Raw genomic sequence first — 119870 nt, 5'->3', positions numbered from 1 at the left:
TTGCCTTCACAAAATCTCATTATAGACGGCACATACCCGTGTATAACTAAAGACGAGCCAAATACAATACTATATTCCTAATGGGACATGCAACAAGTGAGGTGGTGGAGGCCAAAAATGTCACCACTTTTAAATTATTTGACCGGTTGACTCGTCTTTAGGTATAGACGAATATAGCCGTCTATAGCAAGACTAGCTGTTTTGCCTATATAGAAAGCAGGCGGCTTGACTTTAGGTGGACAAGAAGTTACATCCTAAATGACTCTTGCCTGTCAGCCGTGTTTGTTGGAGGTTGACTTGAGGTCAATGCATGTTTACATTCCAAATACTTCGTACATGTTTGAGTCACTCGCTATTAATATACTGCCTATGTCCCGATTAATTGTTTTTCTTTAAATTTTTCTTTATGGTATCGGGAATTTAGTTTACACTTCTAGCTAAAATATAACAATGATAGTCCAATACCATAATCGTATATTCTATTGTGATATCTAAACTATGCATAATAATATCCAAACTATATTTATAACTACTTTTTCACTAATATGGACCTTGATTAAATGGTTAGATCCATGTTTATAGTATATTAGTATAGACCCCCGCATATGCACGGTATATATAGTTTTTTACTTTTTTTTAGAGTATTATTCGTAGATTTTAAGTTGTCAATTTATTTTTTATGTTTCTTTCCATTATAATTTGACTTGAAAAATTAAAATTAAAATCGTAAGAAGTCATGAATTGATTATTTTTATTTATTTTTCTTTTACCGAGAAAGTAGTGATGTTATTTTGTAATTTCTTTATTAATAACATTTAGCCGCAACTTCTTAAAATGTCAATGATGTTTTTTGGTAATTTTTAAAAATCTCTTTATCATAAAAAAAAATGGAGATAAGTTTTTGGGGAATGAAATATTGGAATCTTATAAATATTTACATTTAAAAAATTATGCCTATTTATAACTCATTATAATTATACTATATGCCAAAAATACTAAGCCCAATTTTAGGAAATATTTTTAGCCGGGAAAAATGGGAGTTTCACCTATTTATTTAATAAATAGGGGATGCAAAACCGTTTTAGGAGTATGAGGTTATACTGCCGTGAGCTTGTCTTTAGGATAAGTTGTGCCTGCCAGTCATTCTTGTTATCACTTGACTTGAGGATTTAAGGACTATCTTAGGTCAATGAACGTTACATCCCAAAATGTGCAGATAATTTATATTATGTGCATTAGTGACGTATGCACAATGTTTGGAATAACATCGTGGTAATGGTAGTGAATTGTTGAAGATAGGTTTAAGAGTGTCGAAGTGGGCTAACAGAAATTTGATCAAAGTCCAAGGTCGTGTCAGGTCGATGCACTCTATTTCCAAGACTTTCTATTTCATTTACTTCTTTAAGCTAGTCAACAAAAAATGCAATCTCTGCAGATTTTTCTAGGCACATCAAGATGTTTTCATTGGTGTTGAAAACTTTTTTGGTTAATTAATTGTGTTTAATATGAAATATGAATTACTAAAATGTGTACTTATGCGATTCTGCCTAACAATGTGGAATTTTGAGTAACACTATGAAGAGTTTTATGTTATAAAATGAATAACTTGATTGATTAAGTGGCTTCGGCGGAGTGTAATGATTCTCCTTAAGAAATGAGGTTAGTGCCCCACTCAAAGAAAGAGTTTACTGTTGCTGCTGGTTAAGTGGTTTCCTCGTCCAATCAGTGTATTTTTTTTTTTTTTTTTTTTTTTTTTTGGCAGCGGTAAAGAAAGGTACACCTACATAAAGTTTAGGCAAACTACGCCCTTATTACACTTGTAAGTACACAACACTACTATACGAAAATTTAAGACTCGTCCAATCAGTGTAATAACTCTCCTTTTGAAAGAAAAATGAGGTCAGTGCCCCACTCAAACAAAGACTTCCATGTCAGAAACATTTTAAGTTGGTAATATTGGACTTTTTTCGTCCCGGTCATTTATTTACCTTTCTATATTGGAAATGTCTTTGAAGAGTTAATTTGTTCATCCAAAAAAACCTATTGTCAACTTGTCATCTTATAACAATATCCAGAAATGGTCCCCTCCCCTCGCCCTCCCCTTGGTCTTTGTACCAAAACAAAAGTTAAATAAATGACCTTGTATATCTTCGGCTTCTTCAATGACATTATCTTCTTCGAGTGATGGGTCTACAATTTGTAGGACTTGGGAGGTAATGCTCCCCTTGCATGCAAATGAAGGCGGTAGGCTGTAGCTAGGGATGGCGATGGGTGTGATATGGATGGAGTGGAGGCATATTCGTTGGTGTAGATAAACTTTTGGACTTTTGATGTCTTAGTGTATATATGTGTTTTCCTATGATTACTTGATTGAATAAGAATAGTTTGACAATGTGGAAATTTTTAGTAGCACTGAAGGAGTTATGCATTACTGGTGCCGTTACTGCCGTAGCTATCAATAATGTGGTGAACAAGATGTGATTGTAGAACAACAGTTCTGTGGTGGACTGCTGGATTCATAGTTGTGCTTGGTCCCTGACTTTCTAACCCCGCTTACAAGATTGAATTTTTTGCAGATTTCGGGCGAGATTCGAATAGTAAACTATGTTGGTGGTTTTAGTGAAATTGACGATTCATTTAGTGTAGTCGGGGTTTGGTTCATTGGAGTGTATGTTCTTAAAGCCCATTCTGATTTTTAAAACTTTTATGCTCAATAAGCATTTTAGACAAGCCCAATATAAACCTTCATTCAAACATTTCATTAGTAATTGGATGATAAAAAAACACCGATAAAATCAAGCTATAAGCTCTGTTAACTAAATTTCTAGCTTGACCCATTATATTCAAGCCGAAGCTCACTCCTATTTGTTCTTAAAGCCGATTCTATTTTTAAAACTTTTATGCTCAATAATCATTTTAGACAAGCCCAATATAAACCTTCATTCAAATAGTTCATTAGTACTTGGATAATAAAAAACCGATAAAATCAACTCTTAACGTGAGCTATGTGCTTTCGGGGCTGAATTTGATCTTTAACCTTTTGAGCTCTATAAACTTTTAGGCTCGCTCAACATAAAACTTTATTTGTCAAACCGATCTCGGACATATTCAAGTTCTACCAAAATTGACATTAGGATCTATGGACTTCATTTATTTTCTCGAAATATTAATTTAAAATTTAAATGTATTTTCTTGAAAATATTGTTTTTCACAAAAAGTTAGAGCCGTTAAATTGTTGCAAAATTCGATATGGGATGTCGAGAGGAAATCCGATATGGAGTTTCCGTGTAGGAAAGGCGATTATGTTCTCATCTAAGAGGGAAGAAGAAGTTTGAAGAATTTATTAGGTGTTTCATGTAATTGACATTAATGATGTGATTCGAATAACTTAACCCAACACCCGAACTAAGAAATAGAGATTGTCGTTTGTCCCGTAACCCGAAATGACCCACCCAAATGTGAATCTGCTAAATCTGAAAATAATCTGAGCCGAACTAACCGGAGCGGTTAACCCGTTTTCTGAGTATAGACAAGCCCAACATAGAGGTTCATTTTTGGAATCAATCTCGAACATATCGCTGGTAAAACTCACACATGCTGATTGCTGACGCAATCAAAGGAAAAAGGAAGAACGCCATGGAAGGAAGATCAAACTCGGAATTGGAATCCCAACATCTATGTTTGAAATTGAAGGTGCGCTTTTTTTTTTTTTTTTTTTTGAATTTTATTCATTTTAAGACTAAAAATTCTGCAATTTTTATTTTTTTATTTATGGGTTATTTAATGGGAATACTATGAACTATGGGTGCCCTTCTCAAAATACTATGACCTATTAATTAACTACGATTACTATCAACTATTAACTCCCTCTTCTCCTATTACACTAGGTGACCTATTACCTGTTTAGCAAGTCTTCTTAGTTTCTATACAAACCCACCCATGTACCACCCTGCCTTAATTATCACCAAATTACCAGCACCATCCGCAACATCACACCGCACCATCAGCCACCAGCCCAGCACCACCAACCGCCAAACGCCGACCCACCACCAGCCCAGCACCACCAACCGCCAAACACCGACCCACCATCCCAATTTTACATCCAGTTCATTTGTGTTGAGTTTATGGATTCAAGTATCTAAGAGGGGGAGGGGGTGAATTAGGTACTATTTAAAAAATTTATAACTCCAACTTTATTGAATTAAAGTGAGTTACGAGGACAAAAGAGATTAGGAGATACTTTGAATAATATTGAAAGACTAAACAAGTATCACAATGAATGTTTGCTGAAGTATGAAAGTAACAATCGTTCTGACTGTATCTATTTGTCTCAGTTTGTGGAATATGACTGCAGACCAAATGCGACAGTATGATGAACTGTTACTTCTAAGGTTAAGCGAAACAAAACAAACAAACAAAGTAAATTGCAGCGGAAATAAAGTAAAAACAATGAACACGAGATTTTTGAATTGGTTCGGCAAATACTCAAGTGCCTACGTCCAATCTACCTTTTTATTACTTTCCTTTAGTGATCTACTCCGACAACTAAAAGACCCTTGTAATAAAAGACGCCAACCTACTCCGGTTGCAAAGCTAGTACAAGAACTACTCCGTTCTTATGACAAGCTAACTCGCAATCTACTCTGATTGCCAAGAGTTAAAGGACTACTCCGTCCTAGAACTCAACAACTCACAACCTACTCCGGTTGCCAACTCACAACCTACTCCGGTTGCCAAGAGTTAAAGACTACTCCGTCCTAAACTCTACTAACACACTTAGAATGTTATAGGATCAAGTTTCCACTAACATATTCTTAACAAAGAATAGAGATGGACAACTTTTACAAGATCAACAATTCATAAGCAAGAGAGTTTAGTATTATAAAGCAACAGTAGCCACGACTGTAGAAACTGAAGACACTTGAAGACTTTTAAAGGATTTTGCAAACAAACACGATTTTTAAGCTTTAAAAATAATTTGCAAAGTTGGAAGAATTAATTCAGAAAAGTCTTGAGGATTTAATGAAGAGGGACACGGTTTATATAGAGGAGGTGAGTGAAGGGGGTTGCTAGGGTTTTGAAGGGTCAAAGACCTCACATGTGAAGACCATTTGCAACCACCCAAAACTTGCACCAAAAAGGGGTCTTTTGCAAAGGTAAGAATAGAGAAAGAAGGTTTGAAAGATAACCTTAAATGCTCATGCAAAATCAGAAAACAAAGGATGTGAGACAAGTCACATGATGACAAGTAAACACAAATATGGCAAAAAGCATTTCTTGTTTTCTTAAAGACCAAAGGATTGAATTTGCACAAAGAGGAAACATTTTGAATAATTCAAACCACTCTTCAAAGAATATCATCTCCTTATTAAAAATCTGATTTTTTTATCTTTGAAAATAAAAGTCACGTGAAAGCTTTTGAAAGATAAAAGGGAGCTTCAAGTTTTTACGAGTTGTGGCATAATCCAAACAGCTGTTTGCGTGTGAAAGCAACAGTCGTCTGGACTGTTTCTATTACTCTAATATACTCTACTTTCTTGCTTGTACATTAGATGACACTCGATTAAATACAATGGGATTAATAACAACTTCAACACTTCTTAATCCAAGCTTGATTACATCATTAATCCTGAAAAGGTAAACTAAGATAACACAAATCAAATGGGCATGTTATCATCAACATAAGGAACCCAACAAATTCCCCCTTTGATGATGACAAGCCCCAAACGAATGTATAAGCAATATAAACACCTTGATTCAAGATTTTTAAGCAAGCAAGATCAGATGATAGAGAAGGGACAATATTACCTTACCAAGGGCAAAAGCTAGAATCAAACTATCATGACAATTTTACATTGCCCCAAACAAGAATCAAGCTAAGAAGGTTAAACAAGCTATTAGTTTAATCAATAAGCAAAGAGATTTAAAGCATGAGTTTACCTTTTCCCCCTCTTGACATCATCAAACGGATAGGGATGTCAAAAGCACTAGAGTGCAGATATTTCACAAGAAAACACAAAAAGACACATGTAGTCGTGACAAGGTAACAAGGTCAACATAAACAAGGATTAAACATAAGTTAACCAAAGTTCAACATAGCTAAACAAAGTTTAAAATACACCACCAAATGTCAAGATAACAAGCAAAGAAAATAGTCTTAGAAGGGCACAACAAGGTGGGACAAAGGATGTAAGGCAAAAGACAAGTGTGATTATGGGCAAATTTAGGGTGCGGGAGTTTGGTCATCATTTTGGAGGATAATGAAGAGGATTGAAAAAGGTGGAGGTTTGACAATGAAGGACCGAGTCACAGTCATCTCAACTGTTGCATTGGATTTTGTTATATTGAAACCACCAAGGTATGCATCGATATACCTTCTCAACATATGATGAAAGAGCATCAACTTCTCATATTTTCCTTAGTACACGACATGTGATGGGGGAACATCAACTTCTTATATGTTGCTCTCATTTCATGAAAATTCTTGACAAATTTGATCTTGACCTTTGAGCATAGCAACAGTGGCATACACTGTGACTTCCTTTCAATTTCTTCCAAATTTTTGCTTTCCTTCTTTTCTCAAGACCGTTGCATTTTTCAATTTCATCTATCTCGTTTCCAATAATCACTTTGACATTTCACATATTGCCTTCCCGTTTGTTTTTTTTTTTTTTTTTGTTTTTTTTGTTTTTTTTGTTTTTTTTTTTTATTTTCCAACCAACTTCAATTTTTAATTTCATCTATCTCCGTTTTCTAACCAACTTCCCGATCATCTCTTGATACATATGTAGAACATAGACCTTTGCGACGATGAAGTAGCTTTCTCCTTTCTTTAGTTAGCTTTCCTTTCCGGAATCGGAACGGAATCGGTAGACTTAGTCGGATTCTCATTCAAATCAATTGGAGTTTCTTCAATTTCATCGACATTCACAGTCACGGTCTCGGTGGAGGAGCTTGGGACAGTGGTGAGAGGTCATTTTCACGGGTTTGATGGGTATAGGGGTATTGAATGACGTCTTGACCATGGTGGGTTAAAGGGTAGGTTAAATGGAGGGATTTGGGAGATGAAGGGATAAGTGGGTTGTGAGATTTCGGCGGGTTGAGGGAGTTTGGACGGTGGGTTGTAGGTAGGAAGTGGCCCAATAAATGTGGTAAGTGAGGTAGTTGGCCCAATCTTGAACATATTTAATTACTCGAAATAAAAACGCAAGGTAGCATATAATAAACGTAAATTTAGATATGAGGTTGAGTGATTACCGACTCACAAATACGGTGTCAATTTTTGGTCCAAAAATGATGTCAATGCACTTAGAATACTTAATAACATATATCCAATTTTAATTTAATCAATTAAGGAAATTTGCAAAACTCACACCAAAAATCACAAGCAATTAATTAACCCAATTTCTAGTCTAAAATTCTCAAAATGTTCTCTTGCAAGTGGCTTAGTGAAAATATCGGCAATTTGATTTTCGGTTTTGCAAAAGATAAGTTTAATATGTCCTTTTTTCACATGATCGCGAATAAAATGGTGACGAATATCAATATGTTTGGTTTTAGAGTGTTGAATAGGATTTTTGGAAATATTTATTGCACTCGTATTATCACACATTAAAGGAATGGAGTCAAAAATAATACCAAAATCCGAGAGTTGTTGTTTTACCCAAAGGAGTTGAGAACAACAATGTGCCGCACTAACGTACTCACTTTCGGCCGTAGAAAGAGCTACCGTGTTTTGTTTCTTTGAGTCCCAAGAAGTCAAGCAAGGACCCAAGAACGTTGCAATTCCGGAGGTACTCTTTCTATCCACCGTGCACCCCGCATAGTCCGCGTCCGAAAAGCCTATAAGATCAAAAGGACAATGTAAAGGGTACCATAGGTAAAGATTTTGTGTTCCAATCAAATACCGAAGAATTCGTTTAACGGCTTTGAAATGTGATTCTTTCGGATTTGCTTGGAACCTAGCACATAAACAAACACTAAAGAGAATGTCGGGACGACTTGCGGTCAAGTAAAGAAGGGAGCCTATCATACCTCTATACACCTTATCACTAACATTCTTACCGAGTTCATCTTTGTCCAATTTGGACCCGGCTACCATAGGTGTATCATGAGGCTTACCATTAGTCATCCCAAATTTCTTAAGCATTTCCTTAATATACTTTTGTTGATGGATCATGATTCCATCCTTTGATTGCTTAATTTGGAGCCCAAGGAAAAATCCTAGCTCACCCATCATGCTCATTTCAAACTCCGATTTCATTAGTTCCGAAAAATATAAGTAAAGGAGTTCATTTGTTGCACCAAATATAATGTCATCAACATATACTTGTACAACCAACAGTTAAATGATTGTTGCTTCAAGAACAATGTTTTGTCAACGGAGCCTCTTTTAAAACCATTTTCAATAAGAAATTTAGACAATCTATCATACCAACATCTTGGTGCTTGTTTTAAACCATAAAGAGCTTTGTCTAATTTGAAAACATGGTTAGGCAAGTCATTGTTCTCAAAACCTGGTGGTTGCTCTACAAAGACATCTTCTTCCAAATATCCATTTAAGAAAGCGGTTTTGACATCCATTTGGAAGAGTTTAATGCCTTTGTGAGCCGCAAAAGCTATAAGCAATCGTATGGCCTCAAGTCTAGCTACCGGTGCATAGGTTTCATCGTAATCAATACCCTCTTGTTGGTTATAACCTTGCACCACTAGTCTAGCCTTGTTCCTTACGATTTCTCCCGAGTCATCAAGCTTGTTGCGAAAGACCCACCTAGTACCAATGACGGTACGATTAGGCGGTCTAGGGACTAAGTGCCATACCTCATTCCTTTTGAATTGATTGAGCTCTTCTTGCATGGCAAGCAACCAATCCGCATCAGTCAAGGCGACTGTTATATTTGAAGGTTCAATTTGAGAAAGGAATGCATTGTGGGCACAATACTCATTGAGATGAGCGAGATTGTTGAGGGATGATCTTGTTCGAATTCCCGAGTTGAGATCACTTGTGAGATTAGTGAGTGGATGAGAGCTTTGATGTTTCCACTTCTTTGGAACAATAGTTTCTTGTTCCCCTCAAAGCAAGATCACGTCCGTGATGGTATTGTTACTATTGGCCTGGAAGGTTCTTCATCCTCACTTTGTTTTGGTTTTCTTGATTCGGGAGGTAGAAGCAACGATCGTTGGGTCTGTTGCTTCCAGAGAAGAAACAGTAGCAGAGTTACTACGTGTTCCCCCTGAGTTGCTGATCTCCTTTGAAGGTGACAGTCTCTGTGTCTGTTGCAAATCAGTGCTGGGAGCTTCTTCATCCTCGAATACAAAGTCCTTTCGAACAAGACCAATCTCAAACTCATCGTCCTCATCATCATCGTCATCATCCATGTTTTGTACCTGTCCAAGCACACTAGATTCATCAAAAATGACATGGATGCTTTCTTCAATTAACAAGGTTCGTTTATTGTAAATTTTGTAGGCCTTGCTATGATCGGAGTACCCAATAAATACTCCTTCATCACTACGTGGATCGAACTTACCCAAATTGTTTTTACCATTGTTGTGAACAAAAAATTTGCTTCCAAAACATCTAAAATATGAAATGTTGGGTTTTCTTCCACGTAACGATTCATAGGGAGTTTTATTCAATATACTCCTTATCATGACACGATTATGAATGTAGCAAGCGGTATTTACCGCTTCGGCCCAAAAATTCTTAGGCAACTTACTAGTTAACAACATTGTTCTAGCCATTCATTCAAGGGTTCTATTCATCCTTTCCACCACACCATTTTGTTGTGGGGTTCTAGGAGCCGAGAAGTTATGGTCTACACCATTGTCATCACAATAAGCACCAAATGATGAGTTTTCGAATTCGGTTCCGTGATCGGTTCTCATTGAAACAAGTTTTAAACCAAGTTTATTTTGAATCTTTCTTAACCAAATTAGAAACTCATCAAATGTCTCATCCTTAGAGCTTAGGAAGAGTGCCCAAACGAACCTAGAGTAATCATCAACAATGACACACACATAACGACTACCACCTCTACTTTTAGTTCTCATTGGTCCACACAAGTCGATATGTAGAAGTTGCAAAGGTTGAGATGTACTCATAATTCTTTTGGATTTAAAGGAACTTCTAACATGTTTTCCTCTAGCACATTCATCACATACTTTATCAAAATCAAACTTTATATTAGGAATGCCTTCAACTAAGTCAAGTCTTTTAAGGGTATTAAGAGTTTTTGTACTAACATGACCAAATCTTTTATGCCATAACCAAGGATCATTGTTCATTACACTCATGCAAGACATGGTGTGACCGGATAAAGAGTTCAAATTAGTTAAGTAAACATCTTTGACACGTCTTCCTTCGAGTATTAGTTCATTAGTAGTGGCATCAAAAATTCGACACATATTGGCACGAAATTCAACAACATTACCCTTATCACAAAGTTGAGAAATGCTAAGGAGATTATGTTTCAAACCTTTGACAAGCCGCACATTGTCGACATAAAGTAAGGATGACTTACCAACTTTTCCAATACCAATTACTTCACCTTTCTTGTTGTCACCAAACCTTACCGTGCCACCATCATACGCTTTAAGTGAGAGGAATTGGCTTCTATCACCCGTCATGTGATGAGAGCATCCACTATCCAAGTATTAATTGCGGCCGCCTCTCACCAAGCCCTACACAAGATTAGTTTTTGAGTTTAGGAACCCAAATGAATTTGGGTCCCTTTTTGTGATCAACATAACTTGTGGTGTCTTTCTTAATGTTCATTTCTTTTAATGTTTTGGTATTCTTGTCAATGTCATCAAATCGTTTTGTACATGCATTAAAAACGTGACCATTGTCACCACAATAATTGCAAATGATGTATTCGGGAAGACCTACATACTTCCTTCCTCTAAAATCGTTTTTAGGCTTCTGGATGCAACGGTCGGTCGATCATTGTTCCATTTGAACCCCAAACCAGCAGATTTATCACAATTCTCGGTTTGATTCGTGAGGAAGTTTAACACGGTTTGACTTCCTTCCCATTTTTCAGTGATGTTCTTAGCATTAACAAGTTCATTGGTCAAGTCTTTGACACGTGAGAGAAGATGCAAATTCTTTTCTTTTTCTCTTTTGAGTTCATCATTGTTGACACTTTCAATGGACAATCTTTTCTCAACAATGAAGTCATGGGTGTGATTGTTGAGTTTAGACACGAGATATATGATTCTTTCTTTGGACTCTTCATATTTAGATGTCATCTTGTCAAGTCTTTTGTTTAGATCAACGACTTCATCGGATCTATCGTGAGGAGAAGAGCTAGAAGTGCTACATTCGGGCATACCTTTTTGAAAGAAGGTAAGCCTATCATGGAGATCTTCTATCTCATTTTTGAGACAAACAACCTCACTCTTAAGACACTCGTTTTCATTTTCCAACCATTCACTCTTTCTTTTAGACTTGTCTAAATCATGGTCAGAAGCAACAGTCTTAGACACTGTTTCTCTTAAGTCTACAACTTCAACTACAAGGTCATAGATCTCATTTTCAAGATCATCTTTGACCTTCAAAAGATCATCACGTTCCTTGGTTAGTGAGGAAACTTGCATCACCAAGGTAGTGTTGACACTTTCAAGGTCGGAGACGTCCGTGGGTGTCGACCTAAGACGCTCTAGTTCTTTAGTCAAATGTTTATTTAACTTGTTGACTCTTTTAACTTCATTATATGCCTCAGAGGTGACAGTGACGCAGTCTGTTGCTTTTAGTTCATTTTTCAGATTAAAGTTCTCTTGAGCAATTTCCTCAATCTCATTTTGCATTACCTCAAGCTTATCATTTTGAAACCGACACTTATCAAAAAGTTGATCAAGAAGCTTACATACTTTCTCTTTGGAGTAAGTTCTAGCCTTGGCCTTTAGATGATTTACCTCGTTGTCGGAATCGGAGTCGGAATCGTCGGGATTAGCCATGAGGCATCTTAAGTGTTCAAATTTTGAGGTTTTTGAGACTTTTTCTTTATCATGATTTGCAAGACACATTTTAGCCTCAAGTTCCTCCTCGATGAGTTCCTCATCTTCCTCGGAGTCGGACATTCCCCAAATAGCACTCATGACTCTATGTTTATAGTCTTTTTTAACCTTTTCTCTTCTTTCCTTAGATTTGATTTCTTCCCACTTGGGACATTCTTTAATTTGATGAGTTTTATCACCACATTTAAAGCATCCCACGGTGGAAGTAGGTCGTCTCTTAGGAAAGCGTCTTTTCGAGTAATTATTAGTGAACCCTTTGTTTCCTTGTCCATTGACCAACCCGGCTAAGTTCCTTGTGAACATAGCAAACTCGTCTTCCTCCTCATCTTCTTCATCACTTGGAGAAGATGTGAGGGCGAGACTCTTTCCCTTTGATGACTCACTAGAATGCTTATCGAGGTTAAACTCGTGAGCCATTAGTGATCCCATTAGTTCATGAAGAGATAAGGTTGACAGGTCTTTAGCTTCCTCTATGGCGGTGACTTTAGGTTGCCATTTAGGAGTTAGACTACGAAGGATTTTTCGAATGATGTCCTCGGACTCGAAATTCCTTCCTAGACTATTAAGCTCATTAATAATACAAGAAAAACGAGAAGAAAAACTATTTAAAGACTCGTCCTTTGACATTCTAAACATCTCATATTGTTGCATGAGAAGGTCAATACGGTGTTTTCTTACTTGGGACGTCCCTTCATAGGCAAGTACAAGGGAATCCCAAATAGATTTTGCCGTAGGACATCCGGAGATTCGACTAACTTCCCCCTCACCAACACAACGTTGAAGAATCGACATTGCTTTGGAATTCTTTTCGGCAAGCTTGAAGTCGTTTTCATTGTAGTTTCTTTCCTCTTTTGTCTTGGTGAAACCGTTAAGAATATCGGTTTCCTCAATGGCAAGAGGTCCATTTTGGATGATGTTCCAACATTGATAATCGATACTTTTGATGTAATGTTCCATTTTGAGTTTCCACCATCCAAAATTCGAACCGGTAAAGACCGGGATCTTGGAGTGTTTCTCGGAATCCATTACCCACGAATCAAACTCTAAAGGGATTAGCCTCTATCAAGAGCACGAGGATCTGATACCAATTGTTGAGTTTATGGATTCAAGTATCTAAGAGGGGGAGGGGGTGAATTAGGTACTATTTAAAAAATTTATAACTCCAACTTTATTGAATTAAAGTGAGTTACGAGGACAAAAGAGATTAGGAGATACTTTGAATAATATTGAAAGACTAAACAAGTATCACAATGAATGTTTGCTGAAGTATGAAAGTAACAATCGTTCTGACTGTATCTATTTGTCTCAGTTTGTGGAATATGACTGCAGACCAAATGCGACAGTATGATGAACTGTTACTTCTAAGGTTAAGCGAAACAAAACAAACAAACAAAGTAAATTGCAGCGGAAATAAAGTAAAAACAATGAACACGAGATTTTTGAATTGGTTCGGCAAATACTCAAGTGCCTACGTCCAATCTACCTTTTTATTACTTTCCTTTAGTGATCTACTCCGACAACTAAAAGACCCTTGTAATAAAAGACGCCAACCTACTCCGGTTGCAAAGCTAGTACAAGAACTACTCCGTTCTTATGACAAGCTAACTCGCAATCTACTCTGATTGCCAAGAGTTAAAGGACTACTCCGTCCTAGAACTCAACAACTCACAACCTACTCCGGTTGCCAACTCACAACCTACTCCGGTTGCCAAGAGTTAAAGACTACTCCGTCCTAAACTCTACTAACACACTTAGAATGTTATAGGATCAAGTTTCCACTAACATATTCTTAACAAAGAATAGAGATGGACAACTTTTACAAGATCAACAATTCATAAGCAAGAGAGTTTAGTATTATAAAGCAACAGTAGCCACGACTGTAGAAACTGAAGACACTTGAAGACTTTTAAAGGATTTTGCAAACAAACACGATTTTTAAGCTTTAAAAATAATTTGCAAAGTTGGAAGAATTAATTCAGAAAAGTCTTGAGGATTTAATGAAGAGGGACACGGTTTATATAGAGGAGGTGAGTGAAGGGGGTTGCTAGGGTTTTGAAGGGTCAAAGACCTCACATGTGAAGACCATTTGCAACCACCCAAAACTTGCACCAAAAAGGGGTCTTTTGCAAAGGTAAGAATAGAGAAAGAAGGTTTGAAAGATAACCTTAAATGCTCATGCAAAATCAGAAAACAAAGGATGTGAGACAAGTCACATGATGACAAGTAAACACAAATATGGCAAAAATCATTTCTTGTTTTCTTAAAGACCAAAGGATTGAATTTGCACAAAGAGGAAACATTTTGAATAATTCAAACCACTCTTCAAAGAATATCATCTCCTTATTAAAAATCTGATTTTTTTTTTCTTTGAAAATAAAAGTCACGTGAAAGCTTTTGAAAGATAAAAGGGAGCTTCAAGTTTTTACGAGTTGTGGCATAATCCAAACAGCTGTTTGCGTGTGAAAGCAACAGTCGTCTGGACTGTTTCTATTACTCTAATATACTCTACTTTCTTGCTTGTACATTAGATGACACTCGATTAAATACAATGGGATTAATAACAACTTCAACACTTCTTAATCCAAGCTTGATTACATCATTAATCCTGAAAAGGTAAACTAAGATAACACAAATCAAATGGGCATGTTATCATCAACATAAGGAACCCAACAATTTGTTTTCTCCCTTCTGCATTTCATTTGTAACTGATTTTTTGTGTGGGTGAATGGAGTGTTTTATTTGTGCAATTGTTATGTGAAAATCTAGTGTTATTTTTTGTGTACATATTTCTAATATTGCTGGGTTGTTCCTCAATTGGGCTTTTGTAGATTTGGGTTGTTCTTCAATTGGGTGGTAGTTAAATTAATTGAAATTCGCAAAGGGTATGGAGGCATCGGGTGGTAAGAATGGAGCTTTCAAGTTGTTGAAGAAACGGGATGAATTGAATGATAAGAGGAGATTTAATGAAGGAAATATCAAACCAGATGATGACCAAAAGCCAACGACAATGAAAAATGAATTTCGAGATTTTTTTTTTATATAATTACCACCATTACGACTCATTTAGGGTGTTTTAAGAATCTTGGCGACGAAGCTGATGACATCAAGCCTAAATATAACATAGGGTTTGGTGGTGGAGTACACTAACAAGAATAATCACTGTTGTTATCTTGGCGGCGAAGCCGACGATGTCAAGCCCAGAGTATGCGGTGCGGGAATATATTTTTTTCTTGACGGAGCTGTTGCCGGTTGGTGTTCGGGGTGTTGACGTGAGAAGGTTGCGGCTGGCCACAATGGTGATGGTTGAGAATGATGTAAATGGGAGAAGGATTGAGCGGTAGTGGTTGGGAGGTTGTAGTGGTGCTGTTAAAGGAAAAAAGTGGATCCTTATAATTTTTAACCTGCTCCAACCGGTCAAAAAATGACTAATTCTGTTCTATGAAAGGGAGTGCAATAGTTGATAGTAATCGTAGTTAATTAATAGGTCAGAGTATTTTGAGAAGGGCACCCATAGTTCATAGTATTCTTATTAAATAACCCTTTATTTATTTATTAATTTTAGATTTGGTGAATGTTACTCTGCGAAAAATCTTCTTTGTAAGTTGTAACAGTCATTGCAATTCATAATTACACGATACTCCGTAAAGTGCATAAATGTGAGGCTAGCTTCTTACAGGATTACAGCACTCGCAGTACTCCCCTCGGTCTCGTTTATTTGTTTACCCTTTTTTTTTTTTGTCGAAGCTAAACAAATGAACACAATACAGAATTACAGCATGATAAGTACAGTACAATAACTATTTATTTGGATGACGCTTGTTTCCTGATTAAAATCAACCTTTTAGGCGGCCACGCCCCTGTAAGTCCATCAGTGCTACAAAAAGAAATAATGTTATGTTTAGCACAACTTCTAATCAAATTAAAACTTTCAGCATTATTCATGATATATATGTCTAATGATATACACTACCTGATTACGCAAAACTTCAGGGCATCAAAGTGGAAATTTTCCATTTGTAAGACATGGCCAGGTAATGCCTTAGCTTTAAATATCACCATCTCTAGATGGTTCACTTCCGAGGCTACACTCTGACATGTGAAGTGTGAACCCAGTGCAAAGGCTTAATGGCATAAATGGGTAAGATAGAACATTCATTTACTATATACGGAGTATATATGTTAGCTACATAAGATCAGTAACCATGCATGAATGAAAGTGGTCTATTTTAGGTAAAATAAAGTTACAGATACTAGTTGAGCATTAAGTCCAGCGGGTTGCAGAGTTTGTGCATCTTAGTCTTTTGATGATTATATAATTACATGATGTTGGTCAGACTAATTATAAATAGGACTGAACAGTCACGATATGAAGCAAACCAGCTAGGCAGCTAGCTTTGACAAAACACAAACATAATTACATGATGATAAGGTAAATAATTCTCAAACTAGCACTAGGAACTGACGGGAACTAGGAACTGAAAATCATTTGTAGTCATGTTTACAGCTAACTGACGGGAACTAGGAACTGAAAATCATTTTACATGGTCCAGTTGAAGTCTTAATAATTCTCTCTTGCAACTTCATTTGGCGGACGCTTGTTTTCTGATTGTAATCAGCCGTAGGCGGTCAGGCCTTTGTAACCATCAGCGCTACAAGTAATAATAATGTTATGTTAGCGGAATTTCTAAGCAAATTGTATCTTTCAGAATCATTTGTTAACTGTAAACTCATGATATGTCTGATGATATACCTCTTGCAGAAAGATTACGCCTGTTTCTAGCGTTGAGAAGATTGTTTCTTGCTGTTTGAAGCCTGCTTCTGGCGTCAACTATTTTCATTCGCTGTTGTGGCAAATGATTCGAGCACGACATTCCGACACTGATCACGGTAGTAATGCATTCCACTCTTCGTTGAAGCTCATCTTGGATTGCCCTTGGGTCTTCTGCTTCTTCGGTGAGGTTCTCTTCTTCAAGCAATGGATCCACAATTTGCAAGACTTGGTCAGGTAATGCTGCTTCTGCATGCATATGAAGGCTGTAGCCTTCCTTGAACATGCTGTCTGTCGAACTCTTTCCTGTCATTAGCTCAAGTAGGAGTATGCCATAGCTGTAAACATCACCCTCTGTAGATGGTTCACTTCCGACCCCGTACTCTGACATGTGAACCAAATGCAAAGGCTTAGACACGTAAATGGGTAGTAAATAGATTATAAGTCCAGCAGACTGCTGAGTTTGTGCATCTTAGTCTTTTGATGATGATATAAATAGGAATCACACTCTTCTTACCTGGAGTAGCATAGCCTAGAGTACCCTTGATTCCAATTGTACTACTTTGATTTGGATGCCGGGGTTGAGTAAGGAACCTTGCTAATCCAAAATCTCCAACATGAGCGACCATGTCATTGTCAAGCAATATGTTGCTTGGTTTCAAGTCACAATGCACTATTGGAGTTTCACACTCATGGTGGAGATAGCTGAGTGCATGGGCCACATCAATCGCTACGTCCACCCTTTGAGCAAGGCTCATGTTTGTGTCGACTCCATGTAACCATCGGTCTAGGCTTCCATTAGGCATGAACTCGTATACTAGAGCTCTAAAATCATTTCTCTGAAAGTCAATACTAGAACAAGCTGTTATGATGCTTATGAGATTCCGGTGACGCACATTCCTTAACATGTTGCACTCTGCCATGAAACTTTTGGATGCACAATGGTGTTGCAAGTTGAGAACTTTCACTGCAACTGTCTTTCCATCCAAAATCCCCTTAAACACGGATCCAAAAGACCCCATCCCAAGTAGATTCTCTGAAGAAAAACCAGATGTTGCTTTGAGTAACGTGTCATACGATACTTTCATAATTGCATTCCCCAGCATTGAACCTGATAAAAGAGGTATCTTTTTCTTTTTGATACAAGCGAGGTAGAGCCCTAAGGCCCCTACTGCCATGACCATCACTCCAACAAGTGCACTGATAATTTGAATTATCAACTTTATTTTTTCCGTGCTTCTATTCTCAGTGCACATGGGTAATTGCAGCTGTTTAATTCCACCACAAAGCCTACTATTGCCAGCAACAAATACTGCACTTGCATTTGCAAATACTGAATCCGTTGGAACCCTTCCCTCAAAATTGTTGTAAGATAAATTAAGGTAATATAATCTGTGAAATCCAGAGAAGAAGGCTGGAACGGAGCCAAATAAATTGTTTCGAGAAAAATCAATTTCTTGCAGGCTAGTCAAAAAAGCGAGGGATGAAGGAATATTTCCAAGGAAGGAATTTCCTTCCAATAACAGGTATTGAAGGTCTGGACAATCCCCTAATCCATTTGGAATGACACCTGAAAACTTATTGTTCGACAGCTTTAGGAATTCGAGATTACTTTGTTTACTCATTTCGAAAGGTCGGGAGCCTTCCAAATGATTATGAGACAAATCTAGTTCAATAAATGTAGCTGATCCGTTAAATAGCTCATTGCCCAAGGTTCCATTGAGTTCATTGTAGGATAAATTCAGGTGCAACAAGCTTCGGCAATTTCCAAGTTGTGCAGGTATACTCCCTTCCAATATATTATCATCTAAATAAAACCCACTTAAGTATGATAAATTGCCCAAGGAATTGGGAATTCTCCCTTCAAATTTGTTGGAGCTCAAATCAAGCACTTCCAATCTGTGAAGCTTCCCGAAATCCTGAGGAATAGATCCTGTTAATTTGCAGTTATCCAGGCGCAAGGACCGAAGATTTTTGAAATTTGTTATACCTTCAGGAATTTTGCCACTTATCATAGTGTCATAGATATAGAGATATTTTAAAGAGGTGGAGAGATTGGCAATAGATTTGGGCAATAGTCCCGAAAAGTGATTATCTCCCAACTCTAGGCTCTTTAATTGGCTGTTGTTAACAAGTGTAGTTATAAAGTTGATGTCACCCGCTAGGTAGTTACGCCCAAAAGCTAAAACATTTAGGCTATGAAAACTCCCAAAATCGCAAGGAACTATTCCTGTAAAACTATTATATCTAAGACCAATAACTTGAAGTGTTGTGAGGTTTTGTATCATGATTGGAATTGATCCTGAAAAGTTGTTTCCCCATAGGTTGAACCATTCTAGACGTGGAACAGGGAAGCCGATATCTTCAGGAAGTTTTCCATGTAGTTGGTTATCAGCAAAATCAACAATTTTAAGGGAGGAGATGTTGAAAAGAGACTTGGGAAATGTGCCTGAGAGTTGATTGACTCCTACTGCAAGGATGGTTAAATTTTGCATTCTACCAATGCTGTTTGGGATAGTCCCTGTGAACGAGTTGTAAGCAGCAGATAGTTTTACTAAAGAAGTCAGGTTTGTTATGATCTCAAAAAGAGAGCCACTAACATTGTTAATTTGAACACTCAGGTTTTCCAGCTGTGACAATGCCCCTAACTCTGCTGGGAGTTTTCCCTCTAGCTTATTGAACCCTAATGCCATAATTTTAAGGTTCACACACTTAGATATGTTACGTGGAATTTCACCAACAAGTGTGTTATTATTTAGCCATAGTTCTTGCAACCTAAATATATTACCTAATTGGTTTGGGATTTCGCCATATAGACTATTATTCTTAAGGCTAATAATTTTAAGGAAACTCATGTTTCCTATGAAGGGAGATATGGTTCCAGCCAAACCTCTAGAACTTAAATCTAGTACAGTTACTCTATTATGTTTACGCCCACAAATAACCCCCTCCCAATAACAGTGGTGGATAGAGACATTCCATGAGCTTAGAACCTGGTTAGATGGAACCACGAGTTGGCTCTTGATGGCCAACAAGGCTGTGTGGTCAGTCTCGTTGCCTGGGTAGTCAATACTATGCAGTGCTGAAGTTACTGTAATATTCTGTATTATTAAAACAACAATGATAAGGAAGGCTAGGAGAGAAATAAAACTTGGACTTTCATATTTGGTTTGGAGGTGGATGAATTTCATTTTGTATGGCTGTCAGTAGTTGTTTTGTTAGGGATGTTCTTGAACTTGAATACTCTTTCATTTATATAGCCATTTAATTCATGGGTCATTCTCTGGTCTACGTCTCTTAGGGCCTGTTCTTTTCGACTTGATTTCAGCTCATTTCAGTTCTCTATTCAATTCAGTTATGTTCATTGAGTTCAAATCATTTCAACTAATCTCTTCACAAATTAACTCTTACCTCAGTTCTGAAGAGACCCAATTTGATTAAGTTAATTGTTGATGATGCCTTAAGACAAATTAATCTCATTGTTATTTAATTGTGTGCCTCTTAAGTTTTAACCATGTAGCATGAAGCTCCAATTCAAGGTTATCAAGAATGTCATCATAAAGATCAAAGATGAAGCCAGTAATTGCAACCACATTCTTTTGACACTAATAACTGGGTATTTGTTGAGGGTCTTTTGCATAAACATTCGGGTTTGCTTGACTGCAATCAGGGTGCATTCCAAGTTAAGGGTTGTTTGGTTGTTCCTTACAAAACATAGGAACTCGGATTCATGTGAATTGTAAAAATGGTGAGTTGTTTGTTGCCACAATTCACACGAATTAAGACTTCATATGAACTCTAATTCATTTTGTGCGGTTGTCAGTAGTTGTTTTTAGTGTGAGATTCTCTTGAACTTGTCACTCTTTCATTTATGTAGGCATTTAAATCAAAAAGGAAAATGGGAAAATTATAGGAATATGGAGGGAGTAGTAATTTAGAAAGGCAACATTTTGCCGACTCAAAACTCAAAAGTATATAACAACGTAGAGTACGTGTAGGATGATCATTCACAGAGCTTGAAAAAGGAAGACATGCCATGCTGTGTGGCGGTTTCAATATGGATGACCCTTAGTGGGATAGCGTGCTATGTTACTCAGACTTGGCTGCAAATATCAGACACAGCACGGTATCAGAGTATCAGATGCATTATTTTGTTCTAAATTTTCATATTTTTTTTGGGTCTAAGATGAACTGTCGAATCTGATGTCGTATCCGAGTGTCTGACATGCGACACACAATCAAAGTGAAGTGTTAGAGTAACATGGGTATTGTGTTTAACACTGCATTTTACAGTACTTATCCCGTAACCAAATCACAAAGAAACTGGCGCGGATGAATTTCTGATGGTATATATGTGTGTTTCTATGATTACTTAATTGAATAAGAATAGTTTGACAATGTGGAATAATTCAGCAGCACAAAAAGTTTCTTCATTGCATTGCTGGTACAGTGACTTCCTTTTACAGTCAATCTAATGATTCTCTGAAGATTTTTCTAGGCATGTCTAGATGTTTTCATTGGTGTCGAAAACTTTTTTGGTTAATTAATTGTGTTTACTATAAAATATAAATTACTTGGTTGAATAAAATGCATACTTCTGCCTAACAATGTGGAATCTTTGGTAACACTTTAATTAAGAATCTTGTGTTGATGTGATGATTGTAAATCTGCAAAAGAGAAAAGAGTTCAGTGCGTACGTTTGTTAAAGAAAGACTTCCATTTCTGATTTCTAGAAACATTCTATTATTATAGTCAGTACTAATTAATTGATAAAGAACATAATTCTAATTCTTTTTATGTTTTAATTGATAAAGAACATAATTCTAATTCTGGGACTTGAGGAGAGTATGGTGACGGAGAGGGCACAATGGAGGGAAAGGATACATGTTGATTTCTAGTATTTTATTTTATTTTGACATATTTAGTGTTTTTATTTATTTTTAAAAAAATTAAATTATTTGTTCTTCTCTCCTTTATTACATTTTTCTACCGACCACTTTCTTATATATTTTATTTGGTTTACTTTTAAGGCATTCCGGATCCTTAATTCTATTTCGGTTTTCAAAATCGTTTTACTCTTCCCTCTCGATTTAAATTTTAAGTTTTTATAAAAGAAAGCTGTAATTCGATTTTAAAACCTGTAAGCTTTACTTTGACTTTCCATTACTTTTTCGCTCCCCCTTTTTATTTTTCCATTTTCCCTTTCTATTCGCTTTTTGAGGTGTGCGTTCACCTATGGATGGTTCTAAAGGATGATTCATGTCAGCCGACCCCGAATCATTTTGGGATTAAGGCTCTGATGTTGTTGTTGTTGTTGTTGTTGTTGTTGTTTTTCCAATGTGGCTAAATTCTTCGTATTATGTTGCATACGCTTATTATATACGAGTATGGTACTTTTAGACACTTTATAATGTATTAATGTATCATTATGTTTGTGCAGTATTTGAAAGTATAAACCTCAACCTTGCAAGAGGAGTAAGTCAGTGTATAGCATTGAGATTTGAGAAGGTTGCATCTTGCTGTTCTAAAGCATGTATATGGCATGAGGTATGTTTAAACGATGCCACAACTGTAAACATCGGCATCTGTAGATGCTTCACTTCCTATTACCGTACTCTTAACATGTGAATTCATTGATAACGATTAGACAAAGTATTAGTAACCGGATTCCAATCGTGCTACTTTGATTAAAATGCTTAGGCTGAGTAATGGGGTTCGATAATGGTAGGCTACCAGCTCAAATGAGAGCTCAATAAAATAAACTAACATGTCAATAACTTTTAAATAAAAAGTCCGGATATATGTACAATCGGTTATAGAGTAGTGGAAGTGTCCCTGATAGTCCGATACCATGAGAAAGCGAAGAGTACATTGAAAAAATGTAAGTCTCTCGAATAATATTATCTAATTCAAGGTTTCTAATCGAACCTTTTTTTTTAATTTAATTCGAGATTTTTGTTATGTACTCCGTGGTTGTTTACTTGGTTTGCCCTCAACTTAACCTTCTTTTCACCCTAGTAGCTTAGTACTGCTCCGATTAGATTCTTTAGAATTATTTTTGCAGAGCGATTCTGAAGAATTGAAGGTAGTAATAATTGAGGTTACTCTCTCAAAGTACTTGTAAAATATGATTGTATCTCATTAGATTATGTTCTTATCTAGGCAAACAAATTGTAAAACCCAAATCTGCAAAATCTTGTTCCAGACAGTAAGGGGGGATCGAATGTACGTAGAAATCTCTCACATTAGTGATGAATACAATCGAAGATTAGTTCCAAGAGAAAAAAACTTAATAGAAGTCGGACATAGTTTACAGCAAATTAAGAGTAACTCAAAACCTTTTTTACATTCAACTTTGCAATATTTGTAGTCTTGTTAATTATATCTGTTGAGACTCCCATTGTTTCAACCTTAGGCCCCTGCAATCGTTAATGTCATAAGCATAAATTAATGTACTGTAAGCTTAATAACTACTAATCAATTTGAAACTGCTGAAATATTTTTTAACTGAGAAACATATGATATTTCTACTGATAATTGATATACGTCTTGCAGGAAGATTATGCCTTTTTCTATCATTTAAAAGTCCTTTCTTGTGGTGCTGGTTATTTTCATTCGATTATGTGGCAAATGGTTGGAACCCAGCACTCCAACACTACTCACAGATGTAATCCATTTTAGTCTTCGTTGAAGCTCGTCTTGGATTGCCCTTCTGTCATTGCCTTCTCAACTGAGGTTATCCTCTTCGAGTGATGGATTGGTCTACAATTTGTAAGCCGTGATAAGGTACGCGTACTTTTGCATATAAATGAAGGTTATGGGTCTTCCTTGAACATATTGTCTTTTGGACACTTTCCTGTCATGAGCTTGAGTACCAACATGCCATAACTGTAAACATCAACATCTGTAGATGCATCACTTTCTAGACCGACTAAGATCATACTCTAGCATAAGAACATAATACTAAGTTTTTTTATCAAATACGATTTTTCATATTTTATTGCGTACCCTTGACACTTAAAATCTTCAATTTCCAGGTTAAAACATACTGTAAGTGTTATTTGTAAGATAGTCGAGTACGACAAATCACATACAGACGAGTTCCTCGCGATTTTGCCTCACGATGATGAGATCCTTTGAGCTACAGGATAATTAAATCAAGACTTGCTATTTCTTTTACTTCTTTAAGCTAGTCAACAAAAAATGCAATATCTGAAGATTTTTCTAGGCACATCTAAATGTTTTCATTGGTGTCAAAATCTTTTCGACTCGTTAATTAATTGTGTTTAAAATGAAATATGAATTACTTGATGGGATAAAATGCATACTTATGCGGTTCTGCCTAACATTGTGGAGTTTTGAGTAACACTATAAGGGGGTGTTTGATTGGAAGGTTTGGAATGGAATGGAATGAATTCTAGTCATTCTAGTGTTTGGTTGGGGTATTTTGGAATGGAGTTAGAATCCTGATGGATTCTCATTCCACCCCAACCCCTTGGAATCCCATACCCACCTCCTCCCCATGGATTCAAACTCCATTCTTTCATGTTTATTTTTCTAATGAACCAAACATGTTTTGGAAGGTATGGAATTGGAACCCCATACTCTTATGGTTTCTCATTCCAATCCATTCCATTCCTAAATAGTGAACCAAACGACCCCTAAGAGTTTTCTGTTATAAAATGATTACTTGATTGATTAAGTGGCTTCCTCGCAGTGTAATCATTCTCCTTAGAGAAATGAGGTCAGTGCCCCACTCAAAAACAGACTTCCATTTAACACAAATTCTCTCTTATGACGGAGGATATCCGTCACAAACTTGTGACGGGTATCATATTGTCTCACAAAAAACCCATAGGGGGTGAGAGAAGGAGCACATGGAGTGGGTGCCCACCTTGTCCCCTCTACCCATTTCCACTCACTAAATAACCGTCGCAAGATCCGACCCGTCACAAGGGAGACCTACTGTCCATTTAAAGGTGATTTTTTTGGTATTCGAAGACAACACTTTGATGTTATTTTTTACCTTTTATATACTTTTTTGGCTGAAATGAGGTCGCAGTAGTACTTTTTTTTTGTTAAAAATATATTTTTCCGAAAGATTAGTTTGTTGCCTATATAAATATTTTAACATCTCATTACTACTCCTGCCATTCCAATCATTTGTTTATCTTTTTTATTCCTAGTGAAGGGTATTTTAATAGGTCATTGTTCTTTCACATACGACAGTTCTGATTACCCCACTACCCCTGTCACTTTGTCAATGCCTCTTTTTTCATTCCCTAATAACCGATTAAAAAAAAAACTTACTGCCACCCTACCCCCAAAATCAAGCCCCTTCATCGATTAGCGTGTTAAGATCCATAGTTGAAGTCGTCGGAGATTAAGTTTTAGGGGAAAATGGAAAGTGAAATGAGTTTAGTACAAGGGTATAAGATGAAAACTTAATGAAAAAAGTGGGTTAGATTTATCATGCATATAAAAGACATACTCTAGTGCGTAGTTCTGATTAGCATAATGGCCAAATTGGTTTGGCAGAAGTTCTATAGACAAAGTAGTTTGGCTTAATTCTCATCTCCCTATATACTAAGAGAATAAAAACTATGAAAAGTTTCCCTCCAAAGTGCACTTACTTAAACGAGGAAACAAATAAATTTTTATTTCATTAAACCATTATCCTTACATTAAACTATAATCTTTTAATTAAACTCTAAAATATAATATTTTTAGTTTAAATAAAATATGGTTTAGAAATTAGAAAATAAAATCATTAAAATAGACATTTCATGACATTACCCAATTATTTCGATTTGTTTTGCCCATCATTTTTTTTTTCTCAAATCAAAATTAAATGAGGTGAAATGAAATTAATGAGATGTCAATTTATTTTGGATAAAACCTCAATTAACGATTATTATGATTATATCCACTTTTATCTTATCTGATTTTAGTAATAACGTCATTAGTTAATATTGATGTTTTAAGCGATGCAGTAATATAATAATAATTTTAAAAATAATGTAGACAAAATATTTTGAGTAAACATAATCTTATTCGGGTTAAAACTATTGAAGTTTCTTTTTTTTCCAATTCTTAATATGAAATACTCCCTCCATACCAGACCAATGATAACACTTACCTAATACGGCCGTACCACACCAATGGTAACATTCCTTATTTGGTCTATAACATTACCAAGTTATCCTTATACCTTTTTGATATTTACACAAAATGCTATTACATACCCCACCTATCAAGTATCAACCCACAATTAAACCCACAATTACATACCCCACCTATTTTTTCCCTCTTTACCCTTACTTTTACCCTCTTTTCTTAAAAACACCATTTTTTACCACGTTACCATTTGTCTGATATGGAGGGAGTATTATCAATGGAGTTAAATAAATAACAATTTAATTGTTATAATCTCTAACACTCTCATCTAAAAACCGTACATTTGTACGGGAACTACACTAGTTATTATTCAACAAATAGCCCTGGAATATCCAACACCATCGATAGCGATCATGTCTTCTGGATTCTTACATGCTTAGGTTACGAATTGAATTCATCATCTTTTTTATGTATAATCAATTATGATTATTGAGGTGTATAATTAGCTCAATACCCATAAAAAGTATATACTCCCTTCGTTCCGGTCATTTGCCGGCCTTTGATTTTGGCACAAAGGCCAAGGAAAGAGAAGGGAGTCAATTATAAGATGACAAGTGAACTAAATTGAGTATGGAGGATCCAATTGCCTATCCAAGACATTCCTATAATAGAAAGGCAAACAAATTGACCGAGACACCCCAAAATGGAATAGACAAACAAATGACATTGACGGAGGGAGTATAATTTGGAATTCAAACTAAAATGGTTATTTATTGACCAAAATACCCTAGGTGGTACCGGGTACCACCCGGTGACGCCATCTCATTATTGTACCTTTTTTGGTTGAGAATATATATTTTTTTGAAAGATTAGCTAGTTTATTGCTTATGTAAATATTTTAACGTCATATTATTATTCCTTTGGTCGCAATTATTTATTTACCTTTCATACTCTTTGTGAGGGTCTTGTGATGGTATTATTCAATGTAAACACACCACTTTGGTTACCGGTTGTTCTATGAACACAACCTATCATATGTTGGGTCTACATTTTATTTGGCTAATAAGAATGAGTTCGCATTAAATTTTATGTGGCGTGTGTCTAAGAAACTCCAGGTTTGGCTCATTCAACCAGGTTGAGCAACCAAGTTAAATTTCCCTTTTTTTTTTTTTTAGTTTGGCGACGTATGTAAGGCGGCCTTACAAAAATATATTATAAAATGAGTTAGTTCTGTAACTACTTTCTCACAAAATATGGATCATGATTCCTTGGGGGTTAGTTCTGTTTTGACTATGCTAATATTTATGTAAGACCGCTTTGTTAGAGACTAACTAGGGAAAAAATCGCCAAAGTTTGTGATGCAAGGAGTATCCTGTATGTGAGGCCGTCAGCTTGACTTTAGGACAAGTTCCATCCTAAATGACTCTTGCCTAGCGGGTCCATTAGACGTACATTAGGGGGTTTGATTGATAGATGAACCATCTCAACCAAAACCTTAAGGTGATGGTTGAGGCCCAACTATTATAAATATTCCTATTACGCTCCCTCACTCAAATGCCCGTTGGGCTTGAAGAGTGGTTAGTTGTGTACCGGCTACCCCGTAGTGTGTGCTGGGTTTCCACTTCGAGTTTTTGAGGGGTTTTGAGGTTGCCAGGATTTGAACCCGTGACCTTCGGTCACACTGGCTCTGATACCATGATAGATGAACCATCTCAACCAAAACCTTAAGGTGATGGTTGAGGCCCAACTATTATAAATATTCCTATTAGATGTCATGGTAGCAACTAGCAACTAGCAAATAATAGCAATCAGTCAATCACTAACCAAAAACTTCACATGCAAGAGAACTAATGGTTAAACTTACCGTTAACGTAGTAGATGGTGCAGTTATTCTTGTCTAATTAAGAGCAGTAGACCAGAGAATGACCCATGCTTTAAATGCCTATATAAATGAAAGAGTAATCAAGATCAAGAGCATCTCACACAAAACAACTGCTGACAACTAAAACAAAATGAAATTCATCCACCTCCAAACCAAAAATGAAAGTTCAAGTTTTAGTTCTCTCATATGCAGCAAACTAGCCTTTTTTATGATGGTTGTTTTTCTAATACAGAATATCACGGTAACTTCAGCACTGCGTAGTATTGACTACCCAGGCAACGACACCGACCACACAGCCCTGTTGGCCATCAAGAGCCAGCTGGTGGTTCCATCTAATCGGGTTTTAAGCTCATGGAACGCCTCTATTCACCATTGTTTTTGGGACGGGGTTATTTGTGGGCGTAGACATAATAGAGTGATTATATTAGATTTGAGTGCTAGAGGTTTGGCAGGAACCATATCTCCTTTCATAGGAAACATGAGTTTCCTTAAAATTATTAGTTTTCAAAATAATAGTCTATACGGCGAAATCCCCAACCAATTAGGTAATCTATTTAGGATTCGTGACCTTTTGCTATATAACAACACTCTTGTAGGTGGAATTCCTCCTAACATATCTAAGTGTGTTAACCTCGAAGTTATATCCTTAAGCTACAACAGACTCGAGGGAAAACTCCCACAGGTATTAAGAGCATTGTCAAATTTAAAATACCTATTGTTGAAGTATAACAATATTAGGGGCCCTCTTTTTGATATCATACAAAACTTTACTTCTTTAGTAATAATAAATGTTGCTCATAACTCATTTACTGGAACTATCCCAAACAGTATTGGTAAGATGCAAAACCTAACTACACTCGATTTCGCAGCAAATGAACTCTCAGGAATACTTCCCACGTCCCTTTTCAATATCTCCTCCCTTCAAATTGTTGAATTTGGTAACAATCAACTACAAGGAGAACTTCCCAAGGATACTGGCTTCCCTATTCCTCGTCTACAATGGTTGAACCTCTGGGGAAACAACTTTTCAGGATCAATTCCAATCACGATACAAAACTTCACTACACTTCAAATTATTGATCTTAGTTATAATAGTTTTACAGGAACGGTTCCTTATGATTTTAGGAATTTTCGTAGCCTAACTCATTTAGGTTTTGCGTTTACCTATCTAGCGGGTGACATCAACTTTATAACTACACTTGTTAACTGCAGCCAGTTAATTATCCTAGAATTGGGACACAATCACTTTACAGGAATATTGCCCAAATCTGTTGCTAATCTCTCCACCTCTTTGCAAGATCTCAGTATCGCACAAACTTTGATAAGTGGAAAATTTCCTCAAAGTATTACCAATTTAAACAATCTTCTGCGCTTAGATCTGAGTAACAGCAAATTAGCGGGATCTCTTCCTGAGGATTTCGGAATGCTTCACAAATTGGAACGCCTTATTTTGTACTCAAACAGATTAACAGGTAGAATTCCGAGTTCCTTGGGTAATTTATCACTCTTGAGTGACCTCAATTTAGATGATAATGTATTGGAAGGGAGTATACCTCCACATCTCGGGAATTGCCAAAGCTTATTGTACCTAAATTTATCAAGCAATGAACTCAATGGAACCTTGGGCAATGAGCTATTTGAAGGATCTGCTTCATTTGTCAGTGTAGATTTTTCTCATAATCATTTGGAAGGCTCCTTACCTTTGGAAATGAGTAAACAAAATAACCTAGAAACCTTACGCCTGTCAAACAATAAGTTTTCAGGTGTCATTCCAGATAGTCTTGGCGACTGTCCCGATCTTCAAAACATGCTCATGGATGGAAATTCTTTCCATGGACATATACCTTCATCCTTCGCTTCTTTGGCTAGCCTCCAACTAATTGACTTTTCTAGAAACAATTTATCTGGCCCAATTCCATCCTTCTTCTCCAAATTTCACAGTTTATATTACCTTAACTTATCTTACAACGATTTTGAGGGAAGGGTTCCGACTGATTCAGTATTTGCAAATGCAAGTGCAATCTTTGCTGCTGGCAATAGCAGGCTTTGTGGCGGAATTAAACAGCTGCAATTACCTAAGTGCACTGAGAATAGAAGCATGGAAAGAATAAAGTTGATAATTCCAATTATCAGTGCACTTGTTGGGGTGGTGGCCCTGGCGGTAGGGGCCTTAGGGCTCTACCTGGCTTGTATCAAAAAGAAAAAGACACCTCTTTTATCAGGTTCAATGCTGGGGAATGCAACCAGTAAAGTGTCATATGACATGTTACTCAAAGTAACATCTGGTTTTTCTTTAGAGAACCTACTTGGGAGAGGCTCTTTTGGATCCGTGTTTAAAGGGATTTTGGATGGAAAGACGGTTGCAGTGAAAGTTCTCCGCTTGCAACACCACGGTGCATCTAAAAGCTTCATGGCAGAGTGCAACACGTTGAAGAATGTCCGTCATCGGAATCTGGTAGGCATCTTAACAGCTTGTTCTAGTATCGACTTTCAGAGAAATGATTTTAGAGCACTAGTGTACGAGTTCATGCCTAATGGAAGCCTAGACAAATGGTTACATGGAGGCGACAGAAACATGAGCCTTGCTCAAAGGGTGGATGTAGCAATTGATGTGGCCCATGCAATCGCTATCTCCACCATGAGTGTGAAACTCCAATAGTGCACTGTGACTTGAAACCAAGCAACATATTGCTGGACAATGACATGGTCGCTCATGTTGGAGATTTTGGATTAGCAAGGTTTCTTACTCAACCTCGACATCCAAATCAAAGTAGTACAATTGGAATAAAGGGAACTATCGGCTATGCTGCTCCAGGTAATAACATCGTGATTCCTAATTATAATTTGTCTGACAAACACCGTGAAGTACTATTGCCAATATATCTACTACTTTCTACTTTCTAAATATGTATAGTCAGTGAGTAATTTTTAGGCTTTGTCTACTTTTATTAACTTTTCAACAATTTTGTGGCTAAGCATTGTCATTGGGTTCACTTGTCAGAGTATGGGATCGGAAGTGAGCCATCTATAGAGGGTGATGTTTATAGCTATGGGATATTGCTACTTGAGCTAATGACAGGAAAAAGTCCAACAGACAACATGTTCAATGAAGGCTACAGCCTTCATAAGCATGCGGAAGCAGCGTTACCTGACCAAGTCTTACAAATTGTAGATCCATCACTTGAAGAAGATAATCTCACTGAAGAAGCCGATGACACACGGGCAATTCAAGATGAGGTTCAACGGAGAGTGGAATGCATTATTGCTGTGATCAGTGTTGGAGTGTCGTGCTCCAATCATCAACCTCAAGAACGAATGAAAATAGTTGATGCCACTAAGAGGCTTCAATCGGCAAGAGACAAACTTGTGAATGCTAGAAACAGGCGTAATCTTCCTGCAAGAGGTATATCATTAGACATATATTATATATCATGAGCTCACTAGTAATGAATTATGTTGAAAGTTTCAATTTGATTAGAAGTTCCGCTAACATAACATTATTTTCTACTTGCAGCGCTGATGGTTACAGGGGAATGACCACCTACTGTTGTTCTAAAACAGGAAAACGCTACAACCGTCCGGCAATTGAAATCTCAAGAGAGAGTTATTAAGACTACAAAATCTACCATATTAGTTGCATTTATTTAAGATGCTTTTAAGTTCCTGTTAGTTTGCTGTAAACATGATTTATAGATTTTCATGAACTCCGTTCTGTACTACGTATCATTTAATTAGGAGTAGAATTATAATCAAAAGATATGAAAAATCAAGTAATCATCATAGAAAAACGCATATATACTCCTTAATATGAAAAATAAGAGATAAGTCAATATCATCAATAATAGGAATATTTATAATAGTTGGGCCTCAACCATCACCTTAAGGTGATGGTTGAGGCCCAACTATTATAAATATTCCTATTAACATCAAATTTCGGTTTTGAGATGGTCTTTGTTGTTTCGTTATATTTGAGGAAGGTTAGTAAGTAGGTCATGAATGTAAAATTGTAAATGGACCTTGATTAAATGGTTTATACTCCCTCCATTCAACTTCTATCACCCCACTTCAATATAATACCCCTCACATAAATTGGAGAAATGGGGTGATAATTGTTAAATGGAGGGAGTAGCATACTAGTATAGACCCCCGCATATGCACGGTATATATAGTTTTTTACTTTTTTTTAGAGTATTATTTATAGATTTTAAGTTGTCAATTTATTTTTTATGTTTCTTTTCATTATAATTTGACTTGAAAAATTAAAATTAAAATCGTAAGAAGTCATGAATTGAGTATTTTTATTTATTTTTCTTTTACCGAGAAAGTAGTGATGTTATTTTGTAATTTCTTTATTAATAACATTTAGCCGCAACTTCTTAAAATGTCAATGATGTTTTTTTGTAGTTTTTTTTTTTTAAAAAAAAAATCTCTTTTATCATAAAAAAAATTGGAGATAAGTTTTTGGGGAATGAAATATTGGAATCTTATAAATATTTACATTTAAAAAATTATGCCTATTTATAACTCATTATAGCTATAGTATATGCCAAAAATACTAAGCCCAATTTTAGGAAATATTTTTAGGCGGAAAAATGGGAGTTTCACCTATTTATTTAATAAATAGGGGATGTAAAACCGTCTTAGGAGTATGAGGTTAAACTGTTGTGAGCTTGTCTTTAGGATAAGTTGTGCCTGCCAGTCATTCTTGTTATCACTTGACTTGAGGATTTAAGGACTATCTTAGGTCAATGAACGTTACATCCCAATATTATGTGCATTAGTGACGTATGCACAATGTTTGGAATAACATCGTGGTAAACTGGTAATGGTGGTGAATTGTTGAAGATAGGTTTAAGAGTGTCGAAGTGGGCTAACAGAAATTTGATCAAAGTCCAAGGTCGTGTCAGGTCGATGCACTCTATTTCCAAGACTTTCTATTTCATTTACTTCTTTAAGTTATAGTCAACAAAAAATGCAATCTCTCAAGATTTTTCTAGGCACATTTAGATGTTTTCATTGGTGCCGAAAACTTTTTTGGTTAATTAATTGTGTTTAATATGAAATATGAATTACTTATGCGATTCTGCCTAACAATGTGGAATTTTGAGTAACACTATGAAGAGTTTTATGTTATAAAATGAACAACTTGATTGATTAAGTGGCTTCGTCGGAGTGTAATCATTCTCCTCAAGGAAATGAAGTTAGTGCCCCACCCCCACTCAAAGAAAGACTTCCATGTAAGGTGTTTTTTCTAGGTCTTTAAAGACTTGCACTTTTTTTGGTTGAAAATGAGGTCGCAGTATTACCTTCAATTCCTTTTTTGGTTGGAAATATATTTTTCCAAAAGATTGGTTTATTGCTTATATAAATATTTTTAAATGCTCATATTGTAATAGTGTGATTCTGCAGGATAGGCTATACTGATGAATAGGGGCGTCTAAGGCCATGGGCAACCATGGGCGATGGAACCGGGTCTCTGATTTTGGTCAACAAATTTACAAACTTTATTGATAAAATTCAATACAAAACTCAAAATATAGTAAACTTGTGCATTCATATTTGGGGTCTCATATTTTTGTGGTGCACCAGGCCTCCATTTATTTTAAGACGCCCCTGCGGCAATGAAGTAATGCTAAGGAAATGGGTGAGGGTATTATAAGCTTTAAAGGTGGTGGTAATGCAAGTTTACCGAATGAATTGATTGGTTGCACAGAGGGGAGAAATGAGCACCCCAATAAATGCTTCCTCCTCTGTCGGGGAGATGTAGAAGGTTAATGTGGATGTAGCTACCCTTAGCGGGATGAGTGGTGGTTTCGAGGTGGTTATACAGATGAGGAAGGATGCGTGAGTCATACAATATAGTTCAGCAGTTAAATCAAGAGTAGAGTCCTGAAATTACAAAAGTGAAAGTGACGGAACTTGGTAAAAGAATGGCATTGGAACACGGAGCAACAAATGTGATTTTTAGTCGGATTCACTTCGGCTCATTTACTTAGTGACTTCTGCAGTTCTACACAATTGCTGTGTTCAAATCATGCCCGTTTGCATGATTTAACATATATCAAAGGGTGAATGCATGATGCATCGCTTTTAGTTGTTGCGACTTGCTAGTGATTGTTTACATGTTTGGGTTGCTTTAATTATACTTGTCTATCGTATCGTTTGGATCTAATTAAGGATTGTAAATTTGTAACTAAGGAGATCGGAGTGAATTTCACCTTTCTTAGTTCAACACTTTAAACTTTTGTATTGAGTCTTTCGGACTATTTACCTATCATTTTAATTTCAACAATGTTGATTAGTCTATTCATTAGTGAGTGAATGAATAACGGACAAAAGTTGAGTCCGAATCGTTTCTACTACTCCCTTCGTTTCAATCATGTGTTTACCTTAACTAAAATACTCCTCAAAAAGAATAAAAAAATAAACAAATAATCGGGGCTTTAGTGTCTTAAAAGAGTTAAGTATGGAGTAATAAGTAATTAAGTATTCAACTAGTTTAGATCTCACACAATAAATGCGTGGTATTTATAGAGTTCTTATTTTTGTATTACTAAACCATAATAAATTAACACCTCATTAATTTTTTATATTTATGTACAAAAAAATAATTCATATCTCACGTAATTATATTTTTATATGAGAAAAAATAATTGAGTCGTAAAATTATTCAAGAAAATTGAGTAATATTTGGTAAAATAATAGTGGTATCCCATTAATTGTTCATTTTTCTCGTTTTATTTTGTTTCAAGCAAAAAAAAAAAATTAAAACTGAAAATTAATCAAAGTAAATTGAGTAATGTGCTTAAATATATTTAACTAATGGTTTATAGTTTTATATTGTGTATACTTTAATTAAAATATTATAGTTTAGTATTTAGTGAAAATTATATATATTGATGAAGATTAATTTTAATGAAAAGAAATATATAATAAAATACATTATAATTATTAATTTCCTAATTTAGTGAATACAATTAAATTATCAATAGTTTCCTTGATTAAAAAGATGTTTTTTTGGAGAGAAAACTTGTGAGTTTACCTATTTATTTAGTAAATAGGGGATTCAAAGGAAGCAAATAAACAATAATAACCAAGTGATGTTAGTCCAGTGGTGAAACTTTAAAGCTTGCGGAAATGCAGGAGTTGAGAGGTCACGGGTTCGACTACCAGTTGTGGTGAGGATCACTTGGCGACTACAGCCCCAAAGGCGGTGGCTTACATGGTCCATGTGGTGGTGCGGAAATACATGAGCCCGGGGAATCCAACCCCTCGTCAAAAAAAAAAAAAAAGACGATAATGAGGAGTTGATGATCAAATCACAAATCCATTTAGTTAAGGGGTAGCGCTCGTTATGGATAGACCTATAGTAAATGCTCAATCGGGTTGAGTTATTTTGGATTTGTCACACATTTTGGGTTATGTTGGGTTATTTCGAATTTCGGATTTTATTTTGGGTTTGGTCATTTTAGAGTTTAGATTGGTCATTTTGCGGTATGTGTCATTTTTCATCGGGGTCAATTTTGCATTCATAGATTAAAACACATTAATTAGTACACACATTATTTTAGGTAGGGTCAACTTGGGTTTTGTGTCATATTCGAAAACGAATGTTATTATTTACCACAAATACTAATTTGAAAACAAATGTTAGTAAACACATTATTTTAAGAAAATGGTGGATGTAAGTAGACCTGGCAAAACGGGTCAACGGGTCGGGGTCGGGTCGGGTCAATTCGGGTTTCTCATTGATTTCGGGTTAACTCGGGTCGGGACGGGTCATTTCGGGTTTCGGGTCTGTTTCGGGTTTGTAATCGGGTCAGTTCCGGGTCAAGCGGGTCGGGTTGTTTCGGGTCGGGTCATTTTCGGGTCAATGAATAATAGAGAAATTGTCATTTCAAGTCTTTTCGGTTCTATTGGAGTTATATTTTGTCGGGTCATTTTCGGGTTTGTTGGTTTCAGATCGGGTCATTTTCGGGTCAGGCCAGTTCGGGTCAAGAATGCTCGGGTCATTTTCGGGTCGGGTCGGGTCAATTCGGGTTTCCGGGTCAAATTCGGGTGATGTAGTTCGGGTCACTTCGGGTCTCGGGTCAGCCTTTTCGGGTCGGGTTGCTTTTGCTAGGTCTAGATGTAAGGGAGTATTATTTAGCACAAATACTAATTTGAAAACGAATGTTATTTTACAAAGTCATTCATTTGTTATGGAGCAACGAAACCAGTCAATTCTTTATTTGATATACATAATAATAATACGACTTACAACAACTCTCCTATAGCACCGTCCTATAGCATAGGAGTATAGGACTGCCCCAAAAAGAGAATAGCCCATAAATAACATGTAATTTTATGTATATTTGAATTTTATTTTGATAATCCGATATTTTATGATGAATACCGACATATTTAAATGTACAAGTTATCAAAATAAATGACTAGGTTCTCAAAATAAAATATTTTTGTACAACTATATTCACTAATTTACTTGGGCTTTGTGTTATTGGGCTGGTCTTATGTATAAAATGGTCCTACACAACAATTTGTGTACGACTTAATATTAGTAATTGTGAATTCTTACCACTTACAATAGGTGAGTAGTATTATAACTCGAACCACAATTATCGTCGAAGTGGCTTCACTTGGATCAACATTGTGTCAATCAACGCTCAGGGCGACTTGGGTTTTGTACTTTTGTGTCATATTCGAATTAGTTCTTTTTAGGCAACTTACGGATCTCGGGTTAACCATATCAGGTCAGGTCATATATTTATCAACCCTACCAGCCGAACGGGTACAATTCTTGCTTGGCGCGAAGGGCAAAGGGAGATTTTGTGAACTAGCAAGTCAATCAAATAGAAAAACCGAAATTATAATCAAAACCCTAACTTTTTCAATTCAAATTTAAAATTGAATTAATTCTTCAAGTTCAAAATTGAATTAATTCTGGAATTAAGAAGACTGGAATCTCCGCAAGGATTAGGGATAAATTCCTTCATTTTCTCAACTTTCTTTTCGCTATACAACAATGATTTCCTGTGCTAGTTCCTGGAGTTCATGTTTGCTTAGTGTTATCAATTATATGATTCCACGAATTAAGCTTTAAATTTGAATTTAGTTTTATGCAGTTGATGTTCGTAAACCCCTAATTAGCAAAGTGTAGCATATACAGACTTGTTTATGGTTTATGGACAAAGGGGTTGGCGGCGAGGGTGAGGATCGCTTTCATTATAATTCAAGGATATACTTCGTAGTGATTAAGTAAATTGTGCAATTAATTATTTTTGTTGCTAAGGCCTCGAAAATAGAAGTGGAAGATGAATTCAAGTGTAAAAATGTATGTCAAGCTGTGTTTGAAGTTTGAACCCTATTCTTGTACCTGCAATGATTTTGTAGGATTCAGACTTTGTGGAACGAATTATAGTGGTTAATACTTAGTAAAGCTTTGAGTTCGACTTGCTCATTTACTGGACCCATGCAAATGATTATTCAGATTTCAGAGAGAAAAAGGTGAAGAAGCTATAAAGGGTTTAATCATTTCTCTTATTTACCTCTTGTAGGATAGCAAGATTACAGATACGCCTCTCTAGCATTGAGATGGTTGTTTCTGGAAGCTCGAAGCCTGCTTATGGCATCGGTTATCTTCATTGGGCTTTTTTGGCAAATGGTTGGAGCATGCCTCTCCAACACTAACCATTGAAACAATGGATTCCAGTTTCTGTTGAGTTACTTTGTGGACTTCCCTTCTTTCGTCAGGTTCGTCAGTGATTTCGGTTTCTTCAAGTTTTGGATTGTGAACATTCTTTCTGTGAATCTTTTTTATGTCATGAGCTTAGTATTCCGGAGCCATAAAGTTCCCCATATATAGATGCTTCGCTTCCTATCTGTCTAACATGTGAGAAGGCTTATATATAAGATTGAAAAAAAAAAAAAATTCTGTAGAATATTTCATATAATCGTACTCTCTTAATAAAATACTCATTTTTCCCATTTTGATTTCTTTTCAAATTAGCGATTATGATAGATAAAGAAGCTCACTGACAAACAATGATCTGAATACGAGTTAATAAAAATATAGGGAACCAAGTTAGCATTAAGCCAGAAGCTTACTGAGTTTCTGCATCAGTGTTTTGATAGTAATAATCATTTGTTGTTGGCAAAATGATCTATTAACAGAAGGATTCACAACATCATTACCTCGAGCAGCATAGCCAATTGTGCCCCTGACTCCTTTGATTTGAATGTTGAGGTCTGTTAGAAAGTTTGCTAATCCATAATACCCAACATGAGCGACTCTGTCACTGTCTAGCAATATGTTGCTTGGTTTAAAGTTGCAATGCAAATTGGAAATTCACGCTCTTGGTGGACGTAATTGAGTTCATGAGCCACATCAATTGCTACATCGAATCTTTCATCAACACTCATGTTTCTATCCACTCCACGCAACCATCTGTCTAGACCCACAATTGGTATGAACTCGTATACTCATTTCTCTGAAAATTAATACATGGTCAAGCTGTTATGATGCTTACAAGATTCCTATGACGGACATTCCTCAACATGTTGCACTCTGTCATGAAGCTCTTAGATGCATTATGCTGTTGCAAGTTGAAAACTTTTACTGCATTCGTCTTTGCAACCAAAACCCCCTTTTAAACACGGATTCAAGAGCGAAGATCCCATCCCAAGAAGGTCTCTGAAGAAAAACCAACCGTTGCTTTAATAACATGTCGTAAGACACTTTCATAGTTATATTCCTAATCATTGAACTTGATAAGACGTCTTTTTTTTTCCATTCAACTACGGTAGATTGTAGTCTTTATAATTCTATCTTGAGACTTCTATTGTGGACGCTTGTTTTCCTGATTAAAATCAACCTCGGGCCCCTGTAACGATTAGCAGTACAAGTAGAAATAATGTATTGTTAGCAGAACTTCTAATCAAGTTGAAACTTTCAGAATAATTCGTTACTAGTAAGCTCATGGTATGTCTAATAATATACCTCTTGCAGGAAGGTTACGCCTGTTTCTAGCATTGAGAAGGTTGTCTCTTGCCGATTGAAGCCTGCTAATGGCATCAACTATTTTCATTCGTTCTTGTGGGAGATGATTCGAGCACGACACACCGACGCTTATCACAGCAGTAACGCATTCCACTCTTCGTTGAAGCTCATCTTGGACTACCCTTGGGTCTTCGGCTTCTTCAGTGAGATTATCTTCTTCAAGTGATGGGTCTACTATTTGCAAGACTTGGCCAGGTAATGCTGTTTCTGCATGCTCATGAAGATTGTAGCCGTCATTGAACATGCTGGCTGTTGGACTCTTTCCTGTCATTAGCTCAAGTAGCAATATGCCATAGCTGTAAACATCACCACTTGTAGAGGGTTCGCTTCCAAGGCCGTACTCTGAAATGTGAACCCAATGACCAGACTTAGACACATAAATGGGGAGTAGATAGATAGGCAAGCTTTAGAACTTTCATTTACTATGAATATGTGTTGACTAGGTAAGCTCACTAACCGTATGAACTATGAAGTGGTCTAACTTCCATTTTAACATCAAGTCCAGAGGATTACAGAGTTTCTGAGTTTTGGTCTTTTGATGATAATATTGTAAATAAGAGTGACACTATTATTACCTGGAGCAGCATAGCCTATAGTACCCCTGATTCCAATAGTACTACTTTGATTCGGATGTCGAGGTTGAGTAAGAATCCTGGCTAATCCAAAATCCCCAACATGAGCGACCATGTCATTATCCAGCAATATGTTGCTTGGTTTCAAGTCGCAGTGCACTATTGGAGTTTCACACTCATGGTGGAGATAGCTAAGTGCCTGGGCCACATCAATCGCTACATCCACCCTTTGAGCAAGGCTCATGTTTCCATCCACTCCAGATAACCACTTGTCTAGACTTCCATGAGGCATGAACTCATATACTAGTGCTCTAAAATCGTTCCTTTGAAAGTCAATACTGGAGCAAGCTGTGATGATGCCTAACAGATTCCGATGACGGACATTCCTTAATGTGTTGCACTCTGCAATGAAGCTCTTAGATGCCCCATGGCGTTGCAAGTTGAGAACTTTCACTGCAACCGTTTTCCCATCCAAAATACCCTTAAACACAGATCCAAAAGAGCCCGTCCCAATTAGGTTCTACGAAGAAAAAACCAGCCGTTGCTTTGAGTAACATGTCGTATGACACTTTCATAGTTACATTCCCCATCATTGAACCTGTTAAAAGGGGTGTCTTTTTGTTTTTTGTACATGACAGATATATCCCCACTCCCCCTACCGCCGTGGCCACCAACCCAACAAGTGAACAGATAATTATCAAATTAATCTTTTTCCTGCTTTTATTCTCATTGCACTTGGGTAATTGCAGTTGTTTAATTCCTCCACAGAGCCTGCTATTGCCAGCAACAAAGACCGCACTTTCATTTGCGAATAAGGAACTCGTTGGAACCCTTCCCTCAAAATTGTTGTAAGATAAGTTAAGGTAATATAAATTGGGAAATTTAGAGAAGAAGGCTGGAATTGGTCCAGATAAATTGTTTTGAGAAAAGTCAACTTGTTGGAGGCCAGCCAAAGAACTCAGTGATGAAGGAATATTTCCATGAAAGGAATTTCCATCCATGAACAAGTTTTGAAGGTTGAAACAATACCTTAAACCATCTGGAATGACACCCGAAAACTTATTGTTAGACAGTTCTAAAATTTCCAATCGACCTTGTTTACTCATTGTCGAAGGTAGGGAGCCTTCCAAATGATTATGATGCAAATATAGTTCAATAAATGAAGCAGGTCCTTCAAATAACTCATTGCCCAAGGTTCCATTGAGTTCATTGTATGATAAATTAAGGTATAACAAGCTTTGGCAATTCCCAAGGCTTGGAGGTATACTTCCTTCCAATAAGTTCTCTTTTAAAGAAAGTTCACTCAAAAGTGTTAAATTGCTCAGGGAACTAGGAATTCTACCTTTTAATTCGTTGGAGTACAAATGGAGTACTACCAATTTGCTGAGCTTTCCGAAATCCTGAGGAAGGGATCCCGTTAATTTGCAGCCACCCAGAGATAATAACTCAAGATTGTTGAGATTGGTAATACCTTTAGGAATCTCTCCCGATCGGAGTATCTACTATAAGGAATGATTCCAAAGAAGTGGAGAGATTGGCAATGATTCGGGTAATTTTCCTGAAAAGTGATTTGGTCCCAATTGTAATGTATCTAATTGGCTGCAGTTAACAAGTGTAGCTATAAAGTTGATATCACCCTCTAGGTAGTTATGTGCAATATCTAACCAATTTAGGTTATGAAAATTCCTAAAATCATAAGGAACCCTTCCTGTAAAACTATCATAACCAAATGCAATAAATCCAAGTGCTGTGTGGTTTAGTAAGGTGATTGGAATTAATCCCGAGAAGTTGTTAGACGCAAGGTTCAACATTTTCAAACTAGGAATAGTGAAGCCAATATTTGTGGGAAGTTCTCCATGTAGTTGGTTGCCAATACATTCTAAAATTAAAAGGGAGGAGAGATTAAAAAGGGATGTGGGAAGTGTGCCTGAGAGTTCATTTTCTCCAACTTCAAGGAAGGTTAGATTTCGCATCATACCAATCTTTGTTTGGTATAGTTCCGTAAATGAGTTGTAATCAGCATTTATTGATACTAGAGAAGTAAGGTTTTGTATGGTGTTAAAAAGAGGGCCCGTAAGATTGTTATGTGTTACAAAAAGATCTCGTTAGCTTTGAAGTGCTCTTAATCCTTGTGGGAGTTTTCCCTCAAGCTTGTTGTGACCTAAGGATATAGTTCTCAGGTTAACACAATTAGATATGTTTGGTGGAATCTCACCTACAAGGTTGTTGTTATTTAGCCATATGTCATGAAGCCTGAAGAGATGAGTTAACTGTGTGGGGATTTCGCCAGATAGACTATTACTGTAAAGCCAAATAATTTGAAGGAAGCTCAAGTTTCCTATGAAAGGAGATATGGTTCCGGCCAAATTGTTGGAACTCAAATCTAATACCGTTACTCTATTATGTTTATGCCCACAAGTAACCCCCTCCCAAGAACAGTGGTGAATAGAGTTATTCCATGAGCTTAAAACTCTGTTGGAAGGATCCAATAGCTTACTCTTGATGGCCAACAACGCGGTGTGGTCGGTCTCGTTGCCTAGGTAATCGTACTACGCATTACGAAGTTAGTATAATATTCTCGCAACACAAAAATAAAGATGACAAGAATGGCTGGTTTGTTACATATGGAAAAAAATAAACCTGGACTTAAATTTTGGGTTTGGAGGTGGATTGGTTTCATTTTGTGTTAGTTGTCAGTTCTTTTGTGTGAGATGCTCTTGAACTTTATCACTCTTTCATATATATTGGCATTTAAACCATGATGTACTCTATATTTTTTTTTTTTTTTTTTAGCAAGTGTACGTCTCTTAGTTAGCCGAGGGTAATTGCACCATATACTACAGTAAGCTTAACCATTACGGAGTACTTTTCTTATGGGCTCGCTTGGAATGGAAGTAATTGCTACTGGAGTGAACTAAAAAATGGAGGAAAGTGATGGAGGTTGGAGATAGAAATGGGGGAAGATAGTGTAATAGTCTCTCCATTAAGGAGTAGTAATTACCCACCTCCACCCCTAAGTAATGCATTACCTCCATATGGAGGTAATAGTTGCTCCCTCGCCTCCTCTTTCCACCCTCTACAACCACCACAAACCACCAATCTCCTTCCATTTCTTCTTGTTTTAGCCTCTATTACTCCCATCACTTATCTTGCAGAAGTAATGTATTGTCAGCCTCACTTCTAAAGTTCTAATCAATTTGTTACTGTGAAAATATTAAATGACTGAGAAACATATGATGTGTAGTTATATATTTCTTGCAGGAAGATAACGCCTTTTTCTCGTATTGAGATGGTTGTTTCTTGCTGAGAAACAAAGGAGTTGTCGCTTTCTTTTTTATATATGCCAGGTATAGCCCTGCTACCATGGCCACCACACCAACAATTACACTGATAATTGGAATTATCAACTCAAGGATACGAGACATTTTAAGCGACATTTTATCCCATTTAATTAAGCGGAAAACGTCTTACTTTGCGTTGTTGAAGAATTAACCTACTAGAATAAAAACTATTCTGCTATCAGTTTATCTGGTTTCACATGTTTAGCTATTTGTCTTTGGCAGGTTGCTCAGCAAAACAACTATGATGTCTGTGGCAGCGGTGGTCAGCAAAACAACTATGTAAGGCTCGTTTCGTTCTAACTACCGACGATTCCGTAATATTGAACATATATGGTATCTTTGGTCCGGATCTCTGTAAGCAATTTTCCATTTTTATTTTGAAATCTGATTAATTAATCAAACATGGCATAAAAAGGATTTAGCTTTATTTATGCAACCACACCATTTTGGTTGCCGTTTGTTCTATGAAACCGACAGGCCGACATGTCAAGTGGCGTGTCTTCCTTCTCATAAATTCCGATCCTAAGGGACACCATTTCGTTAACGATTTAGGTTCTGAGCCACACAGGACAGAAAATCTTGGAAGTAAAGACGAGCAATTATTTTGCCTTAAGAAGCAGGCAGCTTGAGTTGAGGCCCCATGTATGTTCTCCCATCGTTAGCTGATCTCTTGATCAACATTTCTTTAGCTTTGATCATTCAACTTTTCATAAATACTCCCTACATGTTTGTTGCGTATAAGTTTGGTTACTTAAGTAATAAGGTGGTTTTATACGGCATAGCATAAAAACGGATACAATTTTATGACTACTTTTTTCACTAATATGGACCTTGATTTATTGGTTAGATCCATGTTTATATTATATTTACGCAAAATTGTCTTAGGAGTAATAAGTTATACTATTATAGGAAACCGTCTTACAATGTCCTATCTTTTGCGTAAACATTATTCCAAGTTAGAATAATCTTAGGTTGAGAGCTATGTTACTCTGATACTTCAGTTAGTTGTCGTATTCCGTATTGATACGTATTTTGTCGGATATGATACGACACTTTGATACTTCATTTTAGACCAAAATATTGAAAATTTCGCACAAAATAGCCGTATCAGATATTAGATATGTATTTTGTCGGATACAGTATACGAGTTTGAGTAACATAGGTTGAGAGATACTGACCACTTAATTTGGAGTTCACTTGCATGCAAGGCAGGGTACTATAATGTGAGTTGACGAGTTGTGTAACTCAGAAATAAGAGCTGCTTTTTGGAAAGAATAGTATGCACTATGCATAATAATAAGAAAAAAAATTGTGTCCTTCGGGAGGCATCAAATGAAATATTATAAATGCGTAAATGTAATTGTGTAAGAACGTAAATGTAATTGTGTAAGAAGTATGTTTTTTTCGGAGGACACAATAATTTTTCTAGTAATAATTGTCAAGGTGTGGTATCTTTTTTTTTTTTTTTTTTTTTTTTCCGGAGGACTCTTGGCTGTTAGCCGTACTTGTTGGAGCTTGACAAGAAGTTGGAGTACAAGAATTTGAATGTGAAATTTTCTGGTTGTCGTAATCTGATTTCCATATTTGTGTAATCAAAACTTGACGACTCCTACTCTGATTTCTGTATTTGTATTTTCTACGACTACTTAATTAAATAATAATGCTTTATCAATGTGAATGTGGAATTTTCGGTCGCATTCAGCATGTTCTGCATTGCTGGTGCAGTGGCTTACAGTACAATCAATAATGTAATTACTCTGCGAAAATGGAAGAGTTCATTGAATCGATATTTAAGTCCTTGTGTAGAGTCGATATTTAAGTCCGTGAGTCCGTCCTATTGTAATTTACAAAGACTTTGACTCTTTATTTTGTTCTGTAATAATTCTACACCTAACAGTTAAACAAGAGTTCTGTGCTGCATTCAGAGTTGTGCTTGCTCCCTTGTGTAGTCCCATGTCGCCTTTTGCCTTTTACCTATTTGCTATGCCTGCTTGCAAGGGTTGAACCTTTTGAAAATTTCGAACAACAAGCTATAGTTAAATTCAAGCTAATGATTCTATCAAGTCTTAGATACTACTGTATTGTGAAGATACGATTGATTCTTCTGCGTAATATGGTGTTGAAGTGTTAAATCGTGCTATCAGTTTTTCTGGTTTCACATGTTTAGCTATTTGTCTTTGGCAGTGGTTGTCAGCAAAACAACTATGTAAGATGTAATTGGTTGAGATGGTTCATCTATCATAAATATTCCTATTAAGATGCTATGCTGCTTCCTCTTCGGCATCTTCTGGAGGACACTTTTTTTTTTTTGCGAAATAATGAACTTGTTGATGATCATTATACTAATTGAATTATTGAACTTGTCATCATCAACATCTACTGGTAAATGACATTTATTTCAAATGACGCGAAATTGTTGATGATGATTGATGATCATTGTACAATTTGAATTAATGAATTTGTCAGGTACTGATCATCATCGACATTTACAGGTAATGACACATTTTATGTGATGTACTGATCATCATCAACAATTTGAATTAACACCTTGAATTTCTAGCCAATTATTGCCATTACCTATTGTTGTCCAAAGTTCACCGGTCCTTTCCTTTTCCGGTGACTCTTAAATAACTTGTTTATTCCTTCTCAGGAAACGGGTTACCCAAGTTGGTTTGGGTCGAGTCAATTTTGGATTTGCAGAGTTTCGGTTAGGTCGAGTTTGAGTCTTTGTCATCAACTATTATTAAGTTATTTATGGATAATATTCAGTGTGCAATAATAAACGTTTGGTTTAAGGAGTAAATACATTACTAACCGACCGAGACCTTTACCCTTTCTTCGAGGCTCACATATTTGGAGGAACATTGGGCTTGGGTGGCCAACCCTTAATGGCTCTCTCACTTGGGTCATTGGGGATGGAACATTGAGTCTACGGCACCACAGTTGGACGCTCTTAGGCCCTCTTCGTAGTCTTATCGAGGGTCCTTGTCATCGTAACACTATTGACGCCACTATCGATTCCATTATTAAGAATGGCACCTAGGATCTTGACTTTTTGGACTTCGTTTTTCCTACACCCGCCCACAACCCTTCCATCCTTCCCAAGGAATGATTTTGCCACTTCAAATCTTTCAACAATAAAATCTCTCTCTCTCTCTCTCCCCTTACCTACGTGTCTTTACTTCCTTACAGTCCTTCTTTTCCACCTCTTATCGTTGATCCCTGCTGGTTGTGGAAAGTTCCAGCGCCGCCAAAAATCAAATTCTTCCTTTGGCTTGTATTGTGGGATCGTCTCCCCTATAAAGCTACTCTAAGATCTATTTCCCACATTTCTGGCTGCGACCTTTGTCACCATCCTCTGGAAAACTCTCTGCACATATTGAGGGATTGTCCGGCTGCTAAGGATATTTGGAATTTGTATATTAAATGGTGAACCATGAACATAACATGGAAGTGGACTTATTAATGACTATACTTTTTTTTGGTAACAAGAGAACCCGCAGCCGCTATCTTCGGTGCGTACTGAGTAAACCCGCGGGTGTACGTGATAGCCTGCGAACCACGTATACCAGGTAAATTACCCGAGGATGACAGGCTCGAAGTCTATTAGGCATGGACTCAGGCCAAGAATGTTTCACAAGATTTTGCTCTTGGGGAGGCTTGAACCTGGTTCTCCTCGGAATTTCACCCAAGTGTTAACCACTATACTCCACTCTTGCGGGCTTAATGACTATACTTAACGGCAGTAGGCATTGACTTAACGGCAAATAGTAATGAGTGCCTTAACTGTAAAAAAAATATAGTATAGATCCTTAACGGAAAAAAATCCGTAAGTTCGGGTCCTTGTCTTGGGGTCAACTCTTTTTAGATCGCCATGCGGGGAAGTGACAAATAAGCCCCATACGTTTGCCACCACGTGCAAATTAGCCCCATAACTTTTAACATGTGCATATTAACCCATACCTTTAACTGTTGATGCAAATTACCCCCATTTAATTAATTTGGCTGATAGTATTTAATTATTCTGTTTTTTTTATTCATTTGGTTTTCCCATTTAATTAAAAATTGGTATTTGGACTAATCTACCCTTCCCACCCTTTACTAATTACCATTAATCATTAAGACCCAAATCAACTTTCTTCTCGGCTCTACTGTTGCTCCTACACAGGTACTACAAGTCTACAACCACAACATGCCTTCAACACCAACACTTATAATATAACCCTCCACGGCTCCACAACCCACTACGCCACAACCACCTGACATGCCTCCACCACCACCCAGATCCGACCACTAGGTCGAGGCTATATATTTCGGAGATGAGAACACTCACCCTCACATAACACTCATCCCGTTGAATCCGACACGCCACACGAAACACCACCTTCTTTTCTAAGGTTTCATTGATTTTGGTCGTTGATGGTGATTTTGAACTAACCTCAGGCTTGCGATTCGACTTAATTGTTGTAGATAGTAATTGCGGTGATCAGAGGGGATGTGCTAGTGTAGTTGTTAGTAGAGGGTAAAATTGACTTTTAAGAAATTAGCAATAATATATGTGATTGTATAACATTAATTAATTATGCTAATACAATTTTCATATTTAAACAATACAAAAAATTTATAATAGAATTGATTTGCACTATAAGGTAAACCTGCGGGATTAATATGCACATATTAAAAAATTACGAGGTTAATTTGCACATAGTGGCAAATGTATGAGACTTATTTGCCACCTCCCGGATCCCCCATGTAATCGGTCTATGATAGATCATATACAGGGTAAGAAGAAACTTGACAACTTGTGACTAGGGCAGAGCAAAAAATCCGATTATCCAAACTGATCCGATATCCGATCTGTATCCGATCCGAAACTTTGGATATCCGATCCGAAAGTTAAGTTTGGTTTGGATATCTGATCCGAAATCTTTGGTTTTGGTTTGGATATGGATATTAAAATTAAAACATTTGGATATCCGATCTGATCCGAAACTATAGTTTTCTAGTATAATTTCGAGAAAATAAAATTTTATTTGATACAACAACTTAATTAATGTTTAAAATATTAGAGAAATATCTAGGTGCTACTTAAATGTTATAGCGAGAACATTGGAATAAGAATACGAAAGAAAATCATCATGTAAAACTATGAATATAATCGTGTTTCAAACTTAATTTTAAAGTAAATTCAAGAGTATGGATATCCGATGGATATCCGCATCCGATCCGATTATTTTGGATACCCGAACATTGTATATCCGAGACATTTGGTTTGGATATTGGATATCTAACTTCAGGATTTCTAATATGGATATCCGATCCGAACTAGCACTTTGGATCAAATACCCGATCCGTACTCTGCCCTACTTGTGACTCCCAAACTGTCTCTTACTTTCATTTACATGCTCATATCATTTGACTATGATAAGATCACAAATTGATAGCAATGGAGAACGTAACCTTCCCGAAAACATTGGCAAAATGTAAGTCTCTAGAATACTATAAGAATTTTTCTTATCTAATTCAAGTATTTTTTTTTTTTACTTCAAATTCTTTTTGCCTGTAAAATACCATTGCATCTAATTAGATGTTGTTCTAATCATGGCAATGAATTAGCAAAACCCTAATCAACAAAACCCAGATTTTAGTATTGTCGAGTTTGCGGATCATAAATTGTTTTGGTAAAAATCAAACTTAGGCTCCTGTATGTAATCGTTAATGTCAGGAGCAGAATTAGTGTATTGTTACTTGTTAGCTTCACTTGTAATCACTTCGTAACTGTAAATATTTCGTGACTCGGAATTCGGAAATATCTGATATACTTCCTCTTGCAGGAAGATTACGCCTTTTTCTCGCATTCAGAAGGTTGTCTCTTGCTCATTGAAGCCTGCTTTTGGGTCGGTTATTTTCATTATCAGCTCACAGATGGTTGGAGCATGACACTCTGACACTGATCAGTGATCACCGAAAATTATGCATTTCACTTGTCGTGACGGTCAAATAAATTGAAGAATTTAGATACACATACTATCAATTGAAAGACGAAATAGTTTTGGAGCTTACCATCGATTAATTGTCGATAGGAGCCTTGAATTTGATGGATGGAGGCTAGGATTTTTTCAGAGAGAAGGGGGAGAGGGTTTTTTCGGTGGAGATTGAGTCGAATGGTACGACGAGCATATTTTGTCTAATTTCACATCTTTGACAGTAAGTGGATTATACATCCGATGTACTACCACCAGTTTATATTTTCTGAGCATTATAATAAAGTTTTTGAGCTTTGTTTTAAAAATTATGAGTCTTACTATAAAGTTTCAGAGTCCATTTACTAAAACATTAAGCTAAAAAAAATTACAATAAAACTCAAAAACATTACTTATAAAACTTACATAAATTTGAGTTTTATTAATGGAAAAAAAATTAAAATCTAAATTATAAACTTTATTAAGCTCAGAAAATATACATATATGCTCAAAAAAAATTGAGTTTGAGGTAATAAGCTCAGGAAAAATAGAAAAATGCTCAAAAACAAGTAAAATATGAGGTAATACATCCGATGTATGTTCCTTTTTCTCCATCTTTGATAATGCTAGAAATTTCCCAAAAAATTTGACAAGTACTGCGATTTAAGTTAATAACACATATCTTTTTTTTTTTTTTTGAAATAAACCCACACGGGTTTAAGTAGATATATTATCAGAATCAGCACGAACTACATCAGAAATGTCCAACGGAAAAGACGCCAGCCACCTACGAGAACCTAAAGTCCATGGCCTCAGATGAGCTAGCTCATGAGCGACCTTATTAAAACTTCTACGCGACCACTTAAACGAAACAAAGTCAAAAGAATTACATAAAGCATAAATGTCAATATAAATCAAAAAAATACTACTGCGTCCCTTCCGTTTCAGCTGTAGATCATGGATAACATTCGAGCAATCACCTTCCAGTATAACCTTTCGATTATTCCTCCTTCGAGCCTCCTTGAGTCCATACAAGATAGCAGCTGCTTCCGCTTCTTCTGGTTCCATCGCCACCGAACCTGTTCCACACTACACCACTCAACCTCCCCCCTATCATTTCGACATACAGCACCCAGCCCTATCCCCACACCCTCCACAACAGCTGCATCCACATTCACCTTCACCACCCCGTCATCCGGCCTTCTCCACCCGCCACCATCAGCCGCCACCCCCCGGACCCCCACCGCCACCTCCAATCTCCCCTTCCCCTCCATTTCATCTACCAAATCCCCAACCCGTTTTACCACTAATTCCGCCCTCCAATCCCCATCTTCAAAAATCGCTTTATTCCTCCTCTCCCAAATAGCCCAGCACCCAGTCATGAAAACCACTTGCTCCCGTATCTTCAGATCCTTCAAAGCAACCTCCACCCAGTCCCGAACCCTAGCAAATCCTAAACAAGACGGCACCTCCACCTCCAGCCCCTCCCAAACGCCACCAACCCATCCACACCCGCGAATCACATGTAAGCAAGATTTCAAACAATCCCCACATCGAACACACTCACCCCCAATCAAACCCATCCGCGCCGAAATATTGCCTCTAGTAGCAATGGCCTCATTACACAGCTGCCACATGAACACTTTAATCCTCGGTAAAACAGGTGCTTTCCAAATTTTATTCCACAACCAGCTATCAGAAAGAAAACTCGAAGGTCCCTCCACATCCCCATCTTGCTTGACCAAAAGTCTATAAGCCGAACGAATAGTATATACTCCATCTCTTTCCCCACTCCAAAACCACTCATCCCGAACCAGCTGATCACCAACACGCATCCTGAGTATCCTCTCACTCTCAAACGGGAGAAACAAAGATTCGACCAACTCATTATTCCACCTTCTTCCCCCTTCCTCCATAAGATCCGCCACACGTAGCCCCGGATCAGCCTCCCCCCTAGGCGAAATAACCATCCCCGAACTAGTTCCCCCAACCCACGGGTCCCGCCACACCACCGTGGAGAGCCCATCTCCCACCCTACGCCGTAACCCCATCGACAGCACGGACCGTGCTTCCCAAATACTCCTCCAAGAATAACTCGGATTGGCTCCCAAACCTGCCTCCAGAAAAGAAGTGGAAGGAAAATATTTACCTTTTAACAGCCGTGACATCAAACTATCCTCATCAGTAAGTAACCTCCATGCCTGCTTACCCAGCAATGCACTATTAAAATTGACAAAATCTCGAAACCCAAGCCCCCCACGGCATTTAGGTAAACAAAGCTTCCGCCATGCGACCCAAGGTATCTTCCTCCTCCCATTCTCCGTGCCCCACCAAAACCTCGAAACAAGGGACCTCAACTCGTCACAGAAATTAGACGGAATTCGAAAAACACTCATCGCATAAGTTGGTATAGCTTGGGCCACCGCCTTTATAAGCACCTCCTTACCCGCTTTACTGAGTAACGAACCCTTCCATCCCTGCAACTTCTTACTCAACTTGTCACGAATCAAATCTGTAAGTCCCTTCTTAGACCTCCCCAACACAGTCGGCAAACCCAGATATTTTTCCTGACACACTACCTGCCTCACTCCAAACACACCCCCAATCTGCTGCTTCCTCGCCAAACTGGTCCCACGGCTAAAAGAAACTGTGGTCTTCGGCAAACTCACTAATTGCCCCGAGGCCTGCTGATAGCGATCAAGGATACGCTTAACCTCCCTAGCCTCACTCTCCCTAGCCTTCACAAAAATTATACTATCATCAACAAAAAATAAATGCGAAACACTCGGGGCCTGAGGAGCGATCCTAATACCATGAATCGAACCTACCTCTGCTGCTCTTCTCAACATACCAGACAACACTTCCGCACATAAAAGAAATAGATATGGCGATAACGGGTCGCCTTGTCGTAACCCCCTACTCGGTAAAAAGGAATCAGATCGTCGACCATTAACAAGCACAGAATATCGCACTGACCGAACACACCTCATAACCGTACTAACCCACCGCTCATGAAATCCCATACGACATAAAACAGCCTCTAAAAAATCTCACTCAACCCGATCATAAGCCTTCGCCATATCAAGCTTCAACGCCAAATGACCCCCACTACTTCTTGTATTCTTCATATGATGAAACAACTCAAAAGCAACCAGAATATTATCACTAATCAGCCTACCGGGTGTAAAAGCTCCCTGATTCTCTGACACAACATCACTCAAAAACCTCTTCACTCTATTAGCTAGCACCTTCGAAACCAATTTATAAATCACATTGCACAAACTAATTGGCCTAAAATCAGCCAGCTTATCAGGCGCCTTCTTTTTCGGTATTAAAACAATATTAGTATCATTCAGGCCGATTGGAATAGGGGCCCCATTAAGAATGTTCAGCACTAACCTTATCACCGCAGGTCCAACAATATGCCAGTATGTCTGATAGAAAAGGCCGTTCATACCGTCTGGTCCCGGCGCCTTCAAAGGATGTATCTGATTCAACGCTATAGCCACCTCTTCACCTGTATAATCTTCTGCCAACCCCGCGTTCATCTCACTCGTGACTCGACCCTCCACAACCGCCAAAAGATCATCAAAACCCGCCGGTGACCCCGAACCGAAAAGCTCACCAAAGTAAGCTACAACACATCGTGAAACAGCCTCAGTACTCTCAAAAACATTCCCCAAATCATCACTAACCTTTGAAATAAAATTCTTCTTCCTCCTCTCGCTAGCAGCCCTATGGAAAAATTTGGAATTCCTATCCCCATCACGTAACCAAATAGCCCGAGAATGCTGTCTCCAAAACCTCTCCTCCTGACGCAAAAGAGCCGCTATCTCCATCACCACCCGCTTCCTCTCCTGAACACGCCCTAAGCTCCTATCACCTTCATTTAGCACCTTCAAACGCTCCCTCTTCTTAACAAGGCTCTTAAGGATCTTCCCTATACTAACCCCCTTCCACTCCACCAATTCCCGAGCGCACCAATCAATACACTCCGTAAAATCATCACCCCCTCTGCTCCATCCCCGTTTAACAGGCTCCTCACACCCCTCCTCACCTACCCATATATGCTCAAATCTAAACATCCTATCACCTCGGCCCTCTCGCCCCACCCATCGATCCCCCACAACCTTAATCGGACAGTGATCCGACCATTCCCTATTAAGATGAAGCACTCGAGCATAAGGAAAAAGGTCAAACCACTCCTCGTTAGCCATAGCCCTATCAATACGAGATTGTCTGTTATCCTCTCCGACCTGTCCATTATCGAACGTAAAAGCATAGCCTTCCATCGGAAGATCCCGAATACCCACCTCATCCACAGCATCACGAAAGTTATTCATCTGCCACTGCGCTCTTGAAGCCCCTTTCATCTCAGTAGAGTACAAAATCTCATTGAAATCACCCACACACAGCCAAGGGCCATTTCCTTCCCCAGCCAACATTCGCAACAGCTGCCATGATAAATGCCTATCTTGAACAGTCGGCCACCCATAAAAGCCTGTAACCCGCCACTTTAAGCCATTCAATTCAACATCGAAGTCCATAAAATGGACCGCAACCGCCCTCATAACACACGACACCTCCTCTTTCCACAAAAACGCAAGACCACCAGAGCGGCCCACACTATCTACAGCCACACCCGTATATCCATCCACCTTACTAATTAACCTACTCATCTCACGACTACTCAACTTCGTTTCACAGAGAAATATCATAGCCGGGGCCTCTCGTCGGATAAGGTTCTGAAGACCGCCTACTGCATCGGGGTTGCCCAGCCCCCTGCAGTTAAGGCTTAAACAATTCATTGGGCCTGGCGGGGTTGATTGCTATCAACCTCCGCCTCAGATATCAACACATCCCTGTGTATCGCAACTCTCTTATTACTCACAGCATCCTCGTTTCCCACCTCACACCTATTTCTTTTATTAAAATCATTAGTCAACTCCTCCACTCCAATCCCAGCAACACTCCCACACCCTTCTGCAACATCACGTTCCAGCCGCACCCACCTCCTAGCTCCACTTTTCTTCTTCTCACCACCACCCCCTTCTCCACCCAGTCCCACCATCGAATCACTCCCAGCCGCATCTCCCCACCCCATAGGCGTCAAATTGAACTCCTCAGACATCATCCCACCCCGCCTGTCTCCTTCTTTCCCCTCAACCGAAACACCAGCAACCCCATCATCCAATCCCTTATTCATCGTTTTTAGCCCCGCACTCACCATCAAATCACTCTCCCGACCCGCCACAGACCCCCCTATTCCCCCTTCCACCACCATATTACTCTGTAAGAGCTGCTGCACCCCCTCCCCCACCATTAAACGATCCTCACCATAACCTTGCTCCTCATCATTCTCCAAAACGCTACTCAATCCCACCGTCTCCTTCCCCTTTACTGATTTTGATTTACAAGTCAATGCAAACCGACGCAACTTCTCTACCAAAGCAATCTCATCCTTCAAAAACTCCTCCTCGAATTCCGGCCTCAAGTCTCTAGCCGTTTTCCGCCCATCAACCATCCCCATTCTACCTCCCTTCCGAGGAGAAACTCTCAATCCCTCCCCATACTGCAATTCGTCCTCATCATAAGGACCGCTTTCGCAGTCCTTGATCCCATGACCCAACACCCCACACCCATAACAAAACAGCGGCAACCGCTCATACTTCACAACAAACGTATCAACTCTTCCACTCGGCATTCGAATTTCAACAGCGGGCTTCAGAGCCTTCCTAATATCGTGCAAAATTCGAATTCGAACCATCCTTTCCAACTCAGGAGCATCAACCTCATCTTTTGCAACAAACCTACCCAACTGCGCTCCAAGTTTGCTCAAATTCGCCAAATTCGTGCGCCCCTTAATAGGAAGATCATAGATGCACGCCCACATAGGTAATTGGAATAATGGAGTATCCGAAATTCTCCCCTCATCACAAGGTTCATTAAAACACCAAACAAACTTGTCAAAGTGTCAAGGTTGTCCCTCCATAACCTTAACCTTATCACGCAAATCCTCGAACTTGAACATAAACAGCTTCTCCCGAGCATCCACCACGCTACCCACAACTTTACCTCTTGGATTCCACAACCTGAGCATCGTATCGATAGCAGCACGCCCATTAACCGCCTTCGATGCCCAAATCTTACCCACCAAAATAAGTTCCGTCTTCACCGTCTGATCCTCAACACCCCCAACCTCCCATTCGAAAGCCGTACTCCCCCTACTACCGCCTTCGTCCACCACTTCTTTCCCCTTCCTACTTCCCATAATTCTACCAAAAGGCCACAAACCCTACCAAGAATCGAACCCTAACAACCTACAGCACCAAACTACCAAAACAGCCAAACCCTAACCAGAAAAAAACAGCAGCAAAGTAAAGGAAAACCAACCTACGAGCACCACCGTAGAGGGATACCTTGAGCGGGAAGGAAGAAACAAAGATAAACTATGACGAAGACTCACACAGGGAAACCCTAAAGAGAAGCCCTAGAGAGACGTAATAACACATATCTTGATTACAAGTAATGAATCACTAGAAAATATCAAGATATTATATATAACTAGTGATAAGTGCATATTTTATATACTTTCATCCCCTATATTAGCTCCATTTTATTTGTTAATTAGCACTTATCATAGTGTCATAAGCTAATATTTGTTGTTCTAGTGTATTTGCTTGTCTTAACATGTTTTTGTAGGAATCTAAGCATTTAGAGGCTTTTTCCTATCATTTTATACACTAAGTTCACTAAGCTAATCAAGACCAAGTGTTGGACTAAGCATGGAGCATTGGATTGGGTTTTGCATGGAGAAAATGATGGACTAATTTGAAGAATTACAAATGCAATGCAAATGTTGACAACAACCAAAGTCAAGGCCCAATGATCAAATCCAAGTCAAGGTGGAAAGCATAAGATTCCAACATGCTTAGGATGCTTTTTGGGAGCTCTAAAGATCATAGATGAGGCATTTACCCGGGTGATTAAAGAGCATTAAAGTATAAACTTTGGATTCCTCACGCAATTAAGTGAGGAGTTAAGGGAAAATGCCCGGAAACATACGACCCCGATCGGGGCCATGCAACCCCGATCGGGGCCGCATGCATCTAGGCTTTTACGTTTTGCTCTCCTCTCCTATAAATAGGAGAGGTATTCCGAGGCTTTGGGCATCTCTTCTTCACGTCTCATTTTACTCTTTCATAGCCTTAAGCACTATAATTTCTCTCATTAGTTTTCTCATTAGTTTACAATTTAGTTAAGCTTGTAGTTGTTAAACATTTGGTTATTTATTTATTCAAGCATTTGGTTTCCGAGTTAGTTCTATCAAGCTCCTACATACTTTGGTAATCTTTCTCTTATTTACATTTTGTATTTTGTTTATGAGTTTAGTATTAGTCCTTTACATCTCATCATTAGTATACAATTTCCACTTTAGTTATAATTACTACAATATGCCTTATAATCTAAATATCATTTGCATTTCCTTTACAAATATGAGTAGCTAAATTTCCTAGTCTAAGGGCTAGGGGAGCCATGCATAAATCAAGTATATAACATGATAAAATAGATTAATAATAATATTGTTCATATTGCTTCTATCACATGCTTGTGCCACAATGTTTAATCTTTGTTTAGGGCCCTATTCAATTGATTAAGTTTGTTTATTCATTCTATAAGTCGAGAGGCACGGAATTGAATTAGACTAAGCATGTATAGTAGGACGACCTAGTCATGGACGAGAGTTTCTCTAGGACCCGGTCTATGGTTGATGCTAATGCCGTAAGGTGGGTATCTTTAAGCCTAAGTAATTGACAAGATTATTAGTATCAAGTTTATCATGATTATATGTTTACCTTTGCATGCGTGACCCGAACCCCTTAGACTCCCTTTTATTATATAATTTACATCATAATTCTTATTAATCATCAAACAACCAAACCAAACCAAATCGTAATCGACCTTGATAAAAATCTACCCATAGCAATTCACGAAGTAATTCCCGTTTCCTTGTGTTCGACCCCTATTGCTACATTAATTTGTGTTTAGGGAATTTTATCTTTGCATAGGTACGCGATAAGCCTATCAACTAGTTTTAAACCCGTGCAAAATTGCACGGGTATGTATTTGGGCCGGTATTAATGTTTTTGGATGTATTTTTTTTCGCATTTCTATTGTATTTATTTAGTTGGTCTAAATCAGCGATCTACATAATTAATATTTAAACTTGTTACAAATACGTGTTCACATGCAAGGGTTTAAGAAGAAATAACGTAATCTACTATTGTAAATAAAATTTGCATACATAAAAAACTTTACATCCCGATAAAAGAAATATAATTTAATAATAAACTTTAACATATGCAAATTATTCTAAAAATTGAAAATTTTCATATTCTGGATATGTGCCATTTTTGTGTGAGATAATCTCGTTGTTTGCACTCCTATTTATAAGCCAACATAACCTCTTATGTAACCCTAACTTCCCCACTACTGCCATTAGGCCACAACTCCACTCCTTGCAAACTGCTGCCATCACATAATTAACTGCATATATGCCATTATGTCAGAATAAACTGATTCTTTGATTTTTATGAAGTTTCTGATTTGAAGATTGGACGGTCCAAGTGTATTTAACCTGACTATATTAATGTTGCCTATAAAACGTACTTGTCGAAGTAGAAATTACTCGGTAGCCTATCATTGTCATCTTCCGAGTTCGGAGTGCGCGACTGATAGTAAATTTGCCATAATTTTTGCTCCAACTAAATAAATCCTCGGTGATGAACGACTTTCTTTACAGATCTGAGAGGATTTTTTTTATAAAAAAAATATGTTAAAGTTTTACAATTGTTTAATTATCGTGTTATATTTTAAAAAAAATATTTATTAAAACAATTGTTAATCATTTGTGTTATAATTTTTAAAAATTTTTAAATTTAAATATTTCAATAAATGTCAATATTTATTTGTTTTTTTTAGAGAAATAAAAAGATCAATTTTGCTTGAAACGCTTGTTGAAGAATAAATTTACTCGGTAGCCTATCATTGTCACCTGCCATTTTCGGTGTGCGCGGCTGGTAGTTAAGTTGCCGAGTTTTTTTTACTGTAAGTAAATACTCCGTCATGATTTTTTTAAAATATATCGTACTATCTATTTTAAAAAAATTATGCATGTAATTTATTCGCATTATATGTAATTCAATCCCGTAATTAAATATAAATCCTTCTCGTAATTATGTAATTTTATTGTTATTTTTAAAAAAAAAATTATGTAAATTCAATAATTTGTAATTAGTTTCATTTATTCCGATTTGTAATTCATACCGCTTATATGCCATTAATTTCATTTATTCAGAATGTATAAAATTATTTCATAGTATTTGTTCTAAGGCGAAATTTATCGCATGTTTGTATTGACGGAATTCTGAAGAAATAAATATTTTGCACACTAATGGGTCCCACCATAACATGAATTTCCAAAAATAAAAAAATAAAAAAAGATTGTATTAATGACGTGGCACGTCCTGGATTGAGTATTGTCATCTGAATTAATAAAGATAAGATTAGTTGTAGCTTAACAACCTTCGTAACAAACTTTGACTAGCAATATAGTTGAAGTTTTGCTGGAGTCCTTCCCTCTGCTCGTAATACTGCTCCCGCTCATAGTAAATAAAAAATAAATTGATTTGAATTAAAATTAAAACTAAAGACTTTTAATTAACGCTGATGTTATTTAACTTGATAGCCTTTAAACTTGAGAAAATTTTTAAATTTTTTAGAGGGCCGATTACTCTTTCATATGATCAAATTCTAAAATAAGACCGTTGTACGAATTTTTTTTAGGGAGTATCCTAAGGGTTCACGTGGCATTATTTCATTATGTGAGTTTTTATGTTATATTTCCTTGTTCAATTGAATTATTTACATATTTCATCTTGAGACGTTTCATTTGATTCTTTATATTTTTATTTTTGGTTACTTGCAAACTTTTCTAAATAACTACGATCAACCTACTTAACCCCACTTGCTTCAATTAATAGACTGCATCACCAGTCGTATGTTGTAGAATCCGAGTTTTGTTTTAAAGAATCTTAGTTATATTGTAAAGTATTTAACCTCATCTATTTAAACATGAAAAAATTAAACTTAAAAAAAATCATAAAAATCACAGTATTTACCCACTTGCTTTAGGCGTAATAAAGTCTTCTCATTGGCAAATATCTCTCTATCGCACTTGTTTTGACATTTCTTTAGTATTTTTGCGAAATATAAACGTAAACAAATCAATAGAAACAAAGAAGATATAGATCAACCCAAATTAATTGCAATATATATGACAAATATAAAAAGTTAAAACACAAATTTTTAAGAGAGACGGTCTTTCATTAATATTAGTGAGAGAGACGTCTCTCATAAAAAGTAATTATTATTTTTATTTTATTTTTATCTTATTCTTTTTAATTAGTTTTTAGTAGTTTTATTAATTATCCCTCATCAATGTAGTGAAAGACGGTATCACCCAAAGTTAAAAACGGGTAATAGATCACAAATTGATCGCGATGGCCAATGGAGAATGTAACCTCCCTGAAAACGTTGGCAAAATGTAAGTCTCTGGATTACTATGATAAATTTCTTATCTAATTCAAGTTTTTTGTTTTTTTTATTTCAAATTCTTTTTGAATCTAATTCCACGATTTAATTTAGTTGTTGTTTTACCCCCTTTAATAATTAAGGTTACGCTCTCAAAGTTTGCATCTAATTAGTTGTTCTAATCAAGGCAATGAATTAGCAAAACCCAGATTTTAGTTATTTGTCGAGTTTGCGGATCATAAATTGTTTTGGTAAAAATCAACCTTAGGCTCCTGTATGCAATCGTTAATGTCACAAGCAGAATTTGTGTATTTGTTACTTGTTAGCTTCACTTGTAATCAGTTCGTAACTGTAAATATTTTGTGACTCGGAATTCGGAAATATCTGATATACTTCCTCTTGCAGAAGGTTGTCTCTTGCTCATTGAAGCCTGCTTTTGGCGTCGGTTATTTTCATTATCCGCGTCACAAATGGTTGGAGCATGACACTTTGACACTGATCAGTGATCACCCAAAATTATGCATTTCACTTGTCGTGACGGTCAAATAAATTGAAGAATTTAGAAAGGTATAATTTATATTTCTGTTTCTTAGTTCCTGCAGTTCATATTGATACTTGTTATTATGCCATAAATTCGATTGGAAAAACTTAGCCATCAATTTGCATAATTGAGATTAGCCTCTCAGAGCACCTGTTTGTGTAGGTCGGTGTCGAATTAATTGTACAGTCTATGTCAATGTTATGCTCGTAACACAAGATACCAGGTAGCCTTGATAAAACATAATACATAATTACATGATAAGTAATGAAGCACATAAAGACTTCCGAGGTTGTAGTCTGACATATAAAGCAAACCACGGAATTGAACAGTCACAATATGAAGCAAACCAGCTAGAAAGCTAGCTTTGTGAAAACACAAACATAATTACATGATGATAAGTAGTAGAGTACTAGAGTACATAACATTTTATTAGTCATGTTTACAGCAAACTGACAGGAACTTAAAAGCATTTTTCATTCAACTGTGGTACATTTGAAGTCCTAATAATTCTCTCTTGCGACTTCATTTGGCGGACGCTTGTTTTCTAATGGTCAGGCCTCTGTAACCATCAGCGCTACAAGTAGAAATAATGTTAATACATAGAACTTCTAAGCAAATTGAAACTTAAAGAATCATTCTTTAACAATAAACTCATGATATGTCTAATGATATACCTCTTGCAGGAAGATTACGCCTGTTTCTAGCACCAACAAGGTTGTCTCTTGCTGATTGAAGCCTGCTTCTCGCGTCAAATATGTTCATTCGCTGTTGTGGCAAATGATTTGAGCACGACACTCCTACACTGATCACGGTACTAATGCATTCCACTCTTCGTTCAAGCTCACCTTGGATTTCCCTTGGGTCTTCGGCTTCTTCGGTGAGGTTATCTCCTTCAAGCGATGGATCCACAATTTGCAAGACTTGGTCAGGTAATGCTGCTTCTGCATGTAGATGAAGGCTGTAGCCTTCCTTGAACATACTGTCTGTCGGACTCTTTCCTGTCATAAGCTCAAGTAGCAATATGCCATAGCTGTAAACATCACCCTCTGTAGATGGCTCACTTCCGAGCCCATACTCTGACATGTGAACCCAATGCAAATGCTTAGACGCATAAATGGGTAGTAGATAAATATGCAAGCCTTAGAAAATTCATTTACTATGAATATGTGTTAGTTAGGTAAGGTCACTAACTGTGCATGCGTGAGAGTATTTTAGGTGAAATATTATTACAGGTACTACTTTAGCATTAAGTCGAGCAGATTACTGAGTTTGTGCATCTTAGTCTTTTGATGATAATATAGTTATATGATTTTTGTGAGACTAAATATAAATAGGAATAACACGATTATTACCTGGAGCAGCATAGCCTACAGTTCCCTTAATTCCAATTGTACTACTTTGATTTGGATGTCGAGGTTGACTAAGAAACCTTGCTAATCCAAAATCTCCAACATGAGCGACCATGTCATTGTCAAGCAATATGTTGCTCGGTTTCAAGTCACAATGCACTATTGGAGTTTCACACTCATGGTGGAGATAACTGATTGCATGGGCCACATCAACCGCTACATCAATCCTTTGAGCAAGGCTCATGTTTCTGTCGACTCCATGTAACCATTTGTTTAGGCTTCCATTTGGCATGTACTCGTATACTAGAGCTCTAAAATCATTTCTCTTAAAGTCAATACTAGAACAAGCTGTTATGATGCCTATCAGATTCCGGTGGCGGACATTCCTTAACGTGTTACACTCTGTTATGAAACTCTTAGATGCAAAATGGTGTTGCAAGTTAAGAACTTTAACCGCAACTATTTTTCCATCCAAAGTCCCCTTAAACACGGATCCAAAAGATCCCATCCCAAGTAGATTCTCTGAAGAAAAACCATCCGTTGCTTTGAGTAACATGTCGTACGACACTTTCATGGTTACAATCCCCATCATTGAACCTGATGAAAGAGGTGACTTTTTCTTTTTGAGACATGCCAGATACAGCCCTGATGCTATGGCCACCATCCCAAATAGTGCGCCAACAATTGGGATTATCAATTTAAGGGCATGAGACATTATTCTTTTCTTTTTTCCCGAGCTTTTCTTCTCAATGCACTTTGGTAAGTGAAGCTGTTTTATTCCTCCACAAAGTCTGTTATTGCCAGCAACAAAGACCGCACTTGCATTTGCAAATACTGAGTTTGTTGGGACACTTCCCTCAAAGTCGTTATAAGATAAGTTAAGGTAATATAATGTAGGGAACTTAGAGAAGAAGGCTGGAACGGGGCCGGATAAATTATTTTGAGAAATGTCAATTTCTAGTAGGCTAGTCAAAGAAGCGAAAGATGATGGAATATTTCCCTGGAAAGAATTTCCATCCATGTAGAGGTATTGAAGGTCAGAACAGTCACCAAGACTATCTGGAATGAAACCCGAAAACTTATTGTTATCTAGTCCTAAGAGTTGTAGGTTGCTTTGTTTACTCATTTCCAAAGGAAGGGTGCCTTCCAAATGATTTTGAGACAAATATAGTTCAATAAATGAAGCAGATCCTTCAAATAGCTCATTGCCCAATGTTCCATTGAGTTTATTGTTTGATAAATGCAGGAACAACAAGCTTTGGCAATTCCCGAGGTTTGAAGGTATACTCCCTTCCAATATGTTGTCTTGTAAATAAAGCTCACTCAAGTATGATAAATTGGCCATGGAATTGGGGATTTTACCTTTCAAATTGTTGGAGTGCAGATAAAGTTTTTCTAATTTGTATAGCTTCCCGAAATCTTGAGGGATAGATCCCGTTAATTTGCAGTTGTTCAACCATAACTGCTCAAGATTGTTGAGATTGGTAATACCTTCTGGAATTTTTCCAATTATTGGAGTATTTTCGATTCTGAGCAGCTGCAAAGCGGTGGAGAAATTGGCAACAGATTTGGGCAATATTCCCGAAAAGTGATTTTCCCCCAAATCTAGGATATGTAACTGGCTGCAGTTAACAAGTGTATCTATAAAACTAATATCACCATTTAGGTGGTTCCCTACAAGATATAAACGACTTAGGTTATGAAAATTCCCAAAATAAGAAAGAACATTTCCTATAAAATTATTGTAACCGAGGTCAATAACTTCAAGAGCTGTGAGATTTTGGATAGTAATTGGAATTAATCCTTTGAAGTTGTTTCCCTCGAGGTTGAACCATGTCAGACGAGGGATATTGACGCCAACATTTGCTGGAAGTTCTCCATGTAGTTGGTTGTCCATAAAATCAAGAAGTTTTAGGGAGGAGAGATTAAAAAGGGATATGGGAAGTGTGCCTGTGAGTTTATTTTCTCCAACTACAAGGTTGGTTAGATTTTGCATCCTACCAATGCTGTTTGGGATAGTTCCTGTAAATGAGTTGTAAGCAGCAGCTATTGTTTCTAAAGAAGTAAGATTTTGTATGATGTCAAGAAGAGGGCCGGTAAGATCATTAATTTGCACATTAAAGTATTCTAGCTTTGACAATGCTCCTAGTCTTGTTGGGAGTTTTCCCTCTAGCTTGTTGTTGCCTAAGGCAAACGATCTGAGGTTAACACAACGAGATATGTTGGCTGGAATTTCACCTACAAGTGTGTTGTTAGATAACCATAGTTCACGTAACCTAAATAAATAACCTAATTGATTGGGGATTTCTCCATATAGACTATTATTGAAAAGGTAAAGGATCTTAAGGAAGCTCAAGTTTCCTATGAAAGGAGATATAGTTCCTGCCAAACTTCTAGAACTCAAATCTAGTACAGTCACTCTTTTATGTTTACGCCCACAAGCAACCCCCTCCCAATAACAGTGGTGAATCGAGTCATTCCAAGAGCTTAAAACCCGGTTGGAAGGATCCAGTAGTTTGCTCTTGATGGCCAGCAACGCAGTGTAGTCGGTCTCGTTGCTTGGGTAGTCTATACTACGCAGTGATAAAGTTACGGTAATATTTTGCATAAGAAAAACAAAGATGACAAGAAAGGCTGGTTTGCTACATAGTAGAGAAATAATACTTGGTTTCATTTTGTATGAAGTTGTCAGCAGTTGTTTTGTGTGAGATGCTCTTGAACTGCATTACTCTTTGATTTATATAGGCATTTACATCTTCATGATTTTTTCATTGGTCTCGGTCTCTAGCTATGGATAACTACACCACCTACCAGGGTAATTATTTCTTTTACACGTGAAGTTTTGGTTAGTGATTGCTACCAATGATATTAAATTTCGGTTTCAGATTTAATCTGGACATCGACCGTCACGGCCTGGTCTTTGTTGTTTCTCTACAGATAAGGGCGGTGCGGTAACCTAACAACCTTGATAACTCGGTTGTATTTCATTGTTGTAAAACCGATATCAATAACCGTGATTGCTACTTTACTTAGAACTACGTAGAATTGAAGAATTACTTTACTAGGAAAGAATTACTTTCAAATAACTCGTTGATTTATATTTTATAGTGCTGTTATTTACAGAAGTCTTTTTCTGGTATTTGCCCCCACAGACTGCACTTTCAAATAAATCGTTGATTTGTAGTATTGTTATATTGGTTAAGCTTTCGCCACGCTCTTTACAGAAGACTTTTTCTAGTATTTGCCCCACAGACATAAATAATCAAGCTATTGGAAGCAGTCAACTTGACTTAAAAACAAGAAGTTTCATACTAATAATTTGTTGAATTCAGGATTTAAGATATATATTTGCCTTGCAATTTTACTAATAATAGGCACTGTCCTTGTGATTGTTCCCACCTAGTACGTAAAAGTGCCGCGTTGGCTTAATGAATACTCCGTTCTATCAAAACTATTTGACCCTTCCAACATGACTTGTATACACCATTTGACATATATGAGGTATTATTTGATTGCATTTTTACACTTTTAGACTGTTTCTTTTCGGTTTTAGAGCTTTTAAACTGAATCGAAATGAATCGAATGAATGGTTCGAACTAAACTAAATCGAATCGAATCAATCAATCAATAGAGCCGAGCCGAATCGAATCGAATCGAGCCGAATCGAATGGGAATGGAGCCGAGCCGAAATCGAATCGAATCGAATGAAGTTGAGTCGAATCAATCGAATAGATTTGAACTCAACTAAGCTGATTAGGGCTGAATTGAACTGAAATAATATCAATATTGATATTAATAATAATAATAATAATAATAATAATAATAATAATAATAATTTATTATTATTATTATTATTAGAAGAAGAAGAAGAACATCAATAATAATATTAATAATATTAATACTAATAATATATTAATTTGAGTGATTAACTAGGTAGCCACCATGAATCACGGTTCGCCATCAATCTAATTAGGTGAAATAATGAAGCACCAATTTTCTATATTGATGTTCAAAGTCTAGCCGTTTATCATCCTAATTTGACAGATTATGTAGCCACCACGAAGCAGCAACAATCCTAATTTAATTAATTAGATAAATAAAAATAGACAGACCCTAATTTCATCTTTACCAAATAAGTAAAATTTGGTTGATTAATTAAAACTCTTCAAATAATATTAATAATTTATAACAAGTAAATTAATTTATTATTTGAAAAATTAGAATCCGTCTTGATAGTTTTAAGTCATTTGAGCAATTAAATTAAGTTTTAGGGAAATATATTGATTTAAAAGTTCACTTGGTTTAGTTTTAGGTGAAAAGGGTACAAAATAGAACGTTATGAAAAAGTGTATATGAAAGAGTAAAGTTCGTATATGAAAAAATAATTAGGCATTAATAATAGTAATATTAAAATTAACAATGTTATTAATAATATTATTCTTAATTAATATTCATATTAATAATAATAATAGTAATAGTAATAGTAATAGTATTAATTATATTAATATGAATATTATTGATTCTAATAACCATAATATTCATAATAATAACAATAATGAGGATGATTAATTAATAATAAATTAATGATGACGATGATGATAATAATAATAATAATGATAATAATAATAATAATTATAATTATAATTATAATTATAATTATAACTATAATTATAATTATATAGTACTCCCTCCCAGTCAATATAATGTTCCCTCTTTCCCGAAACGGATTATTCAACTAATGTTTCCCTTTCTATTTTTAGAAACTTTACTCTTATTTTATTCATTCATCTCTCCTATCACCAAACCCTACACAACTCTTTTACTCCTATTTTATTACTTTCCTTTATATTTTGGCCCCACAATTCTTTTTTTAACTACTAATAATTCATCCATCTCTCCTATCACCAACCCCACACAACTCTTTTACTCCTATTTTAATACTTTTCCTAAAGTATTGTGCCAAAATCAAAGGGGAAGATTATGATGAATGGGAGGGAGTATTAATAATATTAATTAATAAAAACTATTAAGTTTAAGATTCGCAAAATTGAAATTGGCTGAATTTAGTGGAAATTGAATCAAGTGAGTGAATGAATCGAATGGAGCCGAGTGAAATGAATGACTGAATCAATAGAATGAATCGAATCGAATCGAATCGAATCGAATGAATCAATCGAATCAATAGAATGAGAATGAATCGAATCGAAGCTAAATCGAATCGAATCGAATAGAATTGAATGAATCAAGTAAGCTGAAAATAAGTCAGAAAGAACAAGGCCTTATAAATTAATAGATATGGTTTTATATTAAGGAAGACTAAGTGTTTTTATTTATCCGGTTGTTTCCAGGTATATAAGAAGTTTTCAATGGAGCATTAGCTTTGTGGCTTATTAATTGAATAGCCCACCAATATGGAATTCTTTATAGCGCTGATAGAGGCTGACCTCTTAGCGGAACTGCAGAAGAGACGAAGTCAATGTGGTAAGTGGTAACTGCCAGTCCGCTACTGGCACTCAAGGAATGACTTCCAACTTCCCAAGTCTAATAGACTAGTATACTAACATTAAGTATTATACTGAATTACTGATGTGTTGGGTGGGTGGTCAAGTGATTATGCAGATAATGTATGTGTATTGGTGACGTATGCATAATTTTTCGGAGTAGAGGTGATCATTTCCGGGATCGGGCCAGGCCAATAATTTTGCCCAATAGGCCAAAGTACACGTTCAGTCGGGCCTAAATTTGTGCCCTAACCCGCCCTTTTCTAGTGGGCCGGGTAATCCGAAAACTAGCGGACTTTCATTTAAGCCTGTTTCAATTTTGCTAAAGCAACCATATAAATTTCGTCACACATTTCCTTACCAGAGCACACAACATAACTCCAATTCCACAAACACAAGAAGTTTGGCACAACAAGTGGTTTGCGTAATAAGTGTTTACACATTGTTTATTTAGCATGAAAGGTTTACAATATTGTGTCTTAAAATAGTCCGTCTTGCTTAAGACCGCCTTATTTCAGACCGTAATAAGACCTCTCACAAGTGAAAAGCACATGGGTGGTGGGACACCCCCATATGCTTTCCCACTCACCCCCTAAATGGGTTTTTTGTGAGAGGAAATGATATCCGTCTGACCATTTCAGACGGATATAGCGGTTTGAAATAAGAATTTGTGGTCTTAAAAATACAATAAATGTCCAAGTATATGAAACACCTAAAATTAGCAAGTCGGGTCAGGTTTTCAGGTAGGGTCAGAATTTGACACTTCTAAGTGTTGGTACTAAATTAGCAAGTTGTTTTGTTGTAACTTAGTCTTGGGTACTACATAACTGCTCTTAATTTCGCTTTTACTTTCATTATGTTGAACAGATCTTATTTAACAATTGGACTCTCTCCTATTTGGGCCCGTCCTATGCTATAGGACGGTCCTATAGGAGAGTTGCTGTATTCCTAAATAACAGTTTCAGTTTCTCTCTCTAAAAATTCTTTCAATATTCATGGGAGAAAGAAAAGTGGATCCACCGGATTTGGATCCGTCGAAGATACCGATAAGAAAGCAGCCGAAAAACAAGCAGATGATGATTCGCACAATGTTGTCTATGAGTATTCGCTGTAATACTTGCGATAGTTACATGTCAAAGGGTACTAAGTTTAATTCAAGAAAAGAAGACGTTGTTGGAGAGAAATACCTTGGTATCCAAGTTGTGCGGTTTTACATTAAGTGTACCAACTGCTCTGCGGAGATAACAATTAAGACTGACCCAAGAAACTGTGATTTCACTGTTGAAGCGGGTGCGTCTAGGGATATTGAACCGTTGCGAAAACAGGATGAGGGATTATTGTTTCTTGGCCCTAAAGAATTTGTCAAAAGGATTGACTATGATGATGACGACTTCAGTATATATAATAGTGTATATGACATTGTCAAGAGGAGCAAGATTTTTGATGATGTAGATGCTCCAACAGATGTATTGGCAACCGGAAATTTCAGTGTGGATACAAAGAAGTCAGATTTGTCGAAAATAACATTCAATGAGAAGAAGAAAGACAAAATCGAAGAGGGCAGCGTACTTTGTTTGCTCGCCGAATACGACAGTCAAGATGCTGAATGTTGATAACTGGATACAATGGGGTATATGATATTGGTTATTTTCCATGGTCTTTGTTTTTGCTCTGAATTGTTTTCTGCTCTTGATAACACAATCATGGATTCCATTCGTAGATGTGGTATTGTAAGCATCATGTTCCCCAATTCCTTTTATCCATCTTACTGTCAATTTATAAATAAAATTACTTGGGCATAACAAATTTTTGAAGCTCCAAATTCAAATATTCAATGCCAACTCTTTATTGATGTTTACGACGTAGCTATAATATGTGTCTGAAGTTGTTATTCTAGGGTAAGCATCATGTTCCCCAATTCCTTTAATCCATCTCGCTGTCAAAAAAAAAAAAATCGCCAGTATAACAAATTTTTGAAGCTCCAAATTCAGTACCACCTCTTTATATATTGAAGTTAGCTATAATATTTGTCTGAAGTTGTTATTCTAGGCTAATCATAGTGCTACTACAGTAATCTCTTTATGCGGGTGACTGTGTCAGACGCGTGTATGATAAACCCGCCTCAGACAGTGATCACTGGTAGCCTTCAATTACATTTGGCATTAGCAGTGCTATATGTTTTACCTGTGAAAGTATAAAGTAAACAGCAAAGATTGATAAATTGCAGGTGCATGTCACTTAGTTTGTGTTGAAAGATTAATGTATTACAAACTTCAAACCTTCAAGAACTATCAACATTCACTACTCCAACCAATCTCCTGTTGCAATCAGGGCGTTTGGTTCGAGGGGAAAGAATGAAATGGATTGGAATGTCATACCATTATGGAATGGATTCTAAATCTCATACTTGGTTTATAGTGTTTGGTTGAACCTTGGAATGGAATGAAATGTCAAACATTATAGAATGGAGTTAGAATCTTGGGGTAAGAGTTGGGTATGAGATTAGAGGGGGTTGGAATTGATTTAGAATCCATCCGGGTTCCAACTCCATTCCAAAGTGGCTCAACCAAACATTAGAATGGATTAAATCCATTCCATTCCATTCCAACTTTCCCAACCAAACACCCCCTTAGTTTGTGTTGAAAGATTAATGTATTACTCTCACCATCCCGATCCTTTGTTCACCATTGTTTTATTCAATATGAGGTTAATATGAGGCTATTTTAATCAAAGTTAAGTTGGTAACCAAATGAATGGGACGAAAGGGGTACCATTTCAGGTACTTCAATACCCTTCATAAGACCATAATTGCCAATCCACACTTCCACATTGCACTTGCTCTATATGCTAGTTGATGCAACATTTGACTCAATATTATTATTGTCTCTGGTCTCGGTCATTTGTTGTCCTTTTTTATTTTTGGGTGTCTTACTCAATTGACGTTCTTTTTATTTTAAGAATGGACTTGATGTGCAATTTGATCATTTACACCCAATTTGTTCCACTTCTCATTTAGTAATTGACCCATTCCTCTTTCCTTGGTCTTTTCGTCTTTGTCCCAAATCCAAAGGACAACAATTGACTGCAAGATAGGCAGAAAATAATGTCTGCAAGGTATCAAATTTTTTTACGCCATCATACGTACGTATTATGACCAGACAAGGTAAAATTGGCCCGACCTAAATGACATTACCCGAGATATGGATTTAATAGAATTACCCAAAATGACCTTGTAGGACCAATATTGACCTAACCCAAAATGACCTGAATTTGAAACGACTTGATCTAAATGTAACTTGAACTAATATGACATCAAACACACGAATTACTATATGAAAATACCGCCTTATTTGCATAACGAGTTTATGTATTCAACACAAACATAAATAACCAAGAATTAACCGATCTAAAATAACTTATTCCAAAAATAATCCGATCACACACATTCAAAATAGACGCGAATCCATAAAGACCCGACCTAAAGTGCATAAAATACCTGGAATGACCCAACACATCCAAATTAGATGCGAACCCCTAATGACTCGGCAATGGCGGGAATCAGACCGCCATTGAAGAGAAGAAACTCTGTAATCACGAAGGTCACAAGTTTTGTGAGAGTTAGGTAAAAACCACAGTTTTTGATTCGAGATTACTCTCTTCTTTTTTATTTACTGTAAATCAATGATTTCCTGTGTTAGTTTCTGAAATTGCTGTTTCCTAAGCGTTATTATTAATATGATTTGTAGAATTTAGCTAGAAATTTGCAAAATAATTGGGTAGGATCATAGTTTACCTGTAGAATTGATGTAATTGCTTGTTAATTGGAGTAATTGGATTTTGTTGATCAACGCGACGAATTCTTAAAACCCTAATTACTAAAGTCTAGCTTGGAAATTCACTGCTCATACTTGTTTATGAACAATTGTATGAATGTGCACGGCGCGCATACAAAATGATGATTGAGATTAATGTTGGAAGGGATTATTACAAGATAGGTAGTAAATTATTCCCGAGAAGAAAAACTCGTGTGTTTGGATTGAAGGATTTGGAGAGAAAAGAAAGGGAGAGAGTAGGGGATTTAAATTCCCTTAGGGTCCGTTTGGATACAATTTTAGGAGGGAAGGGGAGGAGAGGGGGAGTGAGGGGAGTGAGGGGAGGGGAGAGAAGGGGAGGGCAAATGGGATGTGGATGTTTGGATAACAAAAATTATGAAGGGAAATGGAAGGGGAGGAAGGAGGGAGATGAAGAATGGATGGAGGATTGAAGGATGCTAGTGATATAATTAGAGGTTCAAATAATGTTTTCTTTCCAAATCTTGCCACCATTGGAAAGATTATAGTTTGTTCTATAGGAGAAAAAATAAGTCCTCTCATTTCTCTCCCCCTCCATTTCCTTTCTCCCATATTTTTTATCCAAACAAAGTAAATTAAATCCCTCCCTTTCCCTCCCCTCCCCTTCTCTCCAATTCCTTCAATCCAAACGGACCCTTATTTGTATAGCAAATGAGTGTGGAGGGAAATAAAGGGAAAAATATTTGGAGGGATCCATTTTCCCTTCTCTAAGGCAAATTAAAATCTCTCCACAATAGGCAAGATTTAGAGGGAATTGTATCCAAACACCCACACCCCATTTCCCCTCCCCTTCCCTTCCCTCTCTTTCTCTTCCCTCCTTCCCCCTCCTCTCTCTTTCCCTTCATTTTTCCTATCCAAACACACCCTTAAGTGATTATTACAAGATAGGTAGTAAATTATTACAAGATAGTTTACAGGTTACTTATTGCTTTCGATTATGCTTCCAATTCTTGCAGATTGTAGTCATATTTTTATCTTCTGAATTGTATTGCCTGTTTTCCTGATGAAAATCAACCTCGGGTTCCTGCATTCATTTATATTGCAAGCAGCATTAGTATCCAGTCAGCTTCTAGCAAAGCTTCTAATCAATTTGATTTTTCCTTTTTGAATAATTCATTACTCGTAAGCTATGTTTAATAATATGTGTAATGATGTACCTTTGGCAGGAGGAATGGAAGATTATGCAGTGTTGAGAAGGTTGTGTCTTGCGATTGAAGCTTACTTATGGCGTCGGTTACTTTCCTTCGGTCATGTGGCAAATGCTTTGAGCATGCACTCCGACACTAATCAGGGAAACTATGCATTCCACTTTTCGAGGAAGTGCATCTTTGATTTTCAGTTTATCATCGGCTTCCACAGTGAGATTATCTTCTTCAAGTGATGGGTCTATAATTTGTAAAACTTGTTCAGGTAATGCTGCCTCTGCATGTAAATGATGTTTGTTGTCTTCCTTGAACATGGTGTCTGTTGGACTCTTTCCTGTCATGAGCTCTAGTAGCAATATGCCGTAGTAATAATTGGCATAGAGAACTTTTTGGTGAATTAATTGAATTTTCTGTTAATTGTTTTATTGAATAGATTGTGCATTACTCAATAACGTGGGATTCGTGTTAGCACTTGATAAGTCTGGTATTGGCACTTAATGATACCATTTGTGAAAGAGAAAGGAGGTCACTAGGTTAGTGCTTCTGTCATTTAAGGAAATACATTCTACATCCTATTTTTTTCAGTCAATGCCATTGTACTTACAGAGTTATAGTTTACAGAAGATAGTTTTTAAGGCTTTTTATGTTAGCCGAAATCTTCGCGTGGCATACTTATGTGTGACACAACTATGAAACATAGGCACTTTATTTTCAGCGAAAGATAAAAGTATAAAACACAGGAGTATTTTTGATGAGATAGGCTAGTTTGACACTTAGGCACGCAAATATGTCAGACACTTCTAAGTTTATTCGGGCTATCATGATGTATATAACTGAATGGAAAAACTGAAAGATTGCAGGAAGACTAGTCCTATGGTTGGCTGTGAGAAGGTTGGGTCATGCTGTTTGAAGTCTGCTAATGGAACCGGTTATTCACATTCGACGTTGGGCCGAATGGGTGTAAAGTACTACAGGTTGTCATTCTGGAAATAATGCATTCCACTTTCGTTGAACGGCATTTAAGCTGCCCTAAGGTAAGTGTATGTCTTTGTATACTTCGTATTATTCGTGAAGCATTTAAAGGTAAGCGTTATAATTAGGTTGCTAAAATCGTGTCTAATTGGGAAATTTCAAATTTTATCGAGTCATATCAAGTTAATTTAATCAAATACTGCTGAAATCAATTTTATACAGGTTAGCTAACTATCAATGTGTAAACATCGCATGAATTATATTTTACAATCATTTTAACAACGGCTTGTTCAAGTTAGTTTTACTGTTTTAACAACTATGTAAACTAAACATTTCCATCAACTTAGGAGTACCATTAATGTGTAGATATTTTCTTAAGAAATATATAATAAGATTATATAATCTTAAGAGTAATTTTCAAAAGAGAAAAGTTAAGTATTCTCTTGAATAAGGATGTTGTTTTTCTTATAAGATATAAATAGAGATCTAACATTTTGAGGGCCTAGTATGTTATGAGCCATGGTTCTCGGAAGGTCTTGGAACCCCGCTTAGACGGCACTGGCTAATGTATGTACATCAACTTACGCACTCAAAAAAATACAGAGTAATTGAATACTCTCTCTTCCATGGAAATTTGTTTGCAACCTTCAATCTATGAGTTCTTCTTCGACGCTCAATAAATTTGTTGACAAACCCAATAACACATGTTTCAATGAAGAAAGTCCATTTAGTTACCCAAAACGGGTTACCTGACAACAGCATGTAACATCCCCATGCAAGGCCCACCAACGTCTCACCTCCATACCCAATTAACATTACTTCCCTAGGTGACAAACTCAAAAAACCTCTACTTGAAGAACCTTCATGCTCATGTTTTTTCCTTGAGGATTTGGACACATTTTGCCCACATTCATGCAATGGAAACCCGCATAACCCACAATTTTGCGTATATGAATTTGCTTGAAATGTGTCAAAATTATTTGAATAGGGTATTTTTCCGACTAGCTGGTTGTTTGATACGTTGAAAACACCCGTAGATGTTAAACTTGCTAATTCTTGAGGGATTTGACCATTAAGGTTGTTTGCTGAGAGGTCTAAAGAGTTGATCATCTTCAAATTCCCAATTGATGATGGGATTTTACCTGTAATCTTGTTGTGTGATAGGTTAAGGCTGTGAATCATGACTAAATCTCCTATACACTTAGGAATCTCGCCAATAAAACCGTTGTTGGATACATCTAAAGTTGCGACTTGCGAGTTTTATAAATGATCTTTTGGTATTTCCTTTCAACCGCCAATAGGTATAACCATAGAGTACGAATATCCATAACGAAACATGCTACTTACACCAGAAGCCATGTAACGTCGTCCTTGTATGGTGATGTTCATCATTCCCTTGAAACCTCTGATGTAAGTTGCTGGTATTTCGCCAGTGAATCTATTGCTTGAAAGGTCAAGAATTCGTAGATTGGGAAATGGATTTTCGATTTTGTGTGATATTGAGCCGTGTAAACTGTTGTAGCTCAAATCAAGGACTTGGATTTGAGGGAGATTGTGCAACCAAAGAGGAAAATCATCCTTAAACTTGTTGTTTCTAAGATTAATATGCTGTACGTGCACCCGGCTAAAGACCGTGAGACCGTCCCTTCCAACCTGTTGGTACTCAGGTCTAAATACTGTAAACTGGAGCATTTGGTGAAGTTTGAAGGCAAAGTCCCGACAATGTTATTTGACCCTAAGTTTAGGACCATTAAATAGAGGCTCATGTTCCCTACACACTTGGGAAACGGTTCCTCTAAACTATTGTTAAGACAAATCAAGTAATCTAAGAAATTTATATTGCATATTGAGGGGTTGATTGGACCGGAAAAATTGTTGTTGGCGGTGGCAAACCAAACAACTGTGGTTGGTGGGATTGGAAGTGAACAATGTAGCATATTAGAAGACAGGTCAATGAACCACAACGCTGTCCATGGGACATATTCTAGGCTCCCTGTAAAAAAGTTGTTCGACAGATCTAGTGCTTGTAAAGTATCCTTCCCTAATTCTAACAGCCATTTGGGTAGTTTACCATGGAGGTTATTATTTGATAAGTCGAGGTAATTTAAGATGGATTGGTTTTTTAGAAGGTGTGGTATTTCATTCAAGTTACAAGAAAAAACTCCTAGCTCGACTATCACTGGCCACATGCTCAAACTAGTATCGCCGTCATTACTGGTTCTTGTTGAAACAGTGAGATTATTGTGTGATAAGGTTAGGAACATGAGATTTGGAAGTTTTTGGTAAATGTTGTACAGACTAATGTTTCCTGTGAACCTGTTTACTGCTAGATCAAGAATTTCAACATTAGTACTTTCAATATCTTGAAAGAACTTACTCGGATAACCAGTTAATTCTTGAACCATAGGAACATAATAGTAATCTTATTATATAGGTCGTGTAGGGTTTTCATATCTTATCGCGTATCCTTGTGAACTTCATGTTTTAACTCAAAACAGAAGTATTAATTGTAAGATAGTTGAGTCCGACCAATGACACATAGACGAATACCTCGGTATTATGCCTCGCAATAGGTGAGATTGTTTGAGCTACGAGATCATTGCCTACGCGTGAATTTTCATTATATATGCGGTTGTAGTATACTTGTATGTGCGGGATCGGATGCTCTTTATGTTTTCATTTATTCATCAGAATAGTGAATTAAATCATGACTTACTCCCTGCTTTACAAAAAATGGCAATCTCTGAAGATTTTCTTAGGCACATTTAGATGCTTTCATTGGTGTCGAAAACTTTTTTGATTGAATTTAATTGAGTTTGCTATAGAACATAAAATTACTTGATTGAATAGAATGCAGACTTGATACTTTTTGCTATAACTTAGACAACTACTCTTAAGTCTTATCATCTATTTGGATTCGTTTTACCAGTAGACGGAATATTATCATCTTAAACAAGAATTTGTGGTTAAAGAAAAACTTCAATTTCTAAGTTCTAGACATTATGTTATTGATAAAAAATCTTTTTTATGTTTTTCCAAAGTGAGGCATATACTACTTGACAAACCCTTGATATTTGTTTGATCAAAATCTTTTCTCGAGCTTGATAAAATAGATTTAGACTTTAGAGGTTTATCCTTAGCCTACATTATAATCAAATGATTAGGACGGACGGAGTATACTTTGTAGTTTGTTTAAATATGTGGATGTTATGCTTATGACAAGACACCAGCTACCCATGACAAAAACAGCCAGTCTTGCTTGTGACGGGCTAATCCCGTCACAAGCTTGTGACCTCTTACAAAAAGGGAGAGAGGACAAGGTGGGGCACCCCCATGTGCTTCCCACTCACCTCTCAATGGGTATTTTGTGAGAGAAAACGGTATAGCTTGTGACGGATATCGCCCGTCTTCAATGAGATTTTGTGTGAAAAAAAACACTACTGAGTATTTTACATAATAAGTACTCCGTAATAGATTACATAACAATTTATTAGTCAAGTTTACAGCGAAGTAAACAAGAACTTGAAAGCATTTTACATTCAACTAAGGTCAATTCGTAGTCTTAATAATTCCATCTTGAACTTTCATTTCTGGCTTATTGTATTCCTGATTGAAATCAACCTCAGTCGGTCAGGCCTCTGTAACCATCAGCGCTACAAGTAGAAAATAATGTTATCTTAGCAGAACTTATAATTAAATTGAAACTTGCAGCATAACTCGTGACTAGTAAGGTGTAAACGGCATAGGTATGTCTCATGATATACCTCTTGCAGGAAGATTACGCCTGTTTCTAGCATCCAGAAGGTTGTCTCTTGCTGCTTGAAGCCTGCTAGTGACATCAACTATTTTCATTCGTTCTTGTGGCAAATGATTCGAGCACGACACTCCTACACTGATCACAGTAGTAATGCATTCCACTCTTCGTTGACGCTCACCTTGGATTGCCCTTGGGTCTTCGGCTTCTTCGGTGAGGTTATCTTCTTCAAGCAACGTGTCCACAATTTGCAAAACATGGTCAGGTAATGCTGCTTCTGCATGCAGATGAAGGCTGTAGCCTTCCTTGAACATGCTGTCTGTTGGACTTTTTCCTGTCATTAGCTCAAGTAGGAGTATGCCATAGCTGTAAACATCGCCCTCAGTAGATGGCTGACTTCCAAGCCCATACTCTGAGATGTGAAACAATGACAGAACTTAGACACATAAATGGGGAGTAGATAGATAGATAAATAGGCAAGCCTTAGACCATTCATTTACTTTAATAATTTATTAGCTAGCCAACCTTGCTAATAGGTGCATCAGTGCATGTATGACGTGGTCGATTTTAGATAAGAAGAAAGTATTACAGCAACCATTTTAGGATCAAGGTCCAGGGATCTACTGAGTTTATGCATTTTAGTTTTTTGATGATAAGTTTATTTCATGGTGTTTTTCAGACTAATTATGATTAGGAATCACACTATTATTACCTGGAGCAGCATAGCCTATAGTGCCCTTGATTCCGATTGTGCTAGTTTGATTTGGATGTCGAGGTTGAGTAAGAAACCTTGCCAATCCAAAATCCCCAACATGAGCGACCATGTCATTATCGAGCAATATGTTGCTTGGTTTCAAGTCGCAATGCACTATTGGAGTTTCACCCTCGTGGTGGAGATAACAGACTGCATGCGCCACATCAATCGCTACATCCAACCTTTGAGCAAGGCTCATGTGTTCATGCACTCCGTGTAACCAGCTGTCTAGACTTCCGTTGGGCATGAACTCATATACTAGTGCTTTAAAATCATTTCTCTGAAAGTCAATGCTGGAACAAGCTGTTATAACGCCTACCAGATTCCGATGACGGACATTCCTCAACGTGTTACACTCTGCCATGAAGCTCTTAGATGCACTGCGGTGTTGCAAGTTGAGAACTTTAACTGCAACCAAATTTCCATCTAAAATCCCCTTAAACACGGATCCAAAAGAACCCGTCCCAAGTAGATTCTCTAAAGAAAAACCAGCCGTTGCTTTGAGTAGCATGTCATAAGACACTTTCATAGTTGCTTTCCCCATCATTGAATCTAATAAAAGAGGTGTGTTTTTCTTTTTGATACATGCCAGGTACAACCCTGCAGCCCCTATTGCCATGGCGACCACCCCAACAAGAGCACTGATGATTGGAATGATCACCTTACTCCTTTTCGTGCGCCGATTCTCAATGCATTTAGGTAATTGCAGCTGTTTAATTCCTCCACAAAGCCTGCTATTGCCGACAACAAAGAACGCACTTGCATTTGCAAATACTGAAGTCGTTGGAACCCTTCCCCCAAAATCGTTGTAAGTTAAATTAAGGTAATATAATTGTGGAAATTTAGAGAAGAAGGATGGAATTGGGCCTGATAAATTGTTTCTAGAAAAGTCAATTTCTTGGAGGCTATCTAAAGAAGCCAGGGTTGAAGGAATATTTCCATAAAAGGAGTTTCCGTCCAGTAACAGGACCTGAAGGTCAGAACAATCCCCTAAACCATTTGGAATGACACCTGAAAACATGTTGCCAGACAGTCCTAAGACTTGTAGGTTACTTTGTTTACTCATTTGCAACGGTAAAGTGCCTGCCAAATGATTATAAGACAAATCTACACTGATAAATGAAGCAGATCCTTCAAACAGCTCATGGCCCAAGGTTTCGTTGAATTCATTGTGTGATAAATTCAGGTACAACAAGCTTTGGCAAGTTCCAAGGTTTGGAGGTATACTCCCTTCCAATTTGTTGTTTTCTAATTGAAGCTCACTTAAGTATGATAAATTGGCCATGGAATTGGGAATTTTACCTATTAAATTGTTGGAGTGCAGGTTAAGTACTTCCAATTTGTAGAGCTTCCCGAAATCTTGAGGGATAGATGACGTTAATTTGCAGTTGTTCATCCATAACTGCTCAAGATTGTTGAGATTGGTAATACCCTCTGGAATTTTTCCACTTATCAGAGTATTTTGTATAGTGAACGCTTGCAAAGAGGTGGAAAGATTGGCAACAGATTTGGGTAATATTCCAGAAAAATGATTCGGTCCCAAATTGAGGATACGTAATTGACTGCAGTTAACAAGTGTATCTATAAAATTAATGCTACCCTCCAGGAAGTTCCCTCCAAGATTTAAAATACTTAGGTTATGAAAATTCTCAAAATAAGAAGGAACATTTCCTACAAAATTATTATAACTGAAATCAAAAACTTCAAGAGCTGTGAGGTTTTGGAACGTGATTGGAATTAATCCTGTGAAGTTGTTTTCCTGAATGCTGAAATATTTCAGACGAGGAATATTGACGCCAACATCTGGTGGAAGTTCTCCATGTAATTGGTTGGTATCAAAGTCAAAAAGTTTAAGGGAGGAGAGATTAAAAAGTGACGTGGGGAGTGTGCCTGAGAGTTGATTTTCTCCAACTTCAAGGAAGATTAAATTTTGCATCCTACCAATGCTGTTTGGGATAGTTCCTATAAATGAGTTTTCATCAGCAGATATTAATAATAAAGAAGTAAGATTTTGTATGATGTCAAAAAGAGACCCCGTAAGATGGTTAACTTGCACAAGAAAGTTTGTTAGCTTCGACAATAATCCTAATCCTGTTGGGAGTTTTCCCTCTAGCTTGTTGTGGGCTAGGAAAATCACTCTAAGGTTAACACAACGAGATATGTTGCCTGGAATTTCACCTACAAGTGAGTTGTTATATAGCCGTAGTTCATGAAGCCTGACTAGATGACCTAATTGACTGGGGATTTCTCCATATAGACTATTATTGTAAAGGTTAATGATCTTAAGGAAGCTCAAGTTTCCTATGAAAGGAGATATGGTTCCTGCCAAACCTCTAGAATTCAAATCTAATACAGTCACTCTTTTATGTTTACGCCCACATTTGACCCCCTCCCAATAACAGTGGTAAATCGAGTCATTCCAAGAGTTTAAAGCACGGTTGGAAGGAACCAGTAGTTGGCTTTTGATGGCCAACAACGCTGTGTGGTCTGTCTCGTTGCCTGAGTAGTCAACACTACGCAGGGCTGAAGTCACTGTAAAATTAAGTATTACGAAAACAAAGATGATTTGAAAGGATGGACTTTCATTTTGGGTCTGGAGGTGAACTGGTCTCATATTCTGTTTTTTTTTTTTGTGTGTGTGTGATATGTTCTTGAACTTTATCACTCTTTCATTTATATAGGCTTTTAAACCATAAATAAATTATTCCCTGGAATTGTAGATTGCGGTCTTTGGCTTATAATAGTCGAATATGGAAAGGGTAATGAATAACTTTTTCAGGCGCGCTAGAAGTTGTGTTTGGCTTTATGGTGAATTAAAACATAATTTATTTTCTGGTCTTGTAGATTTATGGAGAATGATACGACATTCAGTGAACAAGTACATTTTTTGGTAGGAAGTAAAGTAGATAACATGTATATTATTCTGTAGGAAGTAGATAATAAGGTAAAAAGTACTCTTCCGTCTCAATCAATTGTTTACCTTTTTTTTACTATTTATGAGGGATATTTTAATCATAGGTAGACAAATGATTGGGACGAAGGGAGTATTAGTCAAGTAGATAACAAGTATATTAATTTTGTTACTTGGGAAGATTACGCTTTTTTCTAGCAATTTAGAAGGCCTATCTTGCTGATTGAAGCCTGCTTGTGGCGTTGGTTATTTTCATTTGATCATGTGGCGTTGGGTTGGAGCATGACACTCTTAACACTATTCAAAAAATACATTCCAGTCGTCGTTGAAGCTCGTCTGATTGCCCTTGTATTGTGGACTTCTTCTCTGAGGACATTGTATTCAAGTTATGGGTCTACAATTTGTAAGCCGTGATCAGGTACTCCTACTTTTGCATATATATGAAGGTTATTGTCTTCCTTGAATATGTTGGACTAGTATGATTCACTTCCTACACCGTACTCTTTACATGTGAAATCATTAACAACTATGAAACTTTGATAATCCAATATCCCCAACATAGGCATTCATGTCATCATCGAGCAGTATGTTGCTCGGTTTCAGATCACAATGAATAACTAGAGTTTTACACTAGTAGTGGAGATAATTGAACAAGGCATATTCGTTGATCTGTTTATTTGGTGTAGATAAGATTTTGGTAAATTAATTGTACTGCTAATTTCCTATGAACTGGTTTACTGAATGGAATGCGCTCGACTTCCCAATTCTGTGCAATTCTCGAAGCATAGGAACATTACAGTAGGTTTTTTTTTTTTTTATGTTGGCCAAATAGGTTTTTCATATCTTATCGTGTATCCTTGAAAACTTCATTTTTTTAGCTCGATATTATGCCCCGCAATAGCTAATTAAAGCCTACACCCTGAATTTTCATTGTATATGCTGATGTAGTATACTTGTATGTGTTGGATTGGATGCTGTTTAATTTCAGCTATTCATCAGAATAGTGAATTAAATCATGACTTACTCCCTGCTTTACAGAAAATGGCAATCTCTGAAGATTTTTCTAGGCAAATTTACAAGTTTTCATTGGCGTCGAAAGCTTTGTGGGTGAGAATTTAATTGTGTTTGCTATAAAATATGAATTATGGAGTACTTGATTGAATGAGTGCAAAGTTGATACTTCTGGCCAACAATGTGGAATTTTTGGAAGCACTTTAATTGAGTCTCTTAGGTTGCTGATGATTAAGTGGCTTCCTCGCACTATCAATGTGATGATTGTAAATTTGCAAAAGAGAAAAGAGATTAGTGCGTACGCTTGTTAAAAAATAACTAATCTTGCTTAAAACGAAAATATCCATTTTAATGGTAAAACATATTCAAATACTATCACAGTACCACGTGATGTGATAAGACAAATCTGTTGCTATTAACTTAGACAGCTACTCTTATCATATGTTACCTATTTGGATCTGTTTTACCCGTAAAATGATATTGTTGTCTTAAACAAGAATTTGTTGTTAAAGAAAGACTTCCATTTCTAACTTCTAGAAACATTTTGTTATAGTCAGTACTCAGTAGCTAGTACTAATGTAACTGATAAGAATTCTTTTTTATGTTTTTTCAAGGTGGCTAGATTATTCGTATTATGTTGCATACGCTTATTAAAAACGAGTATGGTACTTGGACACGATTTTCTCTTAAGTTCTAATGAGGCGTGCAGCGTACCTCATATATAACGTGTCTTTTATTTTGGTGCAGTATTTGAAAGCAAAAACTGAAACTTTGCAGGAAAATTAAGTCGATGTTGCATCTTGCATTCTTGCTGACTAAAGCATGCATATGGATTATTTTATGGCATGGAGAATTTTTAGACGATGGTGGGAAATTGATGCTTGGAGCACGACATTTCGAAACTTATACATAAATTAAAGAGTTTTATCAATTGAGAACTATAAACAAGTTTTAATTAAATTAGTTTTAAATTCGTGCAAAAAAAAATGCACGGGTTGTAACATGCGGTATCATTGGATAGAGGGTATCTTGTAGCTGTTTAGTCATTGGAAAGATTAAACACAGCTTGTTATATTTATCAGCACATATAGTTTCAAGTATTTTAAATTCTCTTTAGGTTGTGTAGGGTTTTCATATCCTATCGCTTATCCTTGTGAACTTCATGTTGTAACTCAAAAAATTAATTGTAAGATAGTTGAGTCCGACCAATCACACTGACCAATACCTCGATATTATGCTTCATAATAGGTGAGATCGTTTGAGCTACGAGATAATTGCCCACGCGTGGATTTTTATTATATATGCGGTTGTAGTATGCTTGTATCTACGGGATGAGGAGGGTTTCTCTCCATTTCCTAAAAAGAAATGGAGAGGCCATTTCCTTTCGGTGGTCCAGATTGTATGTTGACGTCATCGAACGGCTTAAAATTAATGGGTAAAAATAAAGTGATAATAAGGTTTGGTGAAAAAAATATTATTAAATGAGTTTAAGAGAGAAAATGGAGAGAAAGAAATGGAGAGGATCCATTTTGCTGCGGGATTGGATGCTCTTCATGTTTTCATTTATTCATCAGAATAGTAAATTAAATCATGACTTACTTCCTGATTAGTGAATTTTCATTTTTTTGTCCCTGCTTTACAAAAAATGGCCATCGGAGATTTTTCTTAGGCACATTTAGGCCATGTTCTTTTGAACTTAATTTCAGTTCTAATAAGTTCTATTAAGTTCAGTTCAATTTAGTTCCATTCAGTTCGTTCAGTTCATTTCAACATTAATATTATTATTCTTATTTTATATTCTTATTAATATCATTATTATTATATTAATTTGTTTACGATTGTAATAATTGTTATTATATTATTATATTATTTTATATTTATATTTATTATATTACTATTATATTTATTAATAATTAATTTGTATTTTTTATATTATTATATTTATATTTAATTTATTTATTTATTTATTTATTTATTTTTGCAAGGAATTATTGTCCATTCTTATTCATCCATAAAGGGAAATAAAAAAGGACAAAGTTTCCAAAGAAAGCAATATCCCCTAAGGCTAAACTAAATCTACACGAGATTTAGTCTTCCAGCAGCCATCTCATAATATAAGCAAGAGATTTTGCTTAAAATTCGACTACTAATAGTTACTCGAATGACATGTAAAAGTTGTTCATCAGTTCGTTCAAGACCTTTGAAAACTCGTGAGTTTCTTTCATCCCATATATAGTAGCAGGTTGCAGCAATACTGGCTCTCAACCATCCATTTTTCCAATGCCTAACATGCCTTTTGTCTGAGCACCATAAGAGTTCAGTTTCAACATCATAGCTCCTGCCAGAAAGTTCCAGCCACCTCTGAATGCCATCCCATATTTTGCTGGAGAATTCACAATGAAAGAAAAGATGATTGTGCGTCTCATTATCCTTTTTGCACAGAATGCATCTATTTATAATGGCCAAACCTTTCCCTGCAAAATTATCAATAGTGGCCAGTTTATGTTTAATAGCAAGGGATGTGATTAATCTATGACTAGGTATGATGAACTTATGATTCAGAGCAGCAGTTCAAGGGAGAGAAGGGAAGCTGTTTCTGAACCAATAATAGGCATGACTGATACTGAACTTCCCATTGTGAAACCAGGATTTGAATAAGGAAGCTGCTGCAGTTGTAGAACCTGCTTTGTTGAGAAGCTCGTCCCTAACAGTGATAATACTTCTGAGACTCTCAGTATAGTGACTCTTACTTTGCAACCTCCATATGGAGCTCTTAGTGAGGTGATATGCTTGAATCCATTCAAACCAGAGACCACTTTTTTTAAACACAAGAATCCATAACCATTTAGCCAAGATAGCTTTGTTCCAAGACAGAAGCTCTTTCATGTTGAAGCCTCCCTCTTGCCATGGAGAACAGATGTTCTTCTAGCTTTTAAAAACCAATCTCTTATGCCCATCCTCAATTGACCAGAAAAAATCTTTACAGAGCTTGTTGATAGATTTGATAATGTTCTTTGGTAAAAATGCAGTGGCACCAAAAGTTGGTGAATCCAAAGATAACAGAATTGAGAAGTTGGACCTCTCCTGCATAAGAGAAGAACTCGGGTGCCCAGTGCAGTAGATAGGATTGAATCTTATGGAATAGCACCCCATAGATATCCACAGTGATCCTAGCAGTGGTTAGAGGCAGACCAAGATATCTAAACGAAAATTTACCCTCAGAGAAGCCAGTCTAATGAACAATTTATTTCTTTACAGCAGCTGAGACCCCTCCAAAATATATTTCAGTTTTTTCTGTGTTAGGATAAAGGCCAGACCAGGTAGAGAAGCTCTCAAGGACTTTCAGAACAGCAGTGACAGAAGGAACGTCACCTCTAGTAAAAATCATCAGATCATCAGCAAAAATAAGGTGAGTGAGCCCAATCTTAGTGCACTTAGGATGATAGGAGATATTAGGAGAAGTACAGATCTTCCTTAAGTATCTAGATAAGATTTCCATGGCAAGAACAAAAAGATGGGGAGAGAGAGGATCACCTTGTCTCAATCCACTCTTCCCTTGAAAGAAGCCATGAACAGACCCATTAATCTTGAAAGAGAACCAAGAGCTGGTGATGCAACCCATTATCCAATTCACAAAAACCTCAGGAAATTTCAAAGCTTTGAGAATGACTTGGATAAAAGTCCACTGTAGGAAATCAAAAGCTTTCCTAATATCAACCTTAATCAAATATCTGGGGGTCAGATACTTCCTGCCATAACCTGTAAGAAGAGATTGAGACATCATTATGTTTTCATGGATGTTTCTCCCCTTTATGAATGCAGCTTGTTCAAGACCAATGATTTTGGGAAGTATATGTTGAAGTCTTGTAGAAAGAATTTTGCTGATGGTTTTATAAAAGGTAGTACAGCAGGATATAGGCTTAAAGTCCATGACAGTATTCCTGACCTTTTTCTTTGGGAGTAAGGTAATTAGGGTTGCATTAGCTTGTTTGCTAAGTCTACCATGTCTGAAATAGGCCTGGACATTATTATTATTATCATTATTATTATTAATACGTAATTTATTTTCGGAGTACGAATTTTACTCAACTCAGTACTTTTTGTACCAAATTTTCCATTTGTTTACCCTTGACTAAAAAACACCAAATTCAATTGGGATTTTCTACGAGATAACCCCGTGTTTTTTTAAATTCTACGAAATAATCCTGCCCTTTTATTCAACACACATGGTAACCCTATATTCCATATTATCTTATTAGCGTGACCTCTACTTTGCATTCCGTCAAATTGTGACGTTAAGTTAATGATTTGGCCAATTTTTCATGTTGACATGGCAATTATTACTGGACAATTATTAATGAGTAAGCAATAATATAGAAATTCAAATAGAAAAAAACACTTAGCCACTCCCTTTCATTACGATCAAAACACTAATGACACTCATATCTCTCCAAAAATCCTCTCTTACTTCTCTCATATCCAAAGTTTCTGAACCAAAAAAATTCATCTTTCATAGAAAATGTGCTGCTTCTATCCTTATTCGTTTAGGCATTAATCATTATTCCATTTTTAATTTTGTTTCCAATTAATAGTGTATTGAGTAATTCGTATTAGTCTGATTTTATTCTTTGTTAATTGTTGTTATACTTGGCTAAGATGAGGACTTTTAACTCAAAAGATTCGTACTTGGATGGATAAAGATCTTGGGAAGAAAATTAATTAACATTTGTTTTGTATCCATTGTTATTTGTTGTTGTCGTAAAAGAGAAAAATCATTGTGTTTTTTTGTGATGGATGCAAATGTATTGAACTTAATCTCAACTTTGCCAATATAAAATGGCGGTTTACATACTTTTGTTGCTTGATTGATTTTCATTTCATTTCGCAGTAATGTTCGTTTACTTTGAATATAAAGTTTGAAAATTATCAAAAGGAAGTTGGGGGATGAAGAATTGTGAAAAATGAGAAATCGAGGTTGAAAAAATAGAAGGAAAGGGGGATGTGGGAGATGGGTTAAATTAGGGGGGGAAAATGAACAAGAAATGAATAAAGAGAGAGGGGGGGGGGGGTGTTTAGTCTATGTCAGAATACAAAATTATTCAAATCATCATACTTAACAATACAATTTGACGGAAAGTAATGTAGAGGTCACGCTAAAAAGTTTTCATAAAGTATAGGATTACCACGTGTGTTGAATAGAAAGGCAAGGTTACCCCGTAGAATTTGAAAAAACACGGGGTTACCTTGTAGAAAATCCCAATATTCTCTTCATCTTCTCTCTATTGTTGAAACCTTACCTTCTTCAACCACCTTAGAATTATTCAATTATGAATGATTATTTGAGTGACGAACATGTATTTAGTTCGTTAAACCTAAATTAATTACTAATTTGACTCTGTCTTTTAATTCTGTTCATTTTTTTTAAATTAGGGTTTATGTCTAAATTAATTAAGGGTTAATAACTAATAAGTGTGGTATGACGGGTTTGTTTGTGTTGGTTATTTTAGTCAGTGGACTGGTCTGCCGGCGTTGGAACAATGGTACAGTGGTATGACGGGTTTGTTTGTGTTGTTACTTTCACTATTGTCGCATTAATATTGTTTATTTCACTACTCCCGTTGTTGCTTCTACCACCCTCACTAATCTCGTTGATAATATTGTTACTTTTACTATTCAAATGAGTGATTACTATCATATAACTATATCCAATATTACTATTGATGGGGCATATTCTGCACCGCTGACCAAGTCAACATATTGAGCAAGGTCAAGGGTATCCACAGCAAAGTCAACGACTTAAACAGTCTAGCCGATGGAGCCCATCGGCCTGTCACCTGGGTCCCGGCCAGACAACTGGCCAGCCGGGGCACAAATCCGCGTACTCATATCCAAGACCCTCGGCGAGCCTGCCACAGGTCCATCGGCCGAGGGTACAACGGTCTTTTCACCTGATAGCCACTTGGCCACCTGGCCACTACGTGACAAAAGGTGAATGCCTATAAATACTCCTCAACCTTCATTGAGGAAAGGATCCACAAATTGACCTAATAACCACTATTCATCTGGTAATATCTTCCTTATCTCTCTACAAATACACGCTTAGCCAAGTTACAACAACTTCTCTCTAAGTTTACTGACTTGAGCGTCGGAGTGAGTACGCTCGGCCAAAGTCGAGCCCTCAGTTTGTTCATCGTTTCAGGAGACCGCAAGGAGGATTCAAGCAAGGACATCAATCTACTAGCTACGAGTGGTATCAAATATCTGCTCTGGAATTACACCCGGAACAATTGGCGCCGTCTGTGGGAAAGAAACTAGAAGCTAGTCACATTCATTCCCAAACAACAAAAACAAAAACACAAGAAAAATCCACCCCAAAAGCTAAGAAGATGTCAAAACAACAAGTAGTCGTGACCGACGAAACCGAGCTACCCCAGGATGATACATTTCACCATTCTGGAGTATTGCAACCCTCCACCGGCGGAGTAATCCAACCGGAATTCGGAATGCCGATAACACCGGACACACCGCCGCCCGTCAACCAGGTCACCATCATGGGACAGGTGGTTGACGTTGCAAAACTGAAGACACTCCTGGACCTAATTGGGAGTGCACCAGCACACACAGGCACGCCGACACGAGCGACAGAAGCCATCCAGGAAACCGGAGCCCATACTCCAGATGCCTAATATACACGCCGATATGACCCGGGGGAGGACAGCAGACCGCCTGACCCTCCTTAGGGATAACAATTCTATACCCCTCACCGAAGAAGAAATGATCTCCGAAAAGAGCCTCTCCGGAGCTGCTTGCGAATTTATTTGTAAATACACGGTCGAGGCCAGTCGTGCAAGCCTCACCATGATCCGAGATAGTCGTCCTTCCACCATCAACGGGAGCCCTCCCATCACCATCATCATTAACAACATCAGCATCATCCTCATCCTCCAACTCCTCCACGAGGGGCAAATCAGCTACGGGAGAAGGAGACCTAGGGCCCCAGTGTCTTAAAGGGACGGCCTCTAGCATCCCCTCCTCGTCGAGACGCGGCGGGGAACCCCCCGGCGCCGCAGCACTAGTCCCGGCATCAACAGAAGACATGTTCACAACAAATCTAACGAAATAAAGAAAATTTGTTTGATTACCTTGAGGAAATACACTCGCCGGATCGAAGACCGAAGATTGGAAGAAAAGAAAGCCCTTGAAAGTTTAGAGAGATGAAGATTTTGGGAGAAAATTTTCGAAAATTTGAAGAAATGAAAGTAATGGCCAAAATCACGGAATGAACTGCCCTATTTATAGGGAAAAGCCCACAAAGAGGGACCAATCAGGGCACAGCCCATGAAGCGTCAACCAATAAGCCAGCAGACACGTGTCAGACATGCAACCACGGAATGTCAATCGTTGCAACAGTTGAATGTCAATCAATGCTACAGTTACCAAGCGTATTCAACACGCCCATTCACATCTCTTCGCCTGTTCATCTCCCACACCAAATTCCTAGGCACCTGCTCTCCGCCGGCCACACGATCGACCAAGCCAGGAAGCACCGGCCGGGGCAATCAAGTAACCCAAGCACTCTCGGCCCGGTCTCGCCAAGCATCACATTCTTTCCCACATCGGATACCCTTTACGCATCCATGTGGAGGGGGGATATGGTAGGCCTACGAATGATCAAGCCGATGCATCAGAAGAAGCCGACGCAGAAAATTTTTGCATAACACTTGCGCAGAATATACACTCAACATACATCGGAGCCCATGCCACGGCATAGACTACGCTGGGGGCAAATTGATGGGGCATATTCTGCACCGCTGACCAAGTCAACATATTGAGCAAGGTCAAGGGTATCCACAGCAAAGTCAACGACTTAAACAGTCTAGCCGATGGAGCCCATCGGCCTGTCACCTGGGTCCCGGCCAGACAACTGGCCAGCCGGGGCACAAATCCGCGTACTCATATCCAAGACCCTCGGCGAGCCTGCCACAGGTCCATCGGCCGAGGGTACAACGGTCTTTTCACCTGATAGCCACTTGGCCACCTGGCCACTACGTGACAAAAGGTGAATGCCTATAAATACTCCTCAACCTTCATTGAGGAAAGGATCCACAAATTGACCTAATAACCACTATTCATCTGGTAATATCTTCCTTATCTCTCTACAAATACACGCTTAGCCAAGTTACAACAACTTCTCTCTAAGTTTACTGACTTGAGCGTCGGAGTGAGTACGCTCGGCCAAAGTCGAGCCCTCAGTTTGTTCATCGTTTCAGGAGACCGCAAGGAGGATTCAAGCAAGGACATCAATCTACTAGCTACGAGTGGTATCAAATATCTGCTCTGGAATTACACCCGGAACAACTATAATTTTTTTTCTTTACTGACGAAATTACTTTTACTACTTAGGAATGCAATTTTAAGAGAATTATATATTTATATAAATATATTACATATATGCATTAAATCAAATCGAAAGAATTATGCAATATTATATATTATGGAATCTAACTTGAATTATTTATAACCTACATATTATATTTTTGTATGTTAAATAATTAACATTTATATACATCTAATAAACTATAAAGTTTAATAAAATTGCATAGATATTAAATTTAATACTCCCTCCGATCCAGACAGATGGTAACACTTACCTAAAATGGATGAACCACACCAATGGTAACATACCATATTTGGCATGAAAAAGGACTAAATTACCCTTACATCCACTACCTATTTACAACTTTATCATCCACTCACCCACTCACCAACAACTTATTTAATCCACTTAAACTCATGTGGCCCCAATCAAACTTTCCTACTTTACCCCTTACTTTTCCACCTTTTCTTAAATAACCACTTTTTCCTTATGTTACCATTTGTCTGGATCGGAGGGAGTATATAATTTTATGATGATAATAATTAATACCATAAGTGTGCATGTTTATACTAATTAATTATTTTATCTTAAGGAAATTGACCATATTCTAGTCTTCTATAAATATTTAGGAAAATTACCAGACATCTTCTTTCTTTTAATCAACTTTAAATTGACCATCTTAATTAATTATTTTATTTTAAGGAAATTGATCATCTTAATTAATTATTTTATTTTAGGGAAATTGACCATGTTTAGGAAAATATTTGCATTGAAATCCCTTAATCGGGTTCATCACACGGTGCTATTGATTTAAAAATATATAGTATAATTAATTTGTATAACTTTCTTTAATTACATTGAAGTCCATTGGTTTCTGAATTTAATATATAGTATTGATTGATTAGTTGTAGCTTAACAACCTTCATAACAAACTTGACTAGCAATATAGTTGAAGTTTTGCTGGAGTCCTTATCCTCTTCCTTCCCTCTGCTCGTGATACTGCTCCCGCTTATAGTGAATAAAAAATAAATCGATTTGAACTAAAATTAAAATTAAAGACCTCTAATTAACGCACAAATAACATTATACCTCCAGTGGTACAATATCATCATACAACAAAGTTATATCTTATCGAGCTTATGTGTAATTTTTTTGAGTTTTCTTAAAGTTAATTTTTTTCATGTGCAAGTGAGTTAGTTCAGAAATTTTATGATATAGCTCGACTTCTTTAAAATAAAGCTCGAAAAATTTATTATATAGCTCGGATTCTAGAGCATACAATCGGGTACAACTGGTGGTAGGATTTATTAATCGTAATTAACGCTGATGTGATTTAACTTGATAACATTTAAACTTAAGAAATTTTTGAGAGGGCCAATTACCCTTTCATACGATCAAATTCTTTTTTTTTTTTGGCAACAGTAAAGATAGATTTTTACATTAAGATTTTTATACGATTTTTTTTAGCGCGTACTAAATCCTAAGGATTCATGTGACGTTATTTCGTTATGTGAGTTTTTATGTTGTATTTCCTTTGTTCAATTGAATTATTTACATATTTCATTTTAAGACGCTTCATTTGATTCTTTATATTTTTATTTTTGGTTACGTGCAACCTTTCTAAATAATTATGATCACCCTACTAACCTGCCTATCCCACTTGCTTCAATTAATAGACTATATCACCAATTGTATGTTGTAGAATCCGAGCTTTTAGTTAAAGTTTTCGAGTTTTATTTTAAAGAATCTTAGTTATACTGCAAAGTATCTAAACTCATCCATTTAAACATAAAAAAACTCGGAAAAATCACAGTATTTACCCACTTGCTCTAGTTGATACTGACTGTGTTGGTATTTCTAATTAATATAAGAAGTTTTTCCTTTCAAAAAAAAAATTAAGTCTTCTCATTGGTAAATCTCTCTCTATCGCACTTGTTTTGACATCTCTTTAGTATTTTTGTGAAATGCGGGTTTGGATCGGACAAGGGGTGGCCACGAATAAGCGGATTAGCGGGTTTGGGACAGGTTAGTGGGCCGGACCCATGTAATTTTCTCAAAATGCCTAGCCCGTCCCCGCTTATTTAGCGGGCGGGATGGGCGGGGTTTATCGGACAGGGCGACCCATGAACAGTTCTAGTGTAGATAGGCCCAAATTAATTGCAATATCTGGATTATACGACAAACATAAAAACAACTCTCCTATATGACCGTTTTATCGGACAGGGCGACCCATGAACAGTTCTAGTGTAGATAGGCCCAAATTAATTGCAATATCTGGATTATACGACAAACATAAAAACAACTCTCCTATATGACCGTTCTATAGCATATGACTGACCCAAAAGAAGAACATCCCATAAATAACATGTAATTTTATGTATATTTTGACTTTATCTTGATAACCTGATATCTTATAATGAAAACCAACATATTTAAATGCACAAATTATCAAAATAAATTATTGGGTTATCAAAATAAAATATTTTTGTACAATTATATTAACTAATTTACTTGGGCTTTGTGTTATTGAATTGGTCTTATGCATAAAATGGTCCTACACAACAATTTGTAAACATAAAAAGTTAAACACAAATTATTAAGAGAGACGGTGTCTCATTAATGTTAGTGAGGGACGTCTATCATAAAAGATACTCCTTCCAATCCACTATTTTCTTTCCTATTTCTGTAACAGATTATTCCGATTTTCTTCCCTATTTCCTTTCCCGATTTGTGTGGTCCAAATTCAATAACATGTGGGATATTGTGTTTTTTGTGGTCCAAATTCAATTTCTTATTTCATGTGCAAAAAAAAGAAAGGGGAAGAAAATAAAATAATAAATTGAAGGGAGTACATATTATTTTTATTTTTATTTTTTTAATTAAAGTGTTTTTTATTAGTTATTTCTCGTTAATTGAGTGAGAGACGGTATCAGAGAAGCCCTACCCAAAGTTAAAAACGGGTAATAGATCACAAATTGATAGCGATGGCCAATGGAGAATGTAAGCTCCCTGAAAACGTTGGCAAAATGTAAGTCTCTGGATTACTATGACAAATTTCTTATCTAATTCAAGTTTTTTTTTTTTAATTCAAATTCTTCAATAATTAAGGTTACGCTCTCAAAGATTGCATCTAATTAGATGATGTTCTAATCAAGGCAATGAATTAGCAAAACCCTAATTAGCAAAACCCAGATTTTAGTATTGTCGAGTTTGCGGATCATAAATTGTTTTGGTAAAAATCAACCTTAGGCTCCTTGTAATCCCTAATTAGCAATCGTTAATGTCACAGGCAGAATGTGTGTATTTGTGTATTGTTAGCTTCACTTGTAATCACTTCGTAACTGTAAATATTTCGTGACTCGGAATTCGGAAATATCTGATATACTTCCTCTTGCAGGAAGATTACGCCTTTTTTCTCGCATTCAGAAGGTTGTCTCTTGCTCATTGAAGCCTGCTTTTGGCGTCGGTTATTTTCATTATCCGCGTCACAAATGGTTGGAGCATGACACACTCTGGTACATTTGAAGTCCTAATAATTCTCTCTTGCGACTTCATTTGGCGGACGCTTGTTTTTTCGATTGTAATCAACCTTAGGCGGTCAGGCCTCTGTAACCATCAGCGCTACAAGTAGAAATAATGTTAATAGATAGAACTTCTAAGCAATTTGAAACTTTCAGAATCATTCTTTAACAATAAACTCATGATATGTCTAATGTTTTACCTCTTGCAGGACGATTACGCCTGTTTCTAGCACCAACAAGGTTGTCTCTTGCTGATTGAAGCCTGCTTCTCGCGTCAACTATGTTCATTCGCTGTTGTGGCAAATGATTTGAGCACGACACTCCTACACTGATCACAGTAGTAATGCATTCCACTCTTCGTTGAAGCTCATCTTGGATTGCCCTTGGGTCTTCGTCTTCTTCAGTGAGATTATCTTCTTCAAGCGATGGGTCCGCAATTTGTATGACTTGGTCAGGTAATGCCGCTTTTGCATGTAGATGAAGGTTGTAGCCATCCTTGAACATGCTGTCTGTCGGACTCTTTCCTGTCATTAGCTCAAGTAACAATATGCCATAGTCAGTAAACATCACCCTCTCGTAGATGACTCACTTCCGAGCCCATACTCGACATGTGAACCCAATGCAAAGGCTTAGACGCATAATTGGGTATCAGATATACATAGGCAAGCCTTAGAACATTCATTTACTATGAATCTATGTTAGCTAGGTAAGGTCACTAACTGTGCATGCATGAAGGGGTCTTTTGATGATAATATAGTTATATGATTTTTTTCAGACTAAATATAAATAGGAATAACACGATTATTACCTGGAGCAGCATAGCCTACAGTTCCCTTAATTCCAATTGTACTACTTTGATTCGGATGTCGAGGTTGAGTAAGAAACCTTGCTAATCCAAAATCTCCAACATGAGCGACCATGTCATTGTCAAGCAATATGTTGCTAGGTTTCAAGTCACAGTGCACTATTGGAGTTTCACACTCATGGTGGAGATAGCTGATTGCATGGGCCACATCAATCGCTAAATCCACCCTTTGAGCGAGGCTCATGTTTCCGTCGACTCCATGTAACCATCTGTCTAGGCTTCCATTGGGCATGAACTCGTATACTAGTGCTCTAAAATCATTTCTCTGAAAGTCAATACTTGAACAAGCTGTTATGATGCCTATTAGATTCCGATGACGGACATTCCTTAACGTGTTGCACTCTGCCATGAAACTTTTAGATGCACAACGGTGTTGCAAGTTGAGAACTTTCACTGCAACGGCCTTTCCATCCAAAATCCCCTTAAACACGGATCCAAAAGATCCCATCCCAAGTAGATTCTCTGAAGAAAAACCATCCGTTGCTTTGAGTAACATGTCGTACGACACTTTCATGGTTACAATCCCCATCATTGAATCTGATGAAAGAGGTGATTTTTTCTTTTTGAGACATGCCAGATACAGCCCTGATGCTATGGCCACCATCCCAAATAGTGCGCCAACAATTGGGATTATCAATTTAAGGGCATGAGACATTATTCTTTTCTTTTTTCCCGAGCTTTTCTTCTCAATGCACTTTGGTAAGTGAAGCTGTTTTATTCCTCCACAAAGTCTGTTATTGCCAGCAACAAAGACCGCACTTGCATTTGCAAATACTAAGTTCGTTGGAACACTTCCCTCAAAGTCGTTATAAGATAAGTTAAGATAATATAATATAGGAAATTTAGAGAAGAAGGCTGGAATTGGTCCAGATAAATTGTTTCGAGAAAAGTCAATTTCTTGGAGGCTAGCCAAAGAAGCGAAGGATGACGGAATATTTCCCTGGAAAGAATTTCCATCCATGAAGAGGTGTTGAAGGTCAGAACAGTCACCGAGACTATCTGGAATGATACCCGAAAACTTATTGTTATCTAGTCCTAATAATACTAGGTTATTTTGTTTACCCATCTCCAAAGGTAGGGAGCCTTCCAAATAATTAGAAGACAAATCTAGCTCAACAAATCTAGCAGATCCATCAAATAGCTCATTATCCAAGGTTCCATTGAGTTCGTTATGTGATAAATTCAGGTACAACAAGCTTTGGCAATTCCTAAGGTTTGGAGGTATACTCCCTTCCAATTTGTTGTCATCTAAATAAAACTCACTCAAGTATGATAAATTGGCCATGGAATTGGGAATTTTACCTTTTAAATTGTTGGACTCCAGATGAAGTAGTTCCAATTTGTAGAGCTTCCCGAAATCTTGAGGGATAAATCCCGTTAATTTACAGTTGTACATCCATAATAGCTCAAGATTGTTGAGATTGGTAATACCTTCTGGAATTTTTCCACTTATCTGAGTATTTCGTATATCGAGCACTTGCAAAGAGGTGGAGAGATTGGCAACAGATTTGGGTAATATTCCTGAAAAATAATTCGATCCCAAAATGAGGGCATGTAATTGGGTGCAGTTAACAAGTGTATCTATAAGATTAATGTCACCTTCTAGGAAGTTCCCTCCAAGAGATAAATAATTTAGCTTATGAAAATTCCCAACATAAAAAGGAACATTTCCTATAAAATTATTATAACCGAGTCCAATAGCTTCAAGAGCTGTAAGGTTTTGGATTGTGATTGGAACTAATCCTGTGAAATTGTTATGCTCAAGGTTCAACCATGTGAGTTGGGGAATATTGACGCCAACATCTGCTGGAAGTTCTCCATGTAGTTGGTTTTCATCAAAATCAAGATATTGTAGGGATGAGAGATTAAAAAAGGATGTGGGAAGTCTGCCTGAGAGTTCATTTCCTCCAACTCCAAGTCTGGTTAGATTTTGCATCCTATTAATGCTGTTTGGGATAGTTCCTGTAAATGAGTTTTCATAAGCATATATTTTTACTAAAGAAGTGAGATTTTGTATAATGTCAAAAAGAGACCCCTTAAGATGGTTAATTTGCACACGAAAGTGTGTTAGCTTCGACAATGCTCCTAGTCCTGTTGGGAGTTTTCCCTCTAGCTTGTTGTTGGCTAAGTAAAACACTCTAAGGTTAACACAACGAGATATGTTGGCTGGAATTTCACCTACAAGTGTGTTGTTATATAACTGTAGTTCATTAAGCCTGATTAGATGACCTAATTGAGTGGGAATTTCTCCATATAGGCTATTATTGTAAAGGTTAAGGATCTTAAGAAAGCTTAGATTTCCTATGAAAGGAGATATGGTTCCTGCCAAACCTCTAGAACTCAAATCTAGTACAGTCACTCGTTTATGTTTACGCCCACATTTGACTCCCTCCCAAGAACAGTGGTGAATAGAGTCGTTCCATGAGCTTAAAACCCAGTTTGAAGGAACCTTTAGTTGGCTCTTGATGACCAACAGCGCGGCATGGTCGGTCGCATTGCCTGGGTGGTCAATGCTACGTAGTGCTAAACTTAGTGTAATATTTTGCATAATAAAAAGAAAGATGAGTAGAAAGGCTCGTTTGTTGCACACGGGAGAAATAAAACTTGGACTTTTATTTTGGATTGGTTTCATTTTGTAGAATTGTCAGCAGTTTAGTTGGTGTGAGATGCTTTTGAAGTTGATCACTCTTTCATATATATAGGCATTTAAATGATGATTTATTCTCTGGCCTACGTCTCGTAGTTAGCCAAGGGTAATTGCACCATCTACTACGGTAAACACTTCACCATTATTACTGTTGCATGATTTATTCTTTGGTCTCATTGCCGAACCTTTTTTCAAGATAATGTTTAAAAATAAAAAAATCAGCAAAATTGTGTCAATTTGAAAGTATTTTACAATATTGGGTCCATGTATGATCGGAATTCAAGGAGCTGGAAAATGGAAGACACGTAACACAGCACGGCATTTTCTCTATGGACATGGCTAGCAGGCTGGCTTGTTTAATACTCGCAGTTTATTATATATAGTTTGTTGTGTAAACAAATCACGATCCTAAACTGTTTATTAAGTGGAGAGATTGAGAGTGCTTGCACACCACTGATAAGTTCAACTGAAAAGTTCACAGCCTTGAGCCAGTGTGTGGAGAATTAGAGCACATGCGATATTAGGTCTCTTATAATCACCCTCTCCATGCCTAAGGCATTTAGAAGCAAAAATAAACATATGAGAATCAAGCTAAGCACCTTAAATTTTAAGATAGTCATATTAGTCAGTAATTTAAGATGCTGCACCTTAAATATCTAGCATTACCTATTTTTGTTTAAATTTTACTAGTTTTTGCCTTTAGCCAGTGACACATAAAAGATTATGTTTGCTCTTTTTCCGGAAGAATTGACATCATATCACTGCCGTAATTACTCTGGAAAGAGTGTTTATGTAAAGCACTTGTGTTAAATGACTTGATCAACTGTTGACAAGCACCTCAAATTCTTTTGTTTTTCTATTGTTTTTAATGTTCGATGTTCGATACTACACTGGTCCGTCACTCTGTGTACAGTGCAGCGGCGCAGGTACGAATCTCTGTAAGCCATTTTGCAGTTTTATTTTGAAATATGATTAATTTTGAACAAAGAAAACATTAAAAGACTAGCTTAATTTTGTTTTCTATGCAACTACGCCATTTTGGTTGACGTTTGTTCTATGAACCTCACATGTCATGGCGTGTCTTCCTTCTCATATTTTTCTGATTCTAAGCGACACTATTTCGATAAATTTTTGGCCCGTATTTTTTTTTTTTAAAAAAAAAGTTGGTTTCTGGGCCACACACTACAGAAGTTCTTGAAGTGATATTTTTTTATTGCTTTATATGCCAGCCATGGAGACGGTGATTACAAGGGATCTGATATAACATGTTCTCGTATTCTCGACATACTGGCTCATGGCTGTGAACTTTGCAGCGGAATTTGACTGGTACATAAATCTTACCAAACATTACCACTTAGACCGTCGTATTGAGGTGAAATATGAAAATTCCTGAGATGCCTAAAATTTATAAAAAAACAGAGTAAATAATGAAAAGTTATGTGTAGTGTATACATTGGGCGAGATCTAGACTAGTGACTCGATCTATCAACTGTTGACAAACACCTCAAATGCTTGTCTTTCTATTGTTTTTTTAATGTCCGATGCCACTGGTCCGTCACTCTAGATGATGATCATTATACAATTTGAATTATTGAACTTGTCATCTTCAACACCTGCAGGTAAATGACATTTATTTCAAACGACGCGAAATTGTTGATGATGATTGATGATCATTATACAATTTGAACTAATGAACTTGTCAGGTACTGATCATCATCAACTCTTACGGGTAATGATACAGTTATGTCAAGTACTTGTCATCATCAATAATTTGAATTAATGCACCTTTAATCAAAACTAACTCTTGCCTGTCAGCCGTGGCCTGTGGTTGTTACTTGTTAGAGAATAGAGCATGGTTTAAGGTCAATGTGGCCCAAATTTCACGATTCAAGGACTATCTTGGGTCTCAATCATTTCACCTGTGCCCCAAATTTCACGTTTTCCTATCTTGCCTTGCATTTACACTCCCGCCATTTTCGTAGACAGTTTATCCTCTTAGTTAAAATTGGGTGATCGAAAATGTATTATGTTACTCAAAAGACATTTTAGAAGAATTTTGCAATTAAAATCAACGTTCTTATATAACAATTGGCAGAATATGTTTCCTCTATACAAATGATTGCGATGGCCGATGGGATGAGTAATACATGGTATCTTTGGTTCGGACTTCGGAACTCTGTAAGCCATTTTCCAGTTTTATTTTGAAATCTGATTAATTTTAATAAAACATGGCATGAAAAGGATTTAGCTTTATTTATGCAAACGTTTGTTCTATGAAACCGACAGGCCGACATGGCATGTGGTGTGTCTTCCTTCTCATAAAGTCCGATCCTAAGTGACACCATTTTGTTAACGACTTAGCTTCTGAGCCACACACGACAGAAAATCTTGGAAGTAAAGACAAGCTTATATTACCTTAGGAAGCAGGCAGCTTAACTTGAGGCCCCATGTATGATGTTCTCCTATCGTTAGCCGATCTCTTGATCAACATTTCTTCAGTTTTGATCATTCAACTTTTCATAAATACTCCCTACATGTTTGGTTTGTTACGTATAAGTTTGGCTACTTAAGTAATAAGGTGGTTTTATACTGTATAATGTAAAACGGATACAATTTTATAACTACTTTTTTCCATGTTTATAATTATATTTACGCAAAATCGTCTTAGGAGTATGAAGTTATACTATTATAGGAAACCGTTTCACGATGTCCTATCTTTTGCATAAACATTATTCTAAGTTAGAATAATCTTAGGTTGAGAGATAATGACCACTTAATTTGGAATTCACTTGCATGCAAGGCAGGGTACTAGAATGTGAGTTGTCTAACTCAGAAATAAGAGCTGCTTGTTGGAAAGAATTGTATGCATAATAATAAGAAAAAATTTTGTGTCCTTCGGGAGGACCGTCCTCCAGCAATTCATCAAATGAAATATTATAAATGCGTAAGTGTAATTGTGTAAGAAGTATGGTTTTTCAGGACACAAGAATTTTTCTAGTAATAATTGTCAAGGAGTGGGATCTTTTTTTCTTTTTTTTTCCGGAGGACTCTTGGCTGTTAGCCGTGCTTGTTAGAGCTTGACAAGAAGTTGGAGTACAAGAATTTGAATGTGAAACTTTCTCGTTGTCGTACTCTGATTTCCATATTTGTGAAATCCGAAATTTTATTTATTTCTTTATTTGAATGTGAAATTTACTTAATTAAATAATAATGCTTTATCAATGTGGAATTGTGAATGTGGAATTTTCAAGAGTAGCATTCAAAGCAGGTTCTCGATTCGCATTTCTTTGGTGCAAAGTGGCTTACAGTACAATCAATAATGTAATTACTCTTGAGAAAATGGAAGAGTTCATTGAATCGATATTTAAGGCCCTGTTCTTTTGGACTTAATTTGATTCTAATCGATTCGGCTCCATTCGATTCAAATTTCACTCAATTGATTCAAGCTCAATTCAATTCAATTGATTGATTGATTAGTTGATTAGTTCATTTCATTTCAACATTACTATTATTATTCTTATTGATATTCTTATTATTATTTTTATATTAATGTATTTACTATTGTTATTATTATTATTATTATATTTTTATATTTATTATATTACTATTATATTTATTAATAATTAATTCGTATTGTTTATATTATTATATTTATATTTAATACATTTATTATTATCATTATTATTATTATATTTTATTTATTATATTTTATTTATTATTTTATTAATATATTTATTATTATTAATATTATTCATAACATATTTATTATTATTATTATATTTAATATTATTATATTAATAAGTTATTATTTAATATTTATTATTTTATTAATATACTCATTATTAATATTATTAATCACATATTTATTATTATTATTATTATTATTATTATTATATTTAATATTATTATGTTAATAAGTTATTATATTAGACCTATTATTATTATTATTATTATTATTATATTATTTATTTTTTAGTTATTATTATTAATATATTATATTATTATTAATAATGTTATCATTTATATTACTAATATATTATTATTATTACTTTATTTATTATTATATTAATATTTTATTTTTTATATATCTTATTAGATTATTATTATTAGATTATATTAATATATTATTATTATTAATGAATAATATTATTATAATATTTATTATTATTATTGGTATTATTTTTATTATAATATTTATTATAATATTTATTATTATTATTATTATTATTATTATTATTATTATTATTAATATAATCTTTTTATTATTATTTCAGTTCAGTTCAGTTCAGCTCCATTAAGTTCAGTTCAGTTCAGTTCAGTTCAGACAATTTCAGTCCAAAAGAACAAGGCCTAAGTCCTTGTGTAGAGTCGATATTTAAGTCTATGAGTCCGTCCTATTGTAATTTACAAAGACTTTCACTCTTTATTTTGTTTTGTAATAATTCTACACCTACAGACTACAGTTATACAAGAGTTATTTGCTGTATTCAGAGATGGGCTTGCTCCCTTGTGCAGTCCCTCGTCGCGTTTTGCCTTTTACCTATCACAAATTCTCATTTGTGACGGCCTTACCCGGTGTTTACCTATTTGCTATGCCCGCTTGCAAGGTTGAACTTTTTGAAAATTCCGAACAGCAAGCTATAGTCCTGCTTGAGATGATTAGTAGAAACCGGGAATGCAATGAAAACAAAATTTTGGATTTGCAGAATTTAGGTCAGGTCGAGTTCGGGTCTTTGTCGTCAATTATTATTAAGTTATTTATGGATAATATTCAGTGTGCAACAATAAACGTTTGGATCGAGTTATATTAGACCAGGTCAAGCTCGGTTCTTGAGTTCTGGTGTTGGGTTAGACGCGAGTCGTGTTATTAGCTATGGCCTGTGGTTGTTAGATAATAGAGCATGACTCTCTGGGTCAATCATTCATTCCACCTGTGCCTCGAGTTTCACGTTTTCCTATATTGCCTTTGCATCAACACTCCCGCCATTTTTTTACACTTTATCCTCTTAGTTACTATTTGACCCGTCTTTTGCTATAGACGGATATATCCGTCTATAGCAAGACTAGCTGTAAAAAAAATTGGGTGCTCGTAACAACACTCGAAAATGTATTATATTACTTAAAAGACATTTTAGAAGAGTCTTGCAATTAAAATTAACGTTCTTACATAACAATTGACATAGTATGTTTCCTCTATACAATTACTCACTATTGCTTATTGTTTTTTTAGGAGGAATTTAATTTTATACAAATGGTTGCGATGGCCGATGGAATGAGTAACCTAAGGTGTGTTTGGTTGGAACTTGAGAAATGAATTGAAATTGGTTCAATTCATTTTAATGTTTGATTGTAGTTTTTTGGAATGGAGTTAGATATTTGTGAAGTTTAAGTATCTGTACAATCTCACGAAATATGATACTTATATAGGTATTGAGATAACTCATCCTAAAACCAAAAGGTGGTACAACACAATGTTATATAAAACATCACAAAATCTCATTGAAGACGGCACGTATCCGTTACTTTGGAGTGACGGATACCATTTCCTCTCACAAATGACCCAAATAGAGGAGAGAGGAAAACACATGGGGGTGCCCCCACCTTGTCCCCCTTATCCGGTTTGTGAGTGACATTACCCGTCACTTGCTCTGATCCGTCTTCAGCAAGACTAACTGTATTGAGATCAATATAGCCGAAGTCTTACTCGAGTCCTTGTCCTCTTCCTTCACTTTGTTCGTGATAGATACACCTCTAGCTAGCTCATAGTGAATAAAAAAAATTAAAGAACTCTAATGAACACTAATCTTATTTAATTTAACTGGATAGCATTTAAGCTTGAGAAACTTTTGTGAGGACCAAATATTAATCAAATTCTAAAATAAGACCGTCCTACAACCTTTATTATTATTATTATTATTATTATTATTATTATTAAGAAGTGGTAATCCTCGGGACCTATAACAAGTACTCAATCCCTGTTATCATAGTACTATTTTTTTTTTTATTAAGTAAGAAAACTAGGTTGATTCTCTAGGATAAGACCAACCTTTCTCATCTTTTCGAATGATGGAGGTAAGTTGAAGCCACCGTCTATCAAACCACCTGGAAAGAGTTGGACATGAATGTCCAATAGAAGTCATGAAGTCAGCAACCTTGTTGGCTTCACGTAGACCTGACAAAAGCAACCCGACCCAATTGACCCGACCCGAAACCCGAAGTGACCCGAACTACATCACCCGAATGTGACCCGGAAACCCGAATTGACCCGACCCGACCCGAACATGACCTGAGCTTTCTTAACCCGTACTGGCCAAACCCGAAAATGACCTGATCCGAAACCACCAAACCCGAAAATGACCCGATAAAATATAACTCTAAATGAACTGAAAAGACTTGAAATTGTTATTTCTCTATTATTCATTGACCCGAAAATGACCCGACCTGAAACAACCCGACCCGTTTGACCCGAGTTAACCCGAAATCAATGAGAAACCCGAATTAACCCGACCCGAATTAACCCGACCCGAACTAACCCAATCCGAACCCGACCCGTTGACCCGTTTTGCCAAGCTTTCACGAAAGAAATGTTTAATTATCACTTCATCACAAAATGAAATTTTCCAAGAAATTTACCAAGTAGCTCGGATTGAGTTAATAACACATAAATTATCACCCTCCACAATTAACTTTGAGATTTCAAAGTATTTAGCTGCTAAAATTTTTTTTTTTTTTTTTTTTTTAAACGAGAGCTTCCACAACAAGGATACTATTAGATGCGCACTTTTTTTGCAATGGAGAACGTAAGCTCCCTAAAAAGTGAAAACGTTGGCAAAATGTAAGTCTCTGGATTACTATGAGAAATTTCTTATTTAATTCAAGTTTTTTTTTTTTTTTAATTCAAATTCTTTTTGAATCTAATTGCACAATTAAGGTTACCTGTAAAATACCATTGCATCTGATTAGATGTTATTCTAATCAAGGCAATGAATTAGCAAAACCCTAATCAGCAAAACCCAGATTTTAGTTATTGTGGAGTTTGCGGATCATAAATTGTTTTGGTAAAAATCAACCTTAAGGCTCCTGCAATCGTTAATGTCACAAGCAGAATTTGTGTATTGTTACTTGTTAGCTTCACTTGTAATCACTTCGTAACTGTAAATATTTCGTGACTCGGAATTCGGAAATATCTGATATACTTCCTCTTGCAGGAAGATTACGCTTTTTTCTCGCATTCAGAAGGTTGTCTCTTGCTCATTGAAGCCTGCTTTTGGCGTCGGTTATTTTCATTATTTGTTTCGCAAATGGTTGGAGCATGACACTCCGACACTGATCATTGATCACTGAAAATTATGCATTTCACTTGTCGTGACGGTCAAATAAATTGAAGAATTTAGAAAGGTATAATTTATATTTCTGTTTCTTAGTTCCTGCAGTTCATATTGATACTTGTTATCATGCCATAAATTCGATTGGAAAAACTTAGCCATCAATTTGCATAATTGAGATTAGCCTCTCAGAGCACCTGTTTGTGTAGGTCGTGTCGAATTAATTGTACATTTTATGTGAATGTTATGCTCGTAACACAAGATACCAGGTAGCCTTAATAAAACATAATACATAATTACATGATAAGTAATGAAGCACATAACAACTTCCGAAGCTGCAGTCTGACATATGAAGCAAACCAGCTAGAAAGCTAGCTTTGTGAAAACACAAGCATAATTACATGATGATAAGTAGTAGAGTACTAGAGTACATAACATTTTATTAGTCATGTTTACAGCAAACTGACAGGAACTTAAAAGCATTTTACATTCAACTGTGGTACATTTGAAGTCCTAATAATTCTCTCTTGCGACTTCATTTGGCGGACGCTTGTTTTCTGATTGTAATCAACCTTAGGCGGTCAGGCCTCTGTAACCATCAGCGCTACAAGTACAAATAATGTTAATAGATAGAACTTCTAAGCAATTTGAAACTTTCAGAATCATTCTTTAACAATAAACTCATGATATGTCTAATGTTTTACCTCTTGCAGGACGATTACGCCTGTTTCTAGCACCAACAAGGTTGTCTCTTGCTGATTGAAGCCTGCTTCTCGCGTCAACTATGTTCATTCGCTGTTGTGGCAAATGATTTGAGCACGACACTCCTACACTGATCACGGTACTAATGCATTCCACTCTTCGTTCAAGCTCACCTTGGATTGCCCTTGGGTCTTCGGCTTCTTCGGTGAGGTTATCTCCTTCAAGCGATGGATCCACAATTTGCAAGACTTGGTCAGGTAATGCTGCTTCTGCATGTAGATGAAGGCTGTAGCCTTCCTTGAACATACTGTCTGTCGGACTCTTTCCTGTCATAAGCTCAAGTAGCAATATGCCATAGCTGTAAACATCACCCTCTGTAGATGGCTCACTTCCGAGTCCATACTCTGACATGTCAACCCAATGCAAATGCTTAGACGCATAAATGGGTAGTAGATAAATATGCAAGCCTTAGAAAATTCATTTACTATGAATATGTGTTAGCTAGGTAAGGTCACTAACTGTGCATGCGTGAGAGTATTTTAGGTGAAATATTATTACAGGTACTACTTTAGCATTAAGTCGAGCAGATTACTGAGTTTGTGCATCTTAGTCTTTTGATGATAATATAGTTATATGATTTTTGTCAGACTAAATATAAATAGGAATAACACGATTATTACCTGGAGCAGCATAGCCTACAGTTCCCTTAATTCCAATTGTACTACTTTGATTTGGATGTCGAGGCTGAGTAAGAAACCTTGCTAATCCAAAATCTCCAACATGAGCGACCATGTCATTGTCAAGCAATATGTTGCTAGGTTTCAAGTCACAATGCACTATTGGAGTTTCACACTCATGGTGTAGATAGCTGATTGCATGGGCCACATCAATCGCTACATCCACTCTTTGAGCAAGGCTCATGTTTCTGTCGACTCCATGTAACCATCTGTCTAGGCTTCCATTAGGCATGAACTCGTACACTAGTGCTCTAAAATCATTTCTCTGAAAGTCGATACTAGAACAAGCTGTTATGATGCTTATCAGATTCCTGTGACGGACATTTCTTAACGCGTTGCATTCTGCCATGAAACTTTTAGATGCACAACGGCGTTGCAAGTTGAGAACTTTCACTGCAACGGTCTTTCCATCCAGAATCCCTTTAAACACGGATCCAAAAGAGCCCATCCCAAGTAGATTTTCTGAAGAAAAACCAGTCGTTGCTTTGAGTAACATGTCGTAAGACACTTTTATGGTTACAATCCCCATCATTGAACCTGATGAAAGAGGTGTCTTTTTCTTTTTGAGACATGCCAGATACAGCCCTGATGCTATGGCCACCATCCCAAATAGTGCGCCAACAATTGGGATTATCAATTTAAGGGCATGAGACATTATTCTTTTCTTCTTTCCCAAGCTTTTCTTCTCAATGCACTTTGGTAAGTGAAGTTGTTTAATTCCTCCACAGAGTCTGTTATTGCCAGCAACAAAGACCTCACTAGCATTTGCAAATACTGAGTTCGTTGGAACCCTTCCCTCAAAGTCGTTATAAGATAAGTTAAGGTAATATAATGTAGGAAATTTAGAAAAGAATGTTGGAATTGGGCCAGATAAATTGTTTCGAGAAAAGTCAATATATTGGAGGCTAGCCAAAGAAGCGAAGGATGAGGGAATATTCCCATGGAAGGAATTTCCATGAATGTTAAGGTATATAAGGTCAGGACAGTCGCTAAGACTATCTGGAATCACACCCGAAAACTTATTGTTATCTAGTCCTAACATTTGTAGGTTGCTTTGTTTACTCATTTCCAAAGGTAGGGAGCCTTCCAAACGATTATAAGACAAATCTAGTTGAATAAATGAAGCAGATCCTGCAAATAGCTCAGTATCCAATGTTCCATTGAGTTCATTGTTTGATAAACGCACGAACAAAAAGCTTTGGCAATTCCCGAGGTTTGGAGGTATACTCCCTTCCAATATGTTGTCATCTAAAAGAACCGTACTCAAGCGTGATAAATTGGCCATGGAATTGGGAATTTTACCTTTTAAATTGTTGGAGTTGAGAGAAAGTAATTCCAATTTGTAGAGCTTCCCGAAATCTTGAGGGATAGATCCCGTTAAGTAACAGTTGTACATACATATATACTGAAGATTGTTGAGATTGGTAATACCTTCTGGAATTTTTCCACTTATCAAAGTATCTCGTATATCGAGCACTTGCAAAGAGGTGGAGAGATTGGCAACAGATTTGGGTAATATTCCGGAAAAATGATTCGGTCCCAAATTGAGGAAACGTAAATAGCTGCAGTTAACAAGTGTATCTATAAAATTAATGTCACCCTCTAGGAAGTTCCCTCCAAGAGAGAGAGTATTTAGGTTATGAAAATTCCCAAAATAAGAAGGAACATTTCCTACAAAGTTATTACCAGTGAAATCAAACATTTCAAGAGCTGTGAGGTTTTGGATCGTGATTGGAACTAATCCTGTGAAGTTGTTTCCCTCGAGGTTGAACCATGTCACACGGGGAATATTGACGCCAACATCTGCGGGAAGTTCTCCATGTAGTTGGTTGTCCATAAAATCAAGAAGTTGAAGGGAGGAGAGATTGAAAAGTGAGGTGGGGAGTGTGCCTGAGAGTTGATTAGCACCAACTTGAAGGTAGGTTAGATTTTGCATCCTACCAATGCTGTTTAAGATAGTTCCTGTGAATGAGTTGTCATTAGCAATTATTGTTACTAAAGACGTAAGATTTTGTATGATGTCAAAAAGAGGGCCGGTAAGATAGTTATTGTACACATAAAGGTCTTCTAAATTTGACAATGCTCCTAGTCCTGTTGGGAGTTTTCCCTCTAGCTTGTTGTTGTCTAAGTATAACACTCGGAGGTTAACACAACGAGATATGTTGGCTGGAATTTCACCTACAAGTGTGTTGTTAAATAGCCCTAGTTTATGAATCCTGAATAGATGACCTAATTGAGTGGGGATTTCTCCATGTAGACTATTATTGTAAAGGTAAATGATCTTAAGGAAGCTCAGGTTTCCTATGAAAGGAGATATGGTTCCTGCCAAACCTCTAGAACTCAAATCTAGTATAGTCACTCTGCTATGTTTACGCCCACAATAAACTCCCTCCCAAGAACAATGGTGAATTGATTCATTCCATGAGCTTAAAACGCGGTTGGAAGGAACCGATAGTTGGCTCTTGATGGCCAACAATGCGATGTAGTCGGTCTTATTGCCTGGGTAGTCAATGCTACGCAGTGATAAAGTTACTGTAATATTTTGTATAACAAAAATGAAGACGAGAAGAAAGGCTGGTTTGCTAGAAAGTAGAGAAATATTACGTGGACTTTCATTTTTGGTTTGGAGGTGGATTGGTTTCATTTTGTTGTATGTTGTCAGCAGTTGTTTTGTGTGAGATGCCCTTGAACCTGATCACTCTTTCATTTATATAGGCATTTAAATCAAATTTTAGTTAGCAAGGGTAATTTCAATATTTACCATGGTAAGCTTAACCATTATTTCGTTTACATGTGAAGTTTATGGTTATTGGTTGTTACAATGGTATTAAATCTGAATTTGAAGCTTCATCTCGAAATCGGTCCTTGACTCATTAATTACAACCCGATCTCTACCGTTTCACTATAAATGCGGGAGACGCAGCCTTTAATAGAATTGCATTAACCTTGAAAATCTTGATATCTCGGTCACATTGCAATGTTTGAGACGATATTTTTTATGATCAACCTTGAAATCTTGGCAGATTTGGCCGGTAATTTTGTAAACATGAAAGCTTACATGAAAACTTTAATTAGGCAGATTTGTATATTCTTTATAATTCTATCTTAATGTTCAGAATTTGTTTTTCTGATAGGCGTCTGCAATCATTAATGTCACTCACAAGCAGAGGAACATATGATATTACTAGTCATTGCCTTCTGTCAATCAATTTTGTGGCAAATGGTTGATTTGTTGAAGCTCGTCTTGGATTGCCCTTCTGTCATTGCCGTCATTGCCTTCTTCACTGAGGTTATCCTTTTCAATCAATTAGGCAGATTTGTATATTCTTTATAATTCTAGGCACATCTAGATGTTTTCATTGGTGTCGAAATCTTTTTCGGTTAATTAAAATTGTGTTTACTATAAAAATATGAATTACTTGATGGAACAAAATGCATACTTACGCGGTTCTGCCTGACAATGTGGAATAATTATTATAAGTAGCACTATAAGAGTGTAATGTTATAAAATGAATTACTCCTACTTGATTGATTTAGTGTAATGATTCTTCTTAGAGAATTGAGGTCAGTGCCCCACTCAAACAAAGACTTTCATGTCTAGGAACATTCTAAGTGAAAAGAAGGTGATTTTTTTGTTCGGTCTTTCATGACAACTCTTTAATCCTATTTTTTTAGCTTATTACGGAGTACTTTTTTTGTTGAACATATCTTTTTTTCCTTCAGAATAGTGAGTTAAATCATGACTTCCTCTCTAATGTAGTACATCTTTAAGCTAGTCAACAAATAAAAATGAAAATCTCTGAAGATTTTTCTAGGCATGTCTAGATGTTTTCATTGGTGTCGAAAACTTTTTTGGTTAATTAATTGTGTTTACTATAAAATATAAATTACTTGATTGAATAAAATGCATACTTCTGCCTAACAATGTGGAATCTTTGGTAACACTTTAATTAAGAATCTTGTGTTGATGTGATGATTGTAAATTTGCAAAAGAGAAAAGAGTTCAGTGCGTACGTTTGTTAAAGAAAGACTTCCATTTCTGATTTCTAGAAACATTCTATTATTATAGTCAGTACTAATGTAATTGATAAAGAACAGAATTCTTTTTATGTTTTTCCAATGTGGTTGGATTCTTCGTATTATGTTGCATACGCTTGTTATATACGAGTATGGTACATTTAGACACTTTATAATGTATTAATGCTGTATCATTATGTTTGTGCAGTATTTGAAAGTATAAACCTCAACCTTGCAAGAGGATTAAGTCAATGTATAGCATTGAGATTTGAGAAGGTTGCATCTTGCTATTCTAAAGCATGTATATGGCATGAGGTATTTTTAAACGATGCCACAACTGTAAACATCGGCATCTGTAGATGCTTCACTTCCTATTACCGTACTCTTAACATGTGATTCATTGATAACGATTAGACAAAGTATTAGTAACCGGATTCCAATCGTGCTACTTTGATTAAAATGCTTAGGCTGAGTAATGGGGTTCGATAATGGTAGGCTACCAGCTCAAATGAGAGCTCAATAAAATAAACTAACATGTCAATAACTTTTAAATAAAAAGTCCGGATATATGTACAATCGGTTATAGAGTAGTGGAAGTGTCCCTGATAGTCCGATACCATGAGAAAGCGAAGAGTACATTGAAAAAATGTAAGTCTCTCGAATAATATTATCTAATCGAACCTTTTTTTTTTTTTTAATTTAATTCGAGATTTTTGTTATGTACTCCGTGGTTGTTTACTTGGTTTGCCCTCAACTTAACCTTCTTTTCACCCTAGTAGCTTAGTACTGCTCCGATTAGATTCTTTAGAATCATTTTTGCAGAGCGATTCTAAAGAATTGAAGGCATTAATAATTGAGGTTACTCTCTCAAAGTACTTGTAAAATATGATTGTATCTAATTAGATTATGTTCTTATCTAGGCAAACAAATTGTAAAACCCAAATCTGCAAAATCTAGTTCCCGGATTAACAAACAGACAGTAAGGGGGGATCGGATGTACGTAGAAATCTCTCACATTAGTGATGAATACAATCGAAGATTTGTTCCAAGAGAAAAAAAACTTAATAGAAGTCGGACATAGTTTACAGCAAATTAAGAGTAACTCAAAACCTTTTTTACATTCAACTTTGCAATATTTGTAGTCTTGTTAATTATATCTGTTGAGACTCCCATTGTTTCAACCTTAGGCCCCTGCAATCGTTAATGTCATAAGCATAAATTAATGTACTGTAAGCTTAATAACTACTAATCAATTTGAAACTGCTGAAATATTTTTTAACTGAGAAACATATGATATGTCTAACGATATACCTCCTGCAGGAAGGTAACGCCTTTTTCTAGCATTGAGAAGGTTGTCTCTTGCAGATTGAAGTACTGGCATCGACTATTTTCAATCGTTCTTGTGGCAAATGATTCGAGCAGGACACTCCGACACTAATCAATTTGAAACTGCTGAAATATTTTTTAACTGAGAAACATATGATATTTCTAGTGATAATTGATATACGTCTTGCAGGAAGATTATGCCTTTTTCTATCATTTAAAAGTCCTTTCTTGTGGCGCTGGTTATTTTCATTCGATTATGTGGCAAATGGTTGGAACCCGGCACTCCAACACTAATCACAGATGTAATCCATTTTAGTCTTCGTTGAAGCTCGTCTTGGATTGCCCTTCTGTCGTTGCCTTCTTCACTGAGGTTATCGTCTTCCAAGTGATGGATTGGTCTACAATTTGTAAGCTGTGAGTAGGTACGCATACTTTTTCTGTCATGAGCTTGAGTACCAACATGCCATAATTGTAAACATCAACATCTGTAGATGCATCACTTTCTAGACCAACTAAGATCATACTCTAGCATGTGAATTCATTGATAACAATTAGACAAAGTATTAGTTCCCAGATTCCAACCGTGCTTCTTTGGTTAAAATGCTTAGGCTGAGTAACAATTAAAGTTTCACTCGTAGTGGAGATAACTCAGCAAGGCATATTCATTTATCTGTTTCTTTGGCCTAGATAACAATTTTGAAAATTTATTGTACTGCGATTTTTCTCTGAACTGGTTTATTGTATGGAATGCGCACTACTTCCCAATGCTGTGGAATTCTTGAAGCACTGAATATTTTTGGTGTAAGCATAAGAACATAATACTGAGTCTTTTTATCAAATACGATTTTTCATATTTTATCGCGTATCCTTGACACTCAAAATATTCAATTTTTAGCTTAAAACATACTGTAAGTATTATTTGTAAGATAGTCGGGTACGACAAATCACATACAGACGAGTTCCTCGCGATTTTGCCTCACGATAATGAGATCCTTTGAGCTACAGGATAATTAAATCAAGACTTTCTATTTCTTTTACTTCTTTATTTAAACTAGTCAACAAAAAATGGCAATCTCTGAAGATTTTTCTAGGCACATCAAGATGTTTTCATTGGTGTCGAAATCTTTTTTGGTTAATTAATTGTGTTTAATATGAAACATGAATTACTTAGATGGAATAAATTGCATACTTATGCGATTCTGCCTAACAATGTGGAATTTTGAGTAACACTATAAGAGTTTTCTGTTATAAAATGAATAACTTGATTGATTAAGTGGCTTCGTCGGAGTGTAATGATTCTCCTTAAGGAAATGGGGTTAGTGCCCCACTCAAAGAAAGAGTTTACTGTTGCTGCTGGTTAAGTGGTTTCCTCGTACAATCAGTGTAATAATTCTCCTTTTGAAAGAAAAATGAGGTCAGTGCCCCACTCAAACAAAGACTTCCATGTCAGAAACATTTTAAGTTGTTAATATTGTACTTTTTCCGTCCCGGTCATTTGTCTACCTTTCTATATTGGAAATGTCTTTAAAGAGTTAATTTGTTCATCCAAAAAAATCTATTGTCAACTTGTCATCTTATAACAATACCCAGAAATGGTCCCCTCTCCTCGCCCTCTCCTTGGTCTTTATACCAAAACAAAAGTTAAACAAATGACCTTGTGTATCTTCGGCTTCTTCAATGAGATTATCTTCTTCGAGTGATGTGTCTACAATTTGTAGGACTTGGGAGGTAATGCTCCCCTTGCATGCAAATGAAGGCGGTAGGCTGTAGCTAGGGATGATAATGGGTGGGATATGGATGGAGTGGAGGCATATTCGTTGGTGTAGATAAAACTTTTGGACTTTTGGTGTATTAGTGTATATATGTGTTTTTCTATGATTACTTGATTGAATAAGAATAGTTTGACAATGTGGAAATTTTTAGTAGCACTGAAGGAGTTACGCATTACTGCTGCGGTTACTGCCGTAGCTATTAATAATAGATGTGATTGTAGAACAACAGTTCTGTGCTGGACTGCTGAACTCATAGTTGTGCTTGGTCCCTGACTTTCTAACCCCGCTTACAAGATTTAATTTTTGCAGATTTCGGGCGAGATTTGAATAGTAAGTCGCGAAAGTGGTAAACAACCCCCTTAAGTTTACTTCTACGTGAGATTAAGCTCCTTAAATTTCATTTGGAATAAATAAACCCCTTAACTTTGCTATAAAGTGAAATCAAGCCCTTTTTATTTTTCCAGTTAAAAATATACATATGCTCAAAAACAAATAAAGTTCAAAGTAATAAGCTCAAAAAATATACATATATGCTGAAAAACACATTAAGTTGGATATAGTACATCTATGTTCCTTTTTCTCTCTTAACCACCCACTCAAAAATCACCGAAACCGAATTGATCCACCCAAATGTGAATCTGTTAAATCTGAAAATGATTTGACCCGAACTAACCGGACCGGTCAACCCGTTTTCTGAGTATAGACAAGCCCAACATAGAGGTTCATTTTTCGAACCAATCTCAATTCTCAAACATATCGCTGGTAAAACTCACACATGCTGATTGCTGACGCAATCAAAGGAAAAAGGAAGAATGCCATGGAAGGAAGATCAAACTCGGAATTGAAATTGTTGATTATTGAAAGTGCGCCTTTTTTTTTTTTTTAATTTTATTCATTTTAAGACTAAAAATTCTGCAATTATTTTTTATTTATGTATTTATTTTAGATTTGGTGAATGTTACTCTGCGAAAAATCTCCTTTGTAAGTTGTAACTGTCATTGTAATGCATAATTACATGTTACTCGCAGTACTCCATTCGGTCCCGTTCATTTGTTTACCTTTTTATTTGCATTCCTTGTTAGGGGAATTTTATCGAAGCTAAACAAATGAACAGAGCGGACTGAGTATCATTTTGAAAAACACAATACATAATTACATCATGATAAGTACAGTACAGTTTTGAAAGACACAATATATGATTGCATCTAATTAGTGTTAGTTCTAATCAAGGCCAATAATTCGTAAAACCCTAATCAGCAAACTCTGTTGTTCAGTGAAGGTGAATTCTGAATTCGTAGAAATACAGAATGTATTGTAGGCTTAACTATTAATCAATTTGTAACATTCAGATGTCTGCAGGAAGATTACGCCTTTTTCTCGCTTTCAGAATGTCGTCTCTTGCTGATTGAAGCCTGCTTATGGCTTCGGTTATTTTCATTTTCAGTGATCACCAGAATTATGCATTTCACTCGCCTTGACGGTCAAATAAATTGCAGATTTTGAAAGGTACAATTTTTAATTTGTTTTTAGTTCCTGCACTTCATATTTGGTAAATATTGTATCATGCATGTAATTTGACTGATCAGCTATAAATCTGAGTGAAAAAACAAAGCCTGATACAATTTCAAATATTGAAGTTAGCCTCTCAGAGAGTTAGAGCGCACCTGTGTGTGTAAGTCGGTGTCGAATTTATTGTACATGCTATGTGAATCTTATTCAAGCTTACAGTAAAGTAACAAGAACTTGAAAGCATTTTACATTCAACTATGGTAGATTCGTAGTCTTAATAATTCTATCTTCAGCCTTTTTGATGAATGACTTGAATTTTCTGTGAATTGTTTTATTAAATAAGATAGTGCATTACTGTGTCACAGAAATAATAATACATTATTCCAGTCTTCGTTGAAGCTCGTCTGATTGACCTCCTGTCGTGGACTTCTTCACTGAGGATCTCTTATTCAAGCTATGGCCTATGGGTCTACAATTTGTAAGCCATGAACTCGATCAGGTACTCGTACTTTTGCGTGTATATGAAGGTTATAATCTTTCTTTAAAATGTTGTCTTTTGGACCTTTTCCTGTCATGAGCTTGAGTACCAATATATCACAACTATAAATATCGACATTTGTAGATGCTTCACTTCCTAGACCGTACTAACATATGAATTCATTGACAACAATTAATCCAAAATCCCAAACCTGTGCGTGAATTTTTCATTATATATGCTGTTGTAGTATACTTGTATGTGTGGGATTGGATGCTCTTTATATTTTCATTGATTCGTCGGAATAGACAAATAGTAAATTAAATCATGACTTGCTCCCTGCTTTACATAAAATGGCAATCTCTGAAGATTTTTGTTAGGCACATTTACAAGTATTCATTGGTGTCGAAAACTTTTTTGCTTGAATTTAATTGTGTTTTCTATTAAAATATGCAAACAATGTGGAATTTTTGGTAGCACTTTAATTAAGAGTTTTGTGTTGCTGGTGATTAAGTGGCTTCCTCGAACAATCAATGTGATGATTATATTTGCAATAGTGAAACAAAGAGATCCTTGCGTACGCTTGTTAACGAATACTTCCATTTCCGAATTCTACAAACATTCTATTTGATAAAGAACATAATTTTATTTATGTTTTTCTAAAGATGGCTAGATTCTGCATATTATGTTGCATACGCTTGTTGAATACGAGTATGATACTTGGACGCTTTATTTTCGAGCCAAAGTGTAATTACTTTTGTAATCGAGTTCTTCTAAGTTTCAATGAGTCGAGTAACATATCTCGTCTACAGTGTGTTTATGTTCGTGCAATATTTGGAATTGAAACCTTGCAAGAGGATTAAGTCGATGTATAGTATTGAGGATGTTGCATCTTTGCTGATTGAAGCGTCACAAGGGTGCATATGACATGAGGTACTTTTGATTTTTGAACGATGGTGGGAAATATGTGGTTGAGCACGACATTGAATTGGTGTAGTAGTAATCACTATTGCAAAACAAAAGCAATTAGTCTTGTTTAAGACGGATAATAGGTGAAACAAAAGTAGTAGTTAAGGATCTGAGTGACACTCAATGATAGACTTCTAAACTCTAAAGTTCCGAGTTCAGAACATTTTATAAATTTACATAATTAGCTTTTCTCATATGCATTTTACTTTTTTTTTTTTTTTTTGGTACTTCAGAGGGGCAGAGCCCCGAAATTAATTATTCGCTATTACACGGGGAATAGCCACCCCAAAATATCCTCTCTAAGAATAGGACGAAGATCGTTAAAAGGATTATCTAAATGTTGAACCAAGATGCTTGACTGGACACCTCGATTAGCAAGAAGATCAGCTGCTCTATTCGCTTCCCGGTATGTGTGATCGGCTTTGACCATCCACCCTGGCTCGTCTATGAGCTTCTTAAAACTCTGGACTATGAATTTTAGGTTATTGCTTGCGAGTTGGTCTTCTAGGACCAGCTTGACACAAGGAGAATTGTCCATATGGATCAAAAATTTCTTCACTCTAGGCAATTTCGCCCTCTTTACGTATTTTATTTAATAACATACCTTTTCTCATAAAATTTCCATGAACTACCCAAATCCAATGCAATTATCTTTCCTTATTACTCAATCACCAACACCACTTTGGACTCCCGTTGATTAAAAAATTGAATTATCTCAACAAAGAGTTACTCCCTACTAGTTGCTGTTTTGTTCCCCTTTCTTTTTAACACAAGAATTAAGGAAATGAATTTGGACCACACAACATTTTATCCACATGAAATTGAATTTGTACTACAAAAAGATTTCCAAATAATACAGTGACTAGGAAGGAGTATATGTTTTTAGAGCCGATAAAATCGAAGCTCAACAAGCTTCTAGACAGTAGACAAGCCCAACACAAAACTCCATTTTCAAACTGACCTCTAACACGTCCAAGCTCGACCACAATTGGGCTCATTTGGCTCCTATTGCTTGTAACCTGACTTAAATACCTTCAGGCATTAAAATAGACCTGATAAATAAATCATGTCGTGTCGAGTTTGTATCCAAGTTAAATAGATTTTTGTCTTTCAATATAAACTAGTTTAGTTGCCCGTGAAAATCACGGGACACTTATAATGATTCTTTTGTAAATATAGTTAAAATATAGCATGTAGATTGTCGATTCATATAGGCTCTCTCATTCACTTAGTTTGCCACATATATTAATATGATAGTTTTAGTTTATTTTTTTTACGCATGGATTCGGATTTAGGGGGCTAGCAATGACGCTCTCCCCCGCTGAAAAATTTAAATCTCACAAGTTTTGATTAATTTTTTTGATTTTTTTTTCGGATTTATTTTGTAGTTTTACTTTTTATGTTGAATTTCTAGTTTAGAGACTTTATAATATAGCTCAAATTCTTAAAAACAAAACTCGAACACTTTTGTACAAAGCTTGAATTGTAAATTAAAATAGCCCTCGCAAAGAGTAGAAAAGTCAAACAAATAATTGGGATAAAGAGAGTACAAAATCATACGAATTCAAAATAAGTTGTCATGAACTCATAATTCATGTGATATTCTGATTTACCAGGCGTAAATATGTGAGAAAGTTAGTTCACGACTAAGTTTGAGTAATCCGTCTCCCGGCATGCATTTTCTTTCATTGTTACATCTCCTCCCCTCATGATCAGATAACTTCTTACCTCCTAATAAATTAAATATCAAAATTCAAATGCCGCCATATAATGAATATTGACATTAATATAGACAAACTCAATACAAAACCGTATATCATATGGGGTAAGAGTGATAAAATGATTCTAAACAGTTCAAGAGATAACATTGATAAGCATTGATTTCTACAAGCTTTACTAATTTGTTAATTATATTATAAATAAGAAACGCAAATATATCTAACAAATTCAAAACTTCGAATGAAGAAACGGATTACATTCTGATGGTAGCAGGAATTGGGAGTTTTACTTTTAATCCAAATGTGGTTCCATGGTAGTCTGATAGGCAGTCCTGCAACAACTCGATGACCGGTTACAGCGAAGTTGAATCAACTTAATTATTCTCGTAAATATAGCACCAATTAATTACATACGAGTAAAAGAATATTTCTCTTACCAAATACTACTCGCGTAGTAGTTCCTGCACTTTGAATTTCATGGGCCTGTTTTGTGCTATACGTAGTAAATTAAACCATATCATCCCTGGTAAGATTGACATAGATACACAAACTCAACCAAATTAAAGTAAAATAACATGGAATTGGGGCAAAACTGTGAGGCTAGACTATTTGAAGTTAATCAATACGTAACATTTAGTAATAGAGAAGAACAAAGAGAGCACACATTGTAGACAATGTTTTCGGTCAGCCAAGTAGCATTTGCAATTTACTAATTCCATGTCTAGTATTTATCTACCCCTTTCTAATCACTTGCACTTAATACAACTTGAATCTGAGTCTGAAACCGTCAAATAAATTAGTGTTGACAGTAAAATCAGGAGTAATGAAAGGGAGCAATGAAGGTTGGAGGAAAGACATTTTTGGCTCTTCAATTCTTCTCCAATATAAAGAAAAACGTAACTGAATGTGACTTTTCCTTTTCTTTATTACCGTTCTTTTCTTTTCTTTTTTAGTGTATAGGTAAGATGTTGTGTAGGATGGCTAGTCATAGGTGGCAAATAGTGTGTGAGCTGATGTGTCAGCTCAATAGAGGCTCAAAAAGCCTTTTTATGTTATTATATAGATTCGGGCGATTTACATAAACGAGTCTCAACCTTAAATGTGTCCATTTAAAATTTCTATAACCCAACACAACCTTTTCAACCTATTCATTTTTAAGTGGATCATTTTCAACCAACTTAACCTGCATAGTATATTCCTATACACCCGTAAACCAATTAACGTGTTTATCCCACCAACCAAAAATGACAAATATTATAATAACTTGTATAACCCATATACACTTGTAAAACCAACTTAACCTGTATTCAATACATTAATTATGATATTTTTAGATAAGTGGGATATTCGTTTTGAGTTTGTGTTAGAAGATGTCAACTCTTGGTTGCCGGAATAAATTTTGTCGTTTTTGTGTCCAGTCAATTACTTAAATAGGCGGGGAAGTGGTGAGTGACCACCCATAACTTTGTGCAATCCCCTTACTACTAAGAGAATAAAAATTCTCAATAATTTTCTCTACAAAAGAAATCTGCTAAATAAGGAAACAAAGCTCTATTTTTATTAAATTATTATCTTTTTATTAAGAGATAATCTTTAATCATTATAATATTTTTTTAACTAAATTATAATCTTTTAATTAAAATAAAACAAAATTGGTATAAATCTAAAATTCGTATATGAAAAACCGATAAATGAATATTATTAGCATCGTATAAAAAAACTTACCACGTACTTAATTTGTATAAAAATAATTATGAACTGATATTATTAATTTTGTGACAAAAAAACCTTTAAAATTATTTGAGAAAAATTATAAATTGAAATCATTAGTTTTGTGGCAAGAAATTTCATTAAAATACATATTTCATGACTTTACTCAATTTTTTTTATTAGTTTTTCATTTCAATTTTTTATCCTCATATTAAAATATGAAAATTTAAGAATATGACAATTTTAAATCTATAAATAATGCAGTACATTATAAATTAAATGATCTATAAATCCGCGCATTCATGCGCGGGATACTAGTTGTGAAATTAACCCCCGTAACTTTCAGTTGGAGTAATTTAGCCCCATAAGTTCCATATAATGTTCAATCAAACCCAATACAAAATTTCACCAAAACCCAATACTAAAATCATACGTATTACATACTAAAACCATTTTTTTTACATCTGTATGAAATACGATATGGTTTTTTTGTAAAAAAAAAACAATTAACAATTTTATGTGTAAATGTCTTTTGAAATGTTGAACAGTATAAATATTTGAATATTTTTTTACCCTTTTATTATATTTCTTATAATTTTTGTCATGAAAATCTTTTATTCTGACTTCTAATTTTAACCAACTATCTAACAAATATTTTGCAATTGATTTTTTTTACAAAAATTTGAAAAATCTGTGATTTATATAAAAATAATAAATTGTTTGATTTTCGTAAAATATTTTTTATTTTATCTAATTTATGTTAATTTTTTTTGATTAATTTTTTAAAACTTTTATTTCTTATTTTTCATAAGAACATAACCATCTTTATTTTTGTGATATGATAAATTGAATTTCTCGTCAGATTTTGATAAAGAGTTTAATTTCACTTATTATGTAAGTTGTGGGGGCCTAATCACTCAAATTGAAAGGTGTGGGGGCCTAATCACTCCAATTGAAAGTTGTGGGGGGTAATTTCACAATTGCACAAAGTTACGGGGGCAATCACCACTTTCCCGATTAAATAGGTTGCAACTAAACCTAACAAAATAACCCGAACTCGGAAAATCGATCGAAATTTTTTGAATTGATAATCGATCA

General features: G+C 36.4%; 5 protein-coding genes and 1 long non-coding RNA gene across 6 annotated transcripts; all 6 read right to left on the bottom strand.

Moving 5' to 3' along the window:
- Positions 1 to 38587: 38587 nt before the first annotated feature.
- On the bottom strand, positions 38588 to 42557 carry LOC141606995 (uncharacterized). The gene is given in 6 exon segments (XM_074426374.1): positions 38588 to 38668; positions 38785 to 39186; positions 39420 to 39948; positions 39950 to 40915; positions 41537 to 41952; positions 42446 to 42557. Coding segments are annotated over 6 exon segments (2439 nt in total). The 3' UTR covers positions 38588 to 38654.
- Positions 42558 to 43212: 655 nt separating this feature from the next.
- Positions 43213 to 99702, bottom strand: LOC141605037 (uncharacterized). Its single transcript, XR_012526272.1, has 2 exons — positions 98928 to 99702; positions 43213 to 43365 (listed from the first exon to the last, which is right to left on the bottom strand). It is a non-coding gene; the product is annotated as an uncharacterized LOC141605037 (long non-coding RNA).
- Positions 60406 to 63877, bottom strand: LOC141606914 (uncharacterized). Its single transcript, XM_074426300.1, has 3 exons — positions 61207 to 63877; positions 60529 to 60930; positions 60406 to 60428 (listed from the first exon to the last, which is right to left on the bottom strand). The coding sequence occupies exons 1-3, from the start codon at positions 63875 to 63877 to the stop codon at positions 60406 to 60408; spliced, it is 3096 nt and encodes a 1031-aa protein (XP_074282401.1).
- On the bottom strand, positions 93057 to 93550 carry LOC141605029 (putative receptor-like protein kinase At3g47110). Its single transcript, XM_074423660.1, has 2 exons — positions 93201 to 93550; positions 93057 to 93100 (listed from the first exon to the last, which is right to left on the bottom strand). The coding sequence occupies exons 1-2, from the start codon at positions 93529 to 93531 to the stop codon at positions 93078 to 93080; spliced, it is 354 nt and encodes a 117-aa protein (XP_074279761.1). The 5' UTR covers positions 93532 to 93550; the 3' UTR covers positions 93057 to 93077.
- LOC141605023 (uncharacterized) lies at positions 93617 to 97735 on the bottom strand. The gene is made up of 2 exons (XM_074423654.1): positions 95465 to 97735; positions 93617 to 95386 (listed from the first exon to the last, which is right to left on the bottom strand). Exons 1-2 carry the CDS (start codon positions 96495 to 96497, stop codon positions 93777 to 93779), a joined length of 2643 nt encoding a protein of 880 aa, XP_074279755.1. The 5' UTR covers positions 96498 to 97735; the 3' UTR covers positions 93617 to 93776.
- A 4485-nt stretch (positions 99703 to 104187) lies between the features above and the next one.
- LOC141605016 (uncharacterized) lies at positions 104188 to 107955 on the bottom strand. The gene is made up of 3 exons (XM_074423646.1): positions 105220 to 107955; positions 104542 to 104943; positions 104188 to 104441 (listed from the first exon to the last, which is right to left on the bottom strand). The coding sequence occupies exons 1-3, from the start codon at positions 107918 to 107920 to the stop codon at positions 104419 to 104421; spliced, it is 3126 nt and encodes a 1041-aa protein (XP_074279747.1). The 5' UTR covers positions 107921 to 107955; the 3' UTR covers positions 104188 to 104418.
- Positions 107956 to 119870: the final 11915 nt, after the last annotated feature.

The sequence above is a fragment of the Silene latifolia genome, chromosome 10 (genome assembly GCF_048544455.1).
Source record: "Silene latifolia isolate original U9 population chromosome 10, ASM4854445v1, whole genome shotgun sequence".
In the NCBI taxonomy this organism is placed as follows: Eukaryota; Viridiplantae; Streptophyta; class Magnoliopsida; order Caryophyllales; family Caryophyllaceae; genus Silene; species Silene latifolia.
Note: the sequence above shows the minus strand (reverse complement) of the source record. Positions and strands in the feature narration are given on the sequence as shown.

What these genes read in the sequence shown, in the direction of transcription:
- LOC141606914 (XM_074426300.1), bottom strand. Translation starts at nt 63,877, where the DNA reads ATGAAACCAAGTATTATTTCTCTACTATGTAGCAAACCAGCCTTTCTT. An exon ending in TGTAGGCTATGCTGCTCCAG is followed by an intron (nt 60,931 to 61,206) that starts GTAATAATCGTG and finishes TTCACATGTCAG; the next exon opens with AGTATGGGCTCGGAAGTGAG. An exon ending in GCGTAATCTTCCTGCAAGAG is followed by an intron (nt 60,429 to 60,528) that starts GTATATCATTAG and finishes TTCTACTTGTAG; the next exon opens with CGCTGATGGTTACAGAGGCC.
- LOC141605029 (XM_074423660.1), bottom strand. Translation starts at nt 93,531, where the DNA reads ATGACAGGAAAGAGTCCGACAGACAGCATGTTCAAGGATGGCTACAAC. An exon ending in GCGTAATCGTCCTGCAAGAG is followed by an intron (nt 93,101 to 93,200) that starts GTAAAACATTAG and finishes TTCTACTTGTAG; the next exon opens with CGCTGATGGTTACAGAGGCC.
- LOC141605023 (XM_074423654.1), bottom strand. Translation starts at nt 96,497, where the DNA reads ATGAAACCAATCCAAAATAAAAGTCCAAGTTTTATTTCTCCCGTGTGC. An exon ending in TGGAGGGAACTTCCTAGAAG is followed by an intron (nt 95,387 to 95,464) that starts GTGACATTAATC and finishes ATTATTTTTCAG; the next exon opens with GAATATTACCCAAATCTGTT.
- LOC141605016 (XM_074423646.1), bottom strand. Translation starts at nt 107,920, where the DNA reads ATGAAACCAATCCACCTCCAAACCAAAAATGAAAGTCCACGTAATATT. An exon ending in TGTAGGCTATGCTGCTCCAG is followed by an intron (nt 104,944 to 105,219) that starts GTAATAATCGTG and finishes TTGACATGTCAG; the next exon opens with AGTATGGACTCGGAAGTGAG. An exon ending in GCGTAATCGTCCTGCAAGAG is followed by an intron (nt 104,442 to 104,541) that starts GTAAAACATTAG and finishes TTGTACTTGTAG; the next exon opens with CGCTGATGGTTACAGAGGCC.